Here is a 141,204-nt window from a genome sequence, read left to right on the forward strand (position 1 = left end):
TCTTGGGCCTTGGCCTAGACAGGCAAAGCACCAGCATGGCTTGGCAAGGAGACCAAGCACCCCCTCTAGGTCAGGGGTGAGGTGTGCAGGTGGACAGGCAGTGTGAGGGACACTGCTGCTGCTGCTATGGGTGCAGGGGCTGGTGTGGGGACAAACCCAGCCACGTCCAGGAACGACACCCTGTCATCGGCAGGGCAACTGTGCCGGCTGAGATGCCCTCGAACTGAAGTGTGAGGCTGATACAAGGTGCTGACGGGTTTATTGGATGTTGTCTGTGCCTGGACGCTCCCACATAGCTACAAGCATTCGGTTGGGTGGGGGAATGGCCAGGAGCAGGCAGTCCCAGGCCCGCCTTCAGGCTTACGACCAGGTTTCCACCTGAAAGCGATGGGATCTTTCCAAGGCTGTTAGATACTCCTCAGCTTCTGAAGGGGACAGGTCCCCTTCCAATTGGAACATGGATTTTAGAGCTTCTGCTACTGCTGCCGGCATTTGCTTGGCATTTCTGGAAGGGAGAAAGTCTCTATTGTAACTGCAAAGCAGAACACAGGACAGTCTCAACACATCTGCCCTCCCCACTCTCCCGTAAGGCCAGTTCTGTTCATTTCTATTGTCGATGGGGGCTAGGGCCTGCTTTCTGTGCAGTCCCTTCAGTTCCTTCTCAAAGGCCCCATGCTGCGCTGGATACAGCTCTTTCACTATAGCTACCCCTGCTGCTGCACAGCTGCGCAGTAGGGGTTGGTTTCAGGTTTGTTGGCCCGGTCTTGGGGCCAAAACCAGCTCCGCTGCCCTGACCAGTACAAGCGGAGCTCTATCGGAGCTACACTCAAGCCCTTTCTCCAGTCCTGCCGTGAGCACATAGCTATTCCCAGCAGGGCTAACCTGGCTCACCTGGATCATAGATCATAGAGTATCAAGGTTGGAAGGGACCTCAGGAGGTCATCTAGTCCAACCCCCTGCTCAAAGCAGGGCCAATCCCCAATTTTTGCCCCAGATCCCTAAATGGCCCCCTCAAGGATGCAGCCCATCGGCTGCCTTTTGGGCCAGTTCCTGCGCGGTGGCTTTACAACCACACAAAGCGGCATAGGGCCCAGGGCACATTGCTGGACACAATCCCCCTGCAGAGCAGCTTACACTTTAACCAATGCGCTCACCAGACAAGGGAGGGTCCAACACCCAGCAGGGAGTATATGCCCGTGGGTACTCAGCTGAGGCATATGGCTGCGAGCAGGGGTTCACTGGCATTAGACTCCTTGGCACAATGGGGCAGCCTGCCCAGCTTTGCACTGAGGGAGGCCCGGGGGGGCTACCCTGGCTACACAGCCCCAAACAAAACATTGGGTTCCAAAAGCCCTTGTGTTCGTTCCCTGGCAAACGGGGCCCTATCTCGCAGTTGAGCTCCAAGCTCAAGCACTCAAAACCAAGGACACAGCCAGCTACAGAGTCATGAAGCTCAACCCCCCGCCCCACATCACAAACCACAGTATAAAGCCATGCTGTTTCATCACAGCACAGCGGTCTTAAGGCGGCTCTGTGGATTGTTGGGGCTTTCCAAGTATGAATTCATGTATGTATGTATACATCCATTGTCTTCAGAGAAGATCCTTAGTGATCAAAATCACTCTAAAAGGATTTGTTAGGTGGGAGATATCCCTCACTACTTAGTCATTGGCGGTGGAATATGATAGCGGCGTATCTAGGGCTGCTACCGATCTTCTGTAGTGTGCAGAAGAGGGTCAGGATAGCAGGAGAGTGTTGGCTTGTTTGGAGTCCACAGCTGCCCTTATAAACTCACAAGGCTTTGGATAGGCACCAGCATGGATTTTGGCAGGGAATCAATTTGCTGACCACCGTAAGAGCTGAAAGGCCTCCTGAGACAATCTACATTGAATCAGTCAGTCATCCAGGGTGGATACGGCAGACTTCCAGGGACCTGAGCAGAATGCCCATACAGGCAGGCATGCAGTGAAGACCCTTGGGACCATGGACAGGCTGCATGGTGATGATATTGTCCGCCCCTTACTATGAAGCAACGGTCCCCCTGTGAGCTGGGTGAACTGTGATGTCCTGCAAGGCCAGAGTGACGAGCTACTGAGGAGGATCTCAGGAGGGCATGAGGGAAGTTTGTGTCACTGGAACTTCAGATGTTTCCTGGACTTGCCCAGATGTCTGTATCCCATGATGGGGGGCAGTCCTTTCTGTGGAACTCAATACCTTCCATCAGCCTTTCCGCAGGAGTTAGCCAAGGTCCTCTGCTGGTCTACGGCACCCTCATTTATGGGTACAGCTGCTGTATCCACTTCTTTGGGCTGCAGGATGTCAAAGACACTGTGGGATTTCTCTTGTATCTCAGACCATTCTGAGCCTAGGCCTGTGCAACTCTGCCAAGCGGCTGGTCAATGAATCTGACCCTCAAAATTTTAAATCCAGGTTGGGAAGTTTTCTAAAAGATCTTCACTTGTTCAAACAGGAATTAATTCAGGGCAGTCCTATGGCCTGCATTCTACGGGTCAGAATGGATGATGACAGGTGTGACAGAATATACCTGGCATGGCCAAACTTACTGATCCTCTAAGCCACATATAAAGAAAAGGAGTACTTGTGGCACCTTAGAGACTAACAAATTTATTTGAGCATAAGCTTTCGTGAGCTGCAGCTCACTGCATGCATCCGATGAAGTGAGCTGCAGCTCACGAAAGCTTATGCTCGAATAAATTTGTCTCTAAGGTGCCACAAGTACTCCTTTTCTTTTTGCGAATACAGACTAACACGGCTGCTACTCTGAAATAAGCCACATATGACATTCTTCAGAACTTCAAGAGCCGGGACGTGTCTGCTGGGGCTCGGGGCTTCTGCCCCGCAGGAGGCACCAGCCAGGGCTTGGGGCTTCAGCTCTGCTTCAGCTGAAGCCCCAAGGCCTTGCAAGTGCACTCTGCAGGGCTGAAGCCTCGCCACCACCCTCCTCGCTGGGCAGAAGTCCCTACCCCACCACCCTGCTGCAAGGTAGAGGTCCCAAGCTCCTCGCAAGTCTGGTAGGTGGAGAATGGGTGGGGGGCGAGAGGGGCTCTGCGAGCTGTACTTTAACTGTAAAAGAGCCACATGCAGCTTGCGAGTCACAGTTTAGTCACCCCTAGAACATACCCATGTCCACTATTGTAATAATCTCTGTATACAGCATGCCTTGCAAGGTATCATAATTTGCTGGTCATTATTGTCCTACTAAAATATGTGTGGCAACATTGTATGTGAATTTGGAAGATTCCACTGTATGACATTACTCACACATGTTCCAAGTCTGAGGAGTGGCCAAACCAGTTCCTTGGAGACAAAGAGTGAGCTGACACCTCTGCCAGGTGTAAACAAGGTCAATGGGTCAACCTGCTAAGTGGCCATTCTTTAGCAGGAAAGAGGGCTGGTGTGAAAAATCTGTATCTTAGCAAAGAAACAGCATGGAGTTCCCGTCCACTGAGTCTGCCTGTCCCCATGCTCCCAGCAGGACATGCTTCTCAAAGAGAGGACAGGATGATAAAGAGAAGGGGAGACACCTCAATGGATCCCCTCCCTCCTCTCTCTTTCTGTGCATTGATTCACTGCACCAGAAGGAACAACAGAAGCCACCATTACACAGAAGAAGGGGTCTTGGCTTAAGACATTTGGCCAGTAAGACTGTTGAGAGCATGTGGTGAGAAAAAATTCACGTTGAGTTTAACAGAGTTTGTTAAGTTAGCCATTAGTTGCGTTTTATCATTATTTTTCTTGTAATCATTTCAGGCTTTTATGCCTCATTACTTGTATTTACTTAAAATCTATTTCTTTGTAGTTAATAAACTTTTTCTATTGTTTTATCTAAGCCAGTGTGTTTAAATTGGAGTGTTTGGGAAACTCCGTTTGGGGTAACAAAGTTGGTGCATATTAATATTTCTGTTAATACAATGACAGACTTTATAGGAGCTTGTCTTGTCCAGGGGAGGGCTGGACAGTACAAGAGAGACAGTTCTGGGGAAAGCCTGGGGCCTGGAGTGTGCTGGGGTCATCCTGAAGTATAATGCAGAGCCTGGGAGTGACGGGCTGGCTGCAGGTAACACGGCTGAAGCTGGGAGTGACTTAACTTCTGGAGGCTGTTTGTGAGCTGCAGCAGAGCAGAGCAATGTAAAGGGCAGCCCCCGTTAGAGGGCAGGGGTGACTCAGCTACTCGCTAGTCTAGATTGTGCCCTGGGTATGTCACACAACAGGGTTCCCCACCGGCCTGAGAATCTATGAGCGTGGGCCACTGGGACACCTACCCTGGGTGTCTGGCAACTGTCAACACCAACCACCATCGAAAGACAAAACATGGAGTAGGGGGTGGTCACTGCAGTGCCAGACTCACGGACATGGGTGGCAGGAAGAGGCTGGGGCTGCCTTTGGATAGCCAGTATACGTGCAGCCCTGACAGATGCTGGTGACTTGCAGACTCTGGGCCCACACACACAAGGCACATGCCCAATCCTCCAGCAAACAGGTCTCCGTCCCCTTCGGGTGTCTAGCGCTGGGGCCAGGTGCTGTGTTTCGGCTCCACCGTTTGAAAACAGTGACCATTGTTCTTTGGAATGATGGAGTTCTGAAATGCTCCCTGAACCATCCAGTTTTCGGCCAGATGACCCTGTTCATCCAGGCAGCCAGCAGGAGAGGTGCCCCGGGGAGGATGCTTAGTCCAGGCATTTCCTGGGTGACCAAGGAAGCCGTAGTGTGTACTTCCAGAAATGCAGCGGAGTCTTACCCCCAGGATCAGCGGAGAGGTTCCAATTCTTGTTGCGGATTGGCAGGAAGCTGAGGAGGAACAGTCCCTCCTGCTACTGCTATTAATGAGGACAGAACTAACGATGCTCCGTGTTAACGTAGCACTTTATATGCTCCAGGTGTTGGACAGACATTACATCTGCCTTCCCTAGCCGCATTCACCCGCTGACCTCACAGCACTTCACAGACGCCAGCAATGCCACGCAACTCCCCTGCGTGCGAGACAGCAAGTATTACCCTCATTCAACAGATGGGAGAATGAAGGTGGACAGGTGACATGACTTGGCCAAGGCCACCCAGTGAGTCAGCAGCAGAGCCAGAAATAAGCCCAAGTCTCCTGGCTCCCCCTCCTTGCTCTCACCACTAGATCCCACTCTCTGATTAACAGCCGTTGGGATTTGACTGGGCTCAGATCAGAATTCATGAGCACTGGGTTCTGGGCAGAGATCTCAGGGGCTGTTTCGAGGCAGCTGCACAATGTTTAGCCAGTGACAAGGCTCACAAGTGTAACCTGGCTGTGATGCAAGGCAGTGATGGAGTCAGGCAGCACGTGCAGGCCTGGCAGAGGTGAGGGAAGTTGCTCCAGGAAGTCATTCTCCCAGGAACTAACGGAGCGAGGCAGGAGACTCTAAGGAGCTAGGAAAGCTCCTATTCCTAAGCCACAGCTCAGAGGATTGGCTCCTTCTGTCTGACATGGCGCACTCACACGGCCTACTGGTGATTTGGAATCAGATTGGCTCTCCTATGAGACGTGGCTTTAATAGCTTTGTTCTTTCCTGAAGATTATGTTGGGCTCTTCCTTTCCCTGGGCTTTACCCTGGGGATCCCAGAGGGCTGTGTGTGTAGGGAGGACCAGGTGGGCAGGCTTGGATGAGATACTGTGAGCTGCAGTACCACTGCTATGCTGGAGGAGATACTGATTGGCAAAGAGAAGCACACCCCTCTGAAGGAACTGGCAGTGACCACCAGGAACTTGTTGCCAAGAAGACTGGAACGCTTAAGAGTCTCGCTGGCTGTGTCTCCACTCCTGTAGTCCCACACAGCAATGGTGGCCCCTGCCAGCAGCTGGCAGATGTCCTCTCTCGTCTCAGATGTGGGCCACATTGTGCTCACTCGGGTCTTTGTCACCCTCCGCCAGATTAACGTAGCTCTGTTTGGGGCTGAAAGCTTCAGCTGGTGCATGATGTGCCCGGGGCACATGGACAGGTATATTGTGTGTGCTCTGCATTGGTTGACAATTGACTGCTGTGTGCCTGTCAAGGTTCTGGCTGTTTATAAGGCCCGAAGTGGTCTAGGCCCCAGCAATCTCAGAGTTACATGGGCCAGGGTGCTCGGGTGGAACTCACAGGGAGCTAGAGAGGGGGAGGGTATTTTTGGGTCATATCCTTAGTAATAATGCTGGCTCGCACTTGCACTACAGAGCCTCAAGTTACCACGATTGGGGTACCGTATTCAGGCTCTCCCCTGTGGGGACTATTGGAATCCAGTTTGCAATTGATCCCTAGCTCCCAGTCCCTTAGGCAAGTCCTCTGGCCATCAGCATAGTATGTTCCGTTTGGGGAAATCCCTGGACTTCTGAGTTCTGTACAAGGGGCTCAGATACCATGAGCATGGCCCTCAGAAATGTGTGCTCTCAGTTCATTAAATATGTGATCCCACAGGGAGAGGTGTGCAGGGTGGCTAACCTCAACCAACTGCTTCCAGCTACCAAACCGACCTACAACTCTACCTGACACCACTTCCTGCCAGCTCCTGAACCTGCCAGCTGTGCCAATGGCAGGCTGTGCCCACTTTGCTCTGCTAGGGGCTCGCCTGGCAGCCTGTGCTGATGGGAGCTTCTTAACTCCGCAAGGGCTTACCCTGCAGAATAGGGGAAGTAATTCCTTGTCTTTTGCTCTTACATGAGGCACCGCTACCCTGTTAATGGGAGGAAAGATGGTGCCCAATTATAATGTGAACCAGGCTCCAGCATCCAGACCTTCCAAGGGAGAGCAGCACTCCTGGTGCAGCGAGATACTCACCCTGCCAGGTAGATGTGAGCGTTCCCACGGCTCAGTAGATCCCAGACCAGTCCTTTGTTCTCTCTAATTCGGTGCTGAACATAAATCTTCTCCTCCTGCAGGAAAACACACACCCCATGCTAGCCAGCCATGTCCTTTTATTGGCGTAGACACCAGAACTAATGCACCTTGCCCATTCCTAGGGTGAGAGCAGGATCGCACTGGTCAGTTATTTAGTGTTTCAACAGGCCAGTTTATACTATGACATCAGAAGGCATCAATCCAGGCACTTCGTAGACTCTACAGAATAAGGCCTTATGATCTCTGCTAACACAGGAGATCCTCAAGCTCACAGACAAATGAGGTCCAGAGGGCCTGTGGCACTGGGAGATGGCCACACGTGGAGCTGAGTGGCTACCATAAATGGTTTCCTTTCAGGACACCGATCCCGCCCCTGCCTCTCCCCCACAAGCAGCTGTTGGCACGGGCTGATGTGCTGCCGGGCCATAAGTCAGAGAAGCTCCAAGGAGCAGGGTCCCTAGAAGCAGTCCCTTCTCCCGCAAGCCAGTGCTGAAATAAGCAGGCAGTGCTGCACTTCTTTAGACAAGCCCAGCAAGGCACTCCTGCCAGCAAGAGTCCTGCACCTGTCCTGACTGCAGCTCCCCTACCTCACCCCAAGTGCCAGTGTTTGAGACTGCTCCTGCTGGCATCTGCTCCATGGCCAACCTGGGCTGTGAACCCCACTGCCAGAATCTGCCCCAAATCCCACTCCCCTCTGGGCCTAGAGCTAGCTGGTGCAGCGGAGAAAGTGGGCAGGGCTGGCCTGAGAGGAGGGGGCCAGGCTGACTAGGAGATTATCTGATTCAGTGCATCTCCTAAACAGCCTCCCTCCAGCTGAGCTCCTATGGAGCATGGGCAGGGATTTAAAACTGCCCTCCGAAGGCAGAATTCCCAGGGGAGAATGAAAGAAGCACCAATGCCTCTGATGCAGCTATGCCCACAGGAGACAGCCTGGCACCCATCAGCCCAAGCACAGCAGGGTACTAGGATATCAGACGTCTAACTGCTCGTGCTCCACCACTGCCTGTCTGTATGCAACCTGGAGACACATCCAGGGGCCTGCGGGCCAGCTGAGTGAGGGAGAGCATCTCCGATGGGTTCCCTCTCTGCCACTGGAGAGGGCTGGAACAACCTCAGCTGGAGTTGGGTGGGCACTGGGTGCACCTCTCAAACCTGCCAGGGGTCTTTGGCATTGGAGACATAGCTGGGTGCAAGCCCAGGAGATTGCTGTCTTTTGCCCCTTTAGTCTAGCCCTGTAATGGTTTTTGCTCTCAGCAGGGAGGCTGGTCTGGGCAAGATCCCCTGCCAGACGTCCCTGGCTCAAACACTCTCCATGCTTTCAGTGACATTCCCACAACCACTACAGAGCACCCTGCAGTGTCACACCACAGAGTAACTCACAGAAGTGGAGCAAGGTCCCGTGGGAAGAAAATCAAAGGGAAAAAGGAGTTCAGGAGAGCTGGCAGTTCCTCAAGGAGACAATATTAAAGGCATAACTGCACACTATTCAGATGCGAAGGAAAGACAAGAAGAATAGTAAGAGGCCAATATGGCCTCCATCAGGAGCTCTTTAATGACCTGAAAATCAAAAAGGAATCCTACAGAAAGTGGAAACATGGCCCAACTGCTAAGAAAGAGTACAAAAAAATAGCACAGGTGCATAGGGGCAAAATTGAAAGGCTAAGGCACAAAATGAGTTACTCCTGGCAATAAGAGGTTCTTTAAATACATTAGGAGCAAGAGAAAAACAAAGGAAAGTGTAGGTCCTCTACTTAGCAGGGAAGGAGAGCTAACAACTGATGTCAACATGAAAGCTGAATTACTTAATGCCTATTTTGCTTCAGTCTTCCCTGAAAAGATTAGTGATAATTAGATACTCAATAAAATTAATACTGACAACCAGACAGAAGGAACACAAGCCAAAATAGGGAAAGAACAGCTTAAAGAAGGGGAGGGATAGCTCAGTGGTTTGAGCATTGGCCTGCTAAACCCAGGGTTGTGAGTTCAATTCTTGAGGGGGCCATTAGGGATCTGGGGCAAAAATTGGAGATTGGCCCTGCTTTGAGCAGAGGGTTGGACTAGATGACCTCCTGAGGTCCCTTCCACCCAGATATTCTATGATTCTAAGAATGTTTAGATAAGTTAGATCTATTCAAGTCAGCAGGGCCTGAGTGAAATTCATCCGAGGGTACTTAAGGAACTAGCTGAAGCAAACTCAGAGCCATTAGCAATTATCTTTGAGAATTCCTGGAGGATGGGACAGGGCCCAGGAGACTGGAGAAGGGTGCAAACAGCACCTGTCATTAAAAGGGGGCTCAAGGAGGACCCAGGGAATTATAGACCAGTCAGCCTAACTTCAATACTTAGAAAGATACTGAAGCAAATTATTAAACAATCAGTTCGTAAGCACTTGAGGATAACAAGGTTATAAGGAATAGTCACCATGGATCTGTCAAGAACAAATCATGCCAAACCAACCTAATTTCTTTCTTGGAGAGGATTACTGATGTAGTGCATGGGGAGAAGCAGTAAACATGATATACCTTGATGTTAGTAAGGCTTTTGACATAATTCTGCATGACATTCTCATAGGTAAACTAGGGAAACATGGTCTAGATGAATTTACTACGAAGTGGGTGTGAAACAAGTTGTAATACTGTAATCAAAGAGTAGTTATCAATGGTTTACGGTCAAATTAGGAGGATGGATTTAGTGGGGTTCCACAGGGGTCAGGCCTGGGTCCACTACTATTCAATATTTTCATTAATGACTTGGATAATGGACTGGAGAATATACTTATAACATTTACAGAGGACACCAAGCTGGGAGGGGTTACAAGCACTTTTGAGGATAGTTTAAAATTCAAAATGGACCGTGACAAATTGGAGAATTGATCTAAATTCAACCAGATGTAATTCAATAAAGACAAGTGCAAATACTTCAATTAGAAAGGAAAAATCAATGCACCACTACACACAATGGGGAGTAATGGTCTAGGCGGTTGTACTGCCGAAAAGGATCTGGGGCTATAGTGAATCACAACTGAATATAAGTCAACTTATATGCCGCTTCAAAAAAGGCTGATATGATTCTGGGGTGTATTAACAGGAGTGTTGTATGTAAGACACTGGTGAGGCCCCAGCTGGAGTAGTATGTACCACAATTTAGGAAGGAAGCGGAAAAATTGCAGAGAGTCCAGAGGAGAGCAACAAAAATGATCAAAGATTTAGAAAACCTGATCTGTGAGGAAAGGTTGAAAAAAACCTGGGCATGTTTAGTCTTGAGAAAAGAAGATTGAGGGGGGACCTGGTAAGAGTCTTCCAATATGTTAAGGGCTGTTACAGAGAGGATGGTGATCAATTGTTCTCCAGGTGCACTGGAGGGAGGACAAGAAGTCATGTGCTTAATCTGCAGCAAGGGAGATTTAGGTTAGATATTAGGTAAAACTTTCTAACTCTTTAAGGGTAGTTAAACTCTGGAACAAGCTTCCAAGGGAGATTGTGGAATCCCCATTATTGAAAGCTTTAAAAAAAAAGTTGGACAAACCCCTGTCAGGGCTGGTCAAGGTTTACTTGGTCCTGCCACAGTGCAGGGGGCTGGACTTGATAACTTCTCAAGTTCCTTCCAGCCCTACATTTCTATGATTCTATGTAAACATAGTAAAGGGGTAACAGGTGCTTTATCAAATGGTTAATCAAATCTAAGAGATTGTTAGAAAGTCTTGAAACCTTGGTCCACGCCCATCTGTAACACCACCTACTTACAGCCAGTCTACTAACACAGGCTACTCACGTGGGCTTATGCTTACAAGTGCCATAAATCATTTACTAACCCATTAGAAATGATTGATATATGCAGCCTTAACGCAGTGAGACCCAGTCCAGACACTATGACGGGTGACTGACACTTCATTTCCACACCCACACTGAGCCAGGCTCTTGCAATTTGGTACATTATGGGACACTAAGTACAGGAAGATATCCCACGCACCAACTTGACCTCTGATGGAAGGGTAATTTCAGGACCCTTTGAGGTACAGTCTGGAGATTGGAACACACTGTCCCTATGGGAGATGTCCCAAAGTAACCTGTGATACTGTCTGGCACTGTGGCAGGCCATCAGTGTCATGAGAACATCAGTTATGTCCATTTTTTTCCAGGTGGGACCCATATTGGGCAGGCTGCTGTAAGGTACTCTGAGGTTCACAGCTCTATTGATCAGATTTTGGCCAAAAATGTCATTAAAGGCGAGTGAGCGTGTGGCAGCCATGGCCACCCAAAGCTCAATGTCAGCATCATTGATATGAATTGGTGAAGTGCTGATAGCAGTCTGCCAGGCTGGGACTTCCGAACAGGTTCTTAAAACACCCAGAGCTAGCTGGGAACACCAGTATTCCGGGTGGATTGTAAGCACCTACATACAATGCCTCGCCTAAACCTGAATGTGGCACACTGAAAATAAGCCAGTCAGATGGCTTTGGATTGGGATCAGTCTCTTTCCTGCTTCGGAAGAGGCATGGATGGGGCTGGAGAATTAGGGGAATGAGAGGGTGGTTGTGACATGGAGCCCATCGGTGCTAGCTGGCAAAAGGCTCGCTGTTCTTCTAAGCAACTCCTGTCTCAGACCTGGCAACTCACTACACCCAATACACCACTTTCATGGTATTTATCCATAAAGGACAGTAGGTCTCCAATGAAAGCTGGTCACATATCAATACTCATTGTGAGATGTGTGTACGGCTGTATTTAAGGAATAAGGTAACTATACTGAAAATTATGCCCTTATGGTCTTGGAGGGAAAGTGAAGCAGCAGGGAATCCTATGTCTTGGTGATAGGCCATTCAAGCAAGAAGGAATTGTCACCCTTCTCTGGCTAGGTAGTTGTGTAATGTATTGCTCAATTGTCTACCACTGAAACAACCCAGAAAAATCAATGGAAAACCATCAAAGATAACGATAAAGATCAAAACCACCTGACAGTGAGAAGGAACAATATGACAACAAGGGGATCGCCTTGTCTATGAATAAAGATAAAAGACTGATTCAGTATATCACAGGGTGGAGAAAGACACTCTATATCCATTCACTGAGGAGGCACCTGGACAAACAGGGGTGCTTCATGAAAGACTGGGTCGTGGCTCCTTGGGGCCAGCAAAACGCTGTGAAAGTCTGAATTTTGGGGTGAGAAACTACGCTATTAGCTAAGAAAAGGAACTCACCTCCCCCAGCCTGGGTGACCCGACATCAGCCCAACACGCTCCCACATCCTCGGTGACACCGGCACAGCCTCTGGACTCTTGCTCAGCATCCCCCGGCCACTCTCAGGGCTGAAGCACGTCATGTGTCTCTGGAATCCTGCCCCCCTTCAGCCCAGGGGCAGATCACATTTAAAATGCTGCACTGATGTGGCTGCACCACTGTAGCACTTCAGTGGGGACCCTCCTACGCCAACAGGAGAGTGTCTCCCATCATAGGTTCTCCACTTTCTCAAGAGGCAGGAGCTAGGTCATGGGGAGAAGCCGACACAGTTCTGTTTGCACTGGAGGATACCTTGGTATAACGACATCTCTCGGGGTGGGGGGGGAGATTTTCACACCTCTGAGTGACACAGTCATACCCCTCTCAACCTGTAGTGGTCTCGAATGACTGGGAAGGATCACTGGGAAGCAAGGGCCCTGCAGGCATGTGAACCCTGGAAAGGCTGTCACACGGCCTGAGTGGGGTGTAGCTTGTGCTAGGGGCAGCAGGACGGTGGGGACCTGCAGCTGACAGCGCCAGCCTCTCACAAGCAGAGGGAACGCCCTTCCTGAGTGCTGGGCCCGTCTCTCAGATGGCCCAGCAGAGAAAGAAAAGGTCCAGCAGGATCTCAGCCACCTGCTAGCCAGGGGCAGATACCACAGGTGAACAGGCTGCAGCAAGGTGCGGGGCAGCGCCCTGGGGAGAAGCACAGTGCCATTAGTAGCTGCACAGATCCTGCACAGGGGCCTCTCCCAGGCCAGCTCCAGTGCCCATCTTTCAAACAGCCTTTGGCTAGAAGGGGTCCCCCCAGTGCCCCAGGCAGGCCCCTTTCAGCCTTCTCCTGCCCAGGGAGGGCTCCTTCTGAGGCTGTAGGTCCCCCCCCCAGTGCGCCATGCCTCTTGCTGCACCTTCAACTCTACCCTTCCAGGGCACACAGCTCCCTGGCGAGGACATGCACTGGGTGAGAATGCGTGACCATGCTCCTTTTTGCCTTGTCCCTGGAGGGGGGCTTTGGAAATGGCTGTTGTGCACTGGACGCATTTCCACTGAATGTCCAGGCTGATCCCCAACCTCGTCTCTCTCAGGACTCACCTCCTCCCCTTCCCACACTGCATGTTTAACAACAGAAATAACATGACACTTGCCCTCTCTCCTGCTGTCTGCCTTCCCAGCCTGCAGCAGAGAGAGCTTGCTTTCGTATGGGGGAGGCGATGAGACCCGATGCAAGGGGCTCTCTTTGTAAAGAAAAGAAGTTATTAAGGAAAGCGAAGGGCACCAAAATGAGGTTTGTGTTTCACCCTGAATGGGGCTGGTTCTGCTGAACCAAAAGGGAGAGGGAGACACCAACGCACTTTACAAGGGATTTCTAAGGATTTGCTGCTTCCAGAGGCACAGCCCCGCTGGCTGGGATGTGCAGCTCTCTGGCAGCACACAACAAGGCTACGCAGTGCTTTAGGACAGGAAGCAAAGAGGAATATCCTAACTAGAGGGGAAACGCAGGCAGGCAGAACAACTCCATCCCACCTAGAGTCTGGCTGACAAATCCACAGGACAGTCAGTGATTCAACCAGGCCAAGTTGTCTGCAGGCAGGCAGCAGCCACAGCCTGGTGCCCTCAACTCCCTGCTGGGCACTGGTTCATTTGTGATGGAGCATCTCCAGCACTTCACTGACTGCCTGCACTTCACACAGCACAGGGCTAACACAACCCCAGCGCCCCCCTCCTCCAGAGCTCGCCCCAGCTCTGCTCAGGAAAGGACTGGGCGCGTCGAACCAGCCCTGCAGGCTCAGGGAGTCGGATTGCAGAATCCCATCTTCTTGAGCAGTGCTGGGAGGTCACGGACTCAGCCTGTGGCACTGCAGCCTAACTGGCCTGTCCAAATCACTTACAAGCACCAAGCCCCTTGTGCGACTGCCACATCCCACCCAGAGGGGGGCCACGGTGCTGGCCAGGGTCCAGGACACATCAGGCTGCAGTTCTAGTTTGGAAGCAAGGCTCCCCCCTCCCGCCGACCTGTGTCCTGCTCCAAGGCGTCTGCCATTTAGCAACAAGCCCCTGCCATCCTGCAGCAGGTGGGGGTGTGCTCTGCCTGTCACTCAGCAGGGGCTCAGCAAAGCCATCCCACATTGAAAGCCCATCACAGGGCACTGTCCCCTGGCCCTTGTCTGCACCCGCCAGCGGCCGCTCCTTACACAGTTACTAACCTGGTCCCTGGAGAAGGCTGTAAAGAGAGTCAGGTGCCCGCTCTTCACCAGCTCCTGCCATTCAGCCCCACAGTAAAAGTCCTTGGATTTCTGGCGGCAGCCAAAAAATAAATAGTTCCCTGCAGAGAAATCAAAGGGGCACGTTGGAGTGAGCAGAGCTCCCCAAGGACTCGACTCTGAGCGGAGACACAGCCAGCCTCCCCCAGGGTGCGGGGAGGGGAGCAAACGTCAGGAGCCAGCCATGGAGGGCACTGGGCCCAGCCCTACAGGGCAGCCTACGAGATGCTCTAGAGAAGGCCCCATCCAAAGCAGAACCATGCAGGAAATTGCCCAGGACTGGCTCTGGCCTACATGAACTGTTCGCTTTCATCCTTAATCCCAGGGGCCGTCTGTGGAGACAACAGGGCCTAGCATGCAATGCTTGCACTCCAGTCAAACCCTTGAGGCTCAAAAGGAAGCCTGCTGGGACCTGTGGACTCCATGGACTGCCGTTCAGATAAGGGCAGCTCTGAGCACGTACAGCAGCCCTGTGTCCGATATTGGCCCTTGCTCTGGCCTGCCCTGCTCTTTGCCACGGGACATAGGATAATTTACCAGCCCCACCAGGGATTCCCCAGCCTCCAAGGTTCTGTCCCCCACCCACAGCCTGAAGGGACATAAGAATTGCCCCTCCCCAGAACATAGACCCTCCAATCTGAGGGGCCCCCCTCTTCTCGGGCCTTGTGCAGTCACTATGTCCCACTATGTACGGACAATTTATTCTGGTCCACTTCTTGTATCCGATCTCCTGAGCCACCCCCTCCCACCTCCCCCGGCGCACCCCTCCCCGGCGCCCCCTCCCCCTGCCCCAGGCGCACTCCTCAGCTGCAAGGAGGGGGGCCTGCAGGAATCATTCCCAGGCAAGCTCCTCACCCTTCCTGCCATGTGCAACACGCTCCTGTATGGCTGCTCTGAAGGGTGCCACTCCCGTGCCAGGGCCAATCATGATGATGGGGGTGTCTGGCTCGGTAGGGAACTTCATTCCTCCCCTCTTCACCCACAGAGGCACCCGGACATCCCCTGCAAAAGGAACAGGCTAGGTATAGTCATGCCTCAACCACAGCAGGCCCTAGAACTGCAACTGCAATGCAAGTGACAGGCGTCTGCCTAGCAGAGCACTGCCCTGGGGGCAGCTCGGCCCTGTGCCAGCCAACCATTATCCTGCGCTATATGGAGAAGTTACAGATGGAGCAGAGAGGAAGCAGCAAACTGCATGTTATGGGCCCGAGGAACCCACTAAGTGCTGCAGCCCCTGTGGGCACGCACAGGGCGTTTGGGGAGATAGATTAAATATGACCCCATCGTTCTTCCATCCATGGAGCCAAAATCTTCATTGTTCATACCAGGCGCTGGGAGTGAAACCCCCAGAGACCACGACAGTGGGCGCAGCAGGTAGCAGCACCAGGGCCAGCTCCTCGCAAGACCTGGCCCCCGTGGGCAGGAGGACAGTGCTGGAGAATTGGTCACCCCGATGATGGCATTCGGGGGGCAGGATTGACCTCGGTGAGAGCAGCGTGGGAAGGTCAGCTACCCTGACAAAGGGATGACTACTGCCCCCCATCTCCTTCTCGGGGATCCCCATGAGGGAGCAGAGGGCTATGCCCAGGGAGGGAGAGATGGGAAAAGGGTGATGCATTTAAGGGAAAACACTTGCCTGCCCAGTGTCAGTGCAGGACCCCTGGAGGCTGGACTCAGCATTTGTTCTGCAGGAGGGTTCGGAAGAGGGAGAGGTAGTTCGGGTCCTTAGGGTGGGGCCAGTCAAAGAGGGGCTGCGTGTCAAGAGGAAAGCAGGGCAGTGGGTCACTGTTCACAAAGTACCATGAAGAAGAGGGAGGGAGCGCGTTTGGCCTCTCACCAAGCTAACCCATGCCCAACTCCATGCAGGCTCTCTCTGACACAGAAGGGGGCATGCCCATAGCCTAGGAGCAGTGGAGCACCTAGAGCTCTGCCTGTGATACCGAATGACCAGTTACCTTGCTGAGGGTTAAGGGATGCCAGCCAGGTAGAGCAGAGGCCACGTCGGGGTTTGCTGAGGCGAGTCTTGTACTGCACCACAGCCAGGAGGATCTGGAGTCTGTTGGGGAGAGCCTGGGAGCAGAAAGGTGCAATGTGAAACAGTGGCCCAAGCCAGAGCAGCCTGGGTGCTGGGCTGAGCAGAGTCAGCCAGGCCCTCCCGACTAACACCATGGAAGACCAGGGCAAAACCCCACAAAGGGCACCTGGCCCAGCCAGAGATGAGTACGGGGGGGTGGTGCAGAATCAGAGGGACTGACGGGCTCTGCTGATGCGGCAGGAGATGGGACACAGGAGCGGCTGGAGCACTGGTTTGCAGGAAGGGGCCAGTGGTCAGACTGGGGAGGCAGTTCCTGGGCCCCGTGCTCTCCCCACCCGGGATGTACTTCCTAGCCTGAGGCTGCCATTTTGACAGCAAACAGGGAATTCCTCCTTTCCAAAGCTCTGCTTTGACACCCCTGACTGGCCAGCTCCCTGCATGCACAGGAACCTCGGATGCGGAGAGAATCCGGGAGAAGCCCTCGACACAGCTAGACCGAGGAGACTGCCAGCCCCAAAGCTTAAGAACCCCAGGACGGAAGGGAAAACCAACTGGCTACTGGGCAACTCTTCAGCTCATCTTCACGCTGTCACTCGCCCCACACAGGCTCCTTAGTCCCTCTACTGTGGCAACAGGCAGCGACTACACCCACTGCCTTACCTGAACCATGCTGGCAATACAATACCACTGTCACCCCATAGCCAGCGTGCAGGGTGGCCAGTCCCCACGTGCGGCATGCCCAGTCCAGACACCCCTCACCTCAACGCAGCCTTCTGTCCATAGGGCAGGGGAAATACAGGGCCCATCCCTTTGGCTACATTCAACCCCAAAGCTCCTGCGACTCCCGGGGTGCAGGAGTGAGGAACCGTGAGTAGCCAGAGCTGGAGGTTGGTGCCCCACAGAATTAGCCATTCAACAGTCCCCACAGCAAGGGGCGGAGCCTGCGAGAGTTGTGGATGTCTGCAGGATACAGGAGCAGACAGCTCCTTCCTCTCTGGGCACTGTTGGGGTCCCGAGTGAAGAGCCTTCTCGGGGCAGCAAGTTGTTAGTCCTAGTCCCAGCGAACTACGTGGGAGAACAGGAATGCTGGAGCTCCTTACCAGCATGGAGGAGGCGATGGAAAAGGCACGGGGCTGGATCCGGGGGATGATGTCCAGCAGGTAGTCAACCGGAACAGCACAAGCGGTGTGAGGGAAATCGCAGAGGACCTGGGAACACCAAAGAGATGTGAGAAAGGAGGATAGGACCAGGGAGATGGTCTGCCCTTCCTTTGGGATGGGCCCATGGAGACAAACTCCTAAGCCTGGCAGAAGCAGCCCTTTACTTAGCTGTCCAATGCTGGTAATGACACAGATGGCATATGCCCGACACCCTCCCTACACAGGAAGGATATTGACAAACTGGAGAGGGTTCAGAGAAGAGCCATGAGAATGATACGAGGATTAGAAAACCTGCCTTAGAGTGACACTCAAGGAGCTCAGTCTATTTAGCTTAACCAGTCAATAAGTACCTAACTGGGGAACAAATATTTAATAATGGGCTCTTCAATCTAGCAGAGAAAGGTGTAACATGGCCCAGTAGCTGGAAGTTGAAGCTGGACAAATTCAGACTGGAACGAAGACAGACGTTTTTAACAGTGGGAATAATTAACCTTTGGAACAATTCACCAGTGGTCGTGGTGGAGTTCCCATCACTGGCTATTTTATATCAAGGTTGGATGTTTGTCTAACTAGTCTGCTAGGGATGATTGTGGGCAGGTCTCTGGCCTGTGTGATGCAGGGGTCAGACGAGATGATCACAACGGTCCCTTCTAGCCTGGAAGTCTCTGACTCTATACACTACCACTCAGTTCTCCTGGGAGCAGGGCAGCCTGCAGCCACACCCTCAGCACCGGTAGGTGGCTCCAGATGTGCTTGTACTCTGCCCCCCCACACCAGAGCCCTCTGTGGGCTCCCAGCCTTGCCTCGTTCACAGAGTTCTCCGCATCGAGGAAAGGGCACCTGGAATGTGGAGAGTGCTAAGTACAGGACACAGTTTCAGCACTGGGGCATGCAAGCCCAACCTCGCTGCTGGTGTCTAGGGCTTCCTGGCCAAACAGCCTAAGCCCATAAAGAAGGTTCTTTTCTTGTCCTTCCTCCCCCGCATTAAAAAACCTGGGAAATTCCATAGGAAAAAAATCTGTGGGAAGGGAACAGCAAAGTTGCAAATTAAGTTTAAGTCAGGGAATGTCCAGGTCACGGTGCCCTTGTAAATGAGCATTTACCGCACCCCTCCTTGGCCCCCAGGGCTGCCTAGGGTTCTGCTCTTGGCCATTGCAGGGACTGCGCCAGAGGCACACTCCTCCGCAAGGGCTGACCTGCTGCCCAGCCAGGGCAATGGTGGAGCAGGCACACGGCCCTTATTGACCCTCGCTGTAAAATATCTGCACCTTACTTTGTCTCCATTTGTCCAGCTTCAGGGAGAGGGGCACGGCCAAGCAGAGCCAAGAACTCAATGCAGTGCCCTATAGAAAGTCCCCACTCTCCCCAGCAGGTTCCTCCAGCTGCCCTACCTCCAGGGTGGTCCTGCGGGGCCGGTTGCAGTAGCTGTAGAGCTCCTCCTGGCCCTGCGCAGAGCTGAATTCCTGCAGCTTCTCACGCTCCAGTTCGTTTGGCGAGAACCAGGACAAGAGCTCGAAGAAAGAGCGACGGGGAACACAGGAAATGTCCAGGTAGCAGGCAACCAGGTGCTGGATGGTGCATGGCTGCGGCAAGTGGGCAGGAAGGGGGGTTCCTGCAAGGGAAGGGATGAGGCCAAGAGAGCTCTTGAGGCTGGCACTGACCCAAGTAAGGGGCAAGAAACCTGGCTGCACAGCTGCCCAAGGAGCTCCCCCCAACCTTGCCTAGGACTGCCTCAGGCTTTGCTTCCGCTCAGAGCCTGACTGGAGCAGGAGAGGCTCTGCAATAGCAGAAGGCAGGTACGGCGCAGTGGGGGAGTGATGCTGCAGCCAGCTGAAGTGGGTTCAGTTGTTCCTAGGGGAGGCCAAAGCAAAAGTAACCCAGCAAATGGATTTGCCAGCACATGGGGGAGCTCAGTCGAGTTGAACCCAGTGGAAGCTCCCCAGGACAGGTGATTTACCTGAGCTGTAACTGGTGCTTCGAGCTGTGGGTGCAGACGTGTGCTGTACTCAGGTGCGTTTGCATGTAATGCAGGAAGAGTCTAAGATGTTTTTCCTACAGCAGCATCTGTTAGGGCAGCAGGCGCTTTGTGTCTCCCAAGGTTATTTAAGGGTGGCACCAACCCAATCCCCCTCAGTTCTCTCTCTCGAGAGAGAGAGGCAGACTAGAACTATGAAGAGGGATGGAGCGTGGGTCATGGAACACACACCTGCATCCACAGCTCAAAGAACAACAGCGGCAGGAAAACCATCTCTGGCTCTCCATTCCCTAGGTGCAGACTCACCTGAGTGCAATGCACATCTGCAACCGCTTGAGCAACTGGCCACAGCATTGTCCCTGCCAGCCTGAGGAGTCCTCACTGCTCCCCTCCCCTGGCCACCCCGCACAGCCACCTCTCCCCACCCCATCCCCGTTTGGCCCATAGCCTGAGATGGGGGAGGCTGGGAGTGCTGCAGAAAAGAGTGGGTGCTGACTCACAGTAACAGTGAGTAACAGTTACTCACAGTAACAGTAGCTGTCTTGTGTTTGGTTTCAGAGTAGCAGCTGTGTTAGTCTGTATTTGCAAAAAGAAAAGGAGGACTTGTGGCACCTTAGAGACTAACAAATTTATTTGAGCATAAACTTTCGTGAGCTACAGCTGTAACGAAAGCTTATGCTCAAATAAATTTGTTAGTCTCTAAGGTGCCACAAGTACTCCTTTTCTTTTTGTCTTGTGTTTGTGGATCTCACTCCAGATGCGTGGGCACCTCTAGGATGTGAGAGGTGAAAGGGGGAACTGAGGGGCCCCCTCTGCCCGTCATGCCCTGAGGAGAGGGGAGGGTGAGGACGCAGGCTAGACACTGCTGGTCAAATCCCGATCTTACACTTCTGCAGTGGGACCACACGGCCAGCGCTCTCACGAGACAGAGCTGGACAGTCCATCCATCAGTGGCTGACTAGCTCTCCTGCAATCTCCCAGGTTCCAAAGCCCAAGAGAGCAGAGACGGGAGCTGGAGCAGAGCCGCCGAACGGCTCCAGCCTGGCACGGAGAGGAAGGAGCAGGGGGTGGGGAGTGTACCGGGCTCAGAGGGCTTCAGCACAAAGCATCTCTCTGGATCCAGGCGCAGGAGCTGGCAGAACTGCTGCACGTCCTCGGGGGCGTTCCGGGGCTGGACCATCAGCACGTCTCCCGCACGGTACCTATAGGGCATGCAGCACATGTGCTAGCTCCCCCAGCACAGCCAACCGCAACAGAGGAAGGGCAGGGAGGGAGAGCACCCCCCGGTCTCCCACACCTATCCAACCCCCCTGCTCCCTGTCCCCCTGACCCCATGAGAGGCCCCCTGGGACCCTACCCCCTATCCTACCCCCCCGCTCCCTGTCCCTGGACTGCCCCCCCATCCCTATCCACACCCCCACCCCTGAGAGGCCTCCCAGGACTCCCATGCCCTATCCAACCCCCCATCCCCTGACCGCCCCACCCCAGAACCTCCGCCCATCCAACTGCCTCCTGCTCCCTGTCCCCTGACTGCCCCCGGGACCTCCTACTCAACTTCGCTGCTGCATGCACACGCCACCACCACCCCTTATCATGCCACTCAGAGCGGCAGGAGCTCGCAGCCCCGCTGCCCTGATGGAGCCAGCCGCGCTGCCTGTGTGGCGGCATGGCTGTGGGGGAGGGGGGACAGCAGGGGAGGGGCCAGGGCCAGCCTCCCCGGCCAGGAGCTCAAGGGCCGGGCAGGACGGTCCCATGGGCCGTAGTTTGCCCACCTCTGGTCTAGAGTCACTGTGACCACAAGGAGGGGCCAGGTCAGCTCCCATTCCACGTGTACAACAGAAATCCAGTGGGTCTAGGGGTGACTCACTCAATCCCAGAGCCTGTGACATCAAACTCAATGAGCCGGACGTCCTGGAAGTGTGATTCCGCCGTGACCCTCAGGTTGGACACCACCTGGGCAGCAAAGGGGTGCAGCTCTGAGGGGGCCTGCCTGGCTGCCTCCTGCTGGGACTGGCCCCTGTCGCAGCCACTGGAGCGCTCCTCCAGAAAATGCAGAGTGAACTTGGAGGGTAAACTGCAGGGAAGAATGTGACACAGTCAGCTCCATTGCATAGCCTCTCTGGGCCAGGGCTGGTTAGCACCAGTCACCCCCAAAGCCCGAAGCATTGCTTGGTACCATCTGCAGGCTACTCCCAAACTCAGAGGGATCCAAATGTGCCCCAAACCACTGACAGGAGCCAGGCTAGCTCTGCAGTACTGAGGGCAAACGGGACCCTAGACCTGCAAACATGCAAAAAGAGAGCAAAACCCAGCCAGTCTGCCAAGTGGAACCCCCGCAGCCAGATCCTCCACAGGGAAAACCAAGGCCAAATGCATTCTGGGGCAGCCAGAGCCAGGCTCCAGCATCAGATGGTCCCAGAGAGGCCACAGTAAGTCTGCAAGGCTTCCAAGCATGCCACAGACGTGAGGTGTGCGGACGAGGTGCACAGAACCCCTGCAGAGCAGTACGGCTGGAGAGCCACCCCAGGCTGCTGACACACGGACTGGACGGCAGGGAAATGCCTGCAGCAAAAGCCCACCCGGGACACAGAGCGGTGCAGAATCCACCATGGAGCCTTTCCCCATGGGACAGCAGAGGAAGCTCTCCCTTCCCGAGCTAAAGGAGAATGGACTGGCATCTAGAAGGCCCCAACCGTGGAGGTAGTGGGACTCCCCTGCTGGTGCCCCAATGTTCCCACTCCAGAGAGCAGGACTCCTGGACTGGGAACACGACCCATGGTAGAAATGCAGCATGGCAGGTGGTTGAGTGCACAGTATCCCATAGCCCCTCTTCTGGGGCAGAAGTCAGGGTCCCATGGAACAGTAACACAGCCCCAGGCTGCCTGAGCCCTCTTCCCCTGCACACATCCCCAGCCAGGCCTCTGTGCAGTACCGAGGAAGGGGAGATTACCAAGCTGAGCCCCAGTTCCCTGGGAGAGGGTCCCCAGGGCAAGGATGCGACCCACAGAACCAGACTTTATGAAATGTTTGTAGGATGCTGCATGTATTGAGCTCACTTAACACCTGTACCCCATGGTATGAGGTTATATTAAGTGTTTGCAGTGTAAACCTGTGGGACTGTGTAGCTCACCAAACAGGAAAGAAGCATTAATTAATGTAAAGGCTGGCTTCCTACAACCTTCCTACAGTTATTCCTGCCCACAAAATAGCCCACATGAGCCATCGTGAAACCTCAGAGGACAAAGACTTTGGTGATTGCTCCCCCCACACCCATGAAGAGGAGATGCGCACAAGAACTCATCCCATCAGCCTGAACTCTGGGATAAGGGAATAAAAATCCATGATAAGAAGAAATTGGGTCTCTATGCTACTGGACTTGGAGAGGGAAAGATTTCTAAGCATAAGCAAGGGATCCCCAGTGTTTGGTGTGGGTTAGCCCTAGAGGACATATAGAGTTTGGGTATTACAGCAGCTTCTATTACCTGTTGAAACCTAAGGCCTGGTCTACAGTACATGCTTATTTCGGAATTAGCCGACTTAATTTGAAATAAAACTGATTCCATCCACACGACCAAACCGTTTTTTTTCGATTTAAAGGGCTCTTTAATCCGATTTCTGTACTCTACCTCGGCAAATGGAGTAGCGCTAAAATCGAGATCGCAGTTCCAGGTTACAGGTACTGTGGATGCAATTCGACGTTACTGGCCTCTGGGAGCTATCCTAGAATGCTCCCTAGTGACCGCACTTGATAACACTCTCAACTCTGATGCACTAGCCAAGTAGGCAGTAAGTAAAAGCCCCGGGAACTTTTGAATTTCATTTCCTGTTTGGTCACCATCAGCACAGGTGACCATCACAGGTGACCATGCAGAGTCCACCATCACAAGAGACCACGCAGTCCTGGATTCGCAGACGAGCTCCAGCATGGTCTGAACGGGAGGTACTGGATCTCATCACATGTTGGGGAGACGAATCTGTTATGGCAGAACTACGTTCAAAAAAAGAAACGCAAATACGTACGCTAAAGTCTCCAGGGCCATGACGGATACAGGCTACTCCAGGGACACAGAGCAGTGTCGTACAAAAATCAAGGAGCTCAGGCAAGCGTACCAAAAAGCCATGGAGGTGAACGGGCACAGCCCCATACATGTCGCTTCTACTGTGCATGCAATTATGGGGGGTGATGCACCAGTACCCCACCACTGTCCGTGGACACCTTCAAGGGGGGGAGTAGCATGGAGCGAGGAGGATGAGTTATTGGAAGACGAAGAGGAGGAGGAGGAGGACAGTGCACAGGTGGCAAGTGGGGAATCCGTTTTCCCCCCTAGCCAGGAGCTAGTGTTAACGCTGGAGCCAACAACCTCCCCCCTCCCAAGGCGGGCTCCTGGACAACGACCCTGGAAGGCACTTCTGGTTTAGATTTTAGCATTGAGAAGGAAGAAGACGAAGTAAGAAAGGATACAGCCGTGGGTAGGAGAATGTATATAAGGAGCGAGGGCGGAGTGGATACTAGTCTAATAGGTTATACTGGCTGTAGAATGACTGTGCTTAATAGGGTACAAAATGTGAGCGAGGCCAAACAGCAAAAATTAAGATGTTTGTACACCAATGCGAGGAGCCTAGGTAACAAAATGGAGGAACTAGAGCTACTGGGCAGGAAGTGAAACCAGATATTATAGGGATAACAGAAACATGGTGGAATAGTAGTCATGACTGGACTACAGGTATTGAAGGGTATGTGCTGTTTAGGAAAGATAGAAACAAAGGTAAAGGGGGTAGTAGCATTGTATATCAATGATGAGGTAGAATGTAAAGAAATAAGAAGCGATGCAATGGATAAGACAGAGTCCGTCTGGGCAAAAATTACATTGGGGAAGAAAACTAGTAAAGCCTCTCCTACGATAGTGCTTGGGGTGTGCTATAGACCTCCGGGATCTAATTTAGATATGGATAGAGCCCTTTTTAATGTCTTTAATAAAGTAAATACTAATGGAAACTGCGTGACTTTAACTTCCCAGATATAGACTGGAGGAGAAGTCACTAGTAATAATAATAGGGCTCAGATTTCCTAGATGCGATAGCTGATGGATTCCTTCATCAAGTAGTTGCTGAACCGACTAGAGGGGATGCCATTTTAGATTTAATTTTGGTGAGTAGCGAGGACCTCAGAGAAGAAATGGTTGTAGGGGACAATCTTGGCTCAAGTGATCATGAGCTAATTCAGTTCAAACTAAATGGAAGGATTAACAAAATAAATCTGCAACTAGGGTTTTTGATTTCAAAAGGGCTGACTTTCAAAAATTAAGGAAATTAGTTAGGGAAGTGAATTGGACTGAAGAACTTATGGATCTAAAGGTAGAAGAGGCCTGGGATTACTTTAAATCAAAGCTGCAGAAGCTATCGGAAGCCTGTATCCCAAGAAAGGGGAAAAAATTCATAGGAAGGAGTTGTAGACCAAGCTGGATGAGCAAACATCTTAGAGAGGTGATTAAGAAGAAGCAGAAAGCAACAGGGAGTGGAAGATGGGGAGAATCAGCAAGGAAAGCTACCTAATTGAGGTCAGAACATGTAGGGACAAAGTGAGACAGGCTAAAAGTCGAGTTGAGTTGGACCTTGCAAAGGGAATTAAAACCAATAGTAAAATGTTCTATAGCCATATAAATAAGAAGAAAACTAAGAAAGAAGAAGTGGGCCGCTTAATGAGGAGTGGAGGTTAAAGATAATCTAGGCATGGCCCAATATCTAAACAAATACTTTGCCTCACTCTTTAATAAGGCTAAAGAGATCTTAGGGATAATGGTAGCATGACAAATGGGAATGAGGATATGGAGATAGATATTACCATATCTGAGGTAGAAGCGAAACTGAAACAGCTTAATGGGACTAAATCGGGGGGCCCAGATAATCTTCATCCAAGAATATTAAAGGAATTGGCACCTGAAATGCAAGCCCATTAGCAAGAATTTTTAATGAATCTGTAAACTCAGGAGTAGTACCGAATGATTGGAGAATTGCTAATATAGTTCCTATTTTAAGAAAGGAAAAAAAGTGATCCGGGTAACTACAGGCCAGTTAGTTTGACATCTGTAGTATGCAAGGTCCTGGAAAAAATTTTGAAGGAGAAATTAGTTAAGGACATTGAAATCAATGGTAAATGGGACAAAATACAATATGGTTTTACAAAAGGTAGATCGTGCCAAACCAACTTAATCTCCTTTTTTGAAAAAGTAACAGATTTTTTAGATAAAGGAAACGCAGTGGATCTCATTTACCTAGATTTCAGTAAGGCATTTGATATTGTGCCACATGGGGAATTATTAGTTAAATTGGAGAAGATGGGGATCAATATGAATATTAAAAGGTGGATAAGGAATTGGTTAAAGGGGAGACTGCAATGGGTCCTACTGAAAGGCGAACTGTCAGGTTGGAGGGAGGTTACCAGTGGAGTTCCTCAGGGATCGGTTTTGGGACCAATCTTATTTATTCTTTTTATCACTGACCTTGGCACAAAAAGTGGGAGTGTGCTAATAAAGTTTGCAGATGATACAAAGCTGGGAGGTATTGCCAATTCGGAGAAGGATCGGGATATTATACAGGAGGATCTGGATGACCTTGTAAACTGGAGTAATAGTAATAGGATGAAATTTAATAGTGAGAAGTGTAAGGTTATGCATTTAGGGATTAATAAGAATTTTAGTTATAAGTTGGGGACGCATCAATTAGAAGTAACAGAAGAGAAGGACCTTGGAGTATTGGTTGATCATAGGATAACTATGAGCTGCCATGTGATATGGCTGTGAAGAAAGCTAATGCGGTTTTGGGATGCATCAGGAGAGGCATTTCCAGTAGGGATAAGGAGGTTTTAGTACCATTACAAGGCACTGGTGAGACCTCACCTGGAATAGTGTGGCAGTTCTGGTCTCCCATGTTTAAAAAGGATGAATTCAAACTGGAGCAGGTACAGAGAAGGGCTACTAGGATGATCCGAGGAATGGAAAACTTGTCTTATGAAAGGAGACTTAAGGAGCTTGGCTTGTTTAGCCTAACTAGAAGAAGGTTGAGGGAGATATGATTGCTCTCTATTATATCAGAGGGATAAATACGGAGAGGGAGAGGAATTATTTCAGCTCAGCACCAATGTGGACACAAGAACAAAGGGGTATAAACTGGCCACCAGGAAGTTTAGACTTGAATTAGATGAAGGTTTCTAACCATCAGAGGAGTGAAGTTTGGAATAGCCTTCCAAGGGACGCAGTGGGGGCAAAAGATCTATCTGGTTTTAAGATTCTACTTGATAAGTTTATGGAGGAGATGGTATGATGGGATAATGGGATTGTGGTAAGTAATTGATCTTTAAATATTCAGGGTAAATAGGCCTAATCCCCTGAGATGGGATATTAGATGGATGGGATCTGAGTTACCCAGGAGAGAATTTTCTGTAGTATCTGGCTGGTGAATCTTGCCCATATGCTCAGGGTTTAGCTGATCGCCATATTTGGGGTCGGGAAGGAATTTTCCTCCAGGGCAGATTGGAGAGGCCCTGGAGTTTTTCGCCTTCCTCTGTAGCATGGGGCATGGTCGACTTGAGGGAGGTTTCTCTGCTCCTTGAAGTCTTTAAACCATGATTTAAGGAGTTCAATAGCTCAGACATGGTGAGGTTTTTCATAGGAGTGGGTGGGTGAGATTCTGTGGCCTGCACTGTGCAGAAGGTTGGACTAGATGATCGGAATGGTCCCTTCTGACCTTCGTATCTATGAATCTATGGTGAGTGAGAGCCTGATCGGAGCCACGCGGTGGGGGGTGAGGGGAAACCCAGCCGCTGGGCTCTTCATGTTTAGTTTAAAGGGCTCATCGCTGCTCAGAGCCTCATCAGAGCCATGTGGTGGGTACGGGGGGGGGGGATTGTATGAAGCGATCATACCAGAGAGCCTGCAGGCCCTCCTTTTATATGGCAAACCCACCAGGCATTGCTTGCTATGCGAAAGGGGGCCCCAGCAGTTTGAAAGCATTGAAATGAATGAGGAAGAAGCAGAACCCCACATGCCCCTAGGGCTTACCATGGCTGCCTGCAAGCTGAATTCTGTTGCCCGACCACATGTGATGGCTTACTCACACCAAAGCGGCAGGCATTTCAGTATAAGAGACAAAATGTGACCTTTAACAGAAAGAGCATGTGCTGTGTACTATGAATTGCCTGTTTCACTTAGAGTGTCCTCTTTGTTCTCTAAAATGTATCTTTTAAAATACTACCTTCCCCTTTTCTCCTTCCACAGGTGCAAATGTTTCAATGTGGCCCCTATCTACTCCGTCCCAGAGGTTGGTCCAGATTAGAAGGTGGAAAAAACAAACTTGGGACGACATGTTCGCCGAGCTCATGCAGTCCTCCCATACTGATAGGGCCCAGGTTAATGTATGGAGGCAAACAATTGCGGAGTCGCGTAAAGCGTTAAATTAACACGAAGAGAGAAGGGACTGCGCGACGAGAGCAGGCAGGATGGTATGGTTAAGCTCATGGGGGAGCAAACTGACATCTCCCCGTATGGTGGATCTAACGCGGGAAAGGCAGCAAGACCACAGACTGCCGCTGCAGCCCCTGTATAAACGCCCTCCCTCCTCCCCAAGTTCCATAGCCTCCTCACCCAGACGCCCAAGAACACAGGGGGCGGGGGGAGAAAGGCTACAGGGACCCATACACTCAACTCCAGAGGACTGCACAAGCAGCAGAAAGCTGGCATATCCGAAATTTTGATTTGGTTTCTGGACTTGTCCTTCCCCCCTCCTCCTCCATTCCCCTAACCCAATACCCCCCACTTCCCTGGTCTACCTTCCGATTTCTCTCAATATGTTGTGCAACAATAATAAAGAACAGTTTTTAAACAACCGTGACTTTATTTCCTTTCATATATATGGGGGGGTAACTTCAAGAGAAACAAACACAACTGTCACACCGTACCCTGGCCAGTCATGAAACTGGCTTTCAAAGCTTCTCTGATGCCCAGCGCGCCCTGCTGCGTTCTTCTAATTGCCCTGTTTGGCTGTGCAAAATTGGCCTCCAGGCAAGTTGCCTCAACCTCCCACCCACCATAAATGTCTCCCCTTTACTCTCACAGATATTGTGGATCACACAACAAGCAGCAATTACAACTGGAATATTGGTTGTGCTGAGATCTAACTGAGTCAGTAAACTGCACCAGCACACTTCCAAACGTCCAAAAGCACATTCTACCACCATTCTGCACTTGCTCAGCCTATAGTTGAACTGCTCCTTACTACTGTCCAGGGTGCATGCGTATGGCTTCATGAGCCATGGCATTAACCGGGTAGCTGGGTCCCGGATAACTATAGGTATTTCAACATCCCCAACAGTAATTTTCTGGTCTGGGAAGCAAGTCCCTTCCTGCAGCTGTTCAAACAGACCAGAGTTTCTGAAGATGCGAGCGTCATGCACCTTTCCCGGCCATCCCACATTGATGTCGGTGAAATGTCCCTTGTCATCCACCAGTGCTTGAAGCACCATGGAAAATTACCCCTTGCGGTTTATGTACTGGCCGCCCCGGTGTTCCGGGGCCAAAATAGGGATATGCGTTCTGTCTATCCCCCATCGTAGTTAGGGAACCCTAGCACATTAAAGCCACCCACGATGGTCTGCACATTTCCCAACGTCACTGCCCTTGATAGCAGCTGGTCAATGACTGCGTTGGCTACTTGCAGCGCAGCCCCCCAGTAGATTTGCCCACTCCAAACTGATTCCCGACTGACCGGTAGCTGTCGGGCGTTGCAAGCTTCCACAGGGCTATGGCCACTTGCTTCTCAACTGTGAGGGCTCCTCTCATTTTGGTGTCTTTGCGCTTCAGGGCAGGGGACAGCAAGTCACAAAGTTCCATGGAAGTGGCCCTATACATACGAAAGTTTCGCAGCCACTGGGAATCATCCCATACCTGCAACACTATGCTTGTTTCCCGGACCTAGAACCGGTGTTCTATGGCATGAACCTGGCCCAATGCCACCATGATCTCCCAATTGCCACACCGTGCTTCTAGGAACCTCTGTGTCCATGTCCTCATCAGTATAGCAATCATGCTGTCGTCGCTTCCTCATCCAGTTTGCAGGTACTGCACATACTGCTGGATAATGCACAAGGTATTTTACAATGGTCAAAACTGCAGCGGAGATCTGAGCGGGCTCCATGCTTGCTGCGCTATGGTGCCTGCATGGGTAATCCTGGAAAAAGGGCGCAAAACGTAGGAGAGCAGAGTGGCAGCGGAAGAGTTGCTGTTCGGTTCACGATAGCCGAAAAGGCGGGAAATGGTTGTCTTCTGTAGCTTTCACAGAGGCGGGACCCAAGACAGACAACATGGAGAAGCTCGGTAGTGTGTAAGAGCAGGAGAGCAGAGTTGGTGGCGGAATCTGTGCTGCTTGGTTCACAATGGCTGAGCAGAGTTGGAAGCAGTTGATGAGGAGGAAAAGGTAGATTCTTATAGAGATTACGTAGAAAGATGAGAAGAAATGCAAGGTGGATTCATAGTACCAGGAGAGCAGTGCACCATACTGCACCATCTGCTGAAGCCGTATGGTCGCATGCCAAAAGAAGCAAATGATTGTCTGCCGTAGCTTTCACAGAGGAGGAGCGACTGACGACACACACCCAGAACACCACCAATGTTTTGCCCCATCATGCACTGGGAGCTTAACCCCAGAATTCCAGTGGGCGGCAAGCGGCCTCATATGTATAGCTACCTCGTACTGGTATGACGCACCCTCTTGACCCGAATTAATGCGCTTAGTGGGGACACCAGACCGAGTGCTAAATCGCTTCAAAAATTCGAATAGAAAATTTAAATAATTTTGTGCTGTAGACATAAGACTGTAACTTGTTTGTACGTTTACCTGCTTTAACCTTGTAAAATAACTTTCTCATTCTTTTCTTAGTTAATAGCCATTTAGTTACAGTAGACCGCACCTATCGAGCCTCCATTATTAGCACTCTCGTATAACTGACCAGCGGTGGGCTTAGGCTGTGACCCCAGGCGGCAAACGCTGACAATCCGAGCCCTGCCCATTCCTGATTATCTGAATTTTTGATTAGCCACTCTGATCCCAGTCGCAATGAGATTGGATAAATGGGGGTTCCACTGTAATTTATTTATAAGATTGCAACAAGCGTCGTCTTTGGTGCAGGATCTAAAGGTGCAATTGACCCGGGCAAGTGACTGGTCCTTTGGGACGGGACTAACCTGAATATTGTTGTGATTTGGTGTAAGGGACCATTTATCAAAAAGCGGCGCTTGCGTGGTGGCAACCAGACTGGAGTTATCCAGGGGACTGTCTGTGACTCCAATGCTAAGGCTGCTGTATGCCTGAGTCACACTTGACATTTTGTTGGTGAAATCTCTATATATAACCCACAACCAGTTTGGGGGGTGGGCCCTGCTCCTTGACAGTCAGCCCTGAGGTTGGTACTCATGTCCCTGAGCCCCAGACGCCTGACACCTTTGTTTTCTACTATGTGCTGGACGGGTTGAAGCAAGGCCTCCTCCGTCCAGGTGTGTCTGGGACTCTGGCAACTAGGGCAGGAAGCTTCCTACCGGCGCACTGGAGAGTTCTGTGCCCACAAGGACCACCGGGAAAGCAGTATTTCAAGCAGCATGTGCAACCAATCAGCTTTCCCTAGCCAGCAGTGGCTGGAAGACAGTAGATCTGAGCCCACTCTTGGTACTCACAGGACATCAGGGCTGATAATGCCAAGGCCAGGAGGCAGAGGTACAAGGGTAAGATCCTTCCCCACAAGTCCAGTAGCCAGGGACAACCACTGCATCCGACCTGCAGGAGACAATACAAACTCAGCAGGCTTTTATCATTGGGCTGGGGGGACTGCTGCTGGACCCTGTCCTGCTGCTTCCCTGTGACTCCCAAACTCAGAAACCTTCTTCCTACAACGCTGCCCCAGTGTGGCAAGCGGGGTTCCTTCAGTCAGCCAGAGGGGCACCAGAGAGATGCGAGCCGCAGCAGCCCCCGCCCCCACAACTCAGCTGAACCCATGGAAGGCACGTGGCAGTGAAGCTATGTAACTTGGATGCCCCTGCTGGCGCTGAACATCAGTTCACTTCTCCCAGCATGGAGGGCTGGTCACCAGGCTGGGCCCTCCGTGTAGTCCACTTGGAGGAGCAGCAGTAGGCAGAGGTGACAATACAGATGCCTGACAGGTAGGTGCTGCCTAGCCGGTCCCTGTTGTGTGGGGCGGGAGGTCACACCGGCAGACTGGAACAGTGACAGCGTTCTAGGAGGGACTCTCAAACCAGGCCCTGAGTTCGAGTGGAGACTCTTCAAACCCAAGTGCAGTGGCCTCCCATGAGCTCCCTGAAGCAATGACACAGCCCCAATGAGCCTGGGTGTAACCAAGGCTGCAGGGGCTCTTTTCCCGTGGGCCAAGAGTTCTGGGTTACCTGGCGATAGCTCTGCATGGGTTAGGTGCAGTTCTGTAGCAGGTCTCGGCAGCTGCCCTGCTCGGTAGGCACACACAATAAATCAGTGCCCTCTGGACAGGAGCAGCAGACCCAGTTAGAACAAAGGGTGAGATTTTATTTCAACGTGACTGGCTTCTATCATGGTGAAAATCAGTGCAGCAGATTCAGCCTGCCGGTTGTAACAAACCACAAGACTGGCTGGGATAAGGGGCAGTCTGGTCAGGACTGGAAGATTGGTGGGCTGCAGGGTCAGGAATGGAAAACCAGCAGTGCGAGGTGGGCGGAACAGGGGGACCCGGATTAGAACCGAGTGGGTGGGCTGCAGCCAGGTGTGCGCATTAGCAGAGACTGAGGAGACAGGCAGCCAGCCTGGAAAGCCAGGGTTCTGCAGGAAAGGACTGAGGTGTGTGTGTAGAGCAGGAGGGATAAACAGAGAAATACAGGTAACTAAGCAGAGCTGTGGGGAGGACCCAGGCCTGGACCAGCTGAGAGTGCAGCTAGTCAGATTCAGGGGCAGGAGCAGAGCTGTTGCAGGGTGGGAGCCCCTGGGACATCAGAGCGTGCTGCCTGCCTTACAGGACGAGCATGGCTGCAGCACTCACAGTCCTAGCACTAGCTGGAGGACCGAAGCCACAGGGGGGATCCTCCCCCAGGGAGTGAGCTTACCCCAAGTCGTGCTGGTCGTCTCCCAAGGCTACTGGCAGGATGGGGCTGGCCCCGAGCTGCTGCAGCCGCTTGTGCAGCTTCTTCGCAACAAAATTAAACCTGGGCCAAGAAGAAACAGAGATACAGACCAGTTGGGGAGGGGGGGGCTTTACCATTGGAAGCCCGCATCCCATTGCTGCTGGGGCAGCGACAGTGGGGCTGGTCCCTGCCCAGCCCCCCCACAAACCTGATAGCTCATGGCCCTGGTTGCTCGGCCCCACATCCACATTTCTGTCCTGTTGCTGAGCCAATACGACTGACTGAGCTCCCCCGCTGAGGGGATGGACTGGTGCGCAGCACGTCCCCATGATTCGACTTGCTCCCAGGGAGGGGCCGGCTGGTTTTCAAGGATTTTTTTTAATGGCAATACAAAAATCTCCCACCCTCCAATCAGCTTTGAATGCACAGAAAACAGGCTCTCACTCCCATGCACAGCTCCTTCCCCACAGCTCTCCTGCCTGCACACAGGTCCCGCAGGAGACAGCCTCTGGGCTCCAGCCCTTCTCTGCTGCTGGGAATTAGAAGGAAACATGGCATGGGCTGCCCCTCCCTGGGTGTGCTGTGTGGCTGACACACAGCACAGGCTGCCTTCTCCCTCAGGCACACCGCTTGCCCCCCTCCTCCCCCCCCCCCGCACGGGCTGCCCTCTCCCTGGGTGTGCTGTGTGCTGACACACAGGCTGCCTTCTCCCCAGGCGCATCGCTCAGCCCCCCCCACGGGCTGCCCTCTTCCTGGTGTGCTGTGCGGCTGACACAGCACAAGCTGCCTTCTCCCCACGCACCGCTCGGCCCCCCCACAGCGGCTGCCCTCTCCTCGGGTCCTACAGACCCAGCAAAGTGTGCGACCCCACTAGTGACTTTGAGCTTTTCTAATAAGACGTTTTTAAAGCATCACCGGTTGATTTACACAAAGGGCTCAGAACAGCTCTCCTCACCCCAAAGCACTCAGGGCTGGGAAGGGAATGATCAACACTTTTCAGCAGCCTGAATGGGAACTCAGTGCATAATACAGCAAAGGGGCCGTGGGACAAGCCACTCACTTGGGATAGGAGGAGTCTCCGAGGCCCAGCACGGCATAGTCCATCTGGCAAAGGGAGGCGGGGGCAGGTTCTTTCGGAAGATAAACCGCCAGAAATTCTACAAGCAAACACAGTCAAGAATCGCATGGCTCCAACAGGCACCCATCCACAGGCTGCTCTGCCCTCCTGCCCCACACTGTCCTGAGCCCAATCCCGCTGAGGCGGGGCCGTGATCAACTGGAGACTCTCTCAGTTGGGCGATCGTTCAGCCGAGTCCTTGGAGATGCAGAATATGATGATTCTCTGGTTTATCCAGCAAACTGACACTAGGAAACAAGCAACAGTCGGCTTTGCCATGGTGTCAGTTGGCAGGGAACACTCGGCAAACACAAGGCAAGCCCTGCCTGGCCACGACAGCAGACAAACCCAGGCCATCATCACTCAGCAAGGTGCTGAGATCGCACCCCCTTCCACATTCATGTCCCAGCAGAAGTAGCGGATGCTTCTCAGCCCGAAGCCTCCCAAAAGAAAGGCTGGGAGAGGACTATTGTCACATGAGGACCCCAAGGGTCTGCCCTCAATGGGAGGGCACATCCACAGGATAAAGGACAAAGCAGCTCTGAGTACAGGGACTGGGGGACATCTGTAGCCCCATGATCCCCATCACTGGCTCCCCTCCTGGTCCCCGTCACCCCTCCACTACTCCCTTCACATCCGCCCTCCACTCCCCAAATTGCTGCAGGCCGGTGCCACCTGCGGCTGCCTGTCTGTTTAGGAAACAATCGGTTCTCACAGAAACACAGTCACAGGAGTCAAACTGGGGGTAGAAACAATCACCAAAAAGAAGAGTCGTGGCCAATGGCACATCCTACCTTCATGTTGTCAGGCGGGTCCCCTTGGCCTGTGGTTGCACACACAAATACCACCAGCAGCTCCTGGATCAGCTGCGCCTGCATGCACAACAAACATGGACACACACGGTTAGGGCCAACAACCTTCAACAGCCCCTGGCAAACTGCACAAGACAGTGCACACTGCCCACACCCCTGCACCCCAGCCCCAGAGCCATACACCGCCCCCCCCCAGCCCTGCATACCGGATCCCCTCTTTCATAGCCAGACCCCACCTCACAGCCCCAGTTCTACACACTGCTCCCCGCACAGCTACAGCCCTCCACACGGCCCCCCACACAGCCAGACCCAGACCCACAGTCTGAGACCCGCACACCACCCCTTGCACAGCCAGACCCCTCCACAGTCCCAGCCCCGCACACCACCCCCTAGCCAGACCCACATACTGACCTCCTGCACAGCCCCACACAGCCCCAGCCCTGCACAGCCACGCGCACAACCCCAGCCCCCCCCCCACCACTGCCCTCCCACACAGGACACCAGCATTCTGGGAACAGGCAGGCAAGTGAGCACAGGATGGATCCTCCCCACAGCAGGATCTCATCCAGCAGCTTTAACCAAGCCTGGGTTTATGCAGTACAGCCATGTGCTCAGAAGGGCTTGGCACACTTTGTCAGAGCCTCTCAGCCCACCCAGCACAGCACGAACAGCAGGTTTTAACAAGACCCATTTGTGGTTTTTGCAAGTGGCTTTGTTTGATCTTATTCTGGCCCCAGACACCCCCAGTTTCTGCAGGACACGCTCATGCTCTTCATCTTGTAGACAATGCCTCTAAGTAAACCCAGGGTGGCACCAATTTGCGCTAACACAGCTAAAGGCATGTTTAACTCCTTCACCAGTTCTTAGTCTTTGCAGCAGCGTAGAGCTTGCGCACCTGCAACAGGGCTTGGAGGCCAGCGCACAAGCCTTGTCAGAGGGCAAGCAGCTGCCGTGCAGCCGGGGTGCTATCCAGCACACCCTGAAAGGAACTCAGGGGCAAGGGATGAACGTAGAAGCTGCACAGAGCCCTTCTCGGCCTCAGCTCTCAATTCACTCCCCTACTCACCACAAGGTAACTGTCCAGGGCCTCTACCCGGCAGTGAAAGTGGCGCCGCTTGGCTTCCCTGCCAATTCTCTCGGCTGTATCTTGAGCTGTCCCAGTCTGGCTGCCAAAGAGAACAAGGAGCCTCCGTTCAGCCATCTGAAAGAGACAAAACTACTCAACAGAGCCCAGGGAAGCTGAGTGCTCTCTAATAGTTCAGGAGCACAGTCATGCTGGGAGCCACTCCGGAGAGTCACCGGGAGTTGCAGCAGGATTCCGTTCAGGTTCAGTTCCAGGGACCTATGCTTCGGCAGATAGCAACTACCAGGGTGTAGAACTGTCTAATGGTTAGAACAAACCACAAGCATCAGGGATTCTGGGCTCTAATCCCAGGCCCGCTGCTACCTTGTTGGGCAGCCTTGGGCCAGGCATGTCCTCTGGGCTGCAGTTTGCCCATCTGCAAAATACATGTGGAAATACGTGCCTACCTCATTGGCTGAAAGAAGGGTGCTGAGACTTACTTAACCTTTGAGAGTCTCCAAAGAGAAACACCAGAGGGGGCAAAGTAGCATGATTACTACTGCCGAGCCTCTCCGTAGGTAAAGGGACTTGACAGCAGCTCCAAAGTAAAGGGACTCTGTTGACTCAAAGTTGAGCTGACTGCAGACAAAAATTTCAAAGTAGCGTCAGGCCCTGGTCTTGCCCTAGAGCCCCCGGCCAACTGCTGTTGATTTGCAATCCCACTTTCCTAAGCTTTCAAATATTTCCCACCCCACATTGCTGTGTGAAGGACCCACACAACGGGAGAAGTGACTCGCTGTCTAGAATGGGAACAGCAACACTAGCTAGACAGGTTTCAGAGTAGCAGCCGTTAGTCTGTATTCGCAAAAAAAAGGAGTACTTGTGGCACCTTAGAGACTAACAATTTATTAGAGCAAGCTTTCGTGAGCTACAGCTCACTTCATCGGATGCATTTGGTGGAAAAAAAACCACTAGCTAGACACAAAGTGCCACCAACTGTACAAAGATCTGATCAGAGGATTTTTCCTCCCTAATCTCTTTCGGTGCTGGGGATCCTGTGTGCATGGCACTCACGTTGGTAGCACATCACAAACCAAAGTCAGACTGAAGCCTGAGGTTTAAGTGATGGTGTCCCAGGAAAGACTACAGGGTGTACCTTGCTTCCAACCAAGGGGAAAGTGAAACTCCCACTAACTCCAGTGGAGGCAGTATCGGGCACTTATTTGTTTTTTTTAAAAACATCTACAGTACCTGCCCATTGCTGTAGTATCAGGGTGCACGGTCATCGGCTAACAGCAGAGTTGACCCCCTACAGCCGCAGGACCAGATACATGATTCCAAAAGGGTCAGGGGGCCACAGTCAGCACTTTGGGGCAGACTCTCTGATCCATACCATGCAGCCAACACTGAGAGCAGAAACACCTGCCAGACCTGCTGGAGATTCCACTGCTTTGAGGAGGGGAGTCTCCAGTGGGCATAGAGCCAGTATGTTCCAACATCACCATTCCCAAAGTCCCGGGTGCAGGTGGCATGTGTGGGGTTCAGAGTGGCACATCAGAAGCGGAAGGGCAGTGGCTGTTGCAGGCTCTACTCCAACTATCCCCAGCAGGAGTGGGGTCCCAACTAGTGTGGGTTAGGGTAACCCCCAGGCTGCTCTGCCTGGGGCAGGGCAGAGAACTGCTGGTTGCTCTCACCTCTCCTAGCAGCTGTGTGGGGCTCAGTTCCCTCTAAGCTGTGTGGCTGCGCAGCAGCCTCTACAGCGCCATGCAGGTGCTCAGCTGTGGCAGGGAGAGATTCCTCTCCCCCACCCCAGGCCTGCCACGGCCAGGGGAGAAGCACCCCTCCCCCAGTCCCAACCCAGCCCTGCTGCAGTGGGGGGAGAGGCACCAAACCCAGCCTGGCCCTGCTGTGGCCAGGGTAGAGGCACCTATCCCACAGCCCCAGCCTAGAATGGCTGCAGGGAGAGAGCTAGTGGGAATCTTCTCCCCCGCCATATCCCCGGGGCAGCCTGCACCCCAAACCCTTCATCCCTGGCCCCACCCCAGAGCACACATCCCCAGCCGGAGCCCTCACCCACCCCGCACACCACCACCCTCTGCCCCAGCCCTGAGCCTCCTCCCACTCCGAACCCCTTGGCCCCACCACATAATTTTGTTACGGGCACCAATATGGAGGCGATGTGTCAACAGGATCATGTCACACATCACCTCCACATTGGTGCCCATAACAAAATTCATTCCGCACATGTGTGGCAAAATGAGAGGGAACACTGGTGTGGGAGCAGGGAGCCATCTGGTGCCCGAGGCTGCCCTAGGCTCAGGCAGGGCCAGTCAAGGCCCTGCCCTGCCCAGTTCTCCCTGGAGCTCCCAGCGAGAAGCAGTTGATTGAGCAACTAGCTACTCTCTTCTCTCTCCCACCTCAGTACAGCAGGCAGCCGGGGCCGGGGTGGGCAGGGCCTGCTGAGCAGCTGCAGCAGGTTCTCAGAGTGCCCCTGAGGCTTCAGGGGAAGCAATGAACCCAATCTCCTCCCCATAGCGACAGGGATTGAACCCATCGCCTCTTGTCCTGCCCTGTGGAAAGAGAGAACAACTTTTCTCCATCTTTTTTAGGGCAGCCTTTCAAATATTTGAAGACTGCTATCTTGTCTCCCCCCTTAATCTCCATTTTCCCAAACTAAACGTGTCCTGTCCCTTCAGGACTTTGCTCACATGCCCGGCATTTCGTCCCTTTGATCATCTTTGCTGCTCGCCTCGGGTCCTCCCCACCTTCTCTCTACCTTGGTGACCAAACCGGACAGTCCTCCAGCTGAGGCCTAAGCAGCACGGGGTAGCTCTCTCTCCTCTCCCGTGAGCCGCTCTGTTAAAGCGACCTAAGCTTGCGCTGCCTTTTTCTGCAGCAGCATCGCGTTGCTGACTCACGCTGCGGTCGATCCACCCCCGCTCCCGGCCTCCCCCGCCGTGCGGCTGCCAAGCCAGTTCTCCCGCTTCCTGGGCAGCTGCATTGGGGTTTTTCTTCCCCAGGGGACGCTCAACCGGCCGCGCGGGTCGGGTTGTGCCCGCCCCGCCGGGCCGGGCCCCCCGCGCTACCACCCCGCAGAGCCGCCCGCCGCCCCCCAGCCAGAGCCCACCTGCGCGGCCGGCGGCGCGCTCCTTCCGCTTCCGGTGACGGCATCCGCCTGCGCCGCCGACGGCCGTGTGGGCGCTGCGTGGGAGCCGCGGCTGGCCTGTCCCCGGGCCGGGCTCTGCGCGGAGCCGGGCCCGCGCTGGCCTGTCCCCGGGCCGGGCGCAGGCTGCGGGGCCTGGTGCCGGCTGTGGCCGGGCCGAGCCGCGGCGCGATGCTGTTCTCGCTGCGGGAGCTGGTCCAGTGGCTGGGCTTTGCCACCTTCGAAATCTTCCTGCACGCCCTGGCTCTGCTGGTCTTCTCCGTCCGCTCGTGCTGAAGGTGGATAACGGCGGCGCGGAGCTGACCTGGTGGAAGGTTTTCATCCCCTTCTTCGCTGCCGACGGCCTGAGCACGTACTTCACCACCATCGTCTCCGTGCGGCTCTTCCAGGACGGGGAGAAGCGCCTGGCGGTCCTTCGCCTCTTCTGGATCCTCACCATCCTGAGCCTCAAGTTCGTCTTTGAAATGCTTTTATGTCAGAAACTAGTAGAGCAACCAGGGAGCTCTGGTATGGACTCATTATGTCCCCCATCTTCATCCTGCTCCAGCTCCTCATGATCCGAGCCTGCAGAGTAAACTGAAGAGCCGGGGCACTGGGGATTTGTACCTACTATCCCGGCACTGAAGTGTTAACCCCAACCGAAGAGTTAATCGAGCTTTGCTGCTTAGTTTTTGGCAACTTTGTAGTAATTCTCTTTGGCCATGTAAATCTGAGGTGTGAGAAGAAGCTTTTGTACTTCATTAAATTATTACATAATATTGGCCCTGTGTTTCCCCAAATATATATTTATGTTGTGACATTCATCTAAGGTACATTTCACGCCTTGGTGTTAATGTTAAATGTCACTTGTTTTGTAATAAAAATGTATACATGATATGGATTGGTCTCATTTATAAGCTCTCTTCTTTAGAAAGCCAGTACTTGTAACCATTGCCTGGAATGTGTGTAACGCTAGGGCTGACTATGTCTTGACCAAGAAATTTGGACCTTGACAAAAATAATTGACTATCCCTGCTCTGGGTTAGTTAAATCTGCCACAGACTTCATAGCCGAAAAGCAAATGCAGCTGTTGGTGTACCAGTCCCACACAATCAGTTTGTGAAAACCTGTGCTCCAACAAGTATGCAGGGTTCATGACCTCAGATGGGAAAAAAAAAACCCAGTCTTTATAGAACAATAACTGAAGCAATTTGACAGGGGTGTTTTGTGCAGATCAGTGTGTTGAATATACAAGAATAAGAAACTCCCAGTACAGAAGAGACTCTGAATTGCCAAATAGCCTGATGTTCTGAAGTGTGGGTTCATCCCTTACTCTGCTTTAAGAGTCTCATGATTGCAGCCAATGGGAATATTTTCCCCATTTCATAGCTACGTCAGTGGACTATAAAGTAACTGGCTGTTTTCCTGTTTGCTGGGAATTTGAGATAGCCCTCGACCATTATTTTTAGTGTAATTCATTTTGTGTACTCCATTTCTGTTTGGAGGATGGATCATGTTCTGCTCATCTCAACTGATGTTTGATACTGCACTTTCAGTGGCTTAGTAACTGTTCCTCTGTGCAACTGTGGATATGTCACTCTTCATATTTGGGAATATAAACTTTGTTTGCATGTTCCCAAAATTTTAAAAATGTGGTCTGTGTTAATTTCCTTTGAATTTGGAGGGGTTCTGCTTCCCCGCCTCCCCCCACTGTGCTCTTTCAAACGGGGTGAGTGAAGGATACAGGATCTTAAGTTTTGTTGCAACTCCAATTCTTATTTTCTTCATTTTAAAGTATTTATTCTGTTCCTCCCCCCCAGCCTTTTATTTTTATTTTAAACTGGTTCCAGGTCCATCTATACAGGAGACTGTGCAGCTGTGTATATTCCTGTAGTGTTTTCCAAGGCAGTACCATGCAGGTCATCAGCATCTCATGATCTTTATTTCATGCCTTTGAACTGCTTAGAAAGAGTGCTAATGTTGCCTTAGTACCCAAGGAAAACAAGCTGAGATTTTCCAACTAACAGAGAAAGTTTCATAGGCCTGAACTAAATGGAAAGCCCTTCATTGGACCAGGTAAACGTATCTGAAAATGGTACATGGAGAGATGTAAAATGACCTTTTACATTACACATAGGCAGTCCTATCCCCTCCTGGGATGGGGGTGTATGGCCCCCTGACTCAGCAGGGGCTGTGTGGGATTAGTCAGTACCCTCTGCTGTTACACCGGTGCGCATGTCCTGCTTCTGCACCCTATTACCCTGTGCTATTACACAGTTGAGTCCTCAGCTCAGTGGTGCCATGCAGTTTGCTAATAGATCTTGGCTGTATGGAATTCAGAGGGACCCCTTGGTGGTAGTGCTTTGGTTCTCATACCACAGATTCAGAGTAGCAGCCGTGTTAGTCTGTATTTGCAAAAGAAAAGGAGTACTTGTGGCACCTTAGAGACTAACAAATTTATTAGAGCATAAGCTTTCGTGAGCTACAGCTCACTTCATCGGATGCATTTGGTGGAAAAAACAGAGGGGAGACTGATATACACACACAGAGAACATGAAACAATGGTTTATCATACACACTGTAAGGAGAGTGATCACTTAAGATAAGCCATCACCAGCAGCAGGGGGGGGAAGGAGGAAAACCTTTCATGGTGACAAGCAAGGTAGGCTATTTCCAGCAGTTAACAAGAATATCTGAGGAACGGGGGCGGGAGGAGGGAGAAATAACATGGGGAAATAGTTTTACTTTGTGTAATGACTCATCCATTCCCATTCTCTATCAAGCCTAAGTTAATTGTATCCAGTTTGCAAATTAATTCCAATTCAGCAGTCTCTCGTTGGAGTCTGTTTTTGAAGCTTTTTTGTTGAAGGATAGCCACTCTTAGGCTGTAATCGAGTGACCAGAGAGATTGAAGTGTTCTCCAAATGGTTTTTGAATGTATAATTCTTGACATCTGATTTGTGTCCATTCATTCTTTTACGTAGAGACTGTCCAGTTTGACCAATGTACATGGCAGAGGGGCATTGCTGGCACATGATGGCATATATCACATTGGTAGATGCGCAGGTGAAGCAGCCTCTGATAGTGTGGCTGATGTGATTAGGCCCTACGATGGTGTCCCCTTGAATAGATATGTGGACAGAGTTGGCAACGGGCTTTGTTGCAAGGATAGGTTCCTGGGTTGGTGGTTCTGTTGTGTGGTGTGTTGGTGCTGTGAGTATTGCTTCAGATTGGGGGCTGTCTGTAAGCAAGGACTGGCCTGTCTCCCAAGATCTGTGAGAGTGCACTGGATGTGCACAGGATAATACCTTGATGGCTGGATGATCTTGATAAAGCAGAAGTCCAATGTGTCCGAAAGGTTTCCACGCATTGTTATCAGAACTAACCAAACACTACCTGGTGAGTGCATTTGAGTAGCACGGTGGTCACATTAATTTCATTCTGCAAATACAGACTCTTGTTAGCCCCTACTTCAATGATGCCTACAAGGACCTAACCACCTACTAACAGCCAGGTAGCAGGTTAACTTGGGAAAGTGAAAATATCTGTATATCATTGAGCTTTGTAGTGTCAGGATGTGGCAGATCATTAGCCCTTCCAGCATCTCCAAACTCTCTCTTGTTTCCTTCAGAGTCTAAACTCTTTGGGACAGAGGCAGGTCTTTGTACAGCAGCACACTGATGTTATCCAAACAAATACTAAATCCTCCTGCTTTGCAGAAATTTCTGTGCATAATTGGTCTGTGCAGGTGTGCAAAAGTCCCCGTGCTCAAGACTCACTATCAGGATCACATGCCTCCTGCAGTAAACAAAGGACTGTTTTTCTACCTTTCCTGTATGAGAAGTGAAACTGTCTTGTTTAAGAAGCGGGCTGTATCTGGGAGTGGCTCATTAAAGACTGCAGGTTCTGAAACACGTACCAGTACAAAGATCACTCATAACTTCATGCAGACACATGCTGTCAGCTCCCGCTGCAACCTCTCATGTATTGGTAGATTTCAGAATGGATTGTACATAACTCCAGTTATCTGAGCCCTCTTATCTGATGCATGGCCAAATGATTACATAAACTCCTGATTATCCAAAGAATTTGGTGTCAAGAATAATGCCTTTACTACAACTGGAATGGAAAAGGCTGTGCTGTATGTTCTGGTGCATGAATAATAAAAATACATGAAAGGTCAATGTTTCCTGTTTTCCTACATGTTAATTTCCACAGCATTTTGCTGACTCAGGGCACAGGAAGACTTTGCCTTCATCCCCACCACTGCTGTTCAGTCCCACAGGGTGCTCCTCTCCGCCATATGGTAAACAGCATCCATGGCTGGAGACATACTTGTGCCATCATAGGCTTGGCTCCAGGAGACACCCAGGGAGCTATGGCATGCAGAGAAGTGAGGTCTCTGGTGGCTTGTTCACACTCTCACCTGTACAGACTGGAAGCTGAGGAGAGCGCCTCTTGGGGGCACGTGTGGAGCAGCCTGTTCCTCATCATGCTGGCCAATCAGAGACCAGAGAAGGTGTCTGAGAACCCGTTTCCCTTCACCTTCTTTCGAACAGAAGGGTGTCAGGTTTTTCCAGCTTGGTGTGCAGTACACTTTGGATGGGCCAGGCTCAGGAGGTGTTGATCCTACAGAGCTAATTCTTATATGCCTGCTCTGGGTTTAAACCTTAGAAAAATGAACTGAGGCGAACATTTTCCAGTTGGGATGTCCCAAGTCAGGCACCTAAATGAACGAGATGATACTTGGAAGTGCTTAACCATGCCTCAGCTCCCTTTGATGGGAATGATACCTCCCATTGGCCTGATGTGAAAGGTACAGAGTTCAATTATTTAGATCCCTCAAGATTTTTTTTTTTTTTGAGAGAAGGGGATTTCCAGAATCATTTAAGCAAGCTTGGAGCATAAAGTCCCAGAGACTTCTAATGGCGTAGGTGCTTCCAACACTGTGGGGTGCTGTTGGAAATCTCACCCCTAACTCTAGGCACCTATGGTGGAAAATGTGAGCCTTAATCTTTTTCTAAATGACAGTTGGATGGAGCAGTCACTTTATTTCCCCCTACAGCATGCTGCATACTTATTGCCCATTGTCTCTTCTCTTCTTTTAGTCCAGGGAAATGAGCCCTCAAAAGTTAGCCTTTATCAGCCAAGGCAGCTTCCTTTTAACCCCCAATGTTAGTGGGTGGGTGCAGATCTGGATTTACAGAACCTTGCAGGAGGTTTTTCAACAGTAGAAGAGCTAGCATGTGGAGGAGCAAAGCAAAGAGCAGGTTTCAGGAGCTGACTCTGCAAGTTACACTCCAGGGGTGCAAGGGACCATCCTGGCCAAGGAACTTGCAGGATCAGGGCCTTTGTTTGTAACTACTAAGTATTTCAGTGGAGCTGTGGAGGCTGAAGTTAAGGAGAAATGTTCCTTCTTCAGGTCCTTTGGTGCTGGTACAGAGGCTGTGTGCAGTCACCACTAATGAGACAGTTCACCCATTTGGTTACCAAAATCCACTTCAGCTTGATTCCTGTTCTGCACAAAGCCACTGAAAATCTAACAATTTCCCTTTGAAAATAGGCTGCTGGCTGGCCGTTAGGGCTTGTCTACACATGGAGTTAATCCAGAATAGCGATTTTGTTTTAAATCCACGCTCTACCTTAATCTGAATTAACTTTCAAATGTAGACAAGCCCTTTGAGTGTGTGTTTGGGGGGCTATGATTGTCACAGTCTAGTTTTCTCTCATGTGAAATGTATCTTTGTACCACAATACAACATCTAATCCATTCCATTTCCTTAGAAGATAAAGAAGGCTGTTAAATAAGCAAAAAGAAAAGGAGTACTTGTGGCACCTTAGAGACTAACAAATTTATTAGAGCATAAGCTTTCGTGAGCTACAGCTCACTTCATCAGATGCATTTGGTGGAAAAAACAGAGGGGATGCATCCGATGAAGTGAGCTGTAGCTCACGAAAGCTTATGCTCTAATAAATTTGTTAGTCTCTAAGGTGCCACAAGTACTCCTTTTCTTTTTGCGAATACAGACTAACACGGCTGCTACTCTGAAACCTGTTAAATAAGCAATGAACCTTTCCCAGCAATACAGCCCAGCTCCTTATGAAATCTGGTCTCTCCAATAAATAAGAATCATCAGGACTCTTGAGCCTAGTCCGCACTAGAACAGCGGCTCTCCCCTCTCAGGAGGCTGATTGGTCTTGCGGACCCCCAAGTTTTACCTCACTTAAAATCTACTTGCTTACAAAATCAGACATAAAAATACAGAAGTGTCACAGCCCCACTGCTACTGAACAATTACTGACTTTCTCATTTTCCCATAGAATTATAAAATAAATCCATTGGAATATAAATATTGTGTGTAGTACATAGAGCAGTATGAACACGTCATTGTATGAAATGTTAGTTTGCACTGACTTGGCTAGTGCTTTACGTAGCCTGCTGTAAACCTAGGGAAACATCTAGTTGAGTTGATGTACTCCCCGAAAGACCTCTGCGTCCCCGTAGGGTTACACGTTCCCCGACTGAGACCCCCTGCACGAGCAGTCGGTGGTCAGAAAAGCTCTCTATACCGTACAGCTACCCCGGGAATCCCTCCTAGCGGCCAGGCATCTTGGGCTGGCAAAAAAGGGCTATCGCCCCGGTATAGCGTAGCGAGTGAATTCAGCTATTCTGGCAACAGGATTTTTTTGCCATTATACCAGTGTCTACGATCGGGCTGTTGCCAGCCCAGAACTGCCCCCCCGGCGAAACGGACACACGCTGGCCGGGTGGGTCTGACCTTGTTCAGGTTTCCCTGCTCAGCACAAAACTCCCTCGCTGGAAGCTATTTCCTAGCGAGCAACAGCGCCCGGCCCAGCAAAGCGGACCAGTAGCCACAGGGCGGACTCCCAGCGGCAGCCTGCTGGGTCGCAGCAGCCCGGCACCCCCCGGAGGGGGGCGGCTAAGGGGCCTTTCCGTACGTGGCCCCCCGCCCCGGGGGCTCTCCCTGCCGGGGCGAGCCGCGCTCTGGGCACACGGCCCCGCACCCGGGGAGCCTGGCGGCGGAGCCCGGCTGGACTGCGCAGTGCCCCCTGCCGTTCACACGGCGAGCGGGGCCGCCAGCCCGGGAGGGGTGAGGGGACGCGGCGCAGCCCCCGGGCGCGGCGGCTCCAGAACCGAGCCCCGCCCGGCAGCGCGCACCCGCCCCGCCCCCCAAGACACGCCTCTCACCCGGAACTGGCAGCCCAATGGCCGGCCTGGCCGTGACGGAAGTGCTGCCCAATGGGCGGTGTCGCTCGGGCGCGGCGCCGCCGCCGCTGTCCAATGGGCGGGCAGAGGGCGGGGCCGCAGGTCCGGAGGCGGCCGGCGGGTCGCGCGGTGCCTGGCAGTGCTGACCCGCCCCTCGCGCCGCTCGCACCATGGAGCCGCCGCTCTCCGCGGCTGGCGGGCCGGCGCTGCCCCTGTGGAAGCGGGAGATCCTGGAGCGGAAGCGGGCCAAGCTGGCGGGGCCGCCCGCGGGCGGCGGGGAGCCGGGCGGCGGGGGCCGGGCGGGCCCGGCGCCCCCGGAGGAGCGGCTGGTGCTGGCCGACAGCCTGGGCCCGCTGCGCGAGAACCCTTTCATGCGGTTGGAGAGCGAGCGGCGGCGGCTGCGGCAGGGGCTGCCCGGGGGCGGGCGGCGGGGCGCGGGGCGGCCGCTGCAGGAGCTGCTGGAGCTGTACAGCGCCGTGCCCGGCATCCGCACCATCCGCGCCGACAACATCCTCATCATCGAGTCCCAGCCCGACGCCGACGCCGGCTGCTTCGCGGCCGGGGAGGGCGCCCGGGACCCGCTGCCTGCCGCCTCGCCGCGGGGCCGCGACCCGCTCCGGGACCTGCTGGCTCGCAAGGGCTCGGCGCTCACCGAGATCCGTGCCGCCCAGGTCTTCGTCTACGAGCCGACCGAGTCCGGCCAGGCCGGCCGGGTCAGCCGCCTGCTGCAGAAGTTTGACCAGAGGCCGCGGGGCCGGCGGCGCCGGAGCAGAGACGCAGAGCCCGGCCCGCTCGTTGCGGTGCCAAACTCCCCCGTCAGCCCCCCAGCCCGGCCGGCCCCGGTCCCGGGCTCCCCGGTCAGCACCGCAGCCCCACAGCGGGTCCCGGTCCCCGTGGCCAGCCCTCCAAACCGGCGGGTCCCGGGCTCATCGGTCAGCGCCGCCGTCCCCCGGCCACTCCCAGCCCCGGGGTCCCCGGTCAGCCCTACTGCCCCCCGGCCGGTCCCAGTCCTCCCAGCCAGTCCTCCAAACCGGCGGGCCCCGGGGTCCCCGGTCAGCCCTACTGCCCCCCGGCCGGTCCCAGTCCTCCCAGCCAGTCCTCCAAACCGGCGGGCCCCGGGGTCCCCGGTCAGCCCTACTGCCCCCCGGCCGGTCCCAGTCCTCCCAGCCAGTCCTCCAAACCGGCGGGCCCCGGGCTCCCCAGTCAGCCCTGCTGCCCCCGGGCCACTCCCGGTCTCGGGGTCCCCGGACAGCCCTCCAAACCGGCGGGCCCCGGGCTCCCCGGTCAGCCCTGCTGCCCCCGGGCCACTCCCGGTCTCGGGGTCCCCGGACAGTCCTCCAAACCGGCGGGCCCCGGGCTCCCCGGTCAGCCCTGCTGCCCCCGGGCCACTCCCGGTCTCGGTGTCCCCGGTCAGCCCCGTTGCCCCCCAGCCGGTCCCAGGCTCCCCGGGCACCTCCCAGGCCTGTGGCTTCCTGCACAAGATCGGCTCCAACTCCTTCATTGTCAGTCCCCGGGGTCTCCGTCCAGGCAGCCGTGCCCCACTCACCAACAGCCCCTTGGAGCAGCCTAGCAGGAGCCCCTGTGCTAAGGCGCCGCCGGTGCCATCGCCAAGCGTTTCCCTTGCCAGAGACAACACAAGGCCAAAGCCGGAGAGGAGCAAAGAGATCCAGCCATCCCAATCCAGTGCCACCCCCAGTCCTCTCCAGCCGCTCTCTGCATCTGTCCTGAGGGACGGGGGCTCCTTTGAGATCCGCCCAGCCCCCAAGCCAGACCTGGCCACCATCCCTGCCCATGATTTCCAAGCGAAGGCCCTGGCCAATCTGCGCCTGAACTCACGGAACTCCTTCCTCTTTGTGCCCTGCCGTGGCAGGGGGCAGTGTCTGACAGAGTCTGCAGGGGCCCTGTCACCCTTGAAGCCTGAGTGTGAGCAGCAGGGGGAGCCCATAACCCCCCCACAGGCCCCTCAAGAGCTCTTGGTGCCTGTGACTTACATTGATGATGATATTGTGGAGCTGGACGCTGGGGGCCTGCCCCAGGAGATGGGCCCAGCTGCAGGACTGAAGGACTCAGAGCAGCCCCAAGAAGCTACCTCAGACCTGGGGATGGAGACTTCTGCTATACCCCTGTACATACCCCACTCTGCCGCCTCCACCTTCCAGCAGAGAGGCGGCAATACATTCACCATAGTGCCCAAAAGGAAGCCACCCAGCTCTGGGCTGGAGGTTGACAGTGGAGCCAGCAAAGCCCAGCAATCGGAAGAGGAAGACGATGAGGAAAGCAGAAGCAAGGGCAAAACCTTGGGGAGCCCTGGTGCGTCCCAACTGGATCTTGGGCCACTGCTTAAAAAGCGCTACCCCACTGTGAATGAGATCGAGGTGATCGGCGGCTACCTGTCCCTGGAGAGATCCTGCATGAGCAAGATGGGCTCTCACCGCAAAAAGGTAACCTGACAGAAGTGCCAAGGGTGGCTTTGCTCGGAAAAGTGACTGTATGCCTTCCCCCTGTGTATCAGGCTCATGGTCCCAGCTGCTGTGTGTGTGGTAGAAAGGCAACAGAAGTGGTAATGGCTTCTGCTCCTGGTAGCCTTGTGAAGCCAGCACAGCACTTGGGAGACTGAGAAGGGTTCTGTTCCATTAGTACATCCTCAGAATGGGAGACAGCCCTTGGGGTGTGCTACAGTCATTTTTCAGAGTAAGACTGCGTTTCAGATGTCTTTTAAACAGAACGAATTAAGAACATTCACAAGAATGAGTAGAAAGTGAGGTGTGTCAGATGGCTAGGTGGGTTGAACCTAACTTTTTCCAGTGTTGCATGCTGTCTGATGTGCACTATAGCACTGCACTTCCCTCCATGTGCTCACTACCAGTTGCTGCTCTATGTAATGAGGTGACATAAACTTGGCTTCTTGTCTGAGTTAATGAGGTCTTGTTAGTGGCTCAGGGATTAGTACGGCCACACCACTAGGCAGAGCATGTGGGATGTCAGCACCGACTTAATTCCTCTTGAGATTAGACCCTTTCTTCCCCCTCCCCCTGTGCCTTCTGTTTAGGATGGAATCTACATACAGCTCTGAATAACTCCAAGAAATACATATGCCAGCCTGGACTGCTGTCAAATGGCTTTGAAAGACACAGTGACTGCCAGATCTTCTCACCAGTTGGGAGCTGACTTTGCCCTTGCGGGGCTGGGATTCAGAATCATGCTTTATGCATATTTATGCTCATGTCATAGGGATAATTGTATTGATATAATGGTCTAGACCGGGGTGGGCAAACTTTTTGGGCCGAGGGCCACATCTGGGTGGGGAAAATGTATACAGGGCTGGGGCAGGGAGTTGAGGTGCAGGAGGGAGTGTGGGGTATGCGAGGGGGTGCAGTGTGTAGGAACGCGCTTGGCAAGGGATTGGGGCAGAGGAGGGGTGCAGGGCATATGAGAGGGCTCAGGGAAGGGGTTGGTGTAGGAAGGGGCTCAGGGGAAGACTGCAGGAAGGGTCTCAGGGCAGGGGTTGGGATGCAGGAGGGGGGCGGGATGCAGGCAGGGGGCTTAGGGCATGGAGTTGGGGGGCACAGGACACAGAAGAGGTTCGGACTCTGGCCTGGCGCCACTTACCTAAAGCGGCTCCGCGGTGGCAGCGGCGCATGCCAGGGCAGGCTCCCTGCCTGCCCTGGCCCCAGCCCTGTGCCGCTCTGGGAAGGGGCCAGAATCCTGTCCCTGTGCGGCCCCTGGGGAAGGGGAGGACACAGGGCTCTGTGTGCTGCCCTTGCCACGCCTCCAGGTATTTCCCCCAAGCTTCCATTGGCCACAGTTCCCCGTTCCTGGCCAATGGAAGCAGTGGGGGGCGGTGCCTGGAGGCAAGGGCAATGCATGGAGCCCTCTGCCTGCCCCTGGACCCCAGGTATGTGGTGTTGACTGCTTCTGAGAGTGGCGTAGGGTCTGCGGCACCACAGGGGGCAATTCCGTGGGCCGGATCCAAAGCCCTGAGGGGCCGGATTCGGCCCGCGGACTGTAGTTTGCCCACCACAGTCTAGACCTTTGGTTCCCAAACTTTAACAACCTGTGAACCTCTTTCACTAAAATGTCAAGTCTTGCGAACCCCCTCCTAAAAATGAATATTTCCAGGGATTTTCTCCTTTACCTGAGTATAAATTATAAAAGCTGTGATCTTGGAAATATAAAATTTGTTTTTATGACATGCTTATTACACATATTATTAATTATTTATCATTACAATATTTGTATTACATTATGTAAACGGCAACACTCTTCCAAGATCTCACTTCGTAGCTTGTATCACTTTGAATAAGCCTGTTATAAGATAAGGCTCCTAAGTTTCATCAAGGAGTATCAGCTGTGAAATAGCATGAAGGGATTTAAGAAGCCAACTCAGAGTTCCTCCTACACAAGCGTTCAGGTCTTGAGCGTTCCAGGCAAACAACGCACATTACAACAAAGCTTAAAGTTGTTCTTCGTAATAATTTTAAAAATACTAGCTGCCTATTTAATTTTAAAAACAGCAAAAAATATCCACCTCCCTTTTTATTTCTTATAAGGAGTCTTGAAGCTTAAATCTCCTCAGTGTGATAGATAGGCTTGCTTTGACCTGCTTAGCTCTTGCAAATCCATGGGCTCCTGGCTGCTGGCCCGGTGCTGCCCCAGGGTCCCTAGGCATAGCTCTGCCCACCATTAGGGAATTTTTCCCCGAGAACCCCCTGTAACATTTTGTGAACCTCCAGGAGTTCACAAACCCCAGTTTGGGAACCACTGGTCTAGACAGAGGAGCAGGCTTAAATTGTTACAGCATCTAATGCTAAATTACATTGTTGTATTGCCTAGTAGTTAAGCGCTTATAATGTCACTGACTTCTAGGTTTGAAACATGCTACCAAATAGCTTTTGTCTTTACCAAACCAAAGTGGGAATTACAGTAGGAATACATCTCGCTTGCTAAACCTCTAACCCTAACTCAGATTTTGAGGGAAATAGTCTACAGGGTGGCCCAAGCAGGTGTAATCTTTAGAGGAAACTTCTGAATTGGATGAATTGAATGTGGAAAATTAGCTGGAGAGTACAGCAGCTTTGGTATTTTTCATTGTCTTGGACAGCATACAGCGGCACAAACTTATCAGTTTACAGAAGATGTAGGAACTTCAAAGGGACCTAACAAAGTTAGATGAATGGACAGCAGGATCACATGAAACTCACTGATGATGAATGCAAAGTAACATGTGCTGGAGGGCATAACCTGAACTACTCAGACACAGAGCTAGAGTCTAAATTAAGAACCTGAGAGAGCTTATTGAAGATCTCTGCTTAATGTACAGTGGCAGTCAAAAAAGCAAACTAGTTCATGTACAAAACATGATAGAAAATGATACCTGAAGGCACTGTAATATTCTCAGAAGTCAATAATATGCCCTTATGTGGAATGTCTTCAGCAAGGTAAGCTTATATTTGGTTCAGATCACCTTGTTGAAAATGTTTTAGTAGAGGCAGACCCCAAAATCTTTTTATGTACTTGTTATAATTATTATTTTCTTTGGAGTCTGTACCTTGCCTATACCTTGACCAAGAAATTTGGTTCTTGACAAAAAATATTTGACTACCGCTGCCCTGAGGTGTCATGACCCTCAGTTTGAGAACCCCTGAATTAGAGGATGGGGGTGGGTGCATCAGAGATGTTGATAACATTGATGAGGCCTAGAGACACTTGTGGCAAGACTGGGACTGAAAAGGAGAAGAATAAAGGGGCCATGAAAGGGGCATAAAAAAAAGCATAAGAGAGAAGGTCAATCAGGCCTTTCCTAATACAAGAACAAAGGGATATTTGGTGAAATTGAAAGGGAATAAATGTATACCAGGGAATAACTTTCATAATAGCTTGCTTGTGGAACTCACTACCACAATATAGTATCGAAACAAAGAGTGTACAAGGATTTGGAAAGGACTGGGTACTTATATGGATAATGAGAACCTCCAGAGATAACTTTAATGCTATAAACTCTCCTGCTTCGTGACATAATCTAAACAATATCTGATGTAAGCTAACCAATACTGGAAATTTTCCCTGTGTACAAGCTATATCAAGCTATACCCCCGGGGGATCTTTTACACCTTCCTCTGAAGCATGCGCTGCTAGCCACTTTCAGATGGGGTACAGGGCTGGACAGACCACTGATCTGGGCTGGTCATTCCTGTGTTCCTGTGAATGTATGTGGTGTCTATACCTTGGAGGTTTCTGCTTTGACAGTCTAACTATCAGTGAGTTTTGTCTCTTTGGTTTTGATGACTACAAACTAGCAATGTATCTGAACAAGAGCAAACCTCCGTCTCTGCTGCTAACTTACCAGTGAGGAAGTTGCTCACAAGACAGTTTTGTCAACTTGCACTTGCAATTTGTGGAAGAACAATTTATTTCTTCAGATGCCTAAGCTCCATTCCTCGGTACCACTCAAAAACATTGACAAAGGACTGGATGTAGCTAGATCCACCTGAGCTCACACCCTCCTTACCAGGGAAGGGGAGAAAATGTGCTTTGTGCTGTGCCCAGGAGGCTAACAAATCCAGGCTGTGGGTGCTGCAAGTTCCAAAATTTGAGCCCATGCCAGCAGCTGCTTCTCATTTATATTGAAGGAGCGCAGCACCTCTGATCTCGGCTCTGGCAATATATTACAGGGGGAGAGTGCATCTCAGCACCTTGTCTACCAGTGACTTCCTCACCATGGGCTATGGAGAGCTGTATTTTCTTGGTTCTTGCTGCTGCTTCAGGTGTCCTGGCTTTTCGTGGACTGGAGGTCTGTAAAAGCAGTAGGAAATAGAAAGAACCAGCTTAGATGCTGCTTCTGGAGGCCACACAGCTACATAGGAGTCAACCAGAGTGACCTTGGGGGCTGGTGCAAGAAGGGTGGCATTGTGTACAAGGAGAGAGGCCTGAGCAGGGAGAGGAACTGAGCAGTCAGCAGCAGGAGATGTCCCTCAGCCTGCATCGCTTCCCGCAGTCCCCATTGGCCTGGAGCGGCGAACCGCGACCAGTGGGAGCTAAGATTGGCCAAACCTGCAGACGCGGCGGGTAGCAAACCAGCCCGGCCCGCCATTGGCTTTCCCTGAACAAGCAACATCCCATGTTTGGGAAACACTGGTTTAGAGGACAGGTTTTTTCAAGAGTCCTTTTTTTTGGCAGTAGTTTGGTTCCATGCCTAGCATGCACCTTCTCCTTCTGGTCCCTGTAGTGCTTCGAACACTTCATAGATCTGTACTATGTTCACTGGTGCCTGTGGTAAGCATTCCTTGGCACCATGGGCATGCATGTTTGCATGTCCAATGTCATATCTTCTCCCTTTGTAGGAAATTACAGACTGATCAAATTGCCTCTTGATTTTTTCTTGGATCTTGAGCTCTCTAAGTCTCTCATTGTCTTGTGGATCTTGAATCATTATTGTAGCTTTTCTCAGCACACTTTCCCGTTTATCAACACACTATAAGTAAGGCTACATTTTAGTCGCGGGTATTTTTAGTAAAAATCATGGACAGGTCACGGGCAGTAACAAAAATTCACAGCCTGGGACCTGTCCTTGACTTTTTTACTATGTACCCCTAACTAAACCATGGGCGGGGGCCCGCGGGTGCTCTGCAGGGGACAGTCTGGGGGTGCCATGACTGCTGTGGGAGGTGGCCTGGGACCCTGTGAGTGCTGGGGGAGGGAGGCGGGCAGTGGCCTGGGCCCCCCACTAGTGCTGGGGGGGAGGGTTGGTGGGGCTGGCAGGGGCTCTGGGTGTCTCTGCAGCTCCTAGGCAGCGGAGGAGCCAGGGGGCTCCACAAGTACTGGCTCCCCAGCTCCCGTTGGCTGGGAACCACAGCCAAGGGAGCTGCAGGAGCAGGGCCTGCAGGCGCCCCCTTGCCTCTCTGCCTAGGAGTGGCAGGGCCATGCCAGTGGGAGCCAGGGAGCCCCCCCTGCACCTCCCAACCACTAGCCCTGAGCCCCCTCTCACTCGCACCCAAACTGCTGCTGCTGGCCCAGGGGCTACTCGAGCCAGGCAGCCCCTGAGCCAGCACCAGCTGCTGCAAAAGTCATGGAAAGTCACAGAATCCGTGACTTCCATGAGAGACTCGCAGCCTTAAGTATAAGGAATGAGCACCAGGCCTGGACATGGTTTCCGGGAGTGCAGGTAAAGTGATTTCCCTTTTGACAACTTACAGTAAGCTTGATCACAGTGAAATTCTGCTTTTCCAGTGAATGGTTTGTGTGGGAAAAGTCCTTCTACAGGAAAGGAACCTCTCTCTGACTTTGAAGTAATATATTTTCCTGGTAAACGTGCCCTTCCGTGGGTCAGTTGTGTTCGCCATAAAATCTGATGAAGCTGTTTGCTTAGTGTTGTGTTTAGTTTAATGAGTAATATTGAAACAGTAAGAATAGGGCCTGCATTGCTGTGCCCACTGTGGAATGTGCAGATACAGCCATGTCTCTGCAGAATGCATAGAATCGCAACAGCCTGTTTCCTGCTCTGACACATCTTACAGGCAGATGTGCAATTAGCTGATCTCATTCCACTTGCTGGCTGATGGGAGACAGAGTACCCTTCCTTGTTGTTGCCACGCTGTCATCCATACCCAAAGATGGCATAGTGCAGTGCTCAGCTGAGAATTAGATGACTGGACCAGGGCCACCGTTTCTCTTCCTGCCCCAGACCTGGGGGGGAGAGGAAGAAGAGAAATTCACCTGGGGGGCTTGTTTATCTGCAGTTCTGTTTTTCTTCTCCTGATTCCATAGAGCTTGTTCCCCTGAAATAAAGGCTGAGGCTGAGATGACCTTACAATAACAAATGTGGTGTTTTGGGTGCCACATAGGTGCAGGGTCTGGCACATGTGAGTTGTTTCCTGTTCCTGTGCAAGGGTCCTTTAGGCCTTACCCAGGTAGTTCCAAAGTATAGCAAATGATTTTAGAGTTGGATGTTTCAACCACACTTGGCTCTGCTTGAGCCTTTCTGGCTTTAGGATGCAGTCTAGGAAAGTGCAATGTGGCAAGTATATTCCATCTGAAACCACAAGTTGGGCTATTTGCTCGTACAACCGGCTCATCTGTGAGATGCTGTGGTGAGGAGCAGGCTATGTGTGCTGAGAGAGGAATTAACTAATTTGATTATTCTGGCAGGCTGGGGGTGTTCTCCTGTCCTTAACAGATGGCCTGTCCTTTCAGCATAGCCTAGAAGTGGTACAAGGACCTAAACAGAATAGCAGGCTGTTCAGAGAATGGCAACTTCAGGAAGGAGAGCTGGGCTTCGCTGCAGGATGTGGATCCTCTGGGCTTTGCAGGGAAGGGAGGGATATTGGATATCAAATGCCTAGGAGATGGTGGGGTAATACCTATCCCCAGTGAGCTCATGTGACCCAATCTCTCTCTGAGGCTGGTCATCCGCCAAAGCCAAGATACAAATCTAGGTTTCTCTCAAGCACCTGATTGTTGTCTGTCATGTCTGTACTAGCTGACAGCAAGGATTGCAAGCTGCTTAAGAAAGGGGGAGGCCTCTGTGGGAAGAGGATGTAGGTCTCCCCTATGTATTTTCCACGAAATGCATCCGATGAAATGAGCTGTAGCTCACGAAAGCTTATGCTCAAATAAATTTTAGTCTCTAAGGTGCCACAAGTACTCCTTTTCTTTTTGCGAATACAGACTAACACGGCTGCTACTCTGAAACCAGTCTTGTTTTGAAGACTTCCTTTTTCCTCTGGCTGCAAGGCTACCTGTAGGTCGTGGTGTAGAACTGTGTTCAGAGTTTTGTGTCTCCAGCTCTGGAGCTGCACCCTGAGTCTTAGAAAGAAGTGGGACCGCTAAACACTGAGGATGGAGTGGAGGTTAAGGATAATCTAGGCATGGCCCAATATCTAAACAAATACTTTGCCTCAGTCTTTAATGAGGCTAAAGAGGATCTTGGGAATAATGGTAGCATGACAAATGGGAATGAGGATATGGCGGCAGATATTACCATATCTGAGGTAGAAGTGAAACTCGAACAGTTTAATGGGACTAAATCGGAGGGCCCAGATAATCTTCATCCAAGAATTTTAAAGGAATTGGCACCTGAAATTGCAAGCTCATTAGCAAGAATTTTTAATGAATCTGTAAACTCAGGAGTTGTACTGTATGATTGGAGAATTGCTAATATAGTTCCTATTTTTAAGAAAGGGAAAAAAAGGTGATCCGGGTAACTACAGGCCTTGTTAGTTTGACATCTGTAGTATGCAAGGTCCTGGAAAAAATTTTGAAGGAGAAAATAGTTAAGGACATTGAAGTCAATGGTAAATGGGACAAAATACAACATGGTTTTACAAAAGGTAGATCGTGCCAAACCAACCTGATCTCCTTTTTTGAGAAAGTAACAGATTTTTTAGACAAAGGAAACGCAGTGGATCTAATTTACCTAAATTTCAGTAAGACATTTGATATTGTGCCACATGGGGAATTATTAGTTAAATTGGAGAAGATGGGGATCAATATGAATATTAAAAAGTGGGTAAGGAATTGGTTAAAGGGGAGACTGCAATGGGTCCTACTGAAAGGCGAACTGTCAGGTTGGAGGGAGGTTACCAGTGGAGTTCCTCAGGGATCGGTTTTGGGACCAATCTTATTTAATCTTTTTATCACTGACCTTGGCACAAAAAGTGGGAGTGTGCTAATAAAGTTTGCAGATGATACAAAGCTGGGAGGTATTGCCAATTCGGAGAAGGATCGGGATATTATACAGGAGGATCTGGATGACCTTGTAAACTGGAGTAATAGTAATAGGATGAAATTTAATAGTGAGAAGTGTAAGGTTATGCATTTAGGGATTAATAGCAAGAATTTTAGTTATGAGCTGGGGATGCATCAATTAGAAATAACGAAGGAGGAGGAGAAGGACCTCGGAGTATTGGTTGATCATAGGATGACTATGAACTGCCAATGTGATATGGCTGTGAAAAAAGCTAATGCGGTTTTGGGATGCATCAGGAGAGGCATTTCCAGTAGGGATAAGGAGGTTTTAGTACCATTATACAAGGCACTAGTGAGACTTCACCTGGAATACTGTGTGCAGTTCTGGTCTCCCATGTTTAAAAAGGATGAATTCAAACTGGAACAGGTACAGAGAAGGGCTACTAGGATGATCTGAGGAATTGAAAACTTGTCTTATGAAAGGAGACTTAAGGAGCTTGGCTTGTTTAGCCTAACTAGAAGAAGGTTGAGGGGAGATATGATTGCTCTCTATAAATATATCAGAGGGATAAATACCGGAGAGGGAGAGGAATTATTTAAGCTCAGTACCAATGTGGACACAAGAACAAATGGGTATAAACTGGCCATCGGGAAGTTTAGACTTGAAGTTAGACGAAGGTTTCTAACCATCAGAGGAGTGAAGTTTTGGAATAGCCTTCCAAGGGAAGCAGTGGGGGCAAAAGATCTATCTGGCTTTAAGATTAAACTCGATAAGTTTATGGAGGAGATGGTATGATGGGATAATGTGATTTTGGTAATTAATTGATCTTTAAATATTCATGAAAAATAGGCCTAATCCCCTGAGATGGGATATTAGATGGGTGGGATCTGAGTTACCCAGGAAAGAATTTTCTATAGTATCTGGCTGGCAAATCTTGCCCATATGTTCAGGGTTTAGCTGATCGCCAGGTTGGGAAGGAATTTTCCTCCAGGGCAGATTGGAAGAGGCCCTTGAGGTTTTTCGCCTTCCTCTGTAGCATGGGGCACAAGTCACTTGCTGGAGGATTCTCTGCTCCTTGAAGTCTTTAAACCACGATTTGAGGACTTCAGTAGCTCAGACATAAGTCAAGTTTTTCGTAGGAGTGGGTGGGTGAGATTCTGTGGCCTGCATTGTGCAGGAGGTCAGACTAGATGATCAGAATGGTCCCTTCTGACCTTAGTTTCTATGAATCTATGGTCCCCAGTGAGCATCCAGTCCTCGGGGGTACTGCTGGAGAGCCTGTCTCTAACTATGCACCAGGCCATTTGAGGTTTGGTAAGTGATGAGCAGGACTCAGAATGGCTGGAGAGCTGGCAGTGGTCCCAGCATTAGTGTGGCTTGTTCTGTTTTGCATAGTGTGGAGCTTGTTGGCATTGGTTGAGTTGCAGCCATGTACAGATACAGAAGTGAGATCCTTCAGATTTGAAACCATCTAAACCCTGTGTTTTCTTACTGCTGCTTATGAAAGGCTCTTCTTGGAGATTGTCTGCAGGGAGACAGACTTGCATGCCACGTTCCAACCTGCTGCATTTTCTAATGTCACTGCGCTGCTTAAAATGTGGAATGCAAATGTCCATTTAGAATTAAAACATTCCCCTTCATGGAATGAGAAACAAATATTTTGAGGACCACGCTATGTAACCCTGCTCAGAGCAGGTCTGCACAATGGTGCTTCGACAGTCAATCTGCCCTTCAGTTGCTCTACCACAGCGGTTCTCAAACTGTGGGTTGGGCCATCAAAGTGGGTTTTTAATAGGGTCACCAGGGCTGGCATTAGACTTGCTGGGGCCAAAGCCCAAGCTCTGCTGCCTGGGCAGCAGGGCTTAGGCTTCGGCCCTCCTACCCAGGGCAATGGGGCTTGGGCAAATTTAGGCTTTGGTCCCCTCTCTTGGGGCTGTGTAGTAATTTTTGTTATCAGAAGGGGGTTGTGGTGCAATGAAGTTTGAGAATCGCTGCCCTACCAGGTACCCCCAGCAGAATTGAATCAGTGGGACATGCTGGAGCTGTCATGGAGGCCAGGGGCTGGCAGCCACAAACCTCGAAACAGCATTGTGCAGACCTGCTCTTAGCAGAGTTACATGACATGGTTCTTAAAATACTGGTGGCCTCCTGGAATCCTCCTGCAACTTGTAATGCCAATGGAGCTGAATAGTTGGTAGCTGTGTTGGCAAATTGTTCCCTCCAGCCCTAGTGTACACGACCCCCTCTGCATGATGGAGCCTCACAGGGTGATATGAAATGTGACGTTGGCATAGTGCGGCTGCCCAGGAATGGATTCCTACCATTGCTCTGCTGCCTTGCAGGCACCAGTACAGCTGACTAAGGTTCCTTTTACTGCTGGGAAGAACACACCTACTGCTTGCAGGGTCAAGGCTGTAATACAAACCGGGGTGTGACGTGGATTGTAAAGCGGAGTGATGAATGGGCTCTGTGGTCAAAGTCCGGTTTCAGGAGAGATCCAGTCTCAGGTGGGCAGACTCCCGATTTGCTGATCTGTCATCTTAGCCAGTAACACCAGCTGTGGGTGTGTAATTGCAGTGTAGATGTACCTTCTGAGTGCCTTTCCCAGGCCCAAAGAAGCGCTCTGTGTAGTCTGAAAGCTTGTCTCACCCATAAGTTACCTCCCGCACCTCGGCCCTCTTAGTCAGTTGTGAGCCAGATGCCTTTTTGCAGGAGCAGCTGCTCTCTCCGCTCTGCTCTAATGCTGCTGTTCCTAGGTTGTGATGTGAGAGAATGGAGAGTTCATGAAACGGGCAGCATGCTGCAAACCACAGCCAGCCTGTGGCTCTTGGGCCGAGGAGCACAGTGGGAGCAGTGCATTCTGCGTTCGTTGGCTTGGAGGACAGAGAGGAAAGGAAAGGGGGTATGTTGCTATAGTAGCTCCCTTCTGCCAGAGGGAGGGTTACTGTAGCCCCGGGAGTAGCCTTGGGAAAAGGGCTCCTCTAGTAAAGAGCAATTAAGATGACTGTCTGCATTCTGTAAGAAGGACTATTACCCCACATCTGCCTACAACCCCCTTCTCTCTGCCTGCCCTGCAAGGAGCTGATACACAAACAGGAGACTTCTTTTTTTCTTGGGCAACTTGTGATGCTCACATGGCTCAGCAAGACCCTGAGGCAAGAGCTGGTTTCGAATGGGGACTGAAAGGCACTGGTGCTGCTGGATTACATTTAAAAATATCTCTGATCTGTCTCCTTAATCCCTGGGCTGGATCAGACCCTCTTGATATTGGAAAAGGTTGATATGTCCCCTTCCTCAAGTGCTCCATTTGATTCTTTCCCTCTAGTCCCTGGTAACAACCCTCCCCAGTGCACTTGGAACCCTGCATTGGCATGAGTGCCAGCAAGTAGGAACCTCTTCCTTGCCATCTGCACATGTAGGAAACAAAGGCAGAGGTTCAACAAAACCCATAGCTCTTATGTGAGCAAAGAAAACCCGAATGTAACTGCTGCGGGGCTGTCTCTTGGTCTGCAGCCAGCTCCAGTGTGTTGCTCCTGATCAGCCTCTGCGAGTGCGGCAGGGGAACACTGACCTGTTGAAAACCGACTCTTATAAAACCAAATTCCTGCTCCTGTGCAGTGGGATGAGGACATGCCGCTAAACTGCAGTATGATCCCTGGGAGGGGCAGTGGGTGTGCGGCTAGCTGTTCCTGGAGCTGTGCTGTGTGTCCTGGGGGAGATTGAATCAATGAGATTCCTGGTCTGCTCTCTCTTTTTCATTCCTATTGGGCATGCTACAGGAGAGTGCCATCCTCTTGTCCAAAAGCCGAGTGGTATTAGCCTGTAGTCATCTGAGCAGGACCTCTCAAAGGTTCTGTTCTGAGGCAAAATTAGATTTCCTAAGCAAACACCAAGAAAACTGTACGGCTCGCGGTTGAAGCAGCAGTTCTAAGGACGCACCTGGGAGCTTCCAATACAACTTGGGAGACTCATTGGCATCTTTTTGTTTCTTTGTAGAACAAACATCCAACATATCACTTTTGGAAACTCTCTAGTGAGGTTATTCCATTCATGCTGTGCTCTAAGCCCCTCTTTTTTTGTTGTTGTTGAGGGAACCCTCTTTAAAAATGTTGAGACAGGCACCTATCTCCTTCAGTTCTGGACACTAGGAGAAGCTCCTCCATAGTATAGGAAGGGGATTCTATTCCCAGTGTTTCCTAGAACACAGGAGGCCTCTATTCCATTCTAGGTCTCAAAAGGCTCCAGTTAATCTGTAGATTAAAGGTCGGAATGGTGACCCTCTTAAAGTCTCCTTCGCTGTAAAGGAGCCATTTGGGGTGGTCTGCCTCATGGTTGTGGTGTTTCTCATATCCATCAGCCTGGCACACAGGGAGTACCTCAGACTGGTCCACAAGCTAGGATCCTTCTTTTACCAGTACAGAGATCTCCATTTCAGGCCTGTCTATGGCATCAAGCGTCTTGGGGCTTGTCCGCACTTGAAAGTTCATTTGGATTAACATAGGGTGTGAAGTTACAGAGCCATAGTTATTCCAGAATAACTCCATGTGTGGACAGGCTCCGGGCCAGGATAGCAGTTCACTTTATCCTGCTCTCTCTGTATTTGGAAGAGATCTGTTGTTTGGAAGTGGAGAAGGGAGAAGTTTGTGCAACTTGTAGACATTATCTGCATTAAATGGGTAAGTTATTGACTCAACTGCCAAAGACACTGGTGCAGTTTCCTTCCTGCAGATCTTCAGGGGAGCGTAATCATTCTCCTGAGGCTTGGTGGATAGTCATGCTGCCGCGCATAAGTAACACACTGCACTTGCCCAATGGAGCTGTGAGGCTGTTGGAACACAGTCTGGGCTGATATTGAGAGAATGCTGAGTTCTGACAGACCTCTACTTCCTGATGCCCTCGATGCCTCTCTCCTTGCACTGTCTCTTCTTACCAGGAATTTGAAACTCTCTTCCCTGTATCTTCCCTTACGTGAAGTTTAATATTTCGAGTCCGGGTGCCTTCCTCCCATCTGCCATGTGCTTCAGTGTATGAATTACACCAAGCAGCTTTGTGGCTTGGCTTTGTAAGGGGATATTCTCTTGTTGAGCAGCATGGCATGGGAATTGGTGTCTGATCCTACAGAGGTTCTCTTCTGCCAGCAGCCCAGCGATCCCTGGCATGCTAGCCAGTGTAAATCTTGAGGCCACTTTGTGCAGGTAGAAACACTGACTCTCAACTGATGGGGCAAAAGTGTTTAGTTACTGAACAGAACATGCTCTTGGCAGACTCTTGTGGGATGACTACATAATAGTCTAGCACGGAGTAACTAACTTCACACTCACACCTTTCCTGCCTCAGCAAAGAGTACGACAGGAAAATGCTTGTTGCCCAATGGTACTGGCAAAATAATCCAGGAAGAGCCCTTTCAGGGACCTAAAGCGGCTGCTGGAGATGCAGTCCTAGTGGTGCAATCTGTACCCTGTGATGGCAGAAGCGGTTCCAGGCTCCTCTATCCCCACATTACTGTGGGCTTCCACCAGCTAAGACACGGAGCCTGCTTTTTAAATCTAGAATGAGATTGAACCATCTGTCCTGTCTTCTTTGTTTTAAACTAGAAGGGTTTAAATCCTGTGACAGCCATTCTTAGATTCCCTCTTCTAGTTGGGCAAAACTCCTCTTTCCAAGAAGGTGGAGGGCCATAATCTGGATGGCTTTCCTGGGACCACTGCAAATGCCCGGCTACCGCAGGGCTGCTGCTAGGGATGTAAACTCCCAGCTTCTCCAAGGCTGTTCCAAGCTTCCATAGATGAGGTTCTACCAGCACTTAACTGCTCTATAATCACCATACTTGTGTCATCGCCTGTCACAGTAGCATAACCTCCCTGATGCCTTCTGACAAGTAACCCTGGGAGGACCAGTCTCAGGGTCATAACATGACACAACCTTCTTGGCATATGTCATGGAGTCCCAGGGTCTGGTCTATGCTGAGCCTCATAACAAGTCTCTTGAGAGTGACCCGTTTAGTATGCTGGGTTCCCAGAACCCAGGCACTTACACAGGGGTAGGCCTAGGGTCTCTAAGACCGGGCCTTCGGCACCAGCGATCCCTGTCTCTGTGGCTCTCTGCAGCGAATCCAGCCCAACTAGGCTCCTGCTAGAGGCCTGCAGTGTGCTCCTTCCAGGTGCAGTGCTCTCAGGGAGTATTTACCGTGAAACAGGCAGCCTTTTCAAAACCAAGGTAACCATTTTTTAGTCACCTGGCTACATAATGTGACGGTCCTTCCACAGCACAGAGAGGCAAAAGTTAAACCATAGTCCACCCTGGTCAAACCAGTGCCATGGTGAGCCGGCCAAGCTGTGATGGATTCCATCTCTTGCTCTCTTCCTTGTCGGTCTTCTCAGGGTTTTCTGGTGTTAGGTGTGGCTGGTTCACTCATTGGTAGTTTGTGTCTTCCTGGATGCTCTGTTGATTCGGGGTCAGTTTCAGCCAGTTGTTTTGTGACCCTATTCATCCCCTCTGGACAGCCAGGTGACATCCCAGACCTCCTGCGAGCTGCGCTGTTTGAGCAGGAAACTTAAACTTTTTTTTCCACAATGCAAAGTGCAGAGGGAAACTGAGGCACACCTAGGATTCCTACAGATACTTCAGAAAATTCTCATTTTGTCACAGGTTCCTGTGCAATTCACAATTGGACTGCATTGTCCCTATCTGTTGAGTAAGTAGGTGGCATGGCTGGCTGGTGTCAGTGAAGGCTCCCATGTAGTTACATGCCCATACATACAGAGCTGCCTTTTCTGAGATGCTGCGATCTAGGGTGTGGCACCTGCCCTTGCTCTGTCATGCATTACCTTCCAGCTGGCAGGAGCTGACAAAGTGTTGAAGTGGGAGAGTCTGGAACTGAGAATTTGGATCAGTACCTGTCCCTTCAGCTGTGTTCATACTGCACATCTGAACAGTCTGGAGCCCCCGTCAATCTGCAGGAGAGGGCCGAGTAGGGGGATAGGTGCAGAAGGCTGGACTGGGATCGTGGTGGTATCTGGACTTTCCATGACAGATGGTCCCAAACTGCTTCCCCTGCAAAAAGCCCAGGTAACAGAATACGCTCCCCTGCTGCCACAGTTCTGAGATAATTGACAGTTCTCACTGCAGACCTGCTTGTGAGACTGAGTCACTGCCCTGCTTGGCACTGGGCAAGGTGGGTGAGGTAGTATCTTTTATTGGACCAATAAAATTCTGTGGGTGTGAGAGACCAGCTTCCGCGGAGCTCTAGTCTAATATTCTGGGGCTGACATGGCTACACCACTGCTCAGCTCTGTCAGCACAGGTGAGGGATCATGGTTCCCTGCCTGTGGAGACACATGTCCCATCCTCCACCCCATCCCTGGACTAGCAGGTTTACACTAGCTGACTATATTTCCACACAACCCTAAAGCTTCTTCAGAGGTGGGAATCTTTGCTCTGAAGCAGGCTAACACTTCAGGAGATAGTCATTAGCTGTCCCTGGTTAGACTTGGATTCAGAATCCTTTATGCATCCGATGAAGTGAGCTGTAGCTCACGAAAGCTTATGCTCTAATAAATTTGTTAGTCTCTAAGGTGCCACAAGTACTCCTTTTCTTTTTGAGAATCCTTTATGGAGCTGTGAGATGTATTCAACTTGCAGAATGTTACATTTTGTGCAGCCCATTCGGGGGACTGGCAAATGCCTGAGCAGACCATAAAGCTGGGGTTTGGGCAGGGCTGCTGTGACACGTGCTGCCTAGAATTAACTCTGAAGTGTGGTTGGGACTCTGATGCATTCACCCATTCAGCACTGCCTGAAACCATGGGGCTGGATTTCTTCGTAGATTAAAAATTGTTGTTGGATCCATGTATGAATGTTATGCTACCTGCAGGCACAACCTGCTCCCCCCTGGGATCAGATTGTGCTCTGTTCTCAGTACTTTGGAAACCTTGGCAAGTAAACAGGTTACTTGCCATGGATACAAACATCACCTGGCTTACCAGCAATGTGTGCCTCCCTGAGAGCCCCATTCTCACTGCTCAGTGGGGGACGGCTTCCATCCCTGGATGAAGCAAATGCTCAGACTTCTTTCTGTCTAAGACGTGGAGTTTGTGGCATAGGTCTGGGTAAAGCAACTGGTGGAATGAAACATTGAGACATCAGCACCTTCAGTTAAGATATAAGAGTAGAACTTGAGTCAGCTGCACCAGGTGTGGGGCATCATTCTGCTCTCTTCTGCTAATGGCGCTTCAGCACCGGAGGGTTCACAGCTGAAATGTACAGACTGGTAAGATCCTGTGGCTAGGCCTTGAGTACATTTGCCCCTGGGAATAAAATTGTCTGAAGCAAACTGGCTGCTGGTGCCTTTGGACTTTCCTTCTGAAGCCTGCGTATCCCAGGCAGAGGCTAGCTAGAGGCTTTGCGTTGGGATTCCACAGTCTAGAACCTGTTTCCTGCATCACTGTTGTTTGAACACCTTATGAAGAATGAGATGTTCTCCCATCAGTCCCACGTGTTCCACCTTTCCTTGGGGTGTAAGGCTCTGAGATAAGCCTACATGGACACTCCCTTTTTTCTTTCTAGCCATAATGTAACCATCATGAGCAAACTGCAGAAGGATAACTTTATTGCTACACACTGCTGAGGGGGGGAAGAGATCAAACTGTTCTAGGAAATACCTGTCTGCAACTCTGAGTTTAGCAAATAGACTTACAGCCTCTGCTTTAGAAGGCCCAGTAAAATTTCAGTGGCCCGCAGCGCTGTAAACTAGCGTAATCTCTGCTCTGTGCACCAAGTCTTGGTCGGTGCCTGCATGCTGCACACTCCAGCCTGGCTAGTACTCACAGTATGGGGCTGCGCTGGCTGAGTGCTACCCACAATGGAGAGCTGCGCAGAGGGCTCCTCTTAGAGAAACCAGTAACAGGGGGTCAGAGTTGTCTCTAGCTCTCACCTGTTTAGTCCTGTTTCCTTGAGCAGCAGCTGGAACATGCTGAGCGCACTCAAGCCTTCTTGGCTGCAATTGCCAATAGGGAACTCCCACCCCGTCCTGACTCTTTGCTTCTCTTCAGGGTCCCAGAGACTCCTGCTTGCTCATTCCACCTGCTTGGCGCGCAGCCCCTGCCTGTGAGAGCCGGTTAGTGGCACATGGGGTGGCCTACAGAGGTGAGCTTGAGTCTTAACCTCCTGTATCCCTTGTGACTTTCTGGGAGACCACCTGTGTTGTGCCCACACTTCCCATGGAGTTTGTCCTGCTCACTGACCTTTCATAACAAGCATGTGGGCAGGAATTCAACACCCTGTGTTGGAGGAAGGCCAAAGCAGCTGGGCTGTACCTGGCTGCCAAAATGCTGCTCAGCTGGCCAGAAGCAGAGATGTGTTGCAACATGGAAAAGTCCCAAGTCTGGTAATGGCTCCCAGCAGCCCATGGTGTGAATGCAGGTGCCTGGGGAAGTCATTCTGCTCTTAGTCCTTTAGGGTGAGTATCGGACACTGACTGACATGCTGCTTGCACATATGTATGAGTCTGACAGCAATGCGGTACTTGTGAGTGCCTAGCATTCCCTCAACCCCATCTTCCACTTCCTGGCCGCTCTTTCCCCTAGGTCAGTAACCCTTCTGAACCCTAATGCTTTCTCCAAGCGGAATCAGCCCTACTGTTTGGCCCTAATTGTAAAAGGCCACTACTGCCACCGGCTCCATAGGTCTCTCTAATACCATATGCTTCCGGGAGGATTTGAGTGTCCACTCAGTCACCAGTACAGCAGTGGCCCTCCAATCCATCTCTGAAGACTGCCCCACCATAGGCCTGTATCTCAGCAGTTCTCGCAAATGAAGGTGTGGCAGGGCAAGTGTAGTATTGGGGTGGGAAGCGGCAAAAGAAACCAGGTGATGTAGGCAGTGTGTGTGGTGGTTTCCTCACCTAACTGGTAGGGCTGTAAGGGGTGATTGGAAGTGGCTCTCCAAGGACCTGACTCTTTGGTGGTTGAAGGTCCTGGCACTCTTTCAGATGAGGAGGGGTATTAACTGGCCAAACTCCAACTCTGATCATTGTGCTGACTTAAACTTCCTCTCCTTTAGGTTGGGTTAGTGCTCTCAGTTCAGGGCAGGAGCGTTGCACTGTGCTGCTCACCGGTGAGAGGAGGAAGGCTTGCGTATGTGGAACTTGTCAGTTGCTCTGGCACTTCCAGAATGGGAGACGCCATGGAGCAAGGTTCAGTATTACGTCAAGGGATCTCATGGATTAACTGAGCTGGGGGCAGGGATTAGGGGAATACACTGGGAACTGAATGAGCTAGTTTACACTAGCACTGTTCATGGGTAAACAGCTGCAGCTCCAAGCCCAGTCCTGGGCAGTGAGGCAACCGTTCTGCATGGGTGGCTCAGAGCACTCTCCTGCCACCTGCTTCTCCCCTCTAGCACCCGCTGAGCCCCTCCGGGTTCCATAATATGGCTCATTAGCAATGCACTGCGAACAGCAGTGCCAGTCACGCTGCATGAGGTGGCATCACGGAGATCTTGTCTGCGTGGAGGTGTCTCACTGTGGGTAACTGCATTGCCTGTGTTACCCTGGAGCCAGCCCCAATGCAGATGGGCTGCATCTGCCCCAGTCAGGGCTTACAGTGGGGCAGGGTCATGTGGTAACATGGCAGTTAGCTGGGGCAGCCTGCCCACATGAGGGGTGTGGTGTGCACCATCCTAGGTGGCCTCCAGTGCAGGAAGAGAGGAACCCCCAGGCTACCAAACCAAAGGCTGGCCAGCACCGTTCATCTTGCAGAGCGATCCCTGTCTGTCGCTAGGGCTCGGCTCCAAAGAGTCCTGCCACCTGAGGTGAAGAGGAACCAGTCAGCCTAGTATCCAGCTCAGGCAGTCCTGCCTGGCACTCCTGCCCAGCCTCAAGACTTCTCAGGAAATCTTCATGTTCTGCTGCTCTCTGCTTACTCCCTGGGTTTTGCCCTCCACATGAAGCCTCTGCCCCCCTGCGCTGCTTACTGCTCCTCACCTAATATCTAGTGTGCCCCCGAGATGACGTCCTTATGCCCTTCCTGAAAGTGCGCCAGGAACAGCCCCCGGTCCCAGGAGTACTGCAGCTGTGGGCATTTTGGTCACTGTTTTCTCTGAGTTCTTTATGCCACTTAGGGCACCTTGCAGTCTTGCACGAAGTGGCTTGGCAGCTTGACTAGTCTGTCTCCAGCTGTTCTTTTGACATGGAATTATAATTAGATTTGTTCAGTTGCCTTTCTCCAGGGTCTATCCCATCCAACAGAGTCTGAATCCCTCTGTCCTTATCAGCTCCAGGTTAACCGCTGGAGACTGGCACCTTTCCTCTCCTTGGGATCTGGCATATTCAGGAGCAACACTGGCCAAGCCTCAGGCACTAACTCACTGGCTCTGTAAGCAGCCTGTGCAGAGCAGCCGGATTGTGGGTAGGGCTCCAGAGCTGCTTAGGATCACTGAACCCAAATGTGGGATGGAAAATGCCTGTCTCCAGGCCAGCGCAGGATTGTTCTGGAGTACAGCTCAGTGTGGGAACTGTGGTACCCCGCTCTGCCATCCTGGATCTACTTGGGCCATCTAGTCAGTCTCCTGCTGCTGGCCAAGTCCCAAAGCAGGAGGGTTCCCATCCCTTCCCAAACTTCTGCTTGTCATAACTGGCTGAATGTCAATAGGGCATGTTTTATTCTAGCTCCCTCCTTCTCCATGCCCCAGTCTGAGGCCATCTGGTCCCTGCTCAGGGCCTCCTTTAGCACACCTGTTAGCAATTGCTGTTTGTGCCTGGGGAGGCTGGGTACAAGTTGATGGCCTGGGGGGAGCACAGGGATCAAGCCTAAGTAGCCTCATGATGCCAGACTGTGTATAGCAATGCCATCCGCTCTCCTTCAACACCTTTACCGTGAGCCCCAGGGTCAAGGGGTCACAGTCAGAGCAGGAACACCCGTGATTCCTGTGATGTGGAGCCGGGTGGGGGGCTCCCCAGTGGAGAAAGAACTGGCGTGTTTGGTTCTGACCTCACCACTCCCACAGCCCTGGGTCCAGGTGGCATGATGGGAGGGGCACATCAGAAGTGGAAGGGGCAGTGGCAGGCTGTGCTCAAACTATCCCTAGCAGGAGTGGGATCCCAGGGTACTGATGCCAGCTGGTGCGGGATAGGGTAACCCCCAGGCTGCTCTGCCCAGGACTGGGGCAGAGAATCAGGAACTGGAACTGCTGGTTGGTCTCACCTCTCCCGGGGCTGCATGGGGGCGAGGAGCCATCCAGTGCCGGTGGCTGCCCTCGGCTCAGGCAGAGCCAGTCAAGCTCCTGCCCAGCTCTCCCTGGGGCTCCGTCAGCCCAGCAGGGAAGCAGCTGATGAAGCAGCCGGGGGGTTACCCTAACCCCAGGAGCTGGTGGGGGCACTGCTGAGCAGCTGCAGCAGGGAAGGGGCAGCAGGTGCTGGGGGCACTCCCAGCCCATGTCAGAGCTGCTCCTGGGCTGAGGGGAGGCAACTGGGGGGAGGCACTGCCCCCCAATAGCTATAGAGGTAATTAAAACACTTCAATATAGAAATCCGAGTAAAGCTAGGGAGCCCATCCTTGTGACCAGTCTCCTGGCAGGTTGGAGTCTGGACACTAAGTGGTGCCCTGCTTGCCTGGAATGTGCTGAGCGGTGATGGAATCTTGCCATCAGCTGGCTGCCAGCTGGTGCCTTCTGTGCTTCCAGAGAGGCATAGAATACGTAGCTTCCAAAGGCGAAGAGACTCTGCTGGGCATGCTAGCACACAAAGGGTAGGGCAGCCTGCCCTCCATGGAGTGGGCACTCATGCCACCACAGCTGGAAGGTGCTTTCTCCATTCTCAGACCTTGCTGGGAAGTTGCAGGTGCCTCTGGTGTCTCATGCTGGCTCAGGTTAAAAACAGGAAGGGCAAGGCTGATGTCATGGGAGGAAAGTGGGGTGCCAGCCAGGCTAGCAGTAAGGTACCCTCCTTGCCCCCATGGCTGCTATGATTAGGGCAGGGATCTCTGCTGCTTCCTGGCCTCTGTCTTTTGAGATCCCCTCCCTGTGAACAGTTCCAGTCACTACTGCTTGAGGAGCCGAGATAATTGGATCAGACTCTTTGCTTTCTCTGCTGTCCAAAACAGTGTTGGGGAAACTGACCGGAGATGCCTGTGGGCATGTTGGGGAGCCTGCCCGGCAGAGGGGTCTCTCTAGGTTCTAGCCAGCAGTTTGTGCAGGAAGTTGCTAGTCTTCCCTTGGAGATTCCTGCTGGCTCCAGGCAAGGGCATTTTTGGGCTCTCTTTGCGAAGGATTTGGCCATTCCCCCATTACTCACTGGGCTGGCAGAGTCAGGGAGTTCCTCATCTTGCTGTTGGATAGGCCTGTGGTGCCTCAGATGCCACCCTGGGGCTCTGTAGTTAATGTGTTCATGGATGGGTCCTTTTCCAGCCTCGCTGTGGGTCCTGCACATGATGGGGCAGTTGAGTGCCCGGAGCTGAGGGTCCTGCACTCTGAAGTCCCAGGCTTTTCTGTGGTGAATTGCCCTGGATGTGCATTCTCATCGTGCTGGCAATCACAGTGAGAAGGGGTTGAGGGAGCTGTTGGTGTCTCACTCTGGAGTTCAGGCCCCTCTGTAGCTGCGCTCTGGGGTTGCGCTGGGGGTGGCGCAGTGCTATGGGAGCTGAGCCCCCTGTGAGTGGGAAGTCGCTTCCTGATTTTTGGAGCAGAGGTGTTGCTCCCCTGTGTCCAGGCAGGGCCTGTGGAGGGGAAGTCCCAGATGACTGGGTTGCTGTAGTGCACTGCGTGTGAGCCCCCAGAGCCATGCCTGGCGATCTGTTGGGGGAAAGGATGCTCCTTGCAGGGAGCTCTGAAGGTGATGCTGCTTCCTCTGCTTCTGGTTTGGATTTGAAGATTGGGTTTGACCCAGAACCTGTTTGGTGCTCTGGGGCCTGGCTTGATCTGAGGGCTTCCTCCCTGGCGGTACCATCACAGGCAAGGAGCCCACGCTAAGAGCGTGAGGCTCAGGGAGGGGGCTCTGGGCTGCACGTCCTGCTCCAGTTTGCTGTCTGCCCTTTAGATAGTGCTGTGAAGCTGGGTCTGTGTGGGCGAGTCGGGGGTCACTTTGTAGGGCAGGTGTATCTTAAGGCAGGAGCAAAGTCATTGCATCTGTCCTGGCTTTGCTGGCAGCAACCTGGCTGAGCCAGGGTGGGTAATGGTTGCTCAGTGCCCTGGTTCCCAATGACTCTCCTTGCTCTTCTCCAGATGAAGATCTCTTTCAATGAGACAAGTCTGCAGACCACATTCGAGTACCCTTCTGAGAGCTCACTGGTGGAGGAGGAAGAGTCTTCCTCAGAAGTGGAAGATGACGAGGAGGACAAGCCCTCTTCCCTGTTCATTCCACGCCCAACCTGCACCATGCACGCCAACGTGCCCAGCTCAGGTGAGCCGGGCAATCTGTCGCCAACCTGTTCCTGCTCCAGACCTGCCCTATGGATGGGCTGAGCTGGGAGTGCTGGCACTTGGGGACTTACCAGGGTTTAGGCAGCACGCACTTGGTGTAGGTGCTCTGCAGCCAGCCCAGCAGAACTGACCCACTCCCAGATCAAGGCAGATTTGGGGAACAGGAATAGGCAAATGGTTGCAGGGCTCCTGAATTCCCTGTGAGCAGCGGAGCAGAAGTGGGTCTTAAAAGGAATTTAATGTGGACAAAACCCAAATAGGGGGAGGGGAATCCCAAGCTCCTCCCACTTGAGATGGCCCTCTCAGTGGATTGTGCAGTATCAGTGCTTGCCCTGCTGGTTCCCCCTCTGAGTGTAACTGCAGGGACATCTGCAGAGGGGGTAGCTGCAGCCACTAGAGCCAGGGCAGAAGCTGCTCGACCCCACCGTAGGAGCCCAGGCCCCCACTAGCCCCCATATGATCCCCTGACAGGAGCCTGGCAGTGAATCCTCTTCCCGTGTGCATCAGGCTGGGCTGGACCCTCTGCAGGTTGGATGACGTGGCCCAGAGGAAATCCCCCTTTTGGGAGGGGAGCGGCTGGCTGGCTGCTGGGGTCCTGCTCTGGTCAGTAGCTCTGAAGTGTCTGTCTCCTCCATGCAGGTTTCTCCAGCTACACTCCAAAGCACTCTGTGGAGTTCAGCAAGTGGCAGGAGCAGGAATACGAGGAGCAGCCTGCCACTGCTGCCGGGCCCCTCCTGAAAGAGGCCAATCCCACAGGGAACCAGGTCATGGTAAGAGTTCAGAGCGAGGTGTGCGGGAGTGGGTGGGGGGCATGCCGAGTCACGTGCCCCCCAGATGGCTCAGTCACATTGTGTGGTGGGGCAGCTGAGCTGGTGAGGTGCACTGGGCAGGCAGAGGCAGGATGAACAGCCTTTTTTGGGGAGGGAGGGGAGGAAGGGTTCTGCTTTCCAGGAGGGGGAGACTGTGGGTGAGGGGGGCATGACTCAGCTGTTCTGGGGTTGTGGCCACCTCACAATCAGCAGACATGGTTCAGAGCAGTACTTTCCTGAGCCCACTTATTGCGGTCTGGCTCTTAGCCTAGCACTGAAGTGCTGCCGCCAGCTGGGATGCAGAGGAGAGGGGGACATCCTTCCATGCGGCATTGTGGAACGGGGAGCCCACAGCAGAACCAAGGGTCAGATCGGCTAGCAGATGCTTCCGCTGCAGCCAGTGGCCTCCCGCTGCCTGTATACATAGGGGAGACTAATGCAGCTGCCAGCTTGTGTGCCTTCCTCTGGGGACTGATGAAGCATGTTCAGCACAGAAATGGGGCATGGCCATCAGTCACTGCCATCCCAAAGCATAGGCATCCCTGGCCATAGGACTCGCAAGGCTTCCACTCCCCAGCTCCTCTCTTCTCTCCTGTAGCTTACCCCGGCCGATCAGAGTGGCCTCTCCGACTTCAGCAGTGAGCCTGCCCTGTACTTCTGACTCCTGGGCCATGCCACCTGCAGCACTCCGGCTGAGCAGGGAACCTGGCAGCTTTCCCTGTGTTCTGTTCTCAACGTCCTCGGATGCGCTTCGTGGGATGGAGACTTTCTGAAGCACCACAGAAACGGGCTGCTGGCCCCAGCCACTCCACTTTGTCACAGGCCCTGCTGCCTGAGGGGGACTAGATGCCACTGGGTATTTCGGGAGAATATTTGCACAGGATTCTGGGGGACACCTGCTAGTTCCAAGGTAGCTGTCGTGTTCTGCCTGTGGCCTTACACATTCCTTCAAGAGCAGCTGCCAATAGCCTTCTGCGAATGACTCAGTAAGAGCAAGTCTCTAGCCCCTTGATACAGCCAGAGTGGGCTCTAGAAAGGCTTGGGGACTCTCTTCTCAGTGGAGAAGCTCTGGTTGAAAGTCTCTGCTGTTTGAGCACTGAGGGATCTCCGGGGTTGTCTGTGAATCATGTTAGCAGTTGAACCCAGGAAAGCAGCTGTGGTCTGGGACCTGCATTGCAACAGGAGCAACTGCTGCCACTTTGGTGTTCAGCTTGGAGGCTGTTGGAGATTAATAGCGAAGTCCCAGCCCAAGCATATTTCTGGGCCTGCTATGCAGCTGTTGTGGAGCCCAGTGAGTCAGCCTTCTTGGCTGAAAGTGGGGTACGCACAGTGGGGTGAAGCATGGTAGGAGAATGGGCAAATTGTTCTCTGCTGCAGATCAGTAAGAAAATGATCGATAAAAGCTGGAGTGTCCCCAGCCTACAATGCTGGTTTGCTCCCTATGGGCAGCTGGACCTGCATGACTTGGCCCCTTGAAAGAGTTCCCAAGCACTGGTGATAGCTTTGATCTTCCCTAGCTCAGCTGTTGGTGTCTCGGGCTCTAAGCACTGTCACTCCTGCTGTCGTTTGCCTGTTCTCCACCCGGCAGTTGTTGGCTTCTGAATCTGAGTGCCAACTGCTGGGCCCAAGACATGTCCAGTGCCTGTGCTCCAGGCCCCGGAGCAGACCGCAGAATTGAGAACTGCCCTGTTAAACCTGCACCTGGCCTTTCTCACGCCTCTGCTCCAAAGTGCAAAAGGGCCATTTCTCTGCTTTCTTCCACAGAGGCCTGAACAAGAAATATGCTGTTCTCTATGGAGTTTTTATAATTCACCTTCACTAATTGGTAATGCAAGCCAATATGCAATGCAGTCTGCTAGGCTCTGTCACTGCTGGTGGACACATCTCTAGTACTGTAGACTCAGGGTCAGAATAGCGCTCTCTGTAAAAGACCAATGTTCATGAACTGAACATTGCTGCTAATGTGACTTCTGCTCCTGGGATTAAAGGAAATGTGGCCAGCACAGAGCTGGACTCTTTGGGCATTGTGGATGGGAAGGTGGTATCTGAGCCCGCCACCTCCTCCAAAGGACCAAGCTTGCGTCGTTCTGATTTAAATCTACTGATGTTTGTTAGTTTGTCTGATGGTGTCCAATCAAAGCGTCTGTGATTGTGTCTGAATAGAAAATCTTTTGTATACCTTGCACTTACCTTGATGATCGCATATACAGAGCAAAAGGGGAGGGTGTCTCTATGTACCCTCTGGCATTCATGGCCAGACTTTTGGCAGAGCCTGCCCTAGTGACCTAACTGGGAACTGCTACTTCTGAAAACTCAACTGCTCCACTGACACTTTGCCAGGTTTGCTGGAGGAGCCCAGTACCTCCACCCCGCCCCCTTTCTGCCCTTGTAACACTTTGTGCTTCCAAATTGCATGAAAGGACCCATGTGACTCCCACGTGTATTGTTGCCTGGTGATTTTTAGTACTTTGGAATTACAGAAATTCAAAAGAACTTTCTTGGTGGTTTGATAAATGGGATCTAATAAATAACATGGCAGTGAGCCCTCTGTGCTGATGGTTGTCCCTGCTAACCAGTGGTGAGCGTGTTCAACGAAATACACGCTCTGATCAGTTAAGAGCAGAAACCCGAGAGATCATCTTCATTCTCAGAAAGGGTATGGGGGCAACATATGCTATTGCCAGTGCTGGGGCCCCTAAGCCATTTAGGAGAAGAGGAATGGGAATTCTTACTGACTGCACCCTGGTCCAATTGCCAAACACTAAGTACGTTGATGTGCATAGTAATTAGCCACCTGCTAGGCTGACTGCAACAGACAGCCGAGCCTTTCTCCATAGGCCATAAGGGGAGTTAGTTTTGGGAGTCAGCAGAGGAGGGTTTAGGGGAGTTAGTGACCATGGGAGGATCTTCGAAGGAGCTGCAGCTTGGAGAGCCTCTAAAGCAGAAAAAGGGCCAACAAGCCCCTGGAAAGATCACCAGGCCTGACCTCCAGAGATGGTGCTGAGAAGGAACGAGGGATGGCTGGTGAGCAGAGTGAGGAAAGGAGTAGATTCACCCAGCCTAAAGGGGAGAAAAACAGGAGCTGTAGTGTCAGCCCAGACCCCAAACTTGCCTCCTTTGTCACACACCCTTCAACTTTTTTCCCTGTCTTATGCTTCCCATGCAGTCACTCTTCATTGTGTGGAAAGGGAGCCCTACTGAGAACTTGGGGACAGTATAAACCAGTGGTTTTCAAACTGGGGTATGTGAGCTGTTGCTGGGGGTATATGAGAAAAATTCTGTACTGGGGACCAATAAATTTTCTTTAGTAAGACTTGTATCTATGAATAGATAGGGTCATAATGGCACTCAGATGGGCGTATGCAGTAGACTGTTATTTAGAAAGGTGTATGCAGCCTAAAATGTTTGAAAACCACTGGCATAAATCAAACTGCATTTAATCTGTAGTTACCAGGAGGTCTTTTGGGCATGAGAGCATAGCGGCAGCATTCCTAGTAGCTCACAAATGCTTGGCTGGAACCAGGCAGATCTTTCCGCCAAGGACCAAAGTGTGACCCTGTTGAAATCGCGAGGGTGCAGGGAGCTTGTTCAAATGGAACCCCTGGGGAGGTGCTTTCCTCCTATTCTACTGCCCAGAGCAGCCCTGCTGGAGACCTTCCTCCTTGCTAATCCTTGGAACTTCCCCTGGAGCTGCAGCTCAGCAAAACTTCCAGCAAGGGGAAGGAAGTTGCTTAGTTGAATTTTAACTTTAATTTTTAATTTTAATTTTATTAACTCATTGAACTGGCTCTGACTCCAATTCTGACAGGGCCAGGAGCTATGTCAGCCAATCACCAGTGCTCTGCCCATGACTGGCATGCTGCTGTTTTACAGGTACAAACAGATCTAGTGCCTCCAATTTGGCAAGAGTACTTGGGGCAGATGCCCAGCTTGTGGTACGCCACTGCTCACGGCCTTGGCTGCGTGCTTAGTTCTCTTTTTTCCCCCCTCCAACCCCGCCCCCCAGCCAAAGTCTTGTTTCAAGCAGGGTCCTGAGGCTACTATACTTCTCAGTCTAGAGCGGGGGTTCTCAATCTTTTTATTTGAGGCCCTCCTCAACATGCTATGGGGGTAGCTCAGGGTGCATGGAGGAGGTAGCTAGGGCCTGTGTGCAGGCATGGGGTAGCTCAGGGATGTGTGGCAGGAGGGCTCCCGTGTGGTCACTGCTCCCCAAGGGCTCTGCTGGGCAGCTCATACCAGCTGCGTGAACGGAGGAGCAGCTGCAACTGCAGGCACCAGCAGCAACTGGGGAAATGCCGTGGTTACCTGCTCCATGACACCAGCCAGGGCAGCAGCTGCCCACACTGCCCAACTCTGGCTTTCCTCCTCTGACCTGGCCAGGGGCTGGGGTCTTGGGAGCAGGGACAGGAGAAAGAGGGGGGTGTGAGGCTTCCCCTGGGACTGGCCTGCTCTGGCACTGCAAGGGGGGGAGGCAACGGGTGTGAGGGCTCAGGGATTTCAGCCCCATAGTGGGGGGTGCTGGGGCTTGGGGATTTCAGCCTTGTGGTGTCCTGCAGCCCCCCTGAAAGGGCTCATGGTCCTGCAGGGGACTGCAGACCCCCAGTGGAGAACTGCTGGTCTAGACTTCATTCCTCTCCAGCAGGGCAGGAGGTGGTGATCTAGGGTCTCTTGGGAGGGGGAGGTGCTGCCTCCCCTGGGAGCTGCCATAGCTCAGAGTGCTGCTGCTCCCTGTCTTGAAGGGCTACCCTCCTAGTTCCAGGGTGTGCTCTGCTGCTGGCACCTCCCAGCCAGCCCCAGCTTCTCCATCCCCTCCCTTCCTGCTGCATCGTGGGAACACACTGTGCCCTGCTCCCTCCACTGCTCCTGTCAAAGCAAACCATCCACTGTCTTACTCCTGAGAGAATCTGGTGCCAAAAAATTAAAAATTATGTGCACAATATTTTAAAATTCTGCAAACTTTGTCAATAAGTAAATGTGGCTCCAGCATGGAACTGGGGAGCACAGACTGCTGGCTGCATGGAGGTGGGTCATTACTCTGAAGCCCTCACCTCCCCCAGTACAGGGACTTGGCGGTTAGGCTGCACCTGACCCTGACACAGTGAAAGGGCTGGGCCTGCTCCAGAAATAACCTGGGGCCCTGCCCCTCTGTGCCAGGTGCACTAGGTGTGGGTTGGCAAGCTCAACCCAGCAGGATCAAAGTGTGGAGGGGCTTACTGTAGGGGGATCCAGATGTTGGGTGAGAGGTTTCTGTGTGGGGCAATCTGCATGCAGACAGCTCAGTGGGAGATCTGGATGCACAGGGCTTATTGTGGGGTTCTGGGTGCAGGAGCAATGGGACTCTGCAGGGGATCCAGGTGAAGGTGGTTGGGGCTCAGTGGGGGAGTCTGGGTGCTGAGGGAGTGGGGCTTGATGGGGTGGGAGTCCAGGTGCAGCAGGGTGGGGTGGTGGGCTTGTCAGAAGGATCCAGGTGTAGGGGGAGTAGGGCTTGTCAGGGTGAGGGTTTGATGGGCCTGCTTAACAGGGGAGCCCTAGCTGCTGCTGAGGGGACACTGCATGCCAGGCTCCAGCTTCCCCCTGCAAATCCCCTCTCCCCTTTTCGTTTCCATCTCACTCTCATGTTCCCCTCCCCCTGCTCTATTCCACCCCCTTCCTTCCATACTGTACTGCTTCTTCTCCCCAGCCGGCACTCACTGCTGCACAGAAAAGAGGAAGGCTCCCACCACACACAAGGGAAACCCAAGTGACACTAGGACCCAGCAGGTGGCATTCAGCTGCAGATTCAGCAAAGCCTAGAGGCGGCCTCCTTCAGCAGGGCAGCTCTGTGCTTGCAGAAATGGGGTGGGGGGAGGCAGTATCATGTAATCCTGTGCCTTGCCTCGCCTCTGGTTTGGGGGGGAATCTCCCCCAAAACTGCACCCATGGTCATCCCCATATCCACCCCCCATTTTCTGCAGGGAAGCACAGGAATTCTGCAGGGTGGCGGCATCTGTGGGCCTGCAGTGGTGCAGAATCCCCCCAGGAGGAACTGTATGAAGGGGAAAGTGCTAAAGTCCCAAGTTGCATTTCTTCCCTGGCCTGAGGCTGCTGCTTATAGGCACAGTTGCACTTCCACAGCCTCATGATCCCATTAACTGGCATTTGTTACACACGCATCCTGAGTTTTGCTGGATGGGGCTTGAATTGGAATGGATTCCCACCTGGCACTGCAATGAACACTTACATTTGCAAAACAAAGACTTTATTAGACATTGCTTCCACTCCAAGCCCCTAGATTAGAATACCAGCAGGGGCCAGGGCCAGGAGGCGCTGCAGCTCCCCAGAGTGATTGCCAGAATGTTTGAATCTAAATGCTCAGCTCTCCTCTGTGATGCTACTTTTCAGTTCTGTGGCTCTGCTCAGATTCCCAGCTTCCTTCTTCAGGACATTGAGCAGCGTCTGGGAACTCTCCAGGATCTGGGAGGACGGGAAACAAGTTACTTCATTTTATGGAAACTGAACATTTCTCTTAGCCTGAGCTTGATTTTGAACAAGTTGCCAAGGGAGTCAGTGAGTCTTCAGCACCCAGAGCCTTTAACTCAAGCCTGGGTGTCTCTTCCTGAGAAATATGCTCTAGCTCAGACCCACATTCCAGGCTCAAGGCAGGAATCACTGGATGAATGTTCTCTGGCTGTGTTATGCAGGAGATCAGACTAGATGGTCCCGATGGTCCATTTTGGCCTTAGCATCTAGCAATATTAACAAAGGCAATTTGTTTAAAAATAGTTAATGGAACTGGTGCAAACTGTCGTTTATAGATGTTAAGGCCAGAAGTGACCCCTGATCATCCAATCCGACTTGCAGCATAACCCAGAGATTCCTGCATCAAACCAGTAACTTGGAGTTGAACTCAAATGTATGTTAGACATCCAATCTTAGACTCCAATGGCTACTGAAGTATTTCATATGAACAGGAACAGCTTCAACAGGAGAAACAGAGCCCCACTGTTCCTATGTCTCAGGGGCTAAGGCAATCTTCTGGGACATGGGCGATCCAACTTCAAGTCCCTGGTCTGATTCAGGCAGCATAGAGATTTAACCCAGCTCCCCTTCAAACTGTGAGCACTCTAACCACAGAGCTAATGGGTGGAGAGCACTTCCTCCTCCTTGGTTTTTCCTGAGAAAGGAAATTCTCTTTATTCACAGGCTGATCTAGTTAAAAAAAAAAAAACCATGCATAAAAATGTTAAATTTCCATTGTGATGAAATTTCTAAACATTTATTCCTCATTTTAATAATGCACTCTTCTGAGCACAAACAAAACCCTGATCCCAACAGAGTAATTGTCTTGATTTCAATATGTAACTAAGATTTGAGGCTGTGTCAGTGACAAAATAATTCCTAGGTCACTGCAAGCTATGTCCCTGTGATTGCTGGACAGTTCTGAAAAGCCTGAGCCATGCCCTCCCTAATCCAAAGTTTAATTTCTGTGCAAACTGATGTGACTTGTCATTTCCATTTTGCAAGAGCTCCTTGAATAAGAAACTGCATTTGACTGGCTACAGATTACAAACATCTCCAATCACCACAAGCACCATATCCCTATAACTGTTAGCCTGAGGGGTCATTACAGGTAGAAAGAAAGCTGTAGGAATAACCTACAATCCTGGCAGCCATGGGTGGATTCATACAAGCCTGGGAACACTCAGAGCTGGCCTTTCTGAGATAATAGCTTTGAGTTCAGAAGGAAAAGAACAGAGCTATGCCAGCTCCAGAAGGCATGTTCTCCCACAGAAAGTGCAGAGTACCCCTTGCAGCTGCGTACAGCTCCCAGAAAGACCAGACAACAGCTAGCTCAACTACTGCTATCAAGAAGTTCTGATATATTTGATCATTTTCCTGGTCTCAAATTGCCTGAGAAGAAGCTAGATTTTCTGTAGATCTTTATTACTTATTTGATTTATGGTAGTGCCTAGAACTCCAGCCAAGGGTCACGGCCCTATTGTGCTAGGTGTTGTGCAGACAGTCCATGTCCCAGACAGCCGATAATGCACAGGACTGACAGGATGCAACAAGGGCTAACTAGTAGTTGTAATTGTTTTTAAAATAACTTGTGACAAAACATCAGCTGCGTTTGCAGAAAATGGCCTTTTTTGTTGTTTGCTCATATAGAAAATGCTCAGTAGACTTAGGGGTGATATGGAGCATCAGTTTGCACAGAAATGACACTTTGGGCCAAGGTGGGGTATGCCCCAGACTCTCCAGAACCGTCCAACAGTCACAGGGATGGGGCTTAGAGATCTGCCAAGTATTTTGTCACTGACGTCCTCAAATGTCAGTTACTTACTGAAATTCAGAGCCAATTACACCATGTGGATGGGAGTTTTACCAGTGTGTCTCACCAAAGTGTATTCTTAAAATAGGAATAACTATTGTAACAGAATCAACATTTCCATTTTCATGGATGAATTTCTCCAAACTTCAGCCTTTGAGAAAGGGACTGGGAGAGGACAACAAGCTTCAGCCTGGGATTTGACAATGACACAAAAGGAGACAGCAAGGCGATGAAGCTAAGATAGCAGAAAGTAGCACCAGCCAGTGGAGACCAGAGGAAGCACTGGTGCTCACCAGGGTGAGATTGAGAATATGCTCTAGAGGTCTGGTTAACCATTCAGAGCTCAGGACATGCAAGGCTGGGACAGAAACACTTTTCATTATGCTCAGGAGCCAAATACCATGCTCAGTTTGCTTTATATATAGGGCTTATCTGACAGTTGCAGAGAAGCTCAGCCCCCCACGAACGCCAGAGGCTAAGGAGAGGGCTGGGATTCCTAGTGGAACCCTCCCATGACCAACTCCACTCATCACCTCTAATAAGTGCCTGTTCCTGCTCTAGCAAGTGGAAGGCAGAAGTAGCCCTCCTTTTCTACTCCTGGCTGCTCTCTGCAATCTTCCTCCTCTGCCCTTGTTATAAGCCTGCTGTTACTCTACCCCCTTTGCCCCTCTCTGGTTTTGGGTGCCCTCTGTGTGAATAGCAGTGTCCCAGCTTTCCCATTGGCCCAGATTATTCACATTTCCACCACTCCCCAGAGGGTGAGAAACCTTAGCCATGAAACTAACCAGAACCTAGTAATTTTCATCCTGTTGCCACCTTGAGGAGCTGGAACAGAGGCACTGGAATGATCTGTTTGCACACTCCAGCACAGAGCCCTGGCATGGGGACTAGTTTAAAGCATATTGGTGAAGAACTCTTTTTAAAATGGAAGCTGAACTTCCTCAGCAGTAGATGGCACTGTTATTCATTATCAGGGTTATTCCAGTATGGTTGTAGCTAGAGGCCACCGGGAAGGAGGAATAGCTCAGTGGTTTGGGTATTGGCCTGCTAAACCCAGGGTTGTGAGCTCAATCTTTGAGGGGGCCATTTAGGGATCTGGGGCAAAAATTGGGGATTAGTCCTGCTTTGAGCAGGGGGTTGGACTAGATGACCTCCTAAGGTCCCTTCCAACCCTGATATTCTAAAAGGGCCCCATTGTGCTAGGCACCAGCTGTAGAGTAAGGTGAAGAGCAGTAGGGAAAGGGACAGAATACACAAGCACAAGTGATGTGAGGCAGCAAATAGCACCTTAGTTCCCCCAGGTTTTTGGTTTGGTTTTGTTGCTCTAAACCTTCAGTTAGTGTTCTGAGGGGGAGGGGGAATAACCAAAAGGGAAAGACAAGGGAGGTGGGGAGGAAGAAGTCACTACGTCATAGTGCAGGGAATCAGTGTGGAACTTACATGCCATCATCAGCACCCCAGGTGCCTTCCTGAACCTGTCCTGCAGCTGCAGAGGCTTCACCCTCTAGTTGGCTGCTCCCTGCAGTCTCTCTCAAAGGCCACATGGCTGAGGTGAGGGGGAGGCTGCATGAGTACTAGTGCCCTGGGGTGGGTGAAGGGGGGTCTGCAAAGTTCTGGGTCCAGGAGATGCTGGAGGAGAGCGGTGGACCAGGCTAAGCCCTATTTTACCTTCCCCTGCCTGACCCTACCACTGCAGAACTATCTGCTTCAATTGCTCTCTGCAGGCACTGCCCCTTGCCCCCAGCCCACACACTTGAAAAGAAAAGGGTCTCACTCACCCCTGTTGAGTAGGGTTTTCAAGTCTTGTCTTTTACAATGTTTGAGTATCTATGACAGCAGCAGAGTGCTGGCAACAGACGCACCCAAAGCTTCATTCACCTTGGAATGAAAGCTGCGGGTATTCAGCCCAGCCCAGTGCTCCTCACATCCTTCCAGAATGGGAGACTTCCATTCCCAAAACTTGAACACTGTAGCAACAGGAAAGGCAGTTCAAGTGACACTTCCCACACAACACATCCAAAGAGCCTTAACTCTGCCTTGAGGTGTTCCTTGGGAAGATCACAGCACCTTACCCCTCCCTAAGCTTTTGCCTTGTGTGAGACAGCAGCAAGCACACCCTGGAGCCATGAGGCTGTCCTAAGTATAAGGAGGGTTCAAAGTACCGTAAGAGTCCTTATCCAGAGCTGTGCAGGGCCCAGAGACAATCGCAGGTTTTGCTAGGAATGGATAAGGCGCTCTGAGCCATGCACAGAATGCCAGTGGGAGAAGGTGGTAGACAGGTTTAAGAAAGAAATGCCTGCACAACACCCTGTATCCTAGGGGACTGTGCACTGAGGTTAGAGCCAGGAGTCTACATGTTCAATTCTCCTCTTCCACGGCATGCTGTTGCAATTTCTGTTCCCTTCAAAACCCTTATTATTGGCCAAGGCCCCATATCTCGAGGTAGACAGAGAGGTTACTTAACAGTAACTGTTGATCTTTAAGAGTTGCCCCTGTGCATTCACACTCATGGGATGGCACTCCCAGATGCACGCTATGGAACCCTCCTCTAACTGGTATATAACGAAGAGGACAGGTCACCTGGGCACAGGTCTGGACTGTTCGATAAGCGGGGCACATGCAAACAATATGTGTTTTAATACAGCGAAATGTAAATGTACGTAACTAGGAACAAAGCATGTCGGTCATACTTACAAGATGGGGAATTCTATCCTGGGAAGCAGTGACTGAAAAAGATTTGGGGGTTGTGGTGGATAATCAGCTGAACATCCTAGTGCAATTCAGTGGCCAAAAGGGCTAATGCGATCCCTGGATGCATGAAGAGGGGAATCTCGAGTAAGAGCAGAGAGCTTATTTTACCCTGTATTTGGCACAGATGCGATTGCTGCTGGAATCCTGTGTCCTGTTCTGGTGTCCACAATTCAAGAAGGATGTTGATAAATTGGAGAGGGTTCAGAGAAGAGCCATGAGATGATTTAAGGATAGGAAAACCTGCCTTAGAGTGATGAACTCAAGGGGTTGAATCTATTTAGCTTAAGAAAGAGGAAGTTAAGGAGTGACTTGATTACAGCCTTTAAGTACCTACATAGGGAACAAATAATTGATGACAGGCTCTTCAGTCTAGCGGAGAAAGGTCTAACATGATTCAATACCTGGAAGTTGAAAACTAGACAAATTCAGACTGGAAATAAAGTGTAAATTTTTTTACAGTGAGTAATTAACCACCAGATCAATTTACCAAGGGTTGTGGTGGATTCTCCATCACTAAAAATTTTTAAATCAAGACAATGTTTTTCTAAAATCTCTGCTGTAAGGATGATTGTGGGGCAGTTCTCCGTCCTGTGTTATGCAGGAGGTCAAAGTAGATGACCACAATGATCTCTTCTGGCCTTGGAATCTATGAAAGGTCCTCTGTCAGCCTGCTAAATTGTTCCAATGGTTAATGACCCTCACTGTAAAAAAGGTACGCCATATTCCCAGTCTGATGTTAGCTGCTGAAGCTAGACGAATTCAGACTGTCCACATGTGGTGTGTTGTTGTGCTGAATCTTGGTTACACCACATGGAAGGGTCTCAGATATTCCAGACCCAGCACTTGAGCCCCTAGCTGAGATCAGTGCTGATACCATGGCTGGAATTGACAGCTTAGCCCCGCTTGCTGTAAATTTCAGTGCAGAGGAAGGTTGTTCCCAATGGTGCACAGAACTCTGGCCATCCAGAGGTTCAACAGCCATAAGGGCCTCTCCCATGAGGTGTGCTAGAGCCAGCAGTCCTGGTGAGGAGGTAAAAGCCTTATGGGTGGCACACTGGGCCAGGGAATAAGTTTTACAGGACAGAATAAGAAATTAAGCACTGGACACAGGCATCCAACTTGGAAGATCCGTGGGCACAACGCACATCTGTTATAACGCTGCACAGAGTTGCTGGCTCCTTTAAGGGGAATCTGAACCCAGGCTACCCCTGAGAAGCTAGTTTAAAGGGAAAGACAGTTAATTGAATAAAGAACACCTGTGCCTCATAAACGATCATTGGAACTCAGCTGCAGAAAGGTGCTGACAGAAAGAGAAACTCTCATAAGCAGAGGTGTGCTAGAGTCAACAAGAGGGCTGGGCAACCTCTGAGGCCCAGGGCAGAGATTGGATTTCAGGTTTATTTGTATTTAATAAAGTAGAACTGCAGCAGAGGAATCTAATCTCACACTTTCTTGGACTTTGTGGAGTTCTTAAGGGCCCTGAGAGAAGAGCAACTGAGGCAGGGAGTGCCTGCAGTGCCAACCCTAAGGAGGAGGAGGTGCTACATGGTAGGCATGCCCTACAACAAACACCTTTTGGGGGTCCAGCCCAGTCATAGTCCTAGTGATGGGGCAAGCCTGGGGGCTTGAATGTTAAATTTGGGGAAATATCTCTTTTCTGAGACACTATAAAACCATACTATTTACCTAAAATCCAAACTAAAGTTATATGGATGTACACTTTTGGCAAACTAAGTCTAATGGGGTTAGGAAAGCAACAACCATGGCAGAGGGTTGCTTCTACTCTCTGTGTTGATGATGATGATGGAGTGGAAACAGGGAGGGATGCATTCCCTGGGAGGTGGGTGCAAAGGAGCCCAAGGGATACAGCTTTCAGGAGGGTCATAGATTCATAGATACTAAGGTCAGAAGGGACCATTCTGATCATCTAGTCCGACCTCCTGCACAGCGCAGGCCACAGAATCTCACCCACCCTCTCCTATGAAAAACCTCACCCATGTCTGAGCTATTGAAGTCCTTAAATCATGGTTCAAAGACTTCAAGGAGCAGAGAAGCCTCCCTCCAGTCAACCATGCCCCGTGCTACAGAGGAAGGCGAAAAACCTCCAGGGCCTCTCCAATCGGCCCTGGAGGAAAACTCCTTCCCGACCCCAAATATGGCGATCAGCTAAACCCTGAGCATGTGGGCAAGATTCACCCGCCAGATACCCAGGAAAGAATTTTCTATTTTCCACCTGCTCATCACTAGGGAATATCATCCCATAGGGGGAACACACGCGGCTCTCAAAGAAAGAAATCTGAGGTTGCACTAGGGCGCTTCAGGTGGAGCTGGAAACATATCCCATAATCTCAAAGCCCCAAGTCTCACCCAATCTGCCTTCCGAAATGAACGTGCCAAGCCTGCTTATCCTGTCGGTCAGGGTTATTCTAACCAACAGGCCACACTGCCCTTCCAGAAGCAGGAGGAGAGCCCAGGACTCCCCCTTCCCAGTGTTGTAATGCTGGCCAGCAAGCCACCCGCAACACACTCAAGTGGCAGAGGGCAGCGGTATGGGTCTGAAGGGCCCTGTGGTCAAGCTGGGCGGTGCCCGGTTGTTGCAAGTTTGAGTATTGTTTTTCTGGCAGCCGTAACCCTCTTTCGGGAGAGCCGTGGAGAAGCCGTAGCTGGAGCATCTCCCCAAGGCGGGAAGTGCCGTAGCCAAGAGGAAGGCCAAGGCGCCGTGGCAGGAAACTCAGCTCACGTTGGTAGAGCTCTTCGTAGGCCACAGCGGGATTGTGGCCCAGGAATGATCTGAAGCTAGGTTCAGCCCCAGCACAAAGCCCGGCTTCGCCTGGCTCTGGATTGCAGGTTAGGGCTTGAGCTGGACACCAGAGGCCCTGCCTCCGTGCTTTCGCAGCCGCACACGAGCCCCCAGAGCGCAAGGGGCCGCCCTGGAGAAATCAATCCCGCGCCTCCGGGGGCCAGATACCTTCGCGTAGGCAGCCTCGGTCTCGGCGATGGTTTGCTCAAACGCGTTGCGGGTGGCCATCTTGCGAGCCAGGCTCTCGTTGACGCGGGCCAGTTTCTCCGTCAGGAGCCGGATGTCGTTTTGCAGCTTGTTCTTCTCCTCCTCCTCCCGCTGGATCTGCTGGCTCAGCTCAGCCCGCTTGGTGCACAGCTCCTCGATGCCTGGGGGCAGGAGGCGAGTCAGGGCCCCGGGCAGCTGAGGGCCCGTCCCGCAAGCACCCGCCGTGGGCGAGGCATCCCTCGGGGCACCATCCGCATGGCGGGCGACCCAGGCCCCGATCCCAGCCCGGGGACGCGCCCATCCCAGACTTTGCTGTGAGGCCTGGCCTGGGCCCGCCACTCGATGCCCCTTGAAAGCGCTGGGGGCCCGCCCCGGCCCCGCCCCCGCGCCCCGGCCGCGCTCACACTTGACCAGCTCGTTGTTGTAGCTCTGCAGCGCCGCCCCCTGCTGAGTCATCGCGCCCCGAGCCTCCGGCCCCGGCCTCTAACGGTCTGCGGCGCTCGCGCCGCCCCGCCCCCGCCTCGCACCGCCCCGGCCCCGGCCGGCCCCGGCCCCGCCCCCGCCTCGCGCCGCCTCGGCCCCGCCCCCGCCTCGCGCCGCCTCACATCCTCCCGGCGCGCGGGGCCGCATGGAGGCGGCGGGGCCTGGCCCGGAGCTGTCGGCGGCCTGGCGCGCGCTGAGCACCGGCCTGGTGCCGCCCGCCGCCCTGGGGCTGGTGAGTGAGAGCGGCAGGGCCGCGGCCTCGTTCGCCCCGCCCCCTCTCCCAGCACCCCACGCCCGCCAGTCTGGGGACCCCCCCCGAGCTCCCAGGCGGTGACCGGCTCGGTGCTGGCCGGACCTCGCCGGACCCCCCTGGGTGCAGGGTGTGAGCGGGGCTGATGATCCCAGGGAAGGGCCCTAGGAGGCTGTTCAGGGTCTAAGCTCCGGGGGGCAGGAGGGGCACTGTCTGTACAGCACCCGGCACACCGGGGTCACTACCTCTTGGGCCTCTTGATGTTACTGCAGTAGAAATGTTTATTGTTAATAGAGCTGAACAAACCACTTCAGAAACTAGGAAATCTGGAGTTAAGCTTAGAGACTAACAAATGTATTAGAGCCTAAGCTTTTGTGAGCGACAGCTCACTTCATCGGATGCATTTGGTGGAAAAATGCATTTGTGTTTTTTTTTCCCACCAAATGCATCCGATGAAGTGAGCTGTAGCTCACGAAAGCTTAGGCCCAAATAAATTTGTTAGTCTCTAAGGTGCCGCAAGTCCTCCTTTTCTTTTTGCGAATACAGACTAACACGGCTGCTACTCTGAAACCTGGAGTTAAGCTTGCGCTTGTAATGGGGCCAAATATGCAGAATTTGACAGGTCAGGTAACTAGACTGTCTTAACTCTGCTGGCCTACGCACGGCCACCTTCTTGTGCCATTGCTCCTTTCAGGGACAGCATCAGAAATACAGACCCCTGGTTTTCTCATTTGTGTCCTGTATTTGTTTCTAAGGTTTGTTACTGTACTGGCCTTGCCTCTTTTCAGAAATGCTGTAATTTCATGACCTGGGAGGTTTCCACATGGACTCATGGTTAATTGGCAGCACGTAGGATCATCGAGCCCCACCATGGGAGCTCCTGAGCATCCTCAGCTCCTTGCAGGATTTTTTGGGGGTAATGTCCATTTTCACCATGCTGTTCACGTGATCGTTATAGATGAGTAAGGTAGCCTGACTTTCTTTTTTTATTAGGGCATCACTTGGACAGCAGAGTTAAGGTAGTGCCTTTGGACCTCTTATAAGCGCAGACTTAACTCTGAATTTCCTGGGTCTCTAAATTTTGTTTAAATCTAATTGTTCTTGAAAAGTGACAAACCAGAGAAATGGATGTGCCTGCATTCTAACAACATTTTTATGTGGGAATTTCCTTAGTTTTTGTTCCTGCAAAGTCAAATATGGTCACAAGAGCATGTCCACAGGCCTTGGGATCTCCACAGGAGTTCAGAGAGTGCCCCTATTTTTAGAATCTTCTAATTTGGGAACCAATTCACTTTACATTTTCTAGAAAAATTCATCTTGTTTCTAAATCTAATCTGCCAGTTCTGAGGAAGTCTGAGTATTTCTGCTGGTTTTAGAGGGGACATATAACAGAAACTTACATGCACCATTATTAATGCTGAATGGCTGCCGTTGTGGCTTTCTGCTCTTAGATAAATAGGCCAGTCAGCTTATGGCTTCCATGGCAGCTGCCAGCAAGGGGAACAGTTGTTGCCAATCGCAGTGTTCATACTTGTGATGTGGGCACCTTCCCATCAGGAGCAGTACTGAGACCCCAGCCACTCCAAAGAGGGAACACCAAACAGCAGTTGATTGTTAACCTAGGGTCACCCTGACACATGTGACCCAACTACCTACTGGTGACAGGCTCCATTCATATCCTACTCACTGTTCTCTGAAATGGTCTTTCTTCTGATTTGCAAAGTCCAGCGTTAGTAATTTTTTGGTGCCCATGCTTGTATTTAACTTGATGTCTCTCTTTAGGCAGCACCTAGATCTGATTCAGTGGGGCTGCTGAAAGACGGTGATTTGCGGGCTGCTGTGGAAGTGCTGCGACGCTATGACTTGCACTCTGTCCTAGAAGAATGGTTCACTGAAGTTTTACAGACAGACCTTCAGGCAAATATAGCTCCTGAGTTCTGGAATTGTATTGGCCAGTATGAAAACACAGCTGAAGAACCACAGTGCTCCTTGCTTCTCCTGGATGCGTTTTGTCTGCTCAAGTGCCGCCTAGACCCTTATCTAAACAGCTTGGACCTTCTGGAAAAATGGACCAAAATGGGCTTGCTCCTTGGAACAGGCTCCCAGATGCTGCGAGAGAAAGTCTATACCATGTTCAAAGCCATCCTCTTCTTCACCACCACAAAGACTTTCCAGGAGATGATCCAGCAGTTCTACAGCCACACCTTCAAGATTTACATGCGGCAGTGGAAGAAGGGTGAAGACAGAATGAACGAGTGCGAGAGCAGCATGAGTGAAAACGAACAAGAGAGTGACATGGAGGATGGAGGAGGAGATGGCCTGCAGTGCATGGGCTGCAGCAGTAAAAAAGAGCAGTGCTGGTGTCCCACAGCCATGGAGCAGTTTCAGCAGCTCAATGAAATCCTGTGCGTATCTTAAAAGGAGGGGTCTGTTAGACAGAATGAACACAAAACCCGTATAGGAGCCCATCAGCAGGCTACATAGATTTTTAAGGCCAGAAAGGATCTTTATGATCGAGTCTGACCTGGACAGCACAGACCAGAGACTCTCACTCAGTGGTGCTTTCATCAAGCCCATGATTTGTGGTTGAGCTAAGAGCATATTATTAGACAAACAGGTTCTGGTGATGGTGCGTGAGCATCCCTTGACCTGGACACGGTGTTCTTTGATTGGTGTTCTTTAAAGGGAGAATGTTTATAAGTGAAAGATTTTCTGTCCCCCCAAAGTTAAGGTTCCTGAAGAAGTTGGTCACGTTTAATATGGAAAAACAGGAGTAGTTCATCTGGTGGTACTAAGGGTGCAAAGCATAGTTGCCCTTCATTACTCCTCAGAGATGTTTGGAGAAGGCCTGCATTGAGGGGTTGAAAAACAGTCCTACTTGTTTCCCCATTAGAAATATCAGGTCTTACTGGCAGTGTCTGGCTGGCAGATGCTATAGGCGATTGGAGAATTAGTGGGTTATACCATCACAGGAGAGAATAGGATTCTTAGTCTGTTTAAAATCTCTTGGTTTTTATTTTTGATGCCGATTTAATGTAAGCTCCTGACAGGCCCCTGGGAGAAAAGATTTGCTAAAGAGCCAGCCCCCTCTCTCTTTGGTTCAGGGATGTGAAAGCTCCCACTCCAGTTCTCTGGTCCTCTATGCTGATAGGGAGCTACAGCTGGAGATTCTGTCAGTCCCTAAGATTACCCACAGAGGCATTAACAGAGTGTTGTATGTGTTTAAAAATAAATAAATCTAACCCCCAACTTTATGTAACGTTAACTGAATTTATGGCATTGTAAAAAACCAAAGACCAGGAAGGAATGAAAGGACTAGGAGTTTGACTCCTTACCTTTTCTTCCTGGCTGGGAATGAAAAAAACCCCTTTGTGTTATAAGTTTGGAAAGGAGTTTCTTCCCTGTAGCGTTGTTTGATGAACTTTTTGATGGTCAAAACCTGTGAAATGCTCAAAAGGCATTATTTTTGTTAAAAGTAACATTTCATTGTATAGAATATATGTATTTCGTCTCCAGATCTGCTTTTCCCCAGTAGATTAGTATAACAATTTGATATGACTTGGACTATATCACGTTATACCATATCCTGTTGTTTGGAATTCATGGGTTTTATATTTATATTTATATTTATTTATATTTATATTTATTTATATTTATATTATATATATTTATATATAATATTTATATATATATTTATATACACTAATTTTCTTTCCATTAATGTTTGATGTTGTAAGTTTGGTTCCAGTTGCCCTATTTTCTATTTTTTTTCCCCCTTCCTAGTGGATAAAAACCCTTCCCAAATAACCACCCTTCTTATTGAGCAAACCCAATCCCCCTCAAGTCTGTTATCCAGGTAGACGTTTATACAGTGCCGATCACCTTGGTATTTAAGCACCCAAGTACCGTACAATGTTGACATCAGACAGGGTTAGAAATGCTCCTCTGTCTGTGCTGCTGTGTCTGTGTGGAGAGAGGCCAGTTCCTGATCTGACACCTGCTAGCTAATGTGCAGTACAGACCTCTACTCCTTCCCTCCCCTGAACCCAGTTACTTTACACTTTGTTTCATGCTTCCCTGTCTGCATGCTCTGAATGAGGCTGCTGTTTATGTCTGCAGTCACAGGCTGAACTTGCTGGAGAGAGTGAGTGCTAATGCTGTCACCACCATCCTGCACAAGATGATAGAGGAGAGGATGGAGCGCAGATGCAGGGGAGAATATGAGCGCTCTTTCCTGAATGAGTTCCAGGAGGTAAGGCCCACAGCAGCCAGGAGCTGTTCTGGTGGCGGCATGTGCTTATTTCTGTCACAAGTTAAAGGGTTGATGTCAAAATGAAACTCCTATTGGAAGAAATCCTAATTTGGCCTGCCAAGCCCCCCCAACTGTTGACATAGAAGCCCGTGGAAATACCCCATTTCATAGATTCACAGAGTTTAAGCCTGGAAGGGACCATTGTGATCACCTAGTCTGACATTCTGCAGAACACAGGTCATTACAATTCATTGTTTCCCCTGTATTAATTAAAGAATTAATTCAGGGAATTCCTACAGCCTGGGTTATGCTGGAGGTCAGAGTAGATAATTACAATTGTCCTTTCTAGCTTTCAGAAACATAAGAATAGCCATACTGGGTTACTGGGGACTTTTCCCCACAAAAGTCCATCTAGCCCAGTATCCTGTCTTCCAGCAGTGGTCAGTGCCAAGTGCTTCAGGGAGAATGAATAGAACTGGTAATCATCAAGTGATCCATCCCCTGTCGCCAATTCCCAGCTTTTGGCAAACAGGCTAGGGACACCATCCCTGCCCATCCTGGCTAACAGTCATCGATTAACCTATCCTCCATTAACTTATCTAGTTCATTTATGTACCCTATTATAGTCTTGGCCTTCACAACATCCTCTGGCAGAGATGTTTAAACTCTATGAATCTATGTACTGAGCCCAATAATTGGTGTTTGGCTGAAGGATAATTTTCAGAAAAGCATCCAGTTTTGATCTGAAGACCTCAATAGGTGGAGAATCCACCACTTCTCTTGGGAGTTTGTGCCAATTGTTAATCACCCTCGTTAAAAAATTGTGCCTAATTTCTCATTTGAATTTATCTTGCTTGAGCTTCTAGCTATTGGTTCTTCTGCCTTTTTCTGCTAAATTAAAGAGACCTTTAGTATCTGCTGTTTTCTCCCCCATAAAAGTACTCGTACACCATAATTTAGTCACCTTTGTCTTCTTTTTGATAAACTAAACAGATTGTGCTCTTTAAGTCTTTCACTGTAAGGATTTTTCTCCAGCCCTCAAATCATTTTTGTGGCTCGTTTCTCCATCCTCTCTAGTTTTTCAATTGCCTTTTAAAAATGTGGACTCCAGGACTGGATGCAATATTCTGGTATCGGTCTCACCAATGCCATATATCGAGGTAAAATCATCTCCCTGCTCCTACTCATTCCTCCCCTGCTTATACAGCCCAGGATGGCATTAGCTCTTTTTGTCACAGCATTGCACTGGGAGCTCATGTCCACTCTGACCCTCAGTCCTTGTCAGAGTCACTGCTTTCCTATATACAGCCCCCTATTCTGTAGGTATAGCCTGCATTCCTGGATCCTAGGTATATCATTTTGCACTTGACTGTATTAAATGCATTTGACATCTTATGAAGTGATCCAGATCACTCTGTATGACTGCACTGTCTTTATTATTTACCATTCCAGTCTTTGTCATTCACAAATTTTATAAGCATTGATTTTACATTTACTTCCAGATCATTGATGAGAATGTTAAATAGGGTTGGACTTACCCAATTCCTGCAGAACCCTATTAGAAGTTCCCTGTCGCAGGGTGACTGGACCCTGCAAGAAAGGGAGCAGGGCTGAATGCACCTGCTGCCCAGTTGGGTTTAAGGGAAAGTGTCTGAGTCTTATAAAGAGGGAGAGAGCTGCAGAGAGGACCCATGCTGTGATGGTGTGGGAGCATAATGGGGGCAAACTGCTTCAGCAGTGTTACTGAGCATGCTCAGTACAAGCCAAGCAACAAATCTGAGGGGGCACATGACCCTGCATGTCCCCCCATGTTGCCTCTGGACTAACAGCTGCATAATCTGGGAGCATAATGTAGTAAAATCTCATTCCATGAGCAAGTTAGTGATAGAAAGATAAGGGCGATGTCATTTGATTTGTAAAAATCTACAGAATCCTAATTTCAGTGGTGTCACCCTCTGTGGCAAGGTGAGGGGTGGACGACTCATTGCCCCTCAGCTCCCAGCTCCAAGTCCTCCAGTTGGTGGAAACAACGTCATCAGAAATGGGTAAGGTTGGGTATCATTCGAAAGCCCTTTATCCCACAAACACAATGGAACCAAATATGACAAACCTAGAACAATTATGTAGATATACGTTTGTTTAAAAATCAGTGTTTTTTAAATTATACTTTACCACAGGGATACATTGTTCACATAAAGATACCCATCTTTGGTAAACCTAGGGAAGTTAGCCTTGACATGTAGGATTGAAAACATTTATTCATCAAAATCATCAGTGTTGTCTCCATCTAGGGACCATTGTTAGATGTGTTGTCACACTGATCCTTGTCCATGCTGCACTCACATCTCTGTGCAAGGCAGGCTGCCGGCCAAATGTTTGCAGCATCTGGTTTTTGCACATGAGCATTTGATTAGCTAAAGAATTGATTCAGGAGTGCATGATATTTACATGTAACTGGTGTGATCAGTCCATCCTCCAAGACCCATCCATGTCTGATGAGGAAGGTAGTTTTGGATGCGTTCAACCATCCCAGAGTCGTTCCATGGCTTGATAATTTGCCCTCTTGATATCAGGTAAAAATGCATCCCATGTTGGTTGGCAATTTTTCTCCATTTCTCTGCTTCTTGCTAAACATCCACCAACATAACTCTGCAAGTGTCGTAATGTTGGTCTTCAAATGGTAAACTCGGCACATGAACGCATCCAGTGCGTTTATGATCTCATCAGTGACTGTCTCAGGCATTCCAGGCACCTTCAGAGCAAGGAGAGAGTCTTCAGAGACTGAATCAAATGCCTTCTAGTAAGATAATGTGGCCTTTCCAGCCCACCTTCCAGTAATGCCACATCCTGGGCATCGAAACCTGGCAGTGCAGTGGCTTTTTATGGTCCAAGTGATCGGAAAACACCTCTGAGGGATATACAGCAATTCTGTTCCTCCGCAGCAGGCACAAAAAGAATCTTGCAGAAGCCTTGGGTAACATCTCACAGAGAGCACTAGAAGGTCTTGATCTTGTGCAAAAATCTGGAGTTTAGTAGCACCTCTCTGGCATTGATGGCATGCAAGATAATTTTAGCATCCATCTCCTCATGGGAAAAAACAAAAACTCTATAGAACAGTGGGAGGCAGCAGCTTTATTATGCTATGAGATGACAACATTCTTCGAGAAATTCTTCTCATGCTGGAGTGTTTTTCCACAGGGTGTGTGGTTAACTTGTCCTTTGTGTGGGTATGAGACAGTTCATTGTGATGTTGGAGATATTTACGAAATCAATTATTTTGTATTGAACAAGTGTATACCTTTAGAGTTTCTTCTTTCTGGTAATATTTTTAATTGATTCCTCTGCATACATGTCAAACACAAGGTGGACTTCATCATAGGTCCAGTATTTTCTATGTAGCCTCATAATGAAGTGTTCAGCCAAATCTCGGAAGGTGTAAACAGTTTGTTTCTCGAGAGCTTGTACCTCAGCCATACCATCTATGATTAGTATGCTGAAAGGCCTCTGTTGGCATAAGGTATCAGTCACATTGTCAGTAGGTGCTGGCATATGAAAACCATGCAATATGTGCATTCGTTTGCTTTTTGCCTGGCACATAAGTATTGTTCTATTGTATTCAAACATCAATTGTGATACCATGGAAAACTTGTATTTCCCAAAGTCACACGCAGATCAACATCACGCTGAGATCTGGGCATGACCAGGAGATGAGCAAACAATGACCTGTCTGTAGTCAGCTCTGTAAGAGTCTTTGCCACCTTCATTCTGACTTTATTCTTGCATTCGAGCACAGCTGGAGTCTGTTCTTGATTGGGGCCCATAGATTGATGGAGCCTTGGATAATTCTTCGGGTTTTGAACGTTTCTTACAAGTCATGATCCAAAGTAGCCATTTGACTGACATCTTTAGCTGTCTTATCACTGAAGACTGCTTGTGTCATGATATTAATAAGCTTTGGTCCATCAGATGCGAATGGATTGCAAGTGTGAGTAACCTCATCCTGTAGCTTAAAATTGTCCCTTCTTGGCATTTAACAGCATTTAATGAGTTTAATGAGTCTGGATGGTGCGTGGTTGCTTCTGGGAAAAACATCCCAGCCATGCAGCCATTTAAATTTTACTTTCCATGCTATGCTCTTGCTAAGAGTGACTGCTTCATTCAGTTTCTCACCTGACTTGCATGCTGAAAGTTAGTGGATGCCTTTGGGTTCTGGCTTACCACAGAAGAAGCAGTGATCGTCTCAAAATGCATGCCACAAGACCTAGTATAAGGCGAGTCTCACCCACAGCTGGCACTTCTACCGGCATCTTCAACTATTTCTTGATGCTCAGTGTATTTCCTCTCCAACCTTTCCAAATTCAGTTTATGGATGCATTTCTTATAGCATGTAAGGTGCCATTGAGCATTGTGTTTAACCAAGTCTTCTGCGGTGGTATGCTCCAAAGATTGAGGAAGTAGTCAGTACTCATTGTTTCCCCATTGATGCCTAAAAATGATCAAGACCAAAGTAAAAACAAGGATTTTGTAATAAATTACATTGAGATTGTAATTAATTGTTATGTAGTGTATATTACATAACTGTACATATAGTATGCGAATTGATTCCTGTAATTTTTGGCTGGATGCTGACAGATTAACCAGTGCCTCATTACAACTCTTGGTATAATAAAGAAAGCTGATAATCAGTACTACCGAACTGCTTCTTTTTTGCTGATGGCTCCATGTGGACAGCAAGGAGGGTGATAGGCTTTGTTGCCTGGTAGGAAATGCTACAGCCATCCCTAGTGCTGGCCTTGGGGATCCCTGCTGGGGAAGAGCCATTCATTCAAGGATGGGCATCCCCACGACTTTGTGAATGTCTGAGGAAATGTAGATCTTCAGCAGGTGGCAACTTGGTGCTGCAGCGTCTGTCAATGTACCTACCTACATGCCTCTAGCTTTCATCCAGATCATACCACTCGATCCATTGTCTACAGCCAAGCTCTACGATATAACCGCATTTGCTCCAACCCCTCAGACAGAGACAAACACCTACAAGATCTCTATCATGCATTCTTACAACTACAATACCCACCTGCTGAAGTGAAGAAACAGATTGACAGAGCCAGAAGAGTACCCAGAAGTCACCTACTACAGGACAGGCCCAACAAAGAAAATAACAGAACGCCACTAGCCATCACCTTCAGCCCCCAACTAAAACCTCTCCACCGCATCATCAAGGATCTACAACCTATCCTGAAGGACGACCCATCACTCTCACAGATCTTGGGAGACAGGCCAGTCCTTGCTTACAGACAGCCCCCCAATCTGAAGCAAATACTCACCAACAACCACACACCACACAACAGAACCACTAACCCAGGAACCTATCCTTGCAACAAAGCCCGTTGCCAACTCTGTCCACATATCTATTCAGGGGACACCATCATAGGGCCTAATCACATCAGCCACGCTATCAGAGGCTCGTTCACCTGCGCATCTACCAATGTGATATATGCCATCATGTGCCAGCAATGCCCCTCCGCCATGTACCAGTTGGCCAAACTGGACGGTCTCTATGTAAAAGAATAAATGGACACAAATCAGATGTCAAGAATTATAACATTCAAAAACCAGTTGGAGAACACTTCAATCTCTCTGGTCACTCGATTACAGACCTAAGAGTGGCTATCCTTCAACAAAAAAGCTTCAAAAACAGACTCCAACGAGAGACTGCTGAATTGGAATTAATTTGCAAACTGGATACAATTAACTTAGGCTTGAATAGAGACTGGGAATGGATGAGTCATTACACAAAGTAAAACTATTTCCCCATGTTATTTCTCCTCCCCACCCCACCCCCCACTGTTCCTCTGATATTCTTGTTAACTGCTGGAATTAGCCTACCTTGCTTGTCACCATGAAAGTTTTTCCTCCCCCCCCTCACCCCCCGCGCTGCTGGTGATGGCTTATCTTAAGTGATCACTCTCCTTACAGTGTGTATGATAAACCCATTGTTTCATGTTCTCTGTGTGTGTGTATATAAATCTCTCCTCTGTTTTTTCCACCAAATGCATCCGATGAAGTGAGCTGTAGCTCACGAAAGCTTATGCTCTAATAAATTTGTTAGTCTCTAAGGTGCCACAAGTAATCCTTTTCTTTTTGCGAATACAGACTAACACGGCTGCTACTCTGAAACCTGTCAATGTACCTGAGGCAAATCTCGGGAGGCTAGGAAATGCAGCTCCAGTCACCCCTATCCCCCCCATAGGGATACACATACTTCATCACACGTCTCTCTCTCTCTCTCTCTCTCTCGTGCAGGTCTTGGAAGTCATCTTTGCTGCAGGTCTCGCTATTGACTTGCAACGATCTCATAGGGTACATGGTTAGTGGCTGTGCTCAGAATATAGCATATCTGCTGGATACATGAGATCTTTTGTTTTAGCAGGAGTGGCTTCTGGGATCTGTCTCATGGTGTTCCTGTGGTTTATTTCAAATCTGGCTGCATCTGCTAACTCACTCCCCCAATGCAGCTTCCTCTAGCTGTAGTGTTGGCTCTTAGGGGCCAATGATCTCTAGTCAGTGCTGGGTTTGGGCCATGGCAGAAAGCAATGCTCTTCTCAGGTGGCCAGTGTGAAGTTGTGTGCCCTGGAAGCCTGCTGTGAATGTCATAGATTCCAAGGCCAGAGGCACCATTGCAATCAGCTAGTCTGACCTCCTGTATAATACAGGCCAGAGAACTTCCCCAAAATAATTCCTACAGCAGATCTTTTGCTCTAGTCTTGATTTAAAAATTGTCAGGTGATGGAGAATGCACCATGACCCTTAGTAAATTGTTCCAATGGCTAATTACTGTCACTTAAAAAATGTACACCTTATTTCCAGTCTGCTGAAGGTGCATGGGATGATGGCTGGCACCGTTGGGTTTTGTGGCTCTCTCTATTTTCCTTCTCGTTTTGCAGTGGATCGAGAAGGTGATTGGCTGGCTTAGCAGAGTGTTCCTGCAGGACAGCCCCATGGCCCACTCCACCCCAGAGGCCAGCAGCACCCTGAAACGCTGGAGGTGCCATGTCCAGAGGTTCTTCTACCGCATCTATGCCAGCATGCGCATTGAGGAGCTCTTCAGCATCATCCGGGGTGAGCATGACCCCTGCCTGCTGCCCAGGCCGTGTTGACTTGCTCTTTCCTTGTCTGCCAGCCCAGACCTGCCTCGTGGCCATGTAGCCCTGCTTTCCCCTCCCCATGTGCCCTGGGGCGTCTTATGCTCTCCTATCGCCTCCTTATGGGGCCTAGCACCTTCTCTGACTGCTCTTTTTGTTTGTAGATTTTCCAGAGTCAAAGCCAGCTGTGGAGGATCTCAAGTTCTGCCTGGAAAGGACCAATCAGAGGCAGCAGCTACTCAGCTCCCTGAAAAGTGCTCTGGAAATGCGGCTTCTTCATCCCGGTTAGTGTTTCATCCCTCATATGTCCCCAGGAACTGGGCATGGGCCCTGAAGGGGCTGTGCATGTGTGAGTGGGGATATCCTGAAGAGCAGCTCTGCCACTGCATCCAGGGGCATGGCAAGGTGAACGTATGGTAACCATGTCCCTGCCCCCTCCGCGCTAGTGCACTCTTGGATAACAGTGTGTTGTAGGAATGCCATGTCCCAGGCCTCAAGGTTCCCTTTTCTGTGCAGTGCAGCTAGGAACCAAGTTAGAAGGTCGTCTTTGCTCGAAGGCTTCTCCAGAGTGCTTCGTGGGCTGAGCGCTCAGTCTGTGCTGAGCTGGTTTCCATTAGCTCCCATGCAGCTTCTCTGGTTGGAATCTGCTGCCAAGACACATGGAGCTTTGTCCCTCCATCTGACCAGGACACTGCAGCAAACACCTCCCCTCCAGCTCTCTGGATCTAACTAAGGCTCCCTTAGGGCCCTTCCTGGGTCCGAGCTTTGCTGTCTGCTCTGAGACTCTGCCTGTCCTTCTCCCTTGCTTTAGGAGTCAACACGTCGGACATCATTACTCTCTACATCTCAGCCATCAAGGCTTTGCGAGAACTGGACCCCTCCATGGTTATCCTGGAGGTAGCTTGTGAGCCCATCAGGAAGTACCTGAGGTAAGTGTGAATGGGACAACTTAATGAATCTGCTGATCTGCCAGTAGATTTTAAATCTGAAACCTAACATATCAAACTGGCAGATCTAGTTTAAGTGTTCTAGCTGGTAAAGGGATAGAATTTAATTAGGATAACCCCATTTTACTGAGTCCAGGGAACACTAGCTTATTAATTTTAAGTTCTAGGTTCTTTTACCTTGGACAGTATTTCTCAAATCAGGACACTTGGTTATTCTTAGCCAATTAACAGTTTATTAAATTCACAAAGAACCACCTCAGTAAACAATCATCCATTAAGCGTAGATACAGCAAACAGTCTAGGCATGTACAGAACACAAAATACCCATGCAGTCTTGTGATTAACACAAATCTGTTTTGGGGCCCAAGCAGCTATACCAAGGAATAATTGACTTACAATCTCAGGCTATTGACTCTTTAGCACTCTAATATGTTTGTCCCACTTCCAATTATTCTCCGGGAGTAAGGATGCACATGACTTAAGGCATGACTAAGAATGGAGTCCCTGCTATTGGGATTGTTTGGTATGAAGAGGACTAATTTAAAACATCAAGAGCAATTGCTTAAAGTTGTTGTGTAAGTTTTTCTTAGGCCAGTTTGCTTGGTTTTATAAAGGAGGAATATGTATATAGCATTAGTTAGTTAAAATCCAAGTATCTTTACTTGAGGTCTCATTAGAAAGAACATAGTCCCAACAAGATGGCTCTATTAGTCATGTTAAACAACACAGAGAAAAACTATCTCTAAATAAAATCTCATCACTTTGTAATCCTGGTAACAGTTGGATCGGGAGAGTCTGTCCATGTGGCTGGTACAGGTGTCGCTAGCACGTCTGGGTTCTGCAGTGTATTTGTGGGATTCACTCAGAACTCTGTCCTGTGACCCTGGAGGAAGGCAGAGGCTGTCTGTAATAGTCTGCAGAGGACTTGACTATGCCCAATAATCTACACTGGGTGGTTCCAGCACTTCCTTACTATTTGTGCTGGTGGCTCTGCCCTTTTGTGTGCCTTCTTTAATCTCTGGATGAGGGATCAAAATGAAAGTCACAAACCTCGACATATTCAGGGATACTCCCTCCCTGTGGTCTCGGCAAAGAAGGGCGTGGTAAGACTACAGTGCTGCAAAAGATCTAGCACCAACATAGAGAGGGTTGGGGAAATCGCTCTGGCTGGGTGTCTAAGCCCTTGGCTATACTACACAGTTTTGTCGGCAAAAGGCAGCTTTTGTCGACAAAACAGTGGAAATGTACGCATTACAAAGCTCCTCCCACTGACAAAACTCCTGCTTTGTCGATAAAATAAAACCACCCCGATGAGAGGTGTAGAGCTTTTTGTGGCAAAGGTAGATCAAAAAAACATCAATGTAGACGCTGCGTTCGTTAAATCGTCGTAACTGGCCTCCAGGAGGTATCCCACAATGCCCACCGTGATTGTTCTGCTCACTGTTTTGAATGTCGCTCCCCTGCATCCAGCTACACAAGCATGTGCCCCTCCCCTTTCAAAGCCCTAGGAAGTGTTGAAATCCCTCAGTGTGGAGAGTTCACATAGCTACTGCACAGCTGAGCATGTGGGCTCCTGGCAGCAAACACATTCCTGCCTGGACTACAGGGGAGGGGGTGGATCTCCTTGGTCTGTGGGGAGAGGAGGCTGTGGGAGAACTTGGGGGGAGAATCAAAATATTAATGCAGAATCCTGCTTTCCTGGGCTAGGACCACAGGGGCAGGCAGGCAGGCAGAATGGGCTGCTGCTGGGTGTGGGTAAGAGACTTGTGCTGTGCACAGCGGGGATGGAGGTGGGGGGCTGATGTCAGGGTGTCCCCCTCCCCCTGCCGGTGGTGGTCGGGGAACATGGGGACACTAGCTCTCTGTGCACCAGATTCTGACTCAGGATTGGTTGCTTCTGGCTGCTGTCTGAACTTAGAGACAGCATGCTGACACACTCACTCTCCCCCAGCGCACACACTTTCCCAACACTCGCGTGTGCGCACACGCACTCCCTCCCTCTCAGCAATGTCAGTTTGGTCAGATTACTGAGTGTTACTTTAAAAAGTGATTTACGGTGTGTGCCTTTTCGGGCACACTCAGCAATCATTATAAGGTACAAACAAACAGTGCCAGGCTCAGCACACTACAGCGACACACATTACTGTGGCTCACTGTTAAAATACTCCTTCAAGGCCTCTCTCAGCTGAATAGTCGCCCATTAGGCTCCTCTTGTAGCCTTGTGTTCATCACGCACAGCACAATACTGAAGAGCAGTGCAGGATCCATGCTTTCTGACAGACATGGCTGGGCTGCAGGTTACCAGGGCAGTTGAAAAGCAGCTGGCAATCTAGTAGGATGCCATGGGATTGAGAAACCTTCATCATGTGACATTGTCTCTGCCCCATGCGGCATTGCAAACCCTTCCCAAAGCACCCTGTGGCCAGTTGCATCGTGGGATAGCTACCCACAGTGCACTGCTCTGTGTGGTACAAGAGATGCTATTGTGGCTGTGTTCTGCCGACAGAAGAAGCATAGTGTGGACATGCAACAGCGGTTTAATTACAGTGGTGGCTGTATATCAGTGTAACTTGCATCAACAAAACTCTGTAGTATAGACAAGGCCTGAGTCAGGCACGGCCTGTCCATCTTACCTGGAGTCTGCTGTACTCTTTTCCGGGTTGAGGTGAAGGTCTCCAAACAAGGAGTTCTGTCTGTGGCTTCAGGGGTCACTCCTGCAGTCCTCTGCTTTGGGCAAACCTGCTCCTCCTGCCCCTGCTAACTGCAGCCTCCTCCCTATCATACAAGACTGACATGGCTGAAGGGGCAGGGTTAGCCCCTACCACCAGGACTTCTCTGGCACTTTCCTCTCCTGTGTGGGGTCTGTACGCCCAGTCACACTGTCCACGTGAGCATGGCTAGTTCTGGGCTCCTGCACAGTGACCAAGTTTTACACGTTGTTGCGGGTTAGTTGGAGGAGGGCAAGTCTTTTTATTTTTATTGGACACTTGCTAATGGCTGTCAGGTTTCAGGTGTTTCTGTGCTACTTCCATCGATACCCAGTAGATGGTGCTGATGTATAGTGAATTCCTCTGATCCTTTTCTTGTTGGAGGGTTTTTGTTTTGTTCATTTCAATCATCGTACTGCTGTATTACCCAGACTATTAACTGGAATGACGCCCCTCTTTAAGCAATGGTGTTTATTATTGCAAAGCTATGCCCTGGTTAGATGCTTATACCTTTCAATATTCTGTTTTGTGCCATACAACTCAGAGATTGCAAGGCCAAAAGGAACCATTGTGATCATCTAGTATGACAATCTTACACAGGCCAGAAGCCTTCCTCAACATAATTCCTAGAGCAGAGCTTTTAGAAGAACATCCAGTCTTGATTGAAAAATTGTCAGTGATGGAGAATCCACCACAACCCATGGTAGACTGTTCTTCTAGCTAATTGCTCTCACTGGTAAAAAAAAAATGTATATCTTATTTCTAGCCTGAATTTGTCTCTCTCCTAGCCATTGGATCATGTTGGACCTTTCTCGCCTAGATTGAAGAGCCCATTATTAAATATTTGTTCCCCGTGTAGGTGTGACAAAGTGGGACTGTTCTTAATGTTCTCTCTGAATATTGTGTGGGTGCCTCAATTTCCCCTATGCATTTCTTAAGTATTTTAGTGGTGGGATAAGCTGTGTGATTGTTGCAGAGCCTTAGAGGGCCAGTGTGAAGCTGTCTAGACAGAGAATGGCTGACACTCTTTCTCCTGGCAACTGATGGCCTGGGCCCCTCCCCTGCAAAGTGTGAGCTGAAGGTGTTGGAGAACAAAGAGATCAGGTGGCCTCCTGGCCCGGGAAAGAGACACAGGTGAGAAGAGGACCTGGAGAGTTCAGTTTGGAGGTGGCTGGGGAAATGGAGAGATGGACCTGACTGAGGAGTCCTGTTCTCTGTACCTACAATCTCTGTTTTAGACCATGTTCCTGTTGTCTAGTAAACCTTCTGTTTTACTGGCTGGCTGAGAGTCACGTCTGACTGCGGAATTGGGGTGCAGGGCCCACTGGCTTCCCCAGAAGCCCTGCCTGTGCAGACTTGCTGTGGGAAGTGCACAGTGTGAGAAGGAGATGCTGAATGCTCTGAGGTCAGACCCAGGAAGGTCAAAGCTGTGTAAACTTCTTCCCCTGGAGACAGTCTGCTCACAGAGAGGAGGCTCCCTTAGAGTCCTGACAGGCTTCATATGGAGTAGTTCCAGAGCATCGCCCGGTGGCAGTGGGGGCATGTATTGCACCCCATGAATGGCGCTTCTTGCAGTAAGTGACTGGGGAGCAGTAAATTGAAGGGGGATTAACGAGGACCAGGCGTGCTGAAGGCTCAGAGAAGGGTGGTTTCAGGGGGCGAAGGAGCTACGCTTAACCTCTGGGAGAGTATGACCAGCGAGAAGGACCGTTACAGTAACGGGATCCCCCTGAGGACTGCAGTGTGCAGTCTCGGGGGCAGAGGAGTCTGCGGCTTGTCCCTGGGGGAGAGGTGGTGACCTGGAGAAGGGCTGGCACACTAGAGGTTCTTCCTGGAAACCGTGGGGAGCTGAGAGCACACAGGCCTGTGAGTCCCCAACAACTTGGGAACAGCGAGGTGATGGCCTGTCACCATCTCCTTAAGAAGGACATTGTAAACCTGTGCAAAAAGAGAGGGTTACGCATTGGAAACTTCACCAAAGCACAGTTAATCGTGCAGCTGCAGGACAATGACTGCTCTAAGGAGCAGATTCCTGACCCAAATGGGGCTACAAGATGATCTGGGAGCAGCTGGAGCAGTAGCCAGGCATCCCCAAGAGTTCTGTCCCCAACCAGATGCGGGTCTTCAAGATTGGGTTCCCCATCAGGGGATCGGAGATGGATGGGATTGGAGCTGAGTCCAAGAGAGTGAGAGGACCGTGAGAGAGAGCGAGAGCCTGAGAAAGAGCGGCAGGAGCAACAGCAGCAGCATGAACTGGCAATGGTGGATCTCTTCACTGAGCCGGGAGCCAATCCTCCCATCAGGTGTCCCACGTTCAGAGTCACTGAGAAAACAGCCCAGAACCTGGAGAGGGAGGTCAAGGACATGCTGGCTTTAGAGGTGATCCAGCCGTTCAACAGCCCATGAGCCTCATCTGTGGGGCTGGTCCCCAAGAAAGATGGGTCAATCCGATTCTGTGTGGACTATTGGAAGCTTAATGCCATCACTGTGTCTGATGCCTACCCCATACCTAGGCCTGGTGAGATTCTAGAGAGGCCGGGGGGGGGGGGGGCTCATTGCCTCACTACTATGGATCTCACCAAGGGCGACTGGCAGGTACCTTTGGGCCCAGATGCCAAGTTGAAATCTGCCTTGACCACCCCTTTGAAGCTTTTTTAGTTCCTGGTCCTGCCTTTCGACCTCAAGGGGGCGTCGGCCAGCGCCGCGTGGCTTGGTTACTGAGGGGGATGGAGAACTTGGCCCTGGCGTACATTGATGACATCTGTGTGTTTATCCAGACCCCGGGAGGAACACATGTCCCAGGTGAAGAGGGTGCTGGGCTGCCCCAAGGGGGCAGGACTGACGGTAAAAGCTGAAAAGCGTAAGGTGGAGATGATCAGAGATTGGCCTGTTCCCCAGGCCTTTATTGGGATGGCGGGGTACTACTGGAAGTTTGTACCCCACTTGAGCTCCCTAGCTACCCTATCACTGAGCTATGTAAGAAGGGTAAGCCATACAAGCTGGTCTGGACTGAGCAATGCCAGAGGGAGGCTCTAATCCAGGGGCCGGTAAATCTGGTAAACCCAGACTTTGCCAAGGCCTTTACAGTGTTCACCAATGCCTCAGACACAGGGCTGGGTGTGGTGCTGATGCAAGCTAATTATAAGTGGGAGAGACACCCCATCGAGTACCTGAGCAAGAAGCTGCTGCCCCGGGAGCAGAATTATGTGGCCATAGAGAAGAAATGCCTGGCCATGGTGCAGGCCCTTAAAAAGCTGCGGCCGTACCTATTTGGGTGGCGCTTTACTGTGTATACTGACCACTCTGCCTCGACGTGGCTGCATCCAATGAAAGGGGCTGATGCCAAGCTGCTGGTGACAGACACACCTGGTCAGAGGGTGGCCAAGGTTAAGATGGGGGCTCTTAACCAAGAGAGCCCGAATCACGGCCTCCAGACTGGAGCGCTGGGAGAAGACCTGATCCCAGTTTGAACCCCAGGGGTTTTGGGATGGCAAAAGGGCACGGGCCGCATAAACCTTCCCAAATGCAGCCTGCGAGTGCCATCGAGCATGCCCAACTTAAGGGAGGGCGTGAAACTGGAAGGGCCTGGTGTAACTCTCACTAAGGAATCGGAGAGATGCTGGGGCATCCATGGGAACGTTGGTGGGTTCGAACTTCCCCAGGTCACCAGCTAAAGTGACCCGTTCAGTTTGGTCTCAAAGGGGGGAGAGATGTGACAAAGTGGGACTGTTCTTAATGTTCTCTCTGAATACTGTGTGGATGCCTCAGTTTCCCCTATGCATTTCTTAAGTATCTTGGTGGTGGGATAAGCTGTGTGATTGTTACAGAACCTTAGAGGGCCAGTATGAGGCTGTCTAGACAGAGAATGGCTGACACCCTGTCTCCTGGCAACTGATGGCCTGGGCCTCTCCCCTGCAAGGTGTGAACTGAAGGTGTTGGAGAACAAAGAGATCAGGTGGCCTCCTGGCCCCAGAAAGGGGCAAAGGAGAGAGGAGGGGCAGTAGAGTTTCAATTTGGAGGTAGCTGGGGAAATGGAGGGAGGGTCAGAGGAGGCTCTGGCCTCCCTTCCCTTCTCTTCCCTCCCCCCCCCCCCCCCCCGATGGACCTGACTGAGGAGTCCTGTTCTCTGTACCTACAAGCTCTGATTTTGACCATGTTCCTGTTGTCTAATAAACCTTCTGTTTTACTGGCTGGCTGAGAGTCATGTTTGACTGCAGAATTGGGGTGCAGGGCCCATGACCTTACCCAGGACCTTGCCTGTGCGGATTCGCTGTAGGAAGTGCACGGTGTGAGAAGGGGATGCCAAATGCTCCGAGGTCAGACCCAGAAAGGTCAAAGCTGTGTAAGCTTCTTGCTCTGGAGGCAGTCTGCTCACAGAAAGGAGGCTCCCCCAGAGTCCTGACTGGCTTCATGATGGAGTAGTTCCAGAGCATCGCCTGGTGACACTGTGACAGTAGGTACTTGAAGACCGTGGTCAGATCATCCCTTAACCTTCTCTTTCTTGAGCTAAATAGATTGAACTTCTGGAGTCTGTCACTATAAAGCATGTTTTCTTATCCTATAATCATTCTCATAGCTCTTCTCTGAATCCTGTCCAATTTATCAACATCCTTCTTGAATTGAGCACACCGGAAATTCCACATAGTATTCCAGTAGCAGTCGCACCAGTGCCAAATACAGAGGTGAAATAAGATTCCCCTGTCTATGCATCCCAGGTTCATATTAGCTCTTTTGGTCACATAGTCATGGCTGATTATCCACAACAACCCCCAAATCTTTTTCAGAGTCACTGCTTTCCAGGATAGAGGCCCCCACCCTGTAAGTGTGGTTTACGTTCTTTTTCTGAGGTGTATACATTTACATTTAGCCACATTAAAATGCATATTGTTTGCCTATGCCCAGTTTACCAAGCGATCTGGTCCTCTTCGTTAATGACCTGTGCAGTTTATAATTTACTACTCCACCAGTTTTTGTGTTTGACATCTGTACATCTCATGCCAGGCTGGGCTGTGCTTACTCCTTTGCTGACACTCCCCCCACCCCCCATTTCATCTCCTGTTTTCGGACAGGACCAGGGAGGACACAGTGCGGCAAATTGTGGCAGGTCTAACGGGCGATGCCGAAGGGTCTGGTGACTTAGCCAATGAGCTCTCAAAAGCTGACCCAGTGACGCTGGAAAATGGCCAGGAGAGTGATGATGACATGTCTGAGCCAGAGGACTGGCTGCCTGACCCAGTTGATGCTGACCCAGGTGAGACACTAGGATCGGAGCCACCGCAGCTGCCCCCATCCTGACCTGAATGTTCCGCAGCCCATGACTTCCTCCTTGTTCCCTTTTATGGTGTTGTGAGTGAGCACTGCTTGTCCCCAGGCCCTCTGTGGGGCAGAGCCTGGGGAAGTGGGGAGACTGTCTCTCATGTTCTGTTCTGGCATGTCTTCTTAGGGAAGTTGAGTTCCAAGCGCCGGTCCTCGGACATCATCAGCCTGCTGGTGAGCATCTATGGGAGCAAGGATCTGTTCATCAATGAGTACCGCACGCTGTTGGCTGACCGTCTGCTTCACCAGTTCAACTACAGCGCTGAAAGGTGAGGCCTGCACCCACCCCCGGGATCTGCAGGGGAGATGCTCCAGGCAGGTAGTCCCAGGAAAGGCCTTGTCTGATGTGGGGCTGTCTCTGCAGTTCTGGATTCCCAGCCTGAAATCCATGATCCCACCCACTGAGCTGTGGCTGTCTACTTGGACACTTGTCGTCGGAGGGAGACTGGAGTGAAATGGCCTCTGGCTTTGTGTGGCTAGCACCAGGAGAGCAGCATGAGCCATCAGGGGCAGGGAACCTGGCAGTGCAGGCCAGAATCTTTTGAAGGGAAGGTCAGCCACAGAGCTGAATCCTTGGCCTCTCAGTCTGAAGGCCGTCCTGAGCCCAGCTGGCTGCACAGTGTACCCTGTGCAGCCCCGAGACACTAGGAAGAGGACACTGTGCTGCTCAGTGAGGAAAAAGAATTGGAGTCCAGGGAAGAGAGCAGGCTTTGCCCTTCCCCAGGATCCTCCTGGCTCCGTCACATCTGCTTCAGGGGCACTGAAGGCCTGCAGAGGCTGTTATGTGGGGAGGCAGTATTGCCCAGTAGGAAGAGCATGGGACTGGGAATCAGGAGACCTGGGTTTTATCCCCAGCTCTGCCTCTAGCTTGTTTGCTGACCTTGGGCAAGTCGCATTGGTTCCTGCACCTTTAGAATGGGGCTAATGAAAGCCAGGCGCTCTGGCATGAATAGCTGGCAAGGGGGCCAGGCATGCTCCTGTGTTGTTAGTTAGGGATGGCCAGGGCAGATACAAACTGCCAGCCCAACGGCAGGGGGATGGGAAATTCCTGCAGCAGCTCCAGGCTCAGAGGGGTGAATGATGGATGCAGGCATGTCCCTCCTCACTCAAATGCCTGGGACCATCTACCTAAGAGAGCAGAGACTGCAGGGGCAGCGTGTTCCAAGGGACTGCCATTCCCTGCTGTGCTCTGTGTGGGGTGCTCAGCTTCTCTTTCCCAGTGTCTTGCTTGTGATCCTCTGCCTCTGTCATCAGGGAAATCCGCAACGTGGAGCTGCTGAAGCTGCGATTTGGCGAAGCCCAGATGCACTATTGTGAGGTCATGTTAAAAGTAGGTTCTTGATGATCCAGCACCAGGGCTTGGTGCGTGCTCCACAGCACGTCTTGGGGTGTCTCAGAGAATGGCAGCCAGGGGTGGCCTGTGGGATGCTTGTCTTAAATCTGAGCCCGTTCCTTGGAGAGGGGCCTCTGGGGGTATTGCAGAGTAAGGGGGGGCCTTTTGGAGGGGGACGGAAGCACCATGGGGAATGAGAGGGGCTCCCTAGGACTCTGGGTGAGAGATGGAGGGGAATCCATGGGGAGTGAGGGTGATGTGGGGGTCCCAGAACTGTGATCAGAGTCTTTCCATATTTGAGCCCTTGAGTGGGTTGGGCTGGTGAGTCTGGGGCTGTCATCCCATCTGTCACTAGAGCAGGTACAGCAGAGGCAGCAACTTGGCTGCAGGTGTGGGGCAATCTCCGCTTCTCCCTGGTGGACTGTGCTAAAGTCAGTCTGGTGCTCTCCTCAGTGGATAGTGGGGACAAACAGACACCTAATGTCCCGATCCTCCCCTTCAGACAGTTCTCATGCCCCCTTCCCCAGCTCATGTCTTTTCCTTTGTGATGGCCCCTGTGACCTCTGGCCTGCTGTGGGGCCCAGCCCTGGCTCTGTTTCGGAGCCTGGCCAGGAGAAGAGCAGGCACTTTGAGCTGGGTGCTGTGTCCTGCTTCTCCCCAGGATATGGCTGACTCGCGGCGCATTAACACCAACATCCGTGATGAGGAAGAGAAGCTCCCAGAGGAGGAGAGGCCCCCATTTAGCCTCGTTGCTGTCATCCTGTCTAGCGAGTTCTGGCCGCCACTGAAAGAGGAGAAGCTGGAGCTCCCTGAGCAAATTAAGGAGGCCATGGAAGCCTATTCCAAGAAGTATGAGAAGTTAAAGGTGAGGGAGTCCTGTGGTGTGTCTAGCTAGGGCAGGGGGTGCCTTGCAGTTAGCAATGGGGGACAATTGGCACCCACGAGAGAATACAGAGCGGGACTCCTTCACCCTTGGCTTTGGAGAACCTGTTCCACCAGGGCCTTCAGAGCAGATGGAGAAGCTGGAGGCAGCACGGAGGGTAATTAGAAAGAGAAATGGTTGATTGCTGCCAAAGCTGTGTTCTTGGCCCTTCCAAAGTGCTGTTGCTCTCCATCTGGTTCCACTTGTTGCCTGCATCCCTGGCAATGCACGTCTCCTCCTGGGTCCTTGGTCTTCTCACCTCGTCTCTTGTAGCCCTTTGTGGCAGAAGACACCTCTGTCCAGGCACCTTTAACTAGACCTTGTGTCAAGGTGGAGGCTGCAGGACGGGTGGGCAAACTGCGACCAGCGGGCTGGATCCGGCCTCTCAGGGCTTTGGATCTGGCCCGCGGGATTGTCCCCCATGGTTCCGCAGGCCCTGCGCTGGCACCACGTCCCTGGGGCCCCGGGGGAGGGGGAGCGGAGGGCTTTGTGTGTTGTCCTTGCCTCCATTGGCCAGGAATGGGGAACCGCAGCCAATGGGAGCTTTGGGGGGGTACCTGGAGGTGTGGCAAGGGCAACGCGCGGAGCCCTGTAGGTTTTCCCTCCTCCCCCCTCCCCCCCGGGCTGTGCAGGGATTTGGAGCCAGCCACTTCCCGGAGCAGTGCTGCATGGGGCCAGGGCAGGCGTGCAGGGAGCCTGCCCTGGCCCCGGTGTGCACTGCTGCCACCCCAGAGCTGCTTTAGGTAAGCGGTGCTGGGCCAGAGCCCAAAGCCCTCCTGCACCCTACCCCTCAACTCCCTGCCCTAAGCCCCCTGCCTGCACCTTGCATCCCAACTCCCTGCCCTGAGCCCCCTGCCACACCCTGCACTGTTCCCGCACCCCAACCCCCTTCCCTGCATGCCCTGCTGTACTCTGCCCCAATCCCTTGCCCTGAGCCCGTTCCTGCACACTCCTCCTCACCCCCTCCCACACCCTGCACTCCCTCCTGAACCCCAAACCCCTGCCCCAGCCCTGCATACAATTTCCCCACCCAGATGTGGCCCTCGGCCCAGAAAGTTTGCCCACCCCTGCTCCAGGAACTCCTTCCCCTCTACAAAGAGGTGAGGGGTTCTCATCTCTGTGGAGCCAGCTGTATGGACTTACCCAGGCTGCTGCATGCCAGGCAGAGCAGAGAGCAAACATTAATAAGACCAAAGAGCCAGTTTGTAGGATGCCTGCTGGCTGAGGCCAGCCCTGCACAATGGCAGTGGTTTAACAGAAAGGGTGATTTTATCCCTATGTAGGAAACCTGGGGCAGCTCTGTGTGTGGATGCTCCCATATTGATTTCACACAGCTTAGAGCAGTTTAGTTTGTGTGAATACATTCTACAGGCACAAGCTAAACCAGTAGAACCTGTTTAAAACCATTATAAATGTTCACGCATGAGTGCATCAGCTTAGCAAAAGCAACTGACTTCAAAGCAGCGAGAGATCTATGTGCCCGGAAACCCGGTTGGGTCTCATGAGCTAACCTCCATACAGCGGCCTCAGCATGGGGAGAGCAAATGGAAACCTGGCATCTTGTGAATTCAGTCCCCGCTGCCCACCCTCTTGCTGTCTGAGATCCAATTCTGTCTGTGGCCGAGAGTTGGCCGGGTTGGGGGGCTTTCTGGGATCATTGTCATGCCAGACAGCCTGTCTGTGTCTAGCCTTCCCCTAATAGGCATTTGCTGATGGGGAGAGAAGATGCGCATGGTGTGGGGTGCCAGTGCCCTCCCCACCTCCAGGAGACTGTCTAGGGAGGAAATGCCAAATAGCCTCTGTCTAATGGTTTACGTCCCTGGCCCAGTGGCCAGAGGGCTCTCAGCCTACGAGGTGGCGCCCATTCCCACCTTGGAGAGGCTGCGTCACTCCTAATGGAATCCTGCTCCGACTGAATAGCGCTTCTGGATAGAAACGAGTCCATCTGCCCTCAGGCATTCTTCCCAATCTGCCCTGCTGCAGCACACCCTGAAGAGGTGATGCAGAGCCAATGTCAGAAAGGGAGGGACTGGGCAATGGCCTGTACGGGCAGGGAGGGGCGGAAGAGGTTGGGCCAAGAGGGCTGAGCAACTGTTGGGGGTGGGGGGGCGGCCCGTGGGGGTGTGCTTCTGTCTTGTGGGAGAGCAGTGGCTGTGTGGGGCTGAGCACGGTGCAGGCTGCAGGGAGTGGCTGTTCTAGTCGTGAGTGGCAGTCAGTGTGATAAGTCAGTGAGTGACCTGTCATGCATGTGAAGTGCGAGCAGCTGCTGCTTCTGCTTCCAGGCCATGAGGACTCTCAATTGGAAGCATCACCTGGGCCTGGTGAACCTGGATGTGGAGCTGGCGGATCGCACTGTCTCCCTCTCCGTGTCTCCTGTGCATGCAGCCATCATCCTGCACTTCCAGAGCAAGAGTGAGTGAGGCCAGGTGGGCCCAGCCACCCTCCCTGGTGTCAAGTATCGGAGGGGTAGCCGTGTTACTCTGGATCTGTAAAAGCGGCAAAGAGTCCTGTGGCACCTTATAGACTAACAGATGTATTGGAGCATAAGCTTTTGTGGGTGAATACCTACTTCGTCGGATGCATGTAGTGGAAATTTCCAGAGGCAGGTATAAATATGCAAGCAAGAATCAGGCTAGGGATAACGAGGTTAATTCAATGAGGGAAGATGAGGCCCTTTTCTAGCAGCTGAGGTGTGATCACCAAGGGAGGAGAAACTGCTTTTGTAGTGGGCTTTTGTAGTTGTGTTCACTACAGCCCTGTGCTGGGCAGGACAGGCACCTTCTGCTCACACAGACCTAACACTTGGAGGTTTCAGAGTAGCAGCCATGTTAGTCTGTATTCACAAAAAGAAAAGGAGTACTTGTGGCACCTTAGAGACTAACCAATTTATTTGAGCATAAGCTTTCGTGAGCTACAGCTCACTTCATCGGATGCATTCGGTGGAAAATACAGTGGGGAGATTTATATACACACACACACACACACACAGAGAACATGAAACAATGGGTTTTATCATACACACTGTAAGGAGAGTGATCGCTTAAGATGAGCCATCACCAGCAGCATGGGGGGGAAAGGAGGAAAACCTTTCATGGTGATAATCAAGGTGGGCCATTTCCAGCAGTTAACAAGAACATCTGAGGAACAGTGTGGGGTGGGGTGGGGGGGAGAGATAACATGGGGAAATAGTTTTACTTTATGTAATGACCCATCCACTCCCAATCTCTATTCAAGCCTAAGTTAATTGTATCCAGTTTGCAAATTAATTCCAATTCAGCAGTCTCTCGTCGGAGTCTGTTTCTGAAGTCTTTTTGGTGAAGGGTAGCCACTCTCAGGTCTGTAATTGAGTGACCGGACAGATTGAAGTGTTCTCCAACTGGGTTATGAATGTTATAATTCTTGATGTCTGATTTGTGTCCATTTATTCTTTTACGTAAAGACTGTCCAGTTTGACCAATGTACATGGCAGAGGGGCATTGCTGGCACATGATGGCATATATCACATTGGTAGATGCGCAGGTGAATGAGCCTCTGATAGTGTGGCTGATGTGATTAGGCCCTATGATGGTGTCCCCTGAATAGATATATGGACAGAGTTGGCTACGGGCTTTGTTGCGAGAATAGGTTCCTGGGTTAGTGGTTCTGTTGTGTGGTGTGTGGTTGCTGGTGAGTATTTGCTTCAGATTGGGGGGCTGTCTGTAAGCAAGGACTGGCCTGTCTCCCAAGATCTGTGAGAGTGATGGGTCGTCCTTCAGGATAGGTTGTAGATCCTTGATGATGCGTTGGAGAGGTTTTAGTTGGGGGCTGAAGGTGATGGCTAGTGGCGTTCTGTTATTTTCTTTGTTGGGCCTGTGCTGTAGTAGGTGACTTCTGGGTACTCTTCTGGCTCTGTCAATCTGTTTCTTCACTTCAGCAGGTGGGTATTGTAGTTGTAGGAATGCATGATAGAGATCTTGTAGGTGTTTGTCTCTGTCTGAGGGGTTGGAACAAATGCGGTTATATCGTAGAGCTTGGCTGTAGACAATGGATCGAGTGGTATGATCTGGATGAAAGCTAGAGGCATGTAGGTAGGAATAGTGGTCAGTAGGTTTCCGATATAGGGTGGTGTTGTCACATAAACAACAGACAGGCCCCCAACCTGAAGCAAATACTCACCAGCAACCACACACCACACAACAGAACCACTAACCCAGGAACCTATTCTCGCAACAAAGCCTGTTGCCAACTCTGTCCATATATCTATTCAGGGGACACCATCATAGGGCCTAATCACATCAGCCACACTATCAGAGGCTCATTCACCTGCGCATCTACCAATGTGATATATGCCATCATGTGCCAGCAATGCCCCTCTGCCATGTACATTGAAGAGACTGGACAGTCTCTTCGTAAAAGAATAAATGGAGACAAATCAGACGTCAAGAATTATAACATTCAAAACCCAGTTGGAGAACACTTCAATCTGTCTGGTCACTTGATTACAGACCTGAGTGTGGCTACCCTTCATCAAAAAGACTTCAGAAACAGACTCCAACGAGAGACTGAATTACAATTAATTTGCAAACTGGATACAATTAACTTTAGGCTTGAATAGAGACTGGGAGTGGATGGGTCATTACACAAAGTAAAACTATTTCCCCATGTTGTTTCTCCCCCCCACCCCCCACTGTTCCTCAGACGTTCTTGTTAACTGCTGGAAATGGCCCGCCTTGCTTGTCACCATGAAAGGTTTTCCTCCTTTTCCCCCCACTGCTGCTGGTGATGGCTCATCTTAAGTGATCACTCTCCTTACAGTTTTCAGAGTAGCAGCCGTGTTAGTCTGTATTCGCAAAAAGAAAAGGAGTACTTGTGGCACCTTAGAGACTAACAAATTTATTAGAGCATAATCTTTCGAGTGAGCTGTAGCTCACGAAAGCTTATGCTCTAATAAATTTGTTAGTCTCTAAGGTGCCACAAGTACTCCTTTTCTTTTTGTGAACACTTGGAGACTTAGGGTAGCAGATCCAGAGCCCACTGAATCTGGCCATGGGCTGCTACTCTTAGTGCTTTCCCGAGAGAGGCCGTTCCCCTGCACAGCAGCTCAGCACACAGCCTGCTTTCAGGAACACATTGCGCAGATACCCCCCCTCACTACTCTTGCCCACTTGCAGCTCCTCCCTCAGTTCCCACCACATCTGCCTGCTCCCTCCCTGCTCTCACACCCTGCCCCACAGCTCCCTCCTTCTGGTGGTGCCAGTTCAGTGCCATCCCAAGCGCAGAAAGATTGCAGCAGTTCCCTCTGAGTAGCCTGTTCAGTGACTTCCTAGGTTGGAGATGTTTGGAGGCCGGGGTGGGACGACTGTTGAGATGAAAGGGGACGTGATAGAGGAGTGAATCTGATTTTTGTATTCGGTGAAACTGCAGGGCAGCAGTGCTGGCACTGGCAAAAGGAAATCTTTCTTTCACACAACATAGTTAGCCTGAAGAACCCATTGTTACAAGAGGTTAGAGAAGCCAAGTGCTTAACAGGCTTCAGAAAAGACCTGGCCATTGATATGGATAATACAAACATCCACTGTTACATTAGAAGGGCTAGAATCCAGCGTAGGCATCTAAGCCTGCCCTTCACATACAGGATTTGGGATAAACGTGATCCCGGAATAGCCCACCATGATGATTCTTGCCCTTCCTGTGCAGGCTGGTTTGATAGGAAGTTGCTGCTGGGGATAGGCCACTGGGCTAGAGGGAGTGCTAATGTGATCTGCTCTGGCATTGCCTGTGCTGATGGTATGCAGGCCTGTGTGGTGGCGGTGTTATCTTGATGCTGGGCTGGGTATTCCTCTGCTGAGTCCAATTCCCATACCAGGAAGTGACTCTGCTCTTCCTCATGGTGCCTGTGGTCTCCCTCAGGTACGTGGACGTTGGCGGAGCTGAGTGAACTGCTGAAGGTTCCTGTGACATCGCTGAGGCGTAAGATGACCCTGTGGCTGCAGCAGGGTGTCTTACGGGAGGATCCCCAGGGCACATTCACAGTGATTGAGGAGGAGCAGAAGGATCAGGTGGAGAAGGTGGTTCTGATAGACAGTGATGAAGAAGGTGACTCTGCCATGGCATCACAGGCTGACCAGAAAGAGGAGGAGTTGCAGGTACTTTCCTGAGCACCTTGGGTGTTTCCAGGGTGGGGAGACCCTCGCCATTCCTTTGTGTGGTGGTTTGTTTGTTCTGTTCCAGTCACCTCCAGTTAGCAGCATGACCAATCTAGGGTGAATGGGGCTAATGCTCCCACCTCAAGGCTGGGCTACAAGGCACAGGCTAGGAGCCAGCCATACACAGTATCTCCAGTCTCTGGAGGGACTTTTGTCCCAGAACCAGCTGCTTTCAGAGGGCCCCAAGAATTCCTAAAAGCAGTAATAAGCCATCTCCTCTGGCTTGGAATGGCCCAAGGCTCCACCATTCTTCCTGGGTTCCTCAGAAGGGGCGTGAAGTCCAGCAGCCAGAAAGGTTAGGGTCAGTCATTAGGGATTCTGTGGGCACTGGGAGAGGATAAAGAGAGCTGCCATGGAACATGGAGGGATTCAGCCTGCACTTGGCCACGGAGAGTTGTTGGCGCACTGTTGGCCAGAGCTTGTTCTCCAGCATTGTGTCCTAAAACGCCTAGCTCTACTGTTAGGCATTGACCATGCAAAGGGTGGGTCTGAAAAGCAGCAGAGTGTAACACATGCATTGTCAGCTCTGCAAATCCCTTTCAGGCTGTTTCGAGGTGAACATATGCTCCCAGTCTCTGTTCCCTGATTTGTAGTAAAGCATGTGGGATGCCAAGGTTGGGGTGTGGTTGGGATTTACCCCTACCTTTGTGTTCCCCTGCAGCTTTTCTGGACGTACATTCAGGCGATGCTGACCAACCTGGAGAGCTTGTCCTTGGAGCGGATTCACAGCATGCTGAAGATGTTTGTGATGACAGGTCCTGTGGTGACAGAGATTGACATCCAGGAGCTACAAGGCTTCCTCCAGAAGAAAGTCCGGGACCAGCAACTCATCTACTCTGGCGGTGTCTATCGCCTGCCTAAGAACTGCAGCTAGAATGCGAGCCTCCCCACCAATCCCTGGGCACTGTGCTCCCTTGCAGTCTTTCTGCCTGCATTCAGCACCTCCGTTATACTTGCTTCAGGTGACATCCAGGTGCCCCTGTTAAGCACAGGTTCTGCCTCTCTGCTGGGTTGCTGTGGTTTCTGGGATGCTCTTTCTCCCCGTTGGCTGCCCTTTGCATGGTGGTAGCTCAGTAGTACTCTGGACTGAAGCACAGTGCACCTGGAGAGCTCCTTTGAGCTGGGCCTAGCAGAGGAGTTGGTGCCAGCAAGCCCATTTTGTCCTGTGTGTTGGTGTCTAGGGCCCATTTCCCTGGTTAATAAAAACGCTAGCCATGTTTCTCTTAGAATGCATTGACTCCTTTCTTCCCTTCTGGCACCCCGGCAGAGCCCTCTGGCATCCCCTCTCCCTGGGCTGGAGGAGCTGGTATGGCCTGAATTCCAGTGTTTGCAGGGAAAGATGCTCTCCGCTCTCTCACTCGGGCCTCCTCGCAGTCTGTGCAGCTCACAGCCCATGTAGGGGAAGGTGGGGCTCTTGGCTGTAAGAGCCATCTGGGTCCTGTAATGCGGCTGGAGCAGCCTTCTACAGCTGGCTGTGGTGAGTGAGGCCACACTTAAGGCACAGAGGGAGAAGAGGATTCTTTTTGCCATACTTGTCTTGGCATAGGCAGAGGAAAAGCTTTTGTGCAGGCTCACCACTCTGTAGGACTCTCCCAGGGAGATGGGAGCTGACCATTCAAATGGGAGGTGGGGGGGCAGCCATTTCAACCTGCAGCTGCCGTTGGCCTGTGGCACTGGGTAGCAAGGGAGCAGGCAATAATTGGCCAAATGCGACCCTATGGTACAGGTGTTGGGAGTCACTTGGTGATGTAGGCTGATCATGGGGAGAATCAAATCCAGAACTGTTCAAACAAACAGCTTCATGGAATTCTGCTGTTCTAATGTGTGTCCATTGTGTATGAAACCCACTCCAGAGGTGCATGAGCAAACGAGATCGGAATCTAGAAACAGCAGTCTCAATTGGGCTGCATTGTGAACATCCTCATGGGCCTGCTCCCCACCAAGACACAGAGGGCTAGGCAGCCACAGTCAACCCTCCGTTTCCTCTTACCACCTGTGGCGGCAAGATGGAATGAGCAGTGTTCTCCCGCTACCCTTTGGTGGAATTTTCTTGCAGTTTCCTCTAGTTCCTTAGCTAGATTTAAATCCCAGAAAAATTCCCTGTTAAATTATTTTTTCAAAAATTAATTAATTGATTAAATTTCTCCTAGGTTCTTTGCATCATGATCTTAACCTAAAATGGTAAATTCGGTGTCCTTGGGGGCTTCACGCTCTGTCCTCCTTGCCCTAAACTCATTCCACTCACATACAGCCAGAGCTGCTGTCTTTTGTCTTGGCGAGAGCCATTTGGTATTGTACAGCTCGGTTTGCAGTTCTTTTCTAACAAGGCAAGATAATCCAGGGACACTCACCTGAAGCTGTATTTTGGTTGCTTGAGAAAGGAACTGTAGACCCCAAAGAACAGGCAATGACCGACCAGATGGAACTGGTTACTAGGGACACTGGCTGACTTGGACTTAAAGTTGGACCAGCTAAAAATCCTCAGTGCCATCAGACAAAGATCCAAGAACCAAAGACCACCTTGGTACCTGCTACCACTGTGGCACTGAAGGCCAGTGCCACCTCCTCACCAAGGCCAGGGAGATCTGATCACGGGGCAGACATGATTTCTGATACTGATCTCCCTTTTTCCACAAGGAGAAGCTTCAGCCCTTCTTCTTGTTCCAGGAACTAAGCTTGCTCATAGGGCAGGGTCAAGTGATTCCAGCTCAGTACTGAAGAAATATGACACCCTCAGTGCCTACACCTGACATGGGGCAGTTGCCCTCATTGACATTGTCACTGGTACCGGCAGTGGCCGATGGAATGTCACTATGTCTCTGGCACTGCCTTAGGCATCAGTGGTGTCACATTCCGCATCGGTACACATCTTAGACGTTTGCCTCGAAGTTCAGCACCACCGCTCTTCTCCATCACCCCCCTCTAATTTCTGGTAGAGAACGTTCTTCTTCTCTCCGTTCACACAGATCGGAGAGGCCTCTCCAAACCAGGGACACTCACTTCAGAGCCCTAGCTTATCCACCTCAGTGGCAGTGGCTCAGCCTTATCATAACCAGCCTTGTCCCTACAACAGCCCACCTTGGCCCTGTCAGATATATTGGGGACTTGCATCCATGAGCTGAATTCCTTCCAATTGGTCATAAAAATGCAGCCAGTTGCTCTTCCATGTTTGCCGTGGGGGTTTTGCAAAGATAATCTACAGACAAAGAAGAGGCATGTCTTGAGCCTCCATCATCTCCCCAAAATCCATCATTGTCTTTTAAAGAGGCGGTCTCCTCAGCTCCGAATGATTATGGAGCCTTTTAAGAGCTGCTGTCTTGTGTAGCTGAGGTCCTCAAAATAGAGACCTCAGTAACAAGACCAAGCTCACAATCTTTGACATATTACATACTTCCTCAGCTGTCAGAATAGCATTGCCAATGAACCATCCAATGAAGTGAGCTGTAGCTCACGAAAGCTTATGCTCAAATAAATTTGTTAGTCTCTAAGGTGCCACAAGTACTCCTTTTTCTTTTTGCGGATATAAACTAACGCGGCTGCTACTCTGAAATCTAAAACTCTGTAGGAGACACCAGCAACGTTAGTCCCAACTGCTAAAAAGTCAAAAAAGTACCAAGTAGCACAAGGATTTTGAGCAATTTTGCACCCACACCAGGTTTATTAGTGGTCTCTGCAGTTCCCAAGGAGGCCGCACAAAGAGCACTCCAAAAGATAAGTACCCACAGAAATCCCATCTCTTGGGGAGGAAACCTGATCTGTCAGTGCCACTTCCACTATGAATAGCAAACTACCAAGCTCAGTGTAGTAGACAGAGAGCCTGGAGCACTGGGCCTGGTGCATGATCTCAGGCCTGAACCAGAGGCTGTGAACCAAAGTCAGGCCAAGTATTAAAGCAGATCAGCATCTAGTATGTCAGCTTGGCAAAGTTGTTGCTAGTGTTCCAGGCAATAGATATTTACGTAAATATATTCCAGCTAGTACGGCTACATCCCAATCTAGTACTAAGATAAGATGGTTTGACAAAATGATGAATAGGGATATTTTGTCTGAGATATCAGGAACAAGGGGAGGTAACAACCAGATGTCATGAAACCCATAAGGTGGTGTGTAAATTGCTTATCACAGTTGTTTATCTCAGTCTATAAGTGTGAGGTACCTCGCCTGAACCCTTTGTGTATCCTATGGGACAGCAGAGACACTCGTTGCTGACTGGGCCACTCCTTGCTACTGGGCACTTGTGTTTAGTGTACCAGAAACCATGGAGTCCAGGCTCTGGGACTGTGCCTTGAGGGCAATAAACTTGGCCGAGTGCCTTTGTCAACAAACTGTGCCTGTGGTTTTTCTTCTCCCCTAGTTGCTTTCTCCACCTTCTGAAATAAAAAAATGGTCTCCAATACATTCCAAGAACTTGTTGGATACTCTGTGCCCTGCTGTGTTCTTTTCCCAACAGCTGCCTGGGTAACTCATGTCCCCCATCCCCGCCAAGTCGTGGGCTTTGGGTGATTTTGTTAGTTTAAAAAAAGCCTCATCCACCTCTTCTTCCTGGTTGGTGATCTAGAGTAGACCCTACGATGATGTCACCCTTGTTTTTTACCCCTTTTGTCCTGACCCAGCGACTTTCAACAAGTCTATTTTCATCTCAACCTCAGTGCAAGTATGTACATGTTTGATATACAAGACACCACCTTCCTTTTTCCCCTGCCTGTCCCTCCTGAGCAAGCTGTGCCCTTCTGTACCAATATTCCAGTCATGTATTATCCCACCAAGTCTCTGATGCCAACTATGTCAGTTGTGTTTTATTCACTAGTATTGCTGTAGCCAGCCTTCCACTCACAAATGGCCTGCAGTCCCACTGTCTTCCATGGGAGCTTAGCCTGAGCAAGGAGTGCAGATTTGGGCCATATTGCAGCAATAGTAGATGCTACTGTGCCCTCCTTTACTATGTTCCCACCCTGGCTTCTCCACACCCAGCCCAGGACCCACGCACCATCTCTCTGTGTGGGCTGTTCCTGCAGTTACTTACCTGAAGCTCAGGCCAAACAAGGTCAAGGTGTAAGTTGTTATTTTTCTGTGAATAACTAATCACTATCTAATACAAGTCCAAAGTGGGGTTTGTCCCCTCCTCCCTACACCTGTCAGCTCCAGTGGTTAGCCACTTCATGCAGCAGGTAAGATGCTGGTAGCATTCTTGTGTATACACCACCCGTTTGTGTTGCTAGGTCCCACTGTCCCTAGTAATAGCAAACTTCATCATGTACAGCTCAGACAGGAGCCGGGGATCCACCCTGGAACCCTGGCCGTCCACTGCAGTAAGAAGAAAATGTGTATTTGAGTATGAATTGAAATGGAGTCTTCTAGGCTGGGCCTTGCAATGTCTGAAGTATCCCCTTTGCTCTGGGGAGGAGGCGTCACCCTCCGCAACTGCCTCCTCTGTGCCCCTGGGGCAGCTCTGAGCCCAAGCAGGTGTTGTCCCCCCTGCTGCAGCCACTCAGCTGTTCTCCCGCTGGCCGGGGAGGAGAGCTCTCCTCAGCTGGGCCCTGCATGCCTGAGGGACAGCAAGGCAGTGGCTCGGTTGGGCTGGCGCTAGGCTCAAGTAGACTGTCCTTGGGGTCCCCATTCACTTTTTATTAAGTGGTGTCGGGGGGGGGGAGGGCAACATATTCCTGCTTAGGGCCACCAGCACTGCCTCTGGTTCTGGCTGAGCCTAGGGCAGCCCCTAGGACAGGATGACCTAGGTTACAGCTCTATCTCCGGTAGTGTGTTAACCCATGTCTGGCTAGGAAGTTGCAGCCTTTGGCTACAGACCTTGCTGCTGATGCAGCCTTGTGTCCCCTCAGGATTAGACCGTTACGATGCACTTGGGGGGGCGGGGTAACAGCTTACAGCTGTGCAAAAACAGGAGCTGGAGCAGAACGCAGTGGCTGTGTCCTAAGAGGGGTATCTCGCTGGGACTGTGTGACACCAGTGCTCTGGGATCTCCAGTGGCTGCCCATGGGTCTCCAGGTGAAGTTCAAGGTGTTGGTTATGACCTATAAAGCCCCAATCTGTCTGCCACTGGCCTTTCTGAGGAATTGTCTCTTGCTCTGGGCCACAGCTGCAGGCCCCTCTCTTGTGAGAGGATCCATTTGACGGGGCAGCTGTGAGGGCTCCCGTGCTCTGGAATTTGCTCCCTGCCTTGGTCAGTTGCAGAGGTGATGTGTGTGTCCCCGCAGCAGGGCCCGAGTGGGGGGGCAGCCTGCTGCCACCCCAGCTGCTGGGGACAGGGAGAGAGAGAGCGAGCCAGAAACATGATGGGGGTGGGGGGAGCAGAGGGGACTCTGGCTTGCTCACCCCGTCCCGATCTGGGCCCTGCTGCAGGGAGAGGGGATGAGTGAGCCGAACCACCACTCTCTCCCCACATAGCTGAGCCCAGGCTGCCTCCCAGCCAGGCTCTCTCAGGCAGATACGGTTCTGTCCCGCTCCCCGCCCAGCTGGCAGGGGGGCAGCCAAAGATGGGGGGGAGTACACAGGAAGAGAAGGGAGAGTCCCTTGCCCTCCCTGTCCCCAGCAGGTCAATCTGGGGGGGCACTTGACCCCCTCCATACTCCCCTGCATCGCTCAGCACTTTCGAAACAGAGTAGGATTTATTAGTCAAGTGGAACAGAGTGTTAGACGTCCTTAGAATAGAGAAATAAAGGTTAAAGCTTTGTCCATTCTGGTCAACCCAGAGCAATTCACCTGTCAAACTCCAGCGAACACCATTTTCAGGCTCTGTGTCCCCCTCTGACTTCCTTCCTTAGTCAGGTCCCAGGTAAGATAGTCCCCAGCCTCTTCCAGAAGCCAGCTCTTATTCCCCACCTCACCCTTCTCAGTTCTTTGTTCTTGAGCTGGGGTCACTCATCGAATCATAGAATATCAGGGTTGGAAGGGACCTCAGGAGGTCATCTAGTCCATCTCCCTGCTCAAAGCAGGACCTAATCCCCAACTCAATCATCCCAACCAGGGCTTTGTTAAGCCGGACCTTAAAAACCCCTAAGGAAGGAAATTCCTTGGTGGGATAACTCACATGACTGGAGTACTGTCATGGATGGATATAAACTGTTCAGGAAGGACAGGCAGGGCAGAAAAGGTTGGGGAATTGCACTGTATGTAAGGGAGCAGTATGATTGCTCAGAGCTCAAGTATGAAACTGCAGAAAAACCTGAGAGTCTCTGGATTAAGTTTAGAAGTGTGAGCAACAAGGGTGATGTCATGGTGGGAGTCTGCTATAGACCATCGGACCAGGGGGATGAGGTGGACGAGGCTTTCTTCCGGCAACTCACGGAAGTTACTAGATCGCAGGCCCTGATTCTCATGGGAGACTTCAATCACCCTGATATCTGCTGAGAGAGCAATACAGCGGTGCATAGACAATCCAGGAAGTTTTTGGAAAGTGTAGGGTACAATTTCCTGGTGCAAGTGCTGGAGGAACCAACTATAGGCAGAGCTCTTCTTGACCTGCTGCTCACAAACCGGGAAGAATTAGTAGGGAAAGCAAAAGTGGATGGGAACCTGGGAGGCAGTGACCATGAGATGGTCGAGTTCAGGATCCTGACACAGGGAAGAAAGGAAGCAGCAGAATACGGACCCTGGACTTCAGAAAAGCAGACTTTGACTCCCTCAGGGAATTGATGGGCAGGATCCCCTGGGAGAATAACATGAGGGGGAAAGGAATCCAGGAGAGTTGGCTGTATTTTAAAGAATCCTTATTGAGGTTACAGGGACAAACCATCCTGATGTGTAGAAAGAATAGCAAATATGGCAGGTGACCAGCTTGGCTTAACAGTGAAATCCTTGCTGATCTTAAACACAAAAAAGAAGCTTACAAGAAGTGGAAGATTGGACAAATGACCAGGGAAGAGTATAAAAATATTGCTCGGGCATGCAGAAGTGAAATCAGGAAGGCCAAATCACACCTGGAGTTGCAGCTAGCAAGAGATGTTAAGAGTAACAAGAAGGGTTTCTTCAGGTATGTTAGCAACAAGAAGAAAGTCAAGGAAAGTGTGAGCCCCTTACTGAATATGGGAGGCAACCTAGTGACAGAGGATGTGGAAAAAGCTAATGTACTCAAGGGCTTTTTTTGCCTCTGTCTTCACGAACAAGGTCAGCTCCCAGACTACTGCACTGGGCAGCACAGCATGAGGAGGAGGTGATGAGCCCTCTGTGGAGAAAGAAGTGGTTCAGGACTATTTAGAAAAGCTGAACGAGCACAAGTCCATGGGGCTGGATGCGCTGCATCCGAGAGTGCTAAAGGAGTTGGCGAATGTGATTGCAGAGCCATTGGCCATTATCTTTGAAAACTCATGGCGATCGGGGGAAGTCCCAGATGACTTGGAAAAGGCTAATGTAGTGCCCATCTTTAAAAAAGGGAAGAAGGAGGATCCTGGGAACTACAGGCCAGTCAGCCTCACCTCAGTCCCTGGAAAAATCATGGAGCAGGTCCTCAAGGAATCATTTCTGAAGCACTTAGAGGAGAGGAAAGTGATCAGGAACAGTCAGCATGGATTCACCGAGGGCAAGTCATGCCTGACTAATCTAATTGCCTTCTATGACGAGATAACTGGCTCTGTGGATGAGGGGAAAGCAATGGACATGTTGTTCCTTGACTTTAGCAAAGCTTTTGACATGGTCTTCCACAGTATTCTTTCCAGCAAGTTAAAGAAGTATGGGCTGGATGAATGGACTATAAGGTGGATAGAAAGTTGGCTAGACTGTCAGGCTCAACGGGTAGTGGTCAATGGCTCCATGTCTAGTTGGCAGCCGGTATCAAATGGAGTGCCCCAAGGGTCGGTCCTCGGGCTGGTTTTGTTCAATATCTTCATAAATGATCTGGAGGATAGTGTGGATTGCACCCTCAGCAAGTTTGCAAATGACACTAAACTGGGAGGAGAGGTAGATACACTGGAGGGTAGGGATAAGATACAGAGAGACCTAGACAAATTAGAGGATTGGGCCAAAAGAAATCTGAGGAGGTTCAACAAGGACAAGTGCAGAGTCCTGCACTTAGGAGAGAAGAATCCCATGCATCACTACAGGCTAGGGACCGAATGGCTCAGCAGCAGGTCTGCAGAAAAGGACCTAGGGGTTACAGTGGACGAGAAGCTGTGAGTCAACAGTGTGCCCTTGTTGCCAAGAAGGCCAATGGCATTTTGGGATGTATAAGTAGGGGCGTTGCCAGCAGATCGAGGGACGTGATCGTTCCCCTCTATTTGACATTGGTGAGGCCTCATCTGGAGTACTGTGTCCCACACTACAAGAAGGATGTGGAAAAATTGGAAAACGTCCAGCGGAGGACAACAAAAATGATTAGGGGACTGGAACACATGACTTCTGAGGAGAGGCTGAGGGAACTGGGGTTCTTTAGTCTGCAGAAGAGAAGAATGAGGGGGGATTTGATAGCTGCTTTCAACTACCTGAAAGGGGGTTCCAAAGAGAATGGATCTAGACTGTTCTCAGTGGTAGCAGATGACAGAACAAGGAGTAATGGTCTTAAGTTGCAGTGGGGGAGGTTTATGTTGGATATTAGGAAAAACTTTTTCACTAGGAGGGTGGTGAAGCACTGGAATGCGTTACCTAGGGAGGTTGGAATCTCCTTCCTTAGAAGTTTTTAAGGTCAGGCTTGACAAAGCCCTGGCTGGGATGATTTAGTTGGGGATTGGTCCTGCTTTGAGCAGGGGGTTGGACTACATGACCTCCAGAGGTCCCTTCCAACCCTGATATTCTATGATTCTATGATTCCACCACCTCCCTAGAAAAAGTTTGTTTTACTGACTAGGAATCAAACCCAGGCCTTAGCAGCGAGACTGCTGAATTTTAACCACTACACCCCAAGAGAGATCAACTACACTGGACCCTCACTAAAATGTGGGATTTGGGATCCATGCATGGTACTGCGTTAATGCAGGGACCATGTTAAAATGAATTCCAATTAAAGTAACTAAATTTGGGATCTATGGCCGCGAACGTGTTATATGCGAATTCGTTCTATATAGACGCGCGTTCTAGCAAGGGTCCACCGTATTTGGTGGTGCCCCAATCAGCTAATTAGGGCACTGCCAAACAGCCATTTGGCAGCACAGGGAGAGATTTTGGGGAGAGCGGTGGGTGGGGGCTTTGGGGAGGGAATGGAGTGGGTGTGGGAAGAGGGAGAGCGAGGGTGGGGCCTTGGAGGAGGGGGCAGAGTAGGGGTGAGAAGAGGCAGGGAAGGGCCTCGGGGGAGGGGGCAGAGTGGGGGTAGGAAGAGGTGGAGCGAGGGTGGGGCCTCAGGGAGGGGGTGGAGTGGGAGCGGGGCCTCGGAAAGGGTTGGGGGTGGAGCACCCCAAGGGAAAAGTTAAAATCAGGCCTATGGGGTCACTTGCTCTGCTGGGGAATCCCATGCGTTCTCAGAGCTTGCATTGTCTCACTTGCCCTGCCCTCTAGTTGATCTGGTTTCTTAATGACTCTTCATGCTACCCAGACAGGGAGGTGATGCACACACCCATGTCTCTTAACCTGCCATGAGAGCAAACTTAATCCTCCCCTCTCCCCGTGAGATAGCCGCGCAACGTGTGGGGAAACGAAGGCACACAAAACATTCTCACTTTGTCACAAATCATGTATCCGTTGCTCCATTATCTTGCCTGGGGCTAGGGGGATTGATGTCAGACTGACAGGTCAGTAATGACCTGGGTCATCCTGTTTACCCTTTTTTGCTTTCTTCCAGCCTTCCTCAATCTTCAAAGACTTATTGAAAATCAACATTAACGGTCCAACAAACTCCCCAGTGGCCCCTCGGCCGGCTCTATACAGAGGACACCTGAGTACCAGTTACAAGTAAGCATTTATTGTGACATGCTGCAGTGTGGCAGGGGAGGGGGTTATTGTGACACGCTGCAGCCTCAGGTGTATGTGTGTGTGTGGAGGGGGTTATTGTGACATGCTGCAGTGTTGGGGCTGTGTGGGGGAGGGGTTATTCTGAGATGTTACTTTGTCAGTATATGTGTTTATATCATTGTGAGATATTGCAGTGCCAGTTACTATGAGATGCTCTATTGTGTGTGTGTTTTGTGTTTTGGATGTTGCATTGTGGGTGTTTAGGGGGTTATTGTGAAATTCAGCTGTGTCGGTGACCATGTTGTTTAGTGTGAGATGCTCCAATGTCACTGTTTTTACTGGTTATTACAGTGCTGCATTTGGTAACTGTGAGTGTATGGGGGGAGGAGGGGTTATTGTGGATGCTTTGGTATAGACGTGAGTCTGCAGTTTTTGAGCTGCTGCAATGTCACATTGTGTGTTGATTATTGTGAGAAAGACAGATTAGGGCCCAGGTTAAAGTGAGACACCAGGCTGAGAACAGGGTGTATGTGGGGGGAGTGTTATTGTGAGGTGTGGGGCTGGGCACGGTGTAGGGAGTAGAAGGGGTGTTGTGAGATGCAGGGGTGGTAGTGTGAGGTGCAGGCTGGGTACAGTGCAAGACAGTTTCTCTCAACCTTTCCAGACAACTGTGCCCCTTTCAGGAGTCTGATTTGTCTTGCATCCCTCAAGTTTCACCTCATTTAAAATCTACTTGCTTACAAAATCAGACATAAAAATATAAAAGTGTCACAGCCAAACTATTACTAAAAACTGCTGATTTTCTTATTTTTCCATAGAATTATAAAATAAATCCATTGGAATATAAATATTGTACTTACCTTTCAGTGTGTAGTACATAGAGCAGTATAACCAAATCACTGTCTGTATGAAATTTTAGTTTGTACTGACTTCGCTAGTGCTGTTTATGTAGCCTGTTGTAAAACTAGGCAAATCTCTAGATGTCGATGTACCCCCTGGAAGTCCTCTGCATACCCCCAGGGGTACGTGTACTCTTAGATGAGCACCACTGGGCTAAGGTATTGGAGTGGGGGTGCTTATGAGATGTCAGGATGGGCACAGTGTTGGGGGTGCAGAGGTCTGTGAGGACCAGGCTGAGTATAGTGGGGAGGAGAGGAAAGGGGTTTTTTGAGGTGCCAGCCTGGGTACGGAGTGGGAGGCGGGGGTAGTTGTGGTGAAGTAAAGGTTGGATACCGCATAGTGAGTGGGAGTGGGGATTACCGTGAGGTGCTGGGCTGTATATTGTGTGAGGAGGAGCGGTTCTTGAGAGGTGTAGAGCTGGGTAAGGTGTTGGCGGTTGGGAGGGGTTCTCATGCCATGCTGGGCTGGGTACGGCGGGGGTCACTGGGGAGGGGTTATCGTGCCATGCTGGGCTGGGTACGGCGGGGGTCACTGGGGACGGGTTACCGTGCCATGCTGGGCATAGGGTGTGGGGTGGTGAGGTGAGGTTCCATGATTAGAGCCCTACCAAATTCAGGGTCCATTTTGGTCAATTTCACAGTCATGGATTTTTAAAATCATAAATTTCATGGTTTCAGCTATTTAACCCTGAAATTTCACAGTGTTATAGTGACCCAAAAAGGAGATGGGGGGAGGGTTTGCAAGATTATTGTAGGTTTCAGAGTAGCAGCCGTGTTAGTCTGTATCCGCAAAAAGAAAAGGAGGACTTGTGGCACCTTAGAGACTAACAAATTTATTTGAGCATAAGCATGTAGCTCACGAAAGCTTATGCTCAAATAAATTTGTTAGTCTCTAAGGTGCCACAAGATTATTGTAGGGGCAGTCACGGTACTGCTACCCTTACTTTTGTGCTGCTGCTGGCAGCAGTGCTGCCTTCAGTGCTGGGCAGCTGGAGAGCGGTGGTTGCTTGCCTGGAGCCAGGCTCTGAAGGCAGAGCCACTGCCAGCAGTAGCGCAGAAGTCAGGATGGCAGGATCTGGTGTTGCCACCCTGACTTCTGCACTGCTGCCTGCAGAGCTGGGCCCTCAGTCAGCAGCTGCCACTCTTTGGCCACCCAGCTCTGAAGGCAGCGCAGAAGTAAGGGTGGCAATACCATGGCACCCCTAAAATAACCTTGTGACCCCCCTGCAACTCCCTTTTGGGTTGGGACCCCAATTTGAGAAATGCTGGTCTCCCCTGTGAAATCTGTATAGTTTAGGGTAAAAACACACAAAAAACCAGATTTCACGGTCTATGACACGTTTGTCATGGCCGTGTATTGGGCAGTACCACCTGGGGTGGGGGGTTGCTCGTGAGAAGTCCAGCTAAGCAGGCCGCGGAGCCTGTGTCTGTGGCCTTACCTGGCCACTCCTTGTGTCTGTGCAGTGTTGGAGAAGTGTGAAAGCCCAAGCAGGCCAATCCAGGAAGCCCCTACAGCAATTGTTGCCACGCTGGCCTTTCTCAATGTGTGCGCCCTCTGCATCCTGCTCCTGGCAGCAGCCTTTGTCCTACGCCCGGCTAGGGGGCAAAGGTGAGTGATCGCTGCAGTAGTCCCGCATCATCGACACTAGGATGGAGCTGGAACGCCACGGGCCCTACCTCTACACACTGGAAGGTGCTGGACGCCGAGCCCTGGGCGTGCCAGCACCTTGAAGACCTTTGATAGGGTAAGTCCACTGGGTTCCTATTAACCAGTCCAGTGCTGGGCCTGGCTGAAAGGAAAGGGACCAGGGACCCAGAGTCTTCCCCAGGTAAAGTTCTTCTGTCATAGCAGCTCGACAGTGTGTATTTCTGGGAATTAGCATCACCCCCCATGCAGCCCCTCTTTGCTAATGAGTATATTTTGTTTTTAAGGCTACCCAGCAAGGAAGCTCTTAACCCCCCTGCTGTCACGTAAGTAAAACACAGACAGTGTAAATGGCAGTAAGTATGTCTGGAGCAGGGGAAGGAGAATCCTCTCTCTTCCTAGAAACTGTGATTTCAGGCCCTAGCTGGCACAGGCTGATGGAAAGGGAAGGTTGTCTCTGCACAGAGAGTATTGCTAGAGCATTGGGCACTGGCTGCTGGAAAGGGACTGACTTCATACAATCAGACTGCATGTAGTAGAGATCTTTAGCTTGCAATCTCTGGTCAGCTCCAAGCACCTGTGGTGTTCAGTGTATAATAAATACCTCCAGATAGGCAGAGAGGAAAGATCTGGGTCACAGTCTTGTCCTCTCTTGGTGGCCAGGCTGGGATTATTCCCTGCAGCACACTTTCTAGCGTATTGCTTCAAGCCCCAAGCAATGGAGCTTCTGCGGAGAGGTTATTCCCCTGTCCTCCCTGTCAGGAAGTTCTTCCCAAGTTTACATTTTCTTGCTTAGTTCTAGCCCATTCCTTCTAATTAACCCCTCTTGTGCCCCCAACTACTTCCCCATCACCACCTCCGGGGTTCACACCTTTCAGGTGTTTCTTACTTCCCCTTTAGACTATGTCTACACTACAGCTTATGTCATCGTTACTTATGTTACTCAAGGCTGGGAACAAACCACGCTCCTCAGCGACATAAGTTATCCCAATGTAAGCGCCGGAGTAGACAGCGCTATGTCGAATGGAAGAGCTTCTGCTCCCGACAGAGCTACTGCCACTCGCGGGGTCTGGAGTAGTTAAGCCGACACCGTCGTCTTAGAGCAGCTACATTAGAGAGAGTCCCCTTAGTTGTTGCTTAGCAGCATAATTTACTTGTAGTCTTTCCGCTGAACAGAGTCACTGCAGCATAGTGACCTGTGGTGTTTCAGCTGAGTGTACTCATCCGTACTGGGAGAGTGTTCAGTCAGGTCAGTTATTGTAGGTCACAGAGGATGGACTGCTGCTCTAGTTGGGACAGGGCTGTGGGCTTGGGGCTAGGCTGGGATACATTGCATCGTTGCTTATGGGGTTCTCTATGAGGCTACTGAACCAAATCCCCCTTCACCCGAGGATCGGGAAGAAGGAATAGGTTTGGGGCTGATACTTGTCTCCTTGTCCATTGTAATCTGCAGCATCCTGGCTGGCTTTTTGTTATACGGGGGTTCTGGGCAGGTGGAAAGAGGGGTTTGGGGCTGGTGTTGCTGACACTGAACACTGCAGCTCCTCTTCTCCACCAAGGACTCCTCACTCTCTGAGCCACCTGCTCTTGCTCCAGTGAATTGAGGAACTTTAACTAATTGTCCCCTGGGGACCCCAGCAGAAATGTCTGTTTGTCTCTAGAAATTGGTGCAGCTGGGGTAGTTTTGGGGCCTTTTGAATTTTCTGTTTGGTTTTTGTTTGGTTTCTCTTCAGACATTTTGAATAGTAGGAAGCCTTTAAACTTGGGCTCTGTCTACAATTTGTCCTTGTCAGGCCTACTTTCCACTGCTGACCTATATCTTTCTAAAAACTCTCTCTCTGCAGTGGGGAGATGGTTTAAACTGTTGATTTTAGTATACTCTTTAGCTGCTGTTCACGTTCTAACTGAAAGTCGATGGGCCATGTGTAGAAACCTGATTGATGCATTGGGCTGGGAGCACATACAAGCCTGACTGATGCATGGAGTGGGCTGGGTGCATATCAGACTTTCTTCATTGGGTGCTATGTTTTCTGTGGGATTTTATCCTATAGCAGACGATCCCTTGTGTACAGCTGCTGAAAGAAAAAAGTTGCTGGATTTTTACCATCATAGGTCCATCCTCTCCATGCCCAAATCACAGCCTCAAATAAGCATTTAAAAACATAGGCAATTAATACACAAAAGCATTATTGTGAAAGAGTTAAGTGTTAGTGCACATGCAACATGCCTGAACCAAAACCACAAATGCAAGGCAATTAAAAGTTGAGCCATCTAACAGTACATACCCTCTACTTCTGCCAGCACACACCCACACCTGACCATTACCACAACTACTGTGCACCAGAGGTCATGTACCACAGCTTTAACTCTCTCCCCCGGGGATCCCAGCATTCCATCACCCCCCTTTCGTCACCCTTCTCCACACTAGCCATGACCAAGCTGCCTCCTCCCAACAAAACCAACTACAACAAACACCCACAACTGCTAATGTTGAGGAAAAATTAGCTAGGATAGGGGAGGTGTTTAAAACGGGGAAAGTGGGGCAGAGTTAAAGTTGCAGTGCATGGTTTGTGGTGTACCGCTGTTGTAGTAATGATAAGTTGTGTGCTGTAGTGTATAGGAATTGGGAGCCCTTTAATGATTTGGGAGCCCTTTATGGCCCTCTCTGTCTTCTATTGCACAAGTCCCCAGAACCTGACAGAGCCGCAGTGTAAGGCCTGGAAGTCTGTGTATAGTTAGTAAACACAGTTATTTAGAATCCAACAGTTTGCGTGTGATTTCCTCGCATTGTTCATATTGTATAAAGAACAAGGACACAGCATGTGCTTGTGGGTGGAGGAGCCAAGGGCATGTCCCAATAGGTGGCTTAACTATTATTTCCTTAGGTTTGTGTCAGGCATGTGTGTGTAGCAACCAACACTGCTTCAGCCAAGCTTTTGTGTTTGTATTCAGTGCGGCGCCAGTGTGCTTATGCTTTACAGATCAGATCCTGGTCCCAAAGAGCCTAAATTCTCCTTAGGCTTCAGGTTTCTTTTGCATATCTGCTGTACGAGCCCTGGGCAGTGGGGAAAAGTCTGGGGGGGATGGGTGGGGGGAATATGGAGGGTCAATGTGTGACCTCTGCCTTATGAGTCAACTGAAGTACTGAGCTGTGAGGGACCCCTCTTGGCCAGCTAGCTAGGCTCAGGGGAGTTGCCCCCCAGAGCCTGAGGGAGGGAGGTGGGAGACAGGAGTTTCCTGTGGCTCTGTGTCATACTTCTTATCCCTGCTAACTTGGCTGAGCTGGCAGCCTGCCTGTGTGAGGCCCTTCAGCTGGCAGGAGAGAGAATGGGATGGCACAACAGGATGGCAACTAGGAGCCTGGTGCCTGCTGCAGTGGGTTATGCTGCCCCATGGGGTGCAGCAAGTTGGAGAGAAATAGGTGGGATGGGACTCCCCTTCTCCCTGCTTGGTGTGGGCTGGGGCACTGAGACCTGTGTGTGTTTTCAGACCCCGTCCTGAGCGTGTGTACATGGATCCCAGTGAGCTGCACCCAGGACCCAAGTGAGTGGGAAGAACAAGAGATGGGGAATCTCCTATGTCAAGGATTTTATAAACATTGGCGTTTGTCATTTTCTGCTTCTTTGTGATGGATACAGGGGCCCAGAGGGGCCCATTCCAAAAAGGCAGGAGAGTTCAGGTTGTTTTATCTTTTAGCAATATCCTGAGTGTCAGTCTGGCCTGCCTAACTGCTGGAGGAGCCCCTGGCTGGTGGGGGAGTGGGGTGCAGGGTGCCATTGAGGATGGGCAGAGGGGGCACCTGCCCCCCTTGAGTTTTATACCACACCACAGTGGAGTGCAAACAGGAAAGTGAACAGTTGCTCCACACTCTCACTGGAGGAACCCAAAGCTCTTAGTTATGGGCTGAGATTATGAAGTTGCTGTTGGCACAGGGCTGTCCCCAAGCAGCTGGACCAGCAGCACCCCTCATCCCCTGGCTCCAGGCTATGGGAAATGTTTCCCCGGCTGTGTTGGCTGCTCCATGCCCAGGAGCGGACGAGCTGTGTCCTGTATAACTGGGGGTATCTGCTGAGCTGTGCCTCCCCTGGAGGGTTGTCATAAATATAAAGGGAAGGGTAAACACTTTTAAATCCCTCCTGGCCAGAGGAAAAACCCTTTCATCTGTAAAGGGTTAAGAAGCTAAGACAATGTCACTGGAACCTGACCAAAATAACCAATGAGGAGACAAGATACTTTCAAAGCGAGGGGGAGGGGGGGCAAAGGGTTCTCTCTGTCTGTGTGTTGCTTTTGCCGGGACCAGAGCAGGAACGCAGGTCAGAACTCCTGTAAAAAGTCAGTAAGTAATCTAGCTAGAAGTGCGTTAGATTCTGTTTTGTTTAAATGGCTGATAAAATAAGTTGCGCTGAATGGAATGTATATTCCTGTTTTTGTGTCTTTTTGTAACTTAAGGTTTAGCCTAGAGGGATTCTCTATGTTTTGAATCTGATTACCCTGTAAGGTATTTACCATCCTGATTTTACAGAGGTGATTCTTTTACTTTTTCTTTAATTAAAATTCTTCTTTTAAGAACCTGATTGCTTTTTCATTGTTCTTAAGATCCAAGGGTTTGGGTCTGTGTTCACCTATGCAAATTGGTGAGGATTTTTATCAAGCTTTCCCCAGGAAAGGGGGTGTAGGGCTTGGGGGGATTTTGGGGGGAAAGATGTTTCCAAGTAGGCTCTTTCCCTGTTATATTTGTCAGACGCTTGGTGGTGGCAGTAATAAGGTCCAGGGACAAAAGGTAAAATAGTTTGTACCTTGGGGAAGTTTTAACCTAAGCTGGTAAAAATAAGCTTAGGGGTTTTTTCATGCAGGTCCCCACATCTGTACCCTAGAGTTCAGAGTGGGGAAGGAACCTTGACAAGGTTACCCCACTGGGACTGGGGTTGGGACTTGTATGGCTCTGTCTGCCCCCAGGATCCCATCCCTTTGCTGTGCGAGTCTAATGAGGTTCCCAAATGTCCCCTCCAGCTAGGTGGCTGATTAGAAACCCATTTTGATTTCCACCAGGCTGCACCTAACACCCAGTTGCTAATTCTCCTGCAATTATTGCAGGAAAATTATCTGTAAGTGGGCCTGCCCACCGCCTGCCAGCTCCTGCAGCCAGCAGCAGGGCTAGCAGTCCCGTGACCAGAGGGGCACTCAAAGCATTTTATGTAGGTAAATAGCTCCCTGTTACCCAGCTGATAGGCTGAGAGCCAGGATAGAGCAATTCTAGCTAGCCTTGGCAGAGAGAAGAAACTTGTTGAGTGCTGATGTCTTTAAGTCTTTCCCACAAAGCTGATCAGTTTTATTTTCAGTGTAATAGTCAAAGCTTCCCTTATACAAGTCAGTTGCTCAGCTGCTGATGGAAATCAGAGGAAGTTATTGTACGGACCTCTGCTTCTCAATCAGAAAATAAAAATGTTTTCTTCCTTGAATTAGTCTATGTACTCATGGGCTTTTTTTGGGCACAATTCCTGTAGGGCTCTTAATCCTACAAGGTTGTTAGAGTCTTGGAACAGGACTCTTTACTAACTTCCTTAATATTTCAGAGTGTAGTAGAAATGACATTGTTTAGATGGCAAATTTTCTTAATAACATTTAAGACTTATAGTGCCACATGATGTTTTCATTAAAGCATGGTTAAGAATCATCCAGTCTGGTCACTGTAGATACATACTCAGGATTTCTATGTTACATTATATGACTGAACAGTTTCCAGTGGTCAAAACAGGCTTTTAGATCAGTCGTTTGTAAATGCAAGTTCAATTTTTAAATTTGTTTCTATTAGGGCTGTCAAGCAATTTAAAAAAATTAATTGTGATCAATTGCGCTGTTAAACAATAATAGAATTCCACTTTTTAAAATATTTTTGCATGTTTTCTACATTTTTCAAATATATTTATTTCAGTTACAACACAGATTACAAGTATTTGCACTGTAAAAAAACAAAAGAAATAGTATTTTTCAATTCACTAAATACAAGTACTGTAGTGCAATCTCTTTATCATGAAAGCTGAACTTACAAAAGTACAATTATGTACAAAAAAACTGCATTCAAAAATAAAACTATGTAAAATTTTAGAGCCTGCAAGTCCACGTGGTCCTACTTCTTGTTCAGCCAATCACTCAGCCAAACAAGTTTGTGTACATTTACAGAAGATAATGGTACCCATTTCTTATTTATAATGTCACCTGAAAGTGAGAACAGGCTTCTCATGGCACTGTTGTAGCTGATGTTGCAAGATATTTATGTGCCAAATGCGCTAAAGATTCATATGTCCCTTCATGCTTCAACCACCATTCCAGGGGACATACGTCCATGCTGCTAACGGGTTCTGCTCGATAACAATACAAAGCAGAGCTGACCATTGTATGTTCATTTTCATTATCTGAGTCAGATGCCACCAGCAGAAGGTTGATTTTCTTTTTTGGTGGTTTGGGTTCTGTAGTTTCTGCGTCAGAGTGTTGTTCAAGACTTCTGAACGCATGCTCTACACCTCATCCTTCTCAGATTTTGGAAGGCACTTCAGATTCTTAAACCTTGGGTCGAGTGCTGTAGCTTTCTTTAGAAATCTCACATTGGTACATTCTTTGCATTTTGTGAAATCTGCAGTGAAAGTGTTCTTAAAATGAACAACATGTGCTGGGTCATCATCCGAGACTGGTGTAACATGAAATATATGGCAGAATGCGGGTAAAGCAGAGCAGGGGACATACAATTCTCCCTCAAGGAGTTCAGTCACAAATTTAATTAACTCTTTTTTTAACGAAGCATGTCCTCTGGAATGGTGGCTGAAGCATTAAGGGGCATACAAATGTTTAGCATATCTGGCACATAAATACCTTGCAATGCCAGCTACAAAAGTGCCATTCAAATGCCTATTCTCATTTTCTGGTGACATTGTAAATAAGAAGAGGGCAGCATTATCTCAAATAAATGTAAACAAACTGGTTTCTCTTTGCGATTGGCTGAACAAGAAGTAGGACTGAGTGGACTTGAAGGCTCTGACATTTTACATTGTTTTGTTTTTAAGTGCAGTTATGTAACAAAAAAATCTACGTTTGTAAGTTGCACTTTCACAACAAAGAGATTGCACTACAGTACTTGTATGAGATGAAATGAAAACATACTATTTCTTGTTTATCATTTTTACAGTGCAAATATTTGTAATAAAAAATAATATACACTTTGATTTCAATTACAACACAGAATACAATATATATGAAAATGTAGAAAACATCCAACATATTTAATAAATTTCAACTGATATTCTATTGTTTAATAGTGCGATTAAAACTGCAATTAATCACGATTACTTTTTTTGAGTTAATCACCTGAATTAACTGCAATTAATCAACAGCCCTAGTTTTTATGTTTTGAATCTTCACACGTTGAGTACCTTCAACTGAAGTGTGTTTGCATTTGTGCAGGAGAAATATCAAATGCATTGTATAAATTGATTACAATGTTTAAGACTTTATTTCTAATTACATATTAACTTAATAAGAAAAGAAAACACATTGCCATTGAAAAAAGGTGATTACATTAGCTACTGGAAATGCACCTTCAGGTGTCTTACAGCTGATAGGAAACCCATGTTGGCCAATCTATTGTAATATTTTCTTTCCAATTATCACTTTAAAAGCTTTACATCTTTTCTTTTTTTAAAGCTAGTGCCAAAAGAAATTTGTTCTCTAATTTTTTAGTTATTCCATATTTGAAAGGAAACTCAACTACTTTAGACTGCATAACTTTTTAAGGAGAAATGAGATATAAAAATTAAGAGTGCATATATTTGCTTGTTTATAATTTTCCAGAAGGTAATGAAAATAAAAAAAGTCTGTGGGTGCTTGAGGGTGATGTTGCAAGGACAATGATATTGAGCAAATATTCTGCATGAATTTTATTTACCAGTTAAAGTGATTAGTTCTTGTATTAAGGCTCCAAAACTGGTACCTCAAGGCTTGGGATTGGGAATATCATGCTGTGTTATCTCCTGATTGTTCTAAACTTACATATGAATTTAAAATATGGCTTTACTTGGTGTTTGTATATATAGTTTTCTTTCTTTATACAGGCATTAGTGCTCATGTCAGCTAATTTATAAGTTATTATCTGCAAAAAAATAACAACCCCAAAACCCTAGAGTTTTCAGGTGCCTAAGTAGCCCCTGGAATCACAGTTAAAGTGCTCCCCCACTCCCCCTAAATAAACTGAAATGGCAGTCCTGGGTTTTCTCTGACATGGTCATCGGAAGCTCTCCCACAGTCCTTATCCTTCTAGTGTAGTGCATCCGGGAGGGGAGGCTGGCTTGTGAGACCTGGCCCTGGGGTGGGGAGGGGCAGGCAGGGATGAGCACTTGCATGCAAGGGGGAGAAATGGGGCCATGAGCCAGTCTCTCAGTTAAGATGTTATCTGAACTATGAACAAGTTTGCAGGCTCCTGGCTTGGCCCCTGATAGCCCATTTGTGGGCTATTTCTCACTGGGCGCGGCTTTTTTGGGGCTATGGTCCAGGGCACTTGTTAGGGGGCTTATTCCTTCACCCACGTACTTCCCCGGTCCTTCTCGCATGAACAGAGAGCAACAATACCCTAAGTCCAAAAGTGCAAACAATTCGATGTTTATTGAGGTGAACTTCCAGCAAGCATGATTCCAGTTTTCTTCCTTAGTGTCCCCCTTCCCAGCTCTGACACCACAGAGCCTTACCTGTGGCCCTGTTCCCATTCCTGCCCTTAGCTAAACCTGATTCCAATTTCCTCACCCCCATTCCCTGTTCCCATTTCTCCCCACACACACACTCATCCTGATTGACTGCAGACTATATAGTAAAACTTGAGTTCTGCTTAGCTATACCTGAACCAATCATTTTCCTGAAATTTAACTAACCAATCCTAACATATTTCAGAGTAGCAGCCGTGTTAGTCTGTATTCGCAAAAAAGAAAAGGGAGTACTTGTGGCACCTTAGAGACTAACAAATTTATTTGAGCATAAGCTTTTGTGAGCTACAGCTCACTTCATCCAATGAAGTGAGCTGTAGCTCACGAAAGCTTATGCTCAAATAAATTTGTTAGTCTCTAAGGTGCCACAAGTACTCCCTTTTCTTTAATCCTAACATATTGTAACATGATTATTTTCAGAGTAGCAGCCATGTTAGTCTGTATTCGCAAAAAGAAAAGGAGTACTCGTGGCACCTTAGAGACTAACAAATTTATTTGAGCATAAGCTTTCGTGAGCTACAGCTCACTTCATCGGATGCATTTGGTGGAAATTACAGAGGGGAGATTTATATACACACACAGAGAACATGAAACAATGGGTTTTATCACACACACTGTAAGGAGAGTGATCACTTAAGATAAGCCATCACCAGCAGCAGGGGGGGGAAAGGAGGAAAACCTTTCATGGTGACAAGCAAGGTAGGCTATTTCCAGCAGTTAACAAGAACATCTGAGGAACAGTGGGGGGTGCGGGAGAAATAACATGGGGAAATAGTATGGAAATACTATGGATGTCAAAGCCTCTACACCAACATTCCACACAAAGATGGACTACAAGCCGTCAGGAACAGTATCCCCAATAATGTCATGGCTAACCTGGTGGCTGACCTTTGTGACTTTGTCCTCACCCATAACTATTTCACATTTGGGGACAATGTATACCTTCAAATCAGCGGCACTGCGATGGGTACCCGCATGGCCCCACAGTATGCCAACATTTTTATGGCTGACTTAGAACAACGCTTCCTCAGCTCTCGTCCCCTAATGCCCCTCCTCTACTTGCGCTACATTGATGACATCTTCATCATCTGGACCCATGATGAAAGAAGCCCTTGAGGAATTCCACCATGATTTCAACAATTTCCATCCCACCATCAACCTCAGCCTGGACCAGTCCACACAAGAGATCCACTTCCTGGACACTACGGTGCTAATACACGATGGTCACATAAACACCACCCTATATCGGAAACCTACTGACCGCTATTCCTACCTACATGCCTCTAGCTTTCATCCAGATCATACCACACGATCCATTGTCTACAGCCAAGCTCTACGATATAACCGCATTTGCTCCAACCCCTCAGACAGAGACAAACACCTACAAGATCTCTATCATGTGTTCTTACAACTACAATACACACCTGCTGAAGTGAAGAAACAGATTGACAGAGCCAGAAGAGTACCCAGAAGTCACCTACTACAGGACAGGCCCAACAAAGAAAATAACAGAACGCCACTAGCCATCATCTTCAGCCCCCAACTAAAACCTCTCCAACACATCATCAAGGATCTACAACCCATCCTGAAGGACGACCCATCACTCTCACAGATCTTGAGAGACAGGCCAGTCCTTGCTTACAGACAGCCCCCCAAGCTGAAGCAAATACTCACCAGCAACCACACACCACACAACAGAACCACTAACCCAGGAACCTATCCTTGCAACAAAGCCCGTTGCCAACTGTGTCCACATATGTATTCAGGGGACACCATCATAGGGCCTAATCACATCAGCCACACTATCAGCGGCTCGTTCACCTGCACATCTACCAATGTGATATATGCCATCATATGCCAGCAATGCCCCTCTGCCATGTACATTGGTCAAACTGGACAGTCTCTACGTCAAAGAATAAATGGACACAAATCAGACGTCAAGAATTATAACATTCAAAACCAGTCGGAGAACACTTCAATCTCTCCGGTCACTCGATTACAGACCTGAGAGTGGCTATCCTTCAACAAAAAAGCTTCAAAAACAGACTCCAATGAGAGACTGCTGAATTGGAATTAATTTGCAAACTGGATACAATTAACTTAGGCTTGAATAGAGACTGGGAGTGGATGGGTCATTACATAAAGTAGAACTATTTCCCCATGTTATTTCTCCCCCTCCACCCCACCCCCCACTGTTCCTCAGATGTTCTTGTTAACTGCTGGAAATGGCCCGCCTTGATTATCACCATGAAAGGTTTTCCTCCTTTCCCCCCCATGCTGCTGGTGATGGCTCATCTTAAGTGATCACTTTCCTTACAGTGTGTATGATAAAACCCATTGTTTCATGTTCTCTGTGTGTGTATATCAATCTCCCCACTGTATTTTCCACCGAATGCATCCGATGAAGTGAGCTATAGCTCACGAAAGCTTATGCTCAATTAAATTTGTTAGTCTCTAAGGTGCCACAAGTACTCCTTTTCTTTTAGCATGATTATATAACCAATTATATCCCACCACCTTAATTAGTTTACACCTAGCAAAATTAATTATATAGCAGACAGAAACAATCACAGAACCAGACAGAGACCCTGCAAATAAACAATAGCAAAGTGGGACCTATAATGACAAAACAATACAGAAATGAGTATTTCACATCTCAGCTATGGATAAGTGAGTTCTTGCCAGACAGGATGCTACCAAACTCAGTTTCCTTTTACATCTTCTAGGAACTTCCCTTTCTCTGGAGGCGATGGGCATTATCAGGACAGGATTGTATCCTAACAGCCCCATAGCACCTTATTTCAATGTGACGAGGTTTATAGATTCATAGATACTAAGGTCAGAAGGGACCATTCTGATCATCTAGTCTGACCTCCTGCACAGCGCAGGCCACAGAATCTCACCCACCCACTCCTATGAAAAACCTCACCCATGTCTGAGCTATTGAAGTCCTTAAATCATGGTTCAAAGACTTCAAGGAGCAGAGAAGCCTCCCTCAAGTCGACCATGCCCCATGCTACAGAGGAAGGCGAAAAACCTCCAGGGCCTCTCCAATCTGCCGTGGAGGAAAATTCCTTCCCGACCCCAAATATGGCAATCAGCTAAACCCTGAGCATATGGGCAAGATTCACCCGCCAGATACTAGAGAAAATTCTTTCCTGGGTAACTCAGATCCCATCCATCTAATATCCCATCTCAAGGGATTTGGCCTATTTACCCTGAATATTTAAAGATCAATTACTTACCAAAATCCCATTATCCCATCATACCATCTCCTCCATAAACTTATCAAGTAGAATCTTAAAACCAGATAGATCTTTTGCCCCCACTGATTCCCTTGGAAGGCTATTCCAAAACTTCACTCCTCTGATGGTTAGAAACCTTAGTCTGATTTCAAGTCTAAACTTCCTGGTGGCCAGTTTATACCCATTTGTTCTTGTGTCCACATTGGTGCTGAGCTTAAATAATTCCTCTCCCTCTCCTGTATTTATCCCTCTGATATATTTATAGAGAGCAATCATATCTCCCCTCAACCTTCTTCTAGTTAGGCTAAACAA

At 50.4% G+C, this 141,204-nt stretch overlaps 5 protein-coding genes across 11 annotated transcripts; 3 read left to right on the forward strand and 2 right to left on the reverse strand.

Annotated features, from left to right (window-relative positions):
* Window positions 1–242: 242 nt before the first annotated feature.
* Window positions 243–38,878, reverse strand: NDOR1 (NADPH dependent diflavin oxidoreductase 1). The gene is given in 18 exon segments (XM_038374081.2): window positions 243–505; window positions 6,801–6,895; window positions 14,281–14,399; window positions 15,193–15,339; window positions 16,293–16,407; window positions 17,473–17,580; window positions 18,924–19,144; window positions 20,588–20,709; window positions 21,375–21,581; window positions 31,228–31,276; window positions 31,279–31,311; window positions 31,314–31,327; window positions 32,638–32,736; window positions 33,716–33,776; window positions 33,779–33,812; window positions 34,567–34,644; window positions 35,651–35,785; window positions 38,775–38,878. Coding segments are annotated over 17 exon segments (1,782 nt in total). The 5' UTR covers window positions 38,775–38,878; the 3' UTR covers window positions 243–360.
* A 54-nt stretch (window positions 38,879–38,932) lies between these two features.
* Window positions 38,933–39,686, forward strand: TMEM203 (transmembrane protein 203). Its single transcript, XM_038374082.2, is given in 3 exon segments — window positions 38,933–39,072; window positions 39,075–39,299; window positions 39,302–39,686. Coding segments are annotated over 3 exon segments (405 nt in total). The 5' UTR covers window positions 38,933–38,981; the 3' UTR covers window positions 39,391–39,686.
* A 6,447-nt stretch (window positions 39,687–46,133) lies between these two features.
* On the forward strand, window positions 46,134–74,514 carry TPRN (taperin). 7 transcript variants are annotated; one of them, XM_043498664.1, is made up of 5 exons: window positions 46,134–47,095; window positions 47,132–48,458; window positions 70,916–71,093; window positions 71,753–71,883; window positions 72,521–74,514. In XM_043498664.1, exons 1-5 carry the CDS (start codon window positions 46,188–46,190, stop codon window positions 72,581–72,583), a joined length of 2,607 nt encoding a protein of 868 aa, XP_043354599.1. In that variant the 5' UTR covers window positions 46,134–46,187; the 3' UTR covers window positions 72,584–74,514. The 7 variants fall into 7 exon arrangements, with proteins under 7 accessions (XP_043354599.1, XP_043354602.1, XP_043354600.1 ...); XM_043498667.1 differs by having other exon boundaries at window positions 47,141–48,458; XM_043498665.1 differs by having other exon boundaries at window positions 46,134–47,020; window positions 47,066–48,458.
* Window positions 74,515–78,143: 3,629 nt separating this feature from the next.
* On the reverse strand, window positions 78,144–86,545 carry SSNA1 (SS nuclear autoantigen 1). The gene is made up of 3 exons (XM_038374262.2): window positions 86,396–86,545; window positions 85,953–86,152; window positions 78,144–78,375 (listed from the first exon to the last, which is right to left on the reverse strand). The coding sequence occupies exons 1-3, from the start codon at window positions 86,445–86,447 to the stop codon at window positions 78,274–78,276; spliced, it is 354 nt and encodes a 117-aa protein (XP_038230190.1). The 5' UTR covers window positions 86,448–86,545; the 3' UTR covers window positions 78,144–78,273.
* Window positions 86,506–116,755, forward strand: ANAPC2 (anaphase promoting complex subunit 2). The gene is made up of 13 exons (XM_038374260.2): window positions 86,506–86,706; window positions 88,507–89,129; window positions 90,844–90,976; window positions 97,921–98,095; window positions 98,283–98,402; window positions 98,930–99,047; window positions 106,843–107,024; window positions 107,217–107,358; window positions 108,344–108,419; window positions 109,084–109,287; window positions 111,627–111,756; window positions 115,234–115,469; window positions 116,191–116,755. Exons 1-13 carry the CDS (start codon window positions 86,620–86,622, stop codon window positions 116,401–116,403), a joined length of 2,439 nt encoding a protein of 812 aa, XP_038230188.1. The 5' UTR covers window positions 86,506–86,619; the 3' UTR covers window positions 116,404–116,755.
* The last annotated feature ends 24,449 nt before the right edge of the window (window positions 116,756–141,204 follow it).

The sequence above is a fragment of the Dermochelys coriacea genome, chromosome 16 (genome assembly GCF_009764565.3).
Source record: "Dermochelys coriacea isolate rDerCor1 chromosome 16, rDerCor1.pri.v4, whole genome shotgun sequence".
NCBI classification, from domain to species: Eukaryota; Metazoa; Chordata; order Testudines; family Dermochelyidae; genus Dermochelys; species Dermochelys coriacea.

Coding starts and splice junctions, on each gene's coding strand:
- TPRN (XM_043498663.1), top strand. CDS start 46,188: ATGGAGCCGCCGCTCTCCGCGGCTGGCGGGCCGGCGCTGCCCCTGTGG. Junction 48,459..70,915: donor TGGGCTCTCACCGCAAAAAG/GTAACCTGACAG, acceptor GCTCTTCTCCAG/ATGAAGATCTCTTTCAATGA. Junction 71,884..72,520: donor CCACAGGGAACCAGGTCATG/GTAAGAGTTCAG, acceptor TCTCTCCTGTAG/CTTACCCCGGCCGATCAGAG.
- SSNA1 (XM_038374262.2), bottom strand. CDS start 86,447: ATGACTCAGCAGGGGGCGGCGCTGCAGAGCTACAACAACGAGCTGGTC. Junction 86,153..86,395: donor CAACAACGAGCTGGTCAAGT/GTGAGCGCGGCC, acceptor TCCTGCCCCCAG/GCATCGAGGAGCTGTGCACC. Junction 78,376..85,952: donor CCGAGGCTGCCTACGCGAAG/GTATCTGGCCCC, acceptor CCGTCCTCCCAG/ATCCTGGAGAGTTCCCAGAC.
- ANAPC2 (XM_038374260.2), top strand. CDS start 86,620: ATGGAGGCGGCGGGGCCTGGCCCGGAGCTGTCGGCGGCCTGGCGCGCG. Junction 86,707..88,506: donor CGCCCGCCGCCCTGGGGCTG/GTGAGTGAGAGC, acceptor GTCTCTCTTTAG/GCAGCACCTAGATCTGATTC. Junction 115,470..116,190: donor AGAAAGAGGAGGAGTTGCAG/GTACTTTCCTGA, acceptor GTTCCCCTGCAG/CTTTTCTGGACGTACATTCA.